A 127,503-nucleotide genomic window follows, 5' to 3' on the forward strand; every position below is an offset into this window, starting at 1 on the left:
GTAGATCAAATCATCTGAATGAGTCTATTTAGGTGAAGCTGAGGACAATCAGGATGGCGTCACCAATCAGGAAAGTTTTTCCACAGATCCAATTTACCATAATCCTCAAATTGTGAAGAATAAGAACACTAGAGGCTTTTTATTTCTAGCTATATGCCTCTGAGATCATTACTTAAAAATGTCTGTAGTTATACAGTACAAGAGTAAATGTCAATTCTAGTAATACAGTAAACTTTGATAGGCCTGTTGTCCTGATGTGAACCAACCACTTGATTTACGTTTGCAAGGTTTTACATTCAAATCATGTAACTCAAGTTCCTTGTAACACACAGGTATTGCTATAAAGGTATTTACTAGTTCTATCAGTACTTGTTTATTATTTCTGTTATGCTTATATTTTGTATTTGCCTATATTATATTTTTTCCTACCCTGCCATGCAAAATGCAAATTCATACTTTTTATTTGTTCTACAGAAGTCAGACATGGGTAAATGTCAAATGATCAAAGAGGACATTTGCACCCTTGTGTTGTCTTAAAGTTGCAGATAAAAACGTCATTGCTCGGACTGCTCTTTTACAGTTTAGGAGACTTGCAGTTCTCAATTCAGTTTCATTTGCATGACTTTGTCTCAGCTCTTTCTACTAAAAATCCTTATCAAAATTAAAATAGAAACTATTGAGAATATTGTTGACATACCATAAAATTATAAAGCTATGAATGTAATGTTGATCTTTCACTAAACAAATACTGAAAAAAAAATGTTGTTTAAAGGAATGGTATTAAGTAAATTAATTTAAGCTTAATTTGCTAAGCATAAAAAATGGTTGAATTAATGCCAAAGTAATTATTTGTGTACTGTTTACAGTTTATGAATAGTATGTTTTTACTTTTAAAAATACTTTGCCATACAAATGAAATTCAAAATGATCTTCCTCTGTGTATTTAAGCCCTCAGTTTCTTCTGTTCCTTTGATGCGTCTGAAATCGTGTACTGAGTAGGTAAAAAAATGTTAAAAATGTATGTTCTATATAGTATGAATGTGGGTAGTAATGAAATTCGAACGTACTACATCCGTCATGTAGTTGCTCTCATGTGACCTACGGCGTCACCTCCATTCATAAATCCTCTCCCGTGGCCTCATGGGATAGTAAAGTGTCCATCGAATGCGCACTTCAGAATCTCGGCAGAAGTAGTAGGCCATCCAGGGACTTTTCATCTACTGTTTTTATTCAGACATACTACTTTGTTGGTGCACTGTTTTTCGCATATAGTAGGGTAGTATTCGATTTTGGACGCAGTAAATTGTCTTGCGTTAAGGGACAGTTTACCCAAAAATCAAAATTCTGTCATCATTTACTCACCCTTAAGTTGTTCCAAACCTGTATAAATGTCATTGTTCTGTTGAACACAAAGGAAGATATTTTAAAGAATGTGGGAAACTTAACAGTTTTGGGCCAAAGTCACGCCCCCCAGTGGTGAACCATTGAAATTTCGAAACACTTATGATGTAACAAAGCCTCGTTTACTGAAATCACGTGACTTCGGCAGTTTGATACGCGCTCCGAACTACTGATTCGAAACAAAAGATTTGTGAAGCTTCGAAGCTTCATGAAGCAGTGTTTTGAAATCGACCATCACTAGATATTGTTGAATAAAGTCATTATTTTGGGTTTTTTTGGCGCACAAAAAATATTCTCTTCGCTTCATAACATTAACGTTGAACCACTGTAGTCACATGAACTGTTTTAAATATGTCTTTAGTAGCTTTCTGGGCATCTGGAAGTGTTAATTATCTTGCTGTTAATGGAGGCCTCACTGAGCCATCGGATTTCATCAAAAATATCTTAATTTGTGTTCCGAATATGAACGGAGGTCTTACAGGTGTGGAACAACATGAGGGTGAGTAATTAATGACAGAATTTTCATTTTTGGGTGAACTAACCCTTTCAATAGTGTTTCTGTAATTAACTGTATCCTGAAAATGGATGCAAATAAATATGATACATCTCATTTTAACATATTATCTGTCATGCATATATATGTAAATAAAGAGTAGCACAAAAGGTAAAGCACAGCAACTATAAGGTCATGGGTTCAATTCCCATGTAGCACTGTATAAGGTCTTGTGAAAGTCATAAATGGCACAACAAACACAGTTTGCATGTAATAGTTTTATTATAGATAAAGAGTGAAAGAAATGACAGATAAGCAAACTCTTAAGGTAATAAATTCTTCCTCACTCTACACTATTTAGAAATAAATATTGCATGCAGAAAGAATAAAGAGTTTTGGTCTGATAAGTCCCTAAAAGCAATAACAGGAGCACTTGTTTCTTCTTCTTCAGTTTCAGCTCTATTTCTGATGGCTTTCCTAGTAATTTCAGCTCTTTTGTTGCTTGAGAAAGGAAAGGCAATCTCTTTGAAAGACTGGGAATGAAACAAAACACAGGGGCCCTGTGGGGCCCAAAGGTAATGTGGCTTCTAAATGGACAATAGAGGCTTTTATACGGCGAATCACACAGACAGTCTTGTTCTTGTTTTACTTCTTTGTCTCTTCAATCTGTTCAACTTCACTGGATTCGTCCACCACTTTACCATTGATCATGGTTTGCGTTACCACCTTCACTATCTTACGGGTACGAACGTCAGGCTCCTCTGTGGATAGAAAGACAGAGATGTTAGCGATATGTCAGATTCCTTTCAAACAAACAGACACCGGCCTGTACGCTCAGTGTTTCTGTGGATGGCTCTGTTATGAGAGGCTGCTCTGTTTGGCAGTGTTTAATGTGTCATTAGTTTTCAGTCACAGCCAGTGTGGAGCCCAGGTGAGAGGACAAACGTACTCCCAGAACATTCCAGAGCCACGGTCTGATATCTGATGAATGTTTACCCAACAGTTCAAGCCAGCTTAAAATATACTTAAGCATCAGACTCGCTATCACACTGCTGCTGAATATCAGTCTTTCTACTGAAAGGGGGCCATTTGTGTCTCTCATAACAAATAAATAAATAAATAAAACAGCTTTTTGATTTCTTTTATAGCGAATTGATTTCTTTTTCAAATAAATGCTATTCTTTTGAACTTTTTATTCATCAAAGAATCCATATCACAGTTTCCACAAAAATGTTAGGCAGCTGTTTTCAACATAAAAATAATGTTGTTGTTTTTTTTGTTTTGTTTTTTGCCATAATGTACTATTAAAAAGATTTGAGGTTGTGTGCCCAGGTTATGAGTCAATCCTATTATCATCATTTTTTCCCTTTCAAAGCAAATTTTCCCATAAATCAAAAAAGCTTCATAATAATGACATCTTCCTTTCAAAAAGTGAAGGACATGCAAAGGTCTCCCATTTTTATCAGTTATATTATGTTTTGTGATGTTTGTCAGTAGAGAACAATCTTAAAATATCACTGTGTTACCATGATGTTCTATAGTAAACAACACTTTATAATTTCATGATGACTTGAGGAAAAGCATCCACTTCTGTGTGTTATCTGTAGGCATGAGTCTGCAGGTATATTGCGAGTATGATATTGCTTATAACAATTTTACACACAAGATGTGCTATTGTCATGTAATTATGGTAATTTGAGATGATAACTCTAAGAGATTATATCCTCTGTTATTATGGCACAGGTAACATTCTTAGATTCAGTTATGCAATATTTGTAAGAGCTATGCAAATTTTCTCAAATGTTTGTTGAATGCAAGACTAGTTTGTGCATATTTGTTGTAGTGTTTGCTGAATGTAGCGTGTGACAGTGCAGCAGTATGTTCTTTATGGGTGAGTACTCACTCTTGGGTGGTGGTGGAGGAATCTCTTTAACCCTGTGAAATAAAACATGAAACATGAAACACGAATTAAGCATCAAAACAATCATTAAGCTGCAAAAATACCAGCATATGGCTGACATTACGTTGAGTAAATAATGACAATTTTCTAAGGCTAATTTTCTAAAATTATTTTTTAACGCGTTAAGAATGTTTCATGCAGCATCCTTTTTTTCTGGCATCATTTGGTTGCGTTACATTAAATGATCACGCAATCATTCATTCAAGTGCTTTTAAACCATTCAAGCACAATAAGTCGCGAAAGAGAACTTGAATCTGTACTGGCGCGCTGTCTGTGAAGCGGCTCTCTGTGTTCACTCACCTGAAACCAGCGCACAAAAAGCCGCTTCTGAGAACGCGCCAGCGCCGCATTGAGTTCTCTTTCACGCTTGAACGGACAAAAACAATTATGTCCGTTTTTGGCAAGTATCCTCATCCTCATCCTTTGGAGAGTACAGCCCTAAATTAGTCTAATTTAAAAGTCTTAAATGAACGTAAAGAGTTTTGAGAAAATCGAATGCGTGTCAGATCTGCGTCATGTGCGTCAGGTTTTAAAGTGACAGCAGCCTAATAAACTGCTGCTGTCTGTCAATGATGTTAATCAAAGAACAAAAGACAAAGAGAAAATCACCTGCTGCTCTTGACTTGGCTCTTGCATAACTTTTGTGGCTTTAATAAGGATTAAAGGTGCAATGTGTAAATTTTAGGAGGATCTATTGACAGAAATGCAATATAATATACATAACTATGTTTTCAGTGGCATAAAAAGACCTTACATAATGAACCGTTATGTTTTTATTACCTTAGAATGAGCAGGTCCCCGTACATGTTAAGTCGCCATTTTGTGCTGGCATGTTTCTACAGCAGCCCTAAACAGACAAACTGCTCTATAGAGCGCGTTTTCTTGACTGGCTACTCTCTTCTGTCTCAGACGATGACATCTTTGACCTGTGTTGGCCACCGTAGCTTCTCTATATTGCAATTTGCAACCTCACCGCTAGGTGCCTGCTAAAATTTACACACTGCACCTTTAATCTACAGTATATTCAATTTATAGTTATGCATATACAATCTATAGTTTATCTAAAGATTGTTTTACGTTCTCTCAAACTAAAAGTTGCTATATTTTTTAAAGCCTATTAAAAATGATGGCTTTCAGCTATACTGTAATGTTGAATTGCTATAATTAATGGCTAAAATTAAGAGAAAAAAAATCAATTTAATAGAGACATCAGTATCAGTATTGGTATCAGTGATACTGGCCTTCATTCATAGTACTTCAAAATAAATATTTATACCGTCTTTATGTTGTTTATACATAATTTTGGAGATTTAATGTGAAATTATTACAATATAAAAATATTATATTAATATGCGATTAATAATGATTATTTAGAGAAAAAATAATTATAATAAATAAAAAATTTGATTAATAAAAAAAAATGTAATCGATTGACAGCACTACAATTTTCATCAAGTTAACTGTTCCGTTAAGCTAAAAGAATCCCTTGCACTCACGTTTCCTCGCCCTCCAGCAGCCTCCTGTAGGTTGCAATCTCCATCTCCAGGTTCTGCTTGATGCGCAGGAGCTGCTCATAGTCCGTCTTGGTGCGTTGCATGTCCAGGCGCAGATGCGACAGGTTTTCCTCCAGCTGGGCCAGGGTAGCCTGCAGTCGCTCCATCTCCATGGTGTACTTCTGCCCCGTCTCACCCAGGTTACCCTCCAGAGCCGACACCTGTCAGGGAGGTTAAACGGGAATTTGATAGTTGAAGCCTTACAAGACTTGGTTAGCACAAACATAAACACATGGAGCAGAGGTTTTCAAGTGGGAGATGCGAGTTTGAATTGGAATACATTTCTGGTCCTGTTTCCATCTCTTTTCCCAAACATTGTCTATCCTCCCTCTACATATAATGTTGCATGATGTAAAAGTGTTACATCGCAAAATACATGTAAATGTAGGTATGTGGATATGTGTTTGGTGAATAATTAATTAACATGGAAATGAAGCTATTCTATCAGTAAATACGTCGATACTATTTATTTTACATGTAATCATATTTAAACTGCCAACCACCGGTTAGTGATAAGGTGAACCGTCCAGACAATGGGGCTTCTTTGGCTACTGCTCACATGCTGATGAGGAGGAAACCATTTATACAAACCCTTACAGGCCACTATTCCTGAAAAACTTTAATACACTCTATGCTTTTATTGTCCTCTGTTCCACAGAGGAAAGAAAGTCATACAGACTTGGACAGAATTGAGGGCAGATGACAGAATTTGTACCATTAGGTACAATGGCTTTATGCACCTACTTTCACCCTCAAAATATAACAGTACCAGCAGAGAAACTACCAAACGACCTCTATGTGAACTCACATCTTAGCTTATTTACACAAGCATGACCTGTTGACAGTTATACATCTGAGATGCTGGGAGTGATCTTGGACTGGCATGAGGCTCAAAGGTCATGAAAACAAGAAAACCTGTTTCTGATTGAACGTTCTGATAGAAGAGTGGCTCTTTGGAGATCTAAGAGTGTACTACTCTTAGTAGGGTTTCGACATAATCCAACAACAAACTGTGTCTGTGTTTCTTGCAGCGCACATTTGACTTGTGAAAGTAAGTAATGGCATATGATGGAGCATTTATGGCCTGGGTCATTCAAATAGCCTCGACATAAAGGGCAAGGTTTTACTTTCCAGTGGTAAGCTGTAACTGTATCCGCGTTGGCCGCGGCTCTAGAAGTTCACTCAGAGAACAGAAATGGTCCTTAAAAGGTTCCTCCTGCCTGGTTCTGACCTGTTTGTGAAGGCTCTCCAGTTCCACTTCCAGTGTCTGCAGAAAGCGTTGCCTCTCGGTTAGTTCACTCTGAGACCCTCTCAGAGCTTCATTACTCTCGCGCACCTGCATCTGCACCGTCTCCAGCTATACACACACATATACAGTGAAAGGGTTACAAAAGTATACAAGACCACCATGCAACAGTAGAAAGTAATACATCCTGCTAAAGGTTTGTTGCACTGCAGCACCAATTCTTACATAATGATGGTTTCAGCTATAAAAACATGAAACCATTTACCATAAAGATGATTACCATATTCATGTTAAAATTGATATACTTTCAAATAACACCATGGTATTACCATGGCTCCATGTCCAAAAGTATTTTTTGAAGTGCTCTGTAGTACCATGTAAATATCTTGGTTACACATACCAAAAATGCCATGGTACCATGTCTTAAAAACAGTAATACCACAGTATTTTTGAAGTACTTTGAAATAACTTGTAAATATTATTTTGGTATTTCCATATTAAAAAACATGGTAATTACAGTTTTTTTAAGCACTATATGTAAATATTATGGTAACACGTACCAAAAATACCATGTTTTAGCTTACAAAAATGCCATGGTATAAATATGTTAACAAACCATAATAGTAAAGTGGCTCCATATTAAAAAAAAAACATGGTAATACCACAGTATTTTTGAAGTACTACCATCGACACGGATGACGACGTAAATTCAAAAATGTTTTGTTTGCATTTGGCCTCTAAATAAAGTATTTATTTGTAAGAAATCTTCTACTATTATGTGTTTGAGCTCCTCTCTTTGCTGACCTTTAAAGTACCTTATGTAAATTACATGGTTTCACTTTCCAAAAATACCATATTACTGGGGTATCATATCCAAAGAACATGGTAAAGTCATAGTATTTTGAAATACTTCGGAGTAACATGTAAATACCATGCTTTAATGCACAAAAATACCATATACCATTTTACATGTACAAAAGCACATGGTTGTACCAAGGTGTTTTTGTAAGTGAAATGTTATCTGGGTCTAGGAAACTAATGAGAGATGGCAGCCAAAGTACTAGTTCTGACCCTGTTCCCCTGGGAGAACCAACCTTTTTACGGTACCAGTTCTCAGCTTCCTCCTTGTTCTTCTGGACAATGCCTTCATACTGAAACCTGAGGTCGGAGAGAACCGTCCCCAGCTCTGGCCCACGGGCTGCATCCACCTCCACACTGACTTCCTCTTGAGCAACCCGGGCCCTCAGGCTGTCCAATTCCTGCAGAGACAGTGGGAAAACTAATGAGAGAATGGTTGAGAGAAGGATGTTGTACAACTAAACAAACTATGTAATATATTCTGTGGAGCTAATAAAAACTGTTAGTCTTTGACTAATGAGACATTTAACAAGTTTGTGTATGTTAAATGTGCGTGTGTTTTGTGTTTGAACACTGGGGTGTGGTTTGTGTGGTGATTTGAGACTGCAGAGTGAATTTTGGGAATGTGATACCACGTGGTGGCACACGGTAGGTGGAAGTTACTTCATTATTAAGTTCTTCTCAATGAATATTTAATAGTGTTGATCTCGTGTTACTCACAAAGGGAGCATGCAATGTGCCTCTCACAAACACAGACAAACACTTTAGATATATTTTGAATATTCCACAACCATGACACCACACCCTTCTGTCCAAATATACCCAGAGTGTATGCGTGAGAAAGTATGAGAATGGCACTGTACTTCCTGGATATTATGTCTTTTTTCTTATATGTTGTGGTTCGTCAATGTGCCAGTGACAGTTAAGGCGTAAAATGTATTATGTACTATGCAAGTACAACAAACACATATTATTTCCAAATGCAATTCACAACATTATCAATTATCACAGACTGTCTTTTAGTACTTTTCTTTTTCATGTCAACTATTGTCATTTCAGAGCTACAGTTTGAAGAGAATCTTGCTGAGCAAGATAGATCAAGTTAGTTAAACTAGACATGTTTATAGCTACTTGAACCTTAATCTGGTTTAATGACACAGACATTAATGGTAACTCTATTGCCCTCTTAAGTGCTGGGACTTGTTACTTTCAAAGAAACACAAGAATTTAAGTATTAGTATTTGTACTGCTTCTTTGCACTTGGAATTTGTTGGCCAAGCATTTGCATATCTGTGTACTTGTGTAAAGCAAGTTTCTGGCCTAAAAACGACAATCACCATTTGACTTCATGCCAGGAGGTTAGTTGCGAGGCACATCTTAGATTTCACTTGACAAAGGAACCACATGGATTGGGTTACAAGTGATTCCAAGCATGGTCCTTGTCTATCAAAGACAATAGAGGTCACGGCTTGACACTCTTCAAGGGTTTGACAACCCTGTCACAGAGGTACCATCCATTCCTCCACGAATGTATGCAGAAAAATGGAATTACATTAACAGGAGGTTGGAAGGAATGGAAAACCACTGCACTTTGGACTGGCTCACCTCCTACTCTTAATGTTCACTTCTACAGTTTGTAGACTGAGGGAATGTGGAGCAACAGTTGCTTTTCTATAACGTGCAGCATTCGTCCACTTCCTTACCTCCTCATGATTCTTCTTCAGGAAATAGAGTTCCTCTTTCAGGCTGTCCAGGTCACCACGGAGCGAGGCAATGATCTGGTCATGGTCTGACTTGGCTTTCTTCAGGGCCACACAGTCCCGCTCCACCGACTGACACATCGCACTCTCCGTCTCCCATCTGCAAGCGCACATCCATTAAATGCCTCCTAAAGTTCCTCAACATATGTTTCAAAGATGTTTTGAGAGGTGCGGGCACTCACTTGATTCTGAAATCATCTGCAGCCAGCTTGGCATTATCGATCTCAAGCATGATCCGAGCGTTCTCCAGGGTTTTCTTCCTTAACTGTAAGGTACAGCATGTGAAAATGAAGGTGCACATAATGCCTTAATCTCAAACACACTGAAACCACAAATCAAGTTATTATATTGAGAGTGTAATTAATTATTGAAGACATCATTATGCATAGCACAATTACAACCAATGCTGCTCCTGGAAAGTCACCTTCATGCAGAGTTTGGGTGCTTCTCAATATTCAAATGGATGCTTCCTCATTTCCTCAGTCCAGCCTGTGACCAGGAAACTGATCAAACTTATCTCAGGATATCTCAATTCTCTAACTGCACGTGAGGAGGAACGAGGAGTGAGGAAGCTTCCAGAGCAGCTATGAGCGGGGCACAGGTGTATCTTATGCGGAAGTCTTTCTTGTCGAGGCACTATGAATTTTCCTCCCCCTTCACATCTGTCACAGTAATTTTAATTTATGTTTTACCTTTGCAGTTTAAATAAACCAACATCTCGCATATTTCAACGGGGAATCTTGCTTTATTATTATTTATAATGAATTTAGTTTTGAGTTATTTCTTCTATAATGAGTTTTGGTTATTTCTTAACCAAACTCCAATATATTCCAATATACAAATAAGCTTTCCTTCAATTAATCCATCCTCATTTTCCTTCCTTGCATCCCAAGGAGAGTGGAGTTTGGAAGTATGGCAAGCAGGGTAGGGCCAAGAGACATGGGAACGGGAAACAAACTTTGAGGCTGGTGGCACGAGTGCTAATAAGAGTCACTTTGCGTGCCATACCAGTCTTGAGTCTCATGGAGGAGCTACGGAAGGATAATGATGTCTTTAGTACCTTTCTAGACCTGGAAAGTGTTGGTTGAATTGCTGTCTATATGGACGAGTCATATACCTCTCGGATTTCATCAAAAATATCTTAATTTGTGTTCCTAAGATGAACAAAGGTCTTATGGGTGTCGAACGACATGATGGTGAGTAATTAATGACAGAATTTTCTTTTTTGGCTGAACTAAACCTTTAACTTCATTATAGGATGTGAGGATAAGAAATGAGAAGCACCTCTCGTCTCCACCCCTAATTAAACAGAGATGAACAGGCTAATCAAGGTCTTTAGGATCACTCGAATCCTTTGGGCATGTGTGTTGGAGCAGGTAGAAACAAAACTCTGGGGGAAGGTGCCCCTCTAAGGAGCAGGATTGGACAAACCTGTCATAGATGCCACCCATGGAGGAACTCGAGATTATGCTGCTTTCCTGGTGAGGGGAACTTAACTCACCAGTTCACCCTTGAACCATTGGATACCCGTCCGAGAGTTTCGACCATTAGACAACCCCTTTTCAGAGCTATTTATTCAGATTTAAGTATTACTTTCCTTCTTTGTTAAAAGGTAACTGTTTAGTCTGATGGTAGCTAATCATTTAACTAGTGTGTTTGTTATGGCTAATGATCAGAAACATAGCTGAGCAGACTTTCAGGGCATGTATATACCTACACACTATGAGCCACACTAACAAACTTTGTTTTCATGGAGTTCAAAAGGCCTTAAGGGCATTGTCCACATACTTCCTGTTCTAGGGCATGGGCTTGGGCCATCATGGAATCAATATCGTGCCCTTTCGGCACACGGTCCAGCATCAGTTGTTTGATCTTCAGCTCCAAGTCAGCGTTGGACTTCTCCAGAGAGCGGACCTTGTCTAGGTAGCTGGCCAGTCGGTTGTTGAGGCTTTGCATGGCCTCTTTCTCATTGGCGCTGTTGCCATGAAGGCCGTTGAGGGACAGGTTGCTCAGGCCATTTAGATCTGACATGCTCAATGAGGAAGAGCGAGACAGGGGCTTGGAGGAAGCGAACGAGACAGCGGCTTTGGACCGGGCGCGTCCGCTGTCCCTCAGAGACATGCTGGAGAAAGAGGGCTGCCGGCCCAGAGAGAAACTCCGTACTGAGAGACTAGACGTCATGACCTCTGTGGACGGGAATGAAAGGAGATGTATTTCAGTATGTCAGACCGGTATGCTCAGTACTTTTGATGAATGTCTATCACCAAAAGTTAAATAATATCCTTGTACAATAAGGTTATACCCTACATTTAAAGGATTAGTCCACTTTCAAATAAAAATTTCCTTATAATTTACTCACCCCATGTCATCCAAGATGTCCATGTCCTTCTTTCTTCAGTCGAAAAAAAATTAAGGTTTTTGATGAAAACATTCCAGGATTTTTCTCCTTATAGTGGACTTCAATGGTCTCCAAACGGTTGAAGGTCAAAATTACAGTTTCAGTGAAGCTTCAAAGGGCTTTAAACGATACCAGACGAGGAATAAGGGTCTTATCTAGCGAAACGATCAGTCATTTTCTAAAAAAAATCAAAATGTATATGCTTCATAGGCACCAATGATCGCATCACAAGTGCTTCCACCAGAACGCGATTCCGTATTCTTCAAAAAGCTTACGCTGAATGTCCTACGCCTTCCTTATTCAACTTTACGTAACGAACGCGGCGCCAGTTCCGCTTTTTCCATAAATTGAATAGGGAAGGCATAGGACATTTAGCGTAAGCTTTTTGAAGAATACGGAATCGTGTTCTGGTGGAAGCACTTGTGATGCAATCATTTGTGCCAAAATGGCCGATCGTTTCGCTAGATAAGACACTTATTCCTCGTCTGGTATCGTTTAAAGCCCTTTGAAGCTGCACTGAAACTGAAATTTTGACCTTCAACCGTTTGGAGGCCATTGAAGTCCACTATAAGGAGAATAATCCTGGAATGTTTTCATCAAAAACCTTAATTTCTTTTCGACTGAAGAAAGAAGGACATGGACATCTTGGATGACATGGGGATGAGTAAATTATCAGGAAATTTCTATTTGAAAGTGAACTATTCCTTTAAGAAATGGATTGCACAGCATTGTTAAATTTAAAGATACTTCTACTACATGCAAATGTACACTATAGTATATAAAAGTAAAGGTAATGTGTGCTTTAAGAATAAAAATAAGCTTAAAACTTCCATCACAGCCACATTTTCAGAAACATTTTGCAGAAAAATACTAGTAACAACCATATGCAAAGAAAATCATATTTGTTGTAGAACATCACACATCTCCACCTAACTTCAAGACTTCCAGCTTAAAATGCTCTTCATACAAATGGACTTTTCAAAAGAAGCTTTTCAAACAAAGAATTTTCCATTGCTCCCCCATGCTGGATTTTACATCTAGAAGTAAATGTCCAAACTCAGTAAAAAATGACTTCTCAACTCTGGGCTGCTTGGTTGGTTCACACCTTCCTAATCCATTTATCTCCTGCCATAAAGTGATAACCGTCTGGCAGCCTGTTAGACAGTTACTGTTAAAGAGCTCTAGCCTGAAGGAGTTTTTTATGCTGGGATCACAATCCCAACTCTGACAGTAATGTCAGGGCTAAGGTTCAAATGTTCCTTATATTATTTCACAAAAAAAATTGTCATGGCCCTAAAAACAGGTATTATTTTCTTTGAACAAATCATACATTTTTTCTTTTGATTTTGGGGTGAAATAGATCTCAGATGAGTTGCAGAAACTGAACCAATGCTGAGGAAACAAGTCTTACCTCGTCCAACTAAAGCAACAGACATCAGTTGTTTTAAAATACTTCTGTTGAAATGCTTGTACAAATATTTAACTGTTCATGTTTTCTACTAAGTGAAATATTAAGAGGATCAAGCAATGCACAAAACTTCACTGAATGATAAAGATCACTTGATATGTAAATTGACACTGTATTGTTGTTTTATGTTGGCACATCAAACAATGAACATTCTTCTAACGTGAGGTCTGTTGTCTTGGATACTACGCTTCTTGACTACGATCTGGGTTACTCCAAAAAAGACAATATGATTATTTTGTGGAGGTGCAACAACTTTTAAATCAGTTATTGGTCATGACAAAACACCTAAATATAAATTAAAAAGGAAACTTTTTCTCAAACCACCCAAGAATTTGGAATTACATAGTTCCTTTCTTATGATTCCTGCAATTGAATTCTATATAAGTGAATATAAATCAAATTTAAAGTGAATCACAACATATATAATTCCCAAGACATTTGATATTAAAAGTTGATTTATATGTGGTTATTATATAAGAGAATAACAAGATTCATACCTGTTGTCTTTGTAATGAAGGATGGCTTCTGTGGTGAGGGATGTGTAGAGTGTTAAGCTGTGGTCAGTTCCTAACGGTGCCCTCATATAGAGCTCAGGACAGGGGGGCAGGGCTTACAGTACCTGAACACCTGTGGGAGGAGTCCACCTGACTCTCTCTTAAACTGGGGTTTTCACATCGCTGTAACTCAAGACACCAGAGATCATGGCATGAAATATTCAACAGGTTTCTACTGTAACGTGAACAAAGAGAATGAAAAAAACAAAGCCTGCTCTATGTGCCTGCAAAACAAGATCTATGAGCCAGAACAGTGTTTACTATACTATACTATATACTTATTCTCTCTGAAGTAGATCTGAAGGATAGCTTATCTTTTCAGTAGTTAAGTTATCACACTGTGCCCTACTGAACAAAAATGATGGTGACCTGGCCTAATTTGTAGAGGCTACGTTCACACAGAAACAGAATACGGTTGTTCTGTATTTGTGTACTTAAAGGGATAGTTCCCCCCAAAATTAAAAATCTGTCATCATTTATTCAACCTCTTGATGTTTTAAACCTGTACGACTTTATACAGTACCTTCTGCTGAAACATAGGAGATATTTTCAATAATGTTGGTAATCCAACCATTTTGGTTACCACTGACTTCTAGTTTATGGAAGAAAAAAAAAACGAAAAAAAAAAAAAAAAAAACGCTGAGACTCAAAATATCTTTGGTTTGTACATTATTATACATTTGGTATTGTACAAACCTGCCAGTTTTGAACAGGAATCGTGGTTAAAAATCAAGCTTTGACCAGCTGTCACATTCCAAACAAAGCTACCAGTTTATTGGATTTTCCAGCAGGGAAGCACCACTCACCTTTTCTTAAAGTTTGCAATAAATATTTTGCAAAAAGCAATAGGCTACGTTATATGATACGCACAGTCCGATTAAGTCAAGCTGCTCTGGTTAACACCTTTTAAATGTTCACAACTCCAGTGTAATCTTTCACTCAAACTGTGTCATGGGAACAGGAGTTGAGTAGCAAACAGAGATCTTTTGTGTCCGCTCTATAAACACAATGAAGTATCCAGATCTCACAAGGCTGGACTCTCAGAGCTGTTAGGCTGATGCCAAAACTAGATGGCACCACTGCGATTGATTCGATTCACACATCCATGTGTGTTTCAGGTTACATGTTGCCTTGTCTATTTCCTACGTGCCTGTAAACACACATTCTGACATTGCAGCTCACCGCAATGACATTCCTAAACCACTGCTCACTTTTGCTCACACTGAGGTTCAGTGTTTCTGTATAGTTAAGTATGAGCAATGGTGAAGGAGTATGTAAAGAAGAGGTTTGGTTCTGTACAGTATAGATTTTTACAAATGCTTGCCAGTGCAAAACTCGCCAAAACCCTATAAAAAGGTTGTAATTTAATTATAATAATTTAATTAATGATAATATTTTATCATAATTATATTATGTTTATTATTTATTTATTCATATTAAAATTTACTTCATGAAGTCCATGAAAAACACAAAAACAAAAACTTTCACAAAATTTTTAAGTGACTAAAACTGATCCAATTTTAATACCGTAATTTCATTTTATATAACATAATATTCACTAGCTATTTGATCATCTCTCGCTCTTTTATGGCACCATGGGTGGGCAAATAGATCATGGAGACACTGCAAGGAATGTAAAAGAAAGACAAATTAGCAGCAATTCATATAGTATATGAGCTTTTTAAAGCAGCTCTGGTAGATCACAGGTCCTTTCTGTCTGAGTAATTACTCAACATATGTTTGGCTCACATTCATCCCAGTGTCTTTGTTCTGTAATGCCAGGAGCTTGAGTTATTTGTTGTATTGAAGCCCTTTCTACAACTTTTACTGTGTGGAGAAAAAAAATTCAGTACTACAATGAAAAGAGTTTTGACAGTAATTAAAGAAACAGCTCACACAAAAATAAAGATATGTGCATTTCTGAATAACTTTTTTTCTGTATAATGAAAGTAAATGAGGACTGGGTCTGTCAGGCTCCAAAATAATAATAATAATAAAAAACAGCATAAGTACCATAAAATTGCTCCATACATATTTTGCTCTATATTTCAAGTCTTCTGAAAGTTTTGTGTAAGGAAAATTTAAGTTGTGATACACTGAACATTTTGATATCCATGTTATTCAGTTTTTATTGTATATAATAATATAATATAGTATTTATTATTATTTTAAATGATCTTTTGGTAACACTTTGTCACAAAGGTCCACTTTAGACATTGTACTACGTAACTTTGCAACTACATACTTATTCTACTAACCCGAACAGTCCACTACAGTCTACTAATACTCTAATGAGAGTTAACTGGCATGTTGCAAAGTTAATTATTGTAAATAAACTGTCTAAAGTGGACCATCGAAATAAAGTGTAACCAGTCTTTTATTTTCATATTTTCAGTTTTCATTATAATTTAAGTTTTAGAAGTATTGTTGGTTTCACTTGTATTATTATTTTTATTCTATTTATCTTTAAATTATTTTTATTTAGCAATTTAGTACTTCAGATTTGACAAATGCAAAGGTTAAGTTTTTCATGTAATACTTATTTTATTATTATACTTTATTTTATTTCATCTATATTTTAATTAGGGAAAAAAAGATATTTAATAGTTTTATTTTCAGTTAACAATAACAAAAATGTAACTCAAGGGTGGTTTACACAACACCATTTTCAACTAAAAATGGAAAACTCTTTATGCGTTTTGGTCATTCATTTACACGACAATGGCGTTTTGGGGGCCTGAAAACACAAACTTTTCAAAACAGGTTTCAAAGTGCAAATTTTTGAAAACAATGCTATTATCGTCTCCATGTAAACTACAAAAACATGAATTTGTGAAAACGGTGACGTCATGCGCATGTGTATTACGTGTTGAGTCTATAGGCGTGTAGTGTTTCCTTACAAAGTGACAACGCCATCTACTGACCTGGCATAGCTACAGCATTTTTAGTCGTTTTCGCGGGTTCAGTGTGAAAGGGGATCGTTTTGACAACTCTGTCATCTGCATGCAATGCAAAGGAAAAACTTTTCTGCTTTTAGTACATTGTTGTCGTGTAAACGTACCCTCAATTTTCAATTCATGAGGGAATCAAATCTTTTTAATGAATCAAAACTGGTCTGAATAATTTGTTCTTGAATTGAATTGATGCAGTTCTCGAGTTCAACTCACTGACGCAGTGATCCGGTTGCAACCATTAACAGCTCCCTGGAGCGGAAGATTATGAGTAAAAAGCGACTTAAAAGGAACACTCCACTTTTTTGAAAATAGGCTCATTTTCCAACTCCCCTAGCGTTAAACAGTTGAGTTTTACCGTTTTCGAATCCATTCAGCCGATCTCCGGGTCTGGCGGTACCACTTTTAGCATAGCTTAGCATAGTTCATTGAATCTGATTAGACCGTTAGCATCTCGTTAAAAAATGACCAAAGAGTTTCAATATTTTTCCGATTTAAAACTTGACTCTTCTGTAGTTACATCGTGTACTAAGACCGACGGAAAATGAAAAGTTGTGATTTTCTAGGCTGATATGGCTAGGAACTATACTCTCATTCCAGCGTAATGATCAAGGAACTTTGCTGCCGTACCATGGGTGCAGCAGGCGCAATGAAATTACGCAGCGTTTCTCACAAATGTCTCCATGGTTGCAAGGCGCTCTGTAATATCATTGCGCCTGTTGCACCCATGGTACGGCAGCAAAGTTCTTTGATTATTACGCCGGAATGAGAGTATAGTTCCTAGCCATATCGGCCTAGAAAATTGCAACTTTTCATTTTCTGTCGGTCTTAGTACACGATGTAACTACAGAAGAGTCAAGTTTTAAATCGGAAAAATATTGAAACTCTTTGGTCATTTTTTAACGAGATGCTAACGGTCTAATCAGATTCAATGAACTATGCTAAGCTATGCTAAAAGTGGTACCGCCAGACCCGGAGATCGGCTGAATGGATTCGAAAACGGTAAAACTCAACTGTTTAACTCTAGGGGAGTTGGAAAATGAGCCTATTTTCAAAAAAAGTGGAGTGTTCCTCCAAACCTGTACGACTGAGTGTCTGTTCCTCAGACATAGCTATTGAATAACTTCAGGACATAGAGTAAAAGTCCTTTGAACTAATTTCTTGGTATGTTTATGGTTTTCTGTCTTTGTGAAGATTGAAAGCTCCAGTTTCCATTCACTTCTATTATATAGAAAAGAATGCTCAAGAATTTCTTCAAAAATTCACATTTTGTGTTCCACAGAAAAAAGAATACAGGTATGGAATGATAGTAAATAGCTACAGAGTTGTCATTTTCAGGGGAGCAGGTCTTTTAACACATAATTCACTCAAAATATCTCAACAAGAGATGAGACACAGCTTATGATGACAGGTTAAAGACAAACATGTGAGAGACAAGATAAAACAAATGTACCATAAAGAGTCGCTACAGGAGATAGCCTGAACACACACATGCAAACAAAACCGCTCTGAATATCTTCTTTTTAGGCATGTGCCTGTTATATTTGCCTCACATTTTGGGCACACATTTCGCATTTCTCTGAAAAAGGACATGTGTTATCCTGATGGATTGCCGGCTCAGTGTTGAATTATGAACTGTCCAAACCTCACATTTACATGTTTATCAGTGAAGTATAAGAAAAAACGTAAATGATGTGGTTGGGTTGAGGAGTGGCGAACTGTTGAAGCAAATGCTTTATGTTTTTAGTCTCAACTGAAGGCAAACAGGGTGAGTTTACCATATAGGGGGTGTACAGACACTGGTCAGGTGTGGAGAAGTCTGCGTTTATACAATGGGTGGGAGAAGATCACCTTGCTTTGCTAATGTGCCTGTATCCAGTGTTAAATATCTGGCAAGAAGTCATACTACACTAGTCTCTTTGCATGTCGCAGGCATCAGGTTATTGTATAAAAGGAAACAGGATACTGTGGTTTTGGCAGCCAACAAATTTATTTTTAAGATATTATTTTAAGATATTATAAAGTTTATGAGGATAATGAGGTTTTGTGAAGTATTCCCTAGAAGATATACTGACTCACCATATATATAAACAGTATATAAATAATAAGAACGAAAAAAACTCCACAATATTATTTGTAAAAACAATTGTTTTACTTTTTGTCTGTATGTGTGCAGAAATAATATAATATAATATAATATAATATAATATAATATAATATAATAGAACTGAGAAGAAATGCTCAGGACAACATCTCCTCCGTGTGGATGAAAGAAATAGTGCATTTCTATTTAGTGCCTGAAATACGAACAATAGTCTAATTTGGTGGGCACGTTTTTAAAAAGTGTATTAATTTAATTTAATATTATTTAATTTAATTTACTAATTAATTTTAGATCATTTAATTTTGGTTATTTTAGTAAAACTACAACTGTTTGATACCGGTTTGTCATCTTTTTTGAGTAATATTATGGTAACATTTCTTTAATCTTTACTAATAAATTATGATATCTTTAAATATTGTTTTTCGCTACAATCCCCTTCATGTACAGAAAGCAGATATGTTTTGTTTCTTTTAAGGGACTTATGGTATTGCAATTATAGTGCACTTTTTTTACAGAGACAATCAGTTTGAAGCAATCTGAAGTGTTTTACTTAGAGACATGACTGGTAATGGCTCACGCCTGAATTTGCATAAGATCAAGACTCAAGCTCAAACTTTTTAAGAATTAGGCTGTCTTCAAAGCATGTAAGCATACATTTTAACTGTAGGATTTGTTCATCAGTTAAAAGAGTATTGTTAGTATTTATTAACTATTTTTAAAAATAAAATGATTGTCAGTTATTCATATTAATTAAATGCTTTTGGGTTTGCAAGAGAAATGCAATTTGAGACAATTGTGTTTTGATTTTCAAGACTTTGTGTGTAGGTTTCAGGAAATTGATTAGTCGTAATTACGATACATTGTGATTGATGTTGTTTTAAAAATCTACATCTTGACCAGTATATCAGGTATGTATTGTGCTATATATATATATATATATATATATATATATATATATACACACACACACACATAATAAAACTGTTTTGTCTAAAATTAAAAAAAAAAAAAAATCAATACCCAATCAGAGCCAGCAGGGGTCACTAACAAACTTCAGTCCTGAAACTAAAGACACTCACAGTGTTCATGTATCTGTCCTTTGTGCTGATCCAGCATCACTTCATTCTCTATCCTGGACTGTTCAACAGTCATATAGTTTATATATTTGCCTGATCAAATATCTGTTTTTTTCCCCGACAAATGATAAAATAATAAAAAAAAACAGTTCAAAATGCAAAATCAAAATGTTTTCAGACATTTGTGGATCATGTTCATAGTTAATGTGGTAAACTATGAACTATAACATGAACTTGAGGAGAACTGACTTCATACATCCACTAAAAATAACCATGACAACAGCTGATTAAAGTCATTGCAAAACAAGTCAGAAAAGGTAGTTTTAGAAAAAGCTCTAGTAGCATTTGTTTGCACTTTGTTATTTATAATGCAATGGCATATAGATATGCTGAGTGTGACTTAAAGGGATAGTTCACCAAAAAATGAAAACTCTGTCATCATTTACTCACCCTTAAGTTATTCTAAACCTGTATGAGTTTCTTTCTTCTGCTGAACACAAATAAAGAATATGGATAACCAAACGGTTTCTGGTCCCCAATGGGGAACAGAAACCATTGGGTTACCAATGTTCTTGAAAATATTTCCTTTTGAAAAAAGAAACCCATACAGGTTTAAAACAACATGAGAGTGAGTAAATGATGACAGAATTTATATTTTTTGGGTGAACTATCCTGTTAAGTGTCCAAACACTTTTTGGTATTGGTATGTCCACTATGAGAAATTTTAACCCGATCTCAAGGGAAAATCCTACTTTATTTAGTATAAACTCATACTAAGTAAATCGTACAAAAACTAATGATTTTTAGGAAAAAGTAATCATGAAGGACCACCCCTAACCCCACCTCTAAACATACGCATCACCGGGGTGTCAAAAGATCATACGAAGATCATATCTTAAAAATGAGATTGTACAAATTCAAACAAATTAGGTTTAAAAACCTCGGGACATTAAAAACCAAAGCAGAAGCATTATTCCCGGTAGGTCGTGTCAAATAATGCCAACTAAAAAAGTGGAAACTTCAAATATATAAAAGCGCATCAATGTGGGGTCAGTTAAATCAGCTAAATCAATAATACACTGATCAGTGAGTGCAAAGTCAGGATGCAACCTTTGACCCCACTTGACCTCTGCTGACCTCTGTCACACTTGATTAGCCTGGACAGACCCCTGTAGCTTCCCTCTCACTTTCCAACACCAGGCCGCTCCCCTTTGACCAATAACAGTGGCGTGTTTACTTCAAATCAAGAGACTGGCCACGAATAGTGATGAAACCTGAATGATGATTCCCATTTACATGATTCACAAAATGCCCTTGAAAACATTTCACATACAGTTTGGTGCAAAAGTCTGAGGCCACATTGAAAATCTAGGGCTTTCTTTTTCATTTAAAGATGAAATCTTTAGGGTTTTGAACATATCAAAATATGAAACGTTATGATGAAATATGAATAATAAATATTTATGATTCTACATTATCTCTAGGTCTTTAAACCTAATTCTATAAATTCATACAATCTCATCCGTACATTTTCATATGATCTGCTTACTCTCCTTTGACAGTTAGGTTTAGGGGTGGTCCTTCATGCTAACTTTTTTCTAATAATTGTACGTTTTTGTGCAATTCACATTGTACGAATTCATACGAAATCGCAACCTCGTAACATAGTGAAAGCAGATTGGAAATCTCATAAAAAAGTTACACCAACTTGCAAAACAGATCATGAGATTGGATTGGATAGATTGTATGAATTTATGAATTTACCACCAATTTGCTAAAATGCAAAATACTTACGATCAGTGTTGGGGAAAGTTACTTTTAAAAGTAATGCAGAGAAAACAGAGAAAAATGACAACTCCCAAGCACAAGGGGAGAAATGCAGAAGAATATTTAAAAGGGCTAATAATATTTTCATTACGTTTATGAGCACAGCAGTCTCATGATATACATGCAACACGTAATTTAACACAGAAAGAATAAAGACATAGTTACTTTTTTGTCCATTCTTCTTTGAATGTTCAGCCTAAATCATTGTCTTTTGTGTATCAGAACAATCCATCATGCCATTGTGTTCAGATTCACCAGTGTATCAGTGTCCAGAAGAAAAAAAAAAACAGTTAAAGAAAATGCAAATTCATGCCTGTACAGAGGGCACAGCTCAAACAAACCTTTCAGCTCTGCTGCCATTCTGTACTGCAGAAGAATAAGACACCGGAGAAGAAAGTCCTATCACACTATCACACCATCATGTCTACATCAGAAGCGAGCGACAAAAACAAATCCATTATAATCAGCGATGCTGTCTACATGACAAATTCCTGACAGTAAACCGATGCCCCGTTCTATTACTGATGTATTTCAAGCGCTCGCGCTACTTCTGACATCGCTTTGTTGTATCCTGTGGTGACAGCCTCATGGAGAAGACACTTTTCATTCCATTGACTTCCATTCATACGCATGCAAATGCGTCAGGACCGGAAACGCAAACTAAAGAAGCTAAACCTACCAATCACTGGCGTTTAGACAAAACGTATGAATTCGTACGAGCGAGGTCGTACGAATTCATACGAATTAGCCACTTCATAAAATACGTACGAATTGATCGTGAGATAGCGTTGATATTTTTACATTTTCAATGTATTACTATTTGTTATATGTTGAATTCACATGACGTCATTTCACGGTCGTTGCAGCGTCCGTGAAAATTTTGTGTGCTCAAAGTCTAGTGTGACTGCAGCTTCAAGCTGACAACTGTCACAACCGGTGCAGACATGATGTTACTTCAGCAATAATAATAAAAAAAAATTAAACAAATGTGATGCTTATCTAAATTATTTTTGCTTACTAGTAAGACAATGGTAAATAAAGATTAAATACATAAAGAAGTATATATATAATAACATAAAGTATATATATAATTATTGCAGGTTTGCGTAATATTCTGCGTTTGCGTTTCACTTTTTTAATTTATTTTAAGTAATATTGAACTGTGAGATGTGTAAATGCATTACACAGCGCACACAACACCTCTGCATTTACTCCCGATTTCTTACAACATGGGAACAGGAGAGTCAGTCAATTAATGGAAAAACAAAGTAACTTGCACTACTTATTTGCAAAAGTAACTCTGATATTTTGTTGTAAATTTAATAGTAATGCGTTACTTTACTAGGTACTTGACAAAAGTAATCTGATTACGTTACCCCCAACACTGATTATGAATTGACATAAAACTGTTTGCACTAAAATACAGTTTGTAATAATAATAATAAAAAAAAACTGTGTATTCAATTAGAAGGCAAAATAGAGGCACTTTCACTATAGCGGTCTCGGGTTTTTGGACCCTATACATGGAAAGCATTATCAGCCTCTCTTCCACTCTCAATTTCGTGGCCAAACTGTTGTAGTTAGTGCGTTTTTCTTATCTTTCCCCTCATTTTATCTTAAGTCATTCTTTCCTGTTTGACCGGCTGCAGCGTCCCTGTGTTTTTACGCGCACAGATGCTGCCAGGGTGTTTACTGTTTGTCTTCCAAACTGCACACAGTGACCACTTAGCAGAATTAGTCTGCTGATATCCAGAGCCCATCTAGGGGGAAGTGGAAACGTTTTCACAGGCTCAGAACACAGTTCAGGTCCTTTGAATAGCTGCCAGTGCGTTTGGCCAGGAAGGCCCGAGCCAGGGACTGCAGTTCATAGCTCAATTGAATCAATGATAAAGATCACTAGTGGTGAAATTGCAAACAGATACGAACAGATGTGTATTACACTGGGGGTCAGCACCTGCATTTGCCTTTTGCTCATTACTTTTTTTCTTCTTTTCGTGCAGTTTGTGTTTCCTCTCCCAAAGCACAGGTTGCTTTTGTGCTTCAAAAGGCCCAACAGAGGCAGTCAAAATGTGAATGGACATGTCTGAGGGAGAGATCACTATCTAGAGAGGGCCCGTGTGTGAACACTTTAACCGCTGGCCAGCTTACAGCGGCTTTTAAAACCACTGCTTTTAATATAATTTTCCATCCTTTGAGCGATGAGAACCCTGGGTATAAAAAAACACACAGGCGATGGTGAAAAACTTAAAGGGAAATTGTTAAAAGACTGAGAGAGATAATCAAGGAGAAGTATGCCTTCAGAAAATGGCCTTAAGTAAAAAGGAGAGAATTTGAGTTGCATAAAATATGAGGCTATGGTTAATTGTTGGATTTTTTACTGTGATACGGTGTGGCCAAGTTATTCTTATTAGGGGCTTTCGCACCGGAGGAACCTTTTCATAGTTCCTAGAACTATTGGCTGAAGTACCCGGATTTTGCCATTTTTGCATCGTAGGAAATAGGAACGGTTTTATAGGAACTCCTTTTGGGGGAACTAAATTAGCTCATACTTCAGAGTAGGGTCTAAACCAGCACTATATTTAATTGGTCAAACGTATGTCAAACACCGACACCCGGCATTCTTAAAAAGCTGTGTAAATATATTTACTTCACGAACATGGAAAACAGCAATAACGGCATTTACCTGTTGTCTGCAGGGTTGCGTTCTTTTCTCCGCCTCCATGATAATACTGAAAATTGTCATAGGAGATTTTGTCTCTTAGCCCCACCTTTTGCTCTGTCACGTAAATTATGCATTTACATTCCATCTCCATTATCACGAAACCCACGTACATACACAGTTCCGATCACGGCATCTTCCATCCACAGGTTTTTAATTTTTGTAAATGTCGCACTTAAAGACACTGCTTTCGGCTTTCGGCAAACAGGAATATGGCCTGGGGGGAGAAATTAGTTCTCAGCAAACTATCCTAGTGGCTAGGTCCTATAACTGAGTTCCTAGACCAGTGGCTTTTTTACGCCAAGGCACGGCCCACCTCCCCATCCCCCCCATTCACAAAAACATTTGTATTGTTGTCTGATATACTTTTCAACCCCATGTTACTATTTCTTTAAAGAAGAAACTCAAGATAGATTTAAACCTTCAGAGTTCTTTTTTGCAGACATTCTTTACAACTTAAAAGTACTTACTCTGCTCAGTAATACAGTAACTTAAACAAATAAGCACAAGTCAACCTGCCATACCAAATAAGACCACAGAATTTAGATACTATGCGGATCCATTCAAAATTATACACATATAATATAACACCACTGATCCTCTCAAACTTCTTCAAAAACGAACGCTTGTTCGGCGAGCATCCGTTATAAAACACTCACAGTAGCCTACATTAATTTTGACAACTACGCAAATATATTGAACTGTGTTCATGCAGATATGATACGATGTTATAGCAATCAGTGAGTCGAGAGCGCAAATGTGCGGTTTGTTTGCGCATAATAACGGACTTGCGCATGCCTTATGTACGACTCCTGTATGTCACTGTAATCGTCTTACCGAATAAGTTTGTGCGAGAGAATGTAATCTTTTAGTTTTAAGTCGGTTTGAACAATCCAGATAAGTAAGTACCATTTTGATTAGCCGTCATACCTACAATGTTTGTGCAGTGTGTATACAATGAGTGACGTATGCTACTGACGCATGAAAGATCACTTCCGGCACTTGCGTAAACTATGCCAGAGCGCGTACACACCTCACGCACCGGATGCCTTGTGCGCGCTCAAGGCAGTTGGACATAGTGGTGTTTTAGAGGTAAAAAATTATATAAATACTGTTCGGCTTCTCACACAAACCAATCGTCTTAGGACATCAATGTGTCGTCACGAGACGCAGGGTTTAATTTGGATTTGCCTGGTCATGTTTTTTTACTCTCATACATTTTATCACCATTGATATGCATTATAGGACTGACACAGACTGCAATGGTTGGAGTTAGAAATCATCATTTGTGTTCTACTGAAGAAACAAAGTCACCTACATCTTGGATGCCCTGGGGGATAAACATCAAATTTTCATTTTTGGGTGAACTATCCCTTTAAGTTATCTCGCGGCCCCCTGGAGGATCACTGAGGACCCCCTCGTGGGCCGCGGCCCACAGGTTGAAAACCACTGTCCTAGACTATTTGGTGCAAAAGCCCCTATAGGCTTCCAAAGGTTCATATGCTCAGTTTTGCAGCTGGTATGTTTGTTGTTTCAGATAAGAATTTAATGAGCAAATGACAATAGCATTATCTTTAGAACTGATCATTTCTATAAATTCCTATTAAATTAATATTTGTGAAAGAGACACTATCTATTGATGCTACCTTTAGAAAGCAAATTGACAATATAACATTCAAAATCACTCTTTAATATGACATATGGAGTAAATGGATTTAGTCAGTTAGACTGTAATGTGCATGTTTTGTTTTTTTAATATCATTTTTACAAGAAAATGGGTATCTTTAAATGTAGACGTTGCCAAATGAACAACCAGTCAGCAATTACACTCATTTAGGTTTCACCGTAAACACCATGGACAGTAATGATAAGTCTGACACAGTTTGTACGTGTTGTTTCAGGAAACGCTATCAATGATTCAGTGAGTTCATTCAGTGAAGGATTTGTCAGACTGATTCAACTTGACACGTAACTCGCGAGTACGCGATTCTTTTTAAACGATTCGTAATATATATTCGTAAAAGAAACGGAATTAATATTTCTTGTCATTTTTTGCGGTTCACGGTCTTTTTTAAGGCTATATCACATTCGGCGCTGCTGACAGGCTCACAACTCGGGTAAAATTGGATTTATTTTGCTGTGTGCGCAGGAGATTCATGGATGGAGGAAACACTTGGTGTGATGATGAATGTAAGAGAGTAAAAAAATCTCATTATGATATAACTGTAATTATAACCAACCACATTGTTTTAAAGCCTGCTCCCAACCTACAGAAGGCACTTATTCTGACTCGTCTTGATTGCACAATGCGGCTCTTGGCAGCATTTGTACTTTCCCACTGTTACTAAATGTTTCCTCGATCTATTCTTTCAAATTTTTATATTGAATGTAGGCTGTAAATCAAATTCAGTACAGAAAGCGACTTTGTGGTGTGGATAACACAATCACCAGTGTATAGAGACTCACCATTTTTTCGTGGTTTGATCCATTTTTCCAGGGAAAATTAATATAGTTTAAATGTAATGTAATGGTAATATAAAATGCCGAAATATAATTCGAATTCGAATTCTAAGTGACAATCGTGAAGAATGTTTGAATTTCCTGCAAATTGGCCTAATCCAAATGATTTCTTTTTGTGAGCAATTTATGAAACGCACGAATTGGAAGATACAGTTCTGAAGATAAATGGTGCACCCATCTAACTGCTTTTTAATTGTAGTATCAGCTAAGCCACATTTGCTTTTGTTAACTTATTTTATAAATAAAATAATTAACTGCTGTCAAAATTATGTACCCGTAGGCTAACTGAATGCAGCCTAATTGTGTCAGGAGCATCAGTTGGGTCATAAATGTTTTATATTTAAACTCGTATTGTAATACAATACCAGGAGAATAGCTGATATTGTGTCGTGCAGATTTGTACTGAAATAATATCCGGTTCGCTTCCGAAATAGGTTCACAGTGACCTGCAATGTGCTCATTAGAAGCGTGTGGAAAAGAGCTGGAACTTAAATGTTGCATGAAACAGGCTTTGTGGGATGCAAAAGTCTTGTTACCGCCAATTATGAACCCCAGGAGAAATACCTTCGACTTCCGACCAAAGAATTTTTCAAGTCCTTTCTAGCTGTTGGTGGGAGAGCTGAAGTTGTTGATCAATATGCAAAACAGCTTGATGAATATGCATGAAGGGGGGCCGGTAATTGCACGTCAGCGTGGCGGCACTGCTAATTTACGGCTCGGGATCCTGCAATCAGCGCGCTATTCATTAACACTGCAGCCGTTTCATCCGCGCGCACTCGAGTCTGCCAATCACCGCCGCAGACACAAAAGCCGAATAAAAAAAGTTTCAATTACCAGCCAACAACACTAAACACTATATTTACGACGCTTTATGCACTGAATGGCTGTTAACGCATTGTGAAAGAGAAGGGAGACGAACTTAATGAAACAACATAATCTTATGCATTTATATCACCTTTTTCCCTCGGCGGGCGCGTGCTCGTTAGAAGCCGCTTGTCTCGCGTGGAGAACAACAATTACCTCTCCGTCATAATGGGAATATGAAAAATGTCAGATAGAAAGCTATAGTAGGCTACAGAATATTTGTCTATGGTAATCCCTGCAGTTTGTGTGATGGATGGACTTGAGTGTTTATGACTTTATGCTTCTTGCCCTAGGGGACCCCCTCACCTTCAAAAACATGTCTACACATCTTACTATCATATCCTTAATGTATAAAATTCTATAGAAATAGGCTAAAATTAGGAAGAACTTTTAGACAATTTTAGCACTGACATTTTTTAAAAGAAATTTTCTGAATTAAATGTTACATTTTCTGAATTGTCGCAAAGGGAGGGTTGCTAGGGTGTTGCTAAGAATTTTTAGCGGATTGCTATGCGGTTACTAGGGAGTTCTGGGTGGTTTCTGCATGCAGGTGCATGTAAAGTTACATGCTTGAGTAAGCAATAGCTACTAATACTAGTGCGCATCTTTCTACATTAATGGAATAAACCTAAGGGTAACACATTACAATATGGTCCCATTGGTGAACGATAGCTAATGCATTAACTAAAATTAACAACGAGCAATACATTTGCTATTGCTACAGTATTATTAATCTTTGTTGACATTATTAAAATAGCTGTTCACTGTTAGTACATATCAGCTCGGGTCCATGAAATAGGCCTAATGTTAACAGATACAACTTTTGATTTTAATAATGTATTAATGTTGAAATTAACATTAGCTAAGATTAATAAATGTTTTAGAATTATTTTTCATTGTTAGTTCATGTTAACTAATGTAGTTAACTATAATGTTAACAAATGGAACCTGTATTGTAAGTTTTAAATGCACTGAAATTAAAAGCAGAACTACATAATTTGTACATTTAAATAACACTTTAACCCCTGGCTTCACAGACAAGGTTTAAAGGGTTAGTTCACCCAAAAATGAAAATAAGGTCATTTATTACTCACCCTCTTTTCATTCCACACCCGTAAGGCCTTCGTTCATCTTCGGAACACAAATTAAGATATTCTGATTAAATCCGATGGCTCAGTGAGGCCTGCATTCACAGCAATGGTACTTCCTCTTCAAGACCCATAAAGGTACTAAAAACATATTTAAAACAGTTCATGTGATTTCAGTAGTTCTACCTTAATATTATAAAGCAACGAGAATACTTTTTGTGCGCCAAAAAACCAAAATAACGACTTTTCAACAATATTGTGATGGGCCGATTTCAAAACACTGCTTCGGAGCTTTAAGAATCAAATCAGTTATTCGGAGCACCAAAGTCACGTGATTTCAGCAGTTTAGCCATTTGATAGGAGATCCGAATCATTCGATTCGTAAAGCTCCGAAGCAGTGTTTTGAAATCAGCCCATCACTATACTGTTGAAAAGTCATTCAAGATGCACACCTGTAAAGTTTTTCTAAGTAATGTTTATAAAAAACGACTTAAATGTCCTAATTGAACTACGGCATAATCCTGGCTTAATCTAAGCCCTGTCTGTGAAACCAGGCCTAAATGTATTACTATCATAGTAAACTATCAAACCAAGTGCTATCTACAAACAAATGATGCTAGAGCTTCACTTTTTGATGTTACTTTTAACCAGTGTTGCAGTGAGTTTTAGTGGACGTCAGTTCAGGTGTCCTATCAAGAGTAACCACACTGCATGAGCTAATAACATATTCTGCCAACCTTTGAAAAAAAGTCCACACACTTTTTGTCTTCATTTTGTTGTTTTATCATTTAAAACTCTTTTTTTTTTTTTTTGTGAAATGTTTTACTTGAAAAGTGTATTTAGACTATCCAAAAATAAAACCTACCTGGTTTGATATTTCATTATCTAATGCAGTGACGAAATACATTTTTGAGAATTGCTTACTTTTTTGGGGACATGTAGTCTTTGTGTGTGCCAGTCAGTTCTGACATCTGACAGCAGGGGCGCTCTTGAGATTGCAGTGCCTGAGATGGGCGGTGCATCTCAATATCAAGAAATAGGCAGCAGGCCAGTATAGACAGGAACTCCACTGTCTCCACGTGGGGGCTGGTGAACCCATATATCAGTATGTGATGACCTACAGGCGTGTGCTGTCAGGTCTGCGGCAGACCCCCTGTCAGATGTTGATCTCTCTTTTCTCTGGGTCCCTCCTGCTCTCTCTGAATGGGGAAGCTCGCTTTTCTAGCCACTCTGTAGGAAGGGAGTTCCTGGCTGAGGGGAAAGAGTCCTGGTTAAAAGTAAGCGTCTGTCCTAGGGACAACACTGCTGTGTGAATCCCCTATTGTTCTCTCTGACACCCGTTTCTGTTTCCTTTGCAATAAATCTGCCCCCTCAGCCCTGGAACGTCCCTACGCTGCCCCCCTATTGTCTCTCAAAGGAAACCTGCACACAAATGAGGCCTGGCTACGTCTTCACTCCATCCAGGGGCCACAGGGGCAGCAGAAGAAAGCGGACAGGAGGGAAGATCTGCAGATGTTTGCAAGAGCAACAGCAAATATGATAACAAAAAGAGTAGCATTTAATCACCCTCATGTCATTCCAAACCTGTTTGACTTTCTTAATTCGTTGTAAAACTAAAGGAAAAAGTTTCATGCAAAGAACATAATGACCAAATGTCAAACTCCAAAAATAGGTAAAATGATTTGCTGCTTCAAGTCATATAGCCTAAACTTGTCAATGATCATTTAAAACACTAATCAACACAAGCATACACACACTACATAAAGTATGGCAACACAAACCTCAAATGTCACAATGTGTGAGAACCATTAATTGGCATTGAATGTTTGTAGTCATATTTTATGTAGGCTTTGTGTACATTGTTTTGTTGCATGTTTTGATATGATTTGAGAGTGAATAAAGGCTTACATTTTGGGCTATTTTTATTCAAAATTATTCTATCACTTCAGATGATTGACAATATACAGTTGAGCTATATGGATTATTTCCATACTATTTTTATATCCTTGGAGCTTTGGGTCCCACTGACTTTCATAATATGAACAAAACAGCTGAAACATTCTTAAAAATTTTCTTTTGCATTTGGAACAACGTAACGGTGAGTAAAAGATGACAGAGTTCTCACTTTTAGGTGAAGAATCCCTTTAACACCTGACTAAACTCTTGATCCAATCACAGCTCTACTCTGGAAGCCATCAGCAGGGGCCATTCATCATGCTTTGTTCAATGTCACTCTGTTGTATTAGGGTCACCATGAAGAATAAGCAAACATACTGGATATCAACCATCAACCAGTAATGTCTGCAGTAGCTATGCTGAAAATAATTAGCTCCAATGTCCACTCATCTGCGACGTCTTCCAACTGTACGTTCATGTAATCTGCAACAGATTAAAAAAAGAGAAGCTGGTCAACAGAAACATCATTAAACTCAGTATTTCATTGATTAAAGCTCCAATATTTGTGCACGTGTTTATTTTAGTTTGAAAATGTGGTAAATGTGCATACTGTTTGCAGTTTTGCACATGTGAAACAGACATCATGTTTAATGAAAACTATTACTTTGCCATCAAGCTGCTGGTTGTAATGTAATGATCTCACTTTGGTAATAGCAAAAAATAAATTATGTTAAAGTTGTTTAATTACATCATTAAACATTGTTTAATTTTTTATTTTAAAATACCTTTTTCCTATCCCAAAGATAACTATAGTAAGACATTTGTAGGTTGAGCCCCACCCAAAAGTGTATCCATGTCCCAATTCAGAGGCTGCATCCTTCAAAGTCCGCGAAGGTCAAACTGATCCTTGTTAAATGGGACGGTCTAGCCTACAGAGGATTGCTCTTGTCGCCTATAACTGTGATAGCTGCCGTTGATGAGTGACAGTAATGCTTGTACTGGATTTTTTTGAAAGTTATATTCAACTCTCTGAAAATAAAGAATATAAACTATCAAATTATATAAACTATCTTAGTAAGATGTGTCAACATTTGAAAAGCTTTTTTTTGTACATTTGTGTCATTTGATATTTGAGTAAAGCCGTGTTTCCACCAAAATTACCTGGAACAATTTGTCCCAGGAAATTTTTTCCCCCAGACCTATTGCTAGCTGCATTTCCATAGCAGTCTAAAGTACCGTGAAGATAGTCCGGTGATGTAGGGCTACACGCGACTTTCCAGTTCCCGCTTGATTTCGTCCTCTGCATATAAGCTTAATAAAGCCTGAATCTCATCTTCAGTCCATTGGCCATATTTTTTAAACTCCATTGTTGATTCTAATAGCAAACAACTCTTACTGCACGCACCGCAACATTTAAAAAAAAACGATGGTTGAAATAAAATGCTGCGTGGAGTCAAAGTTCCAAAAGTTGAAAAAGTACTACCTAGCACTGTTGCCAAGTCCGCGGGAAAACCGCAGACTTGGGCTACTTTTACACTGTTGCCGCAGGTTGTTTTTCATGTCCGCGGGTTGAATCAACCCAAAATAATGTGATATTTAGCCCCTGGAATGCGAATTTTACCAGGGGAGCCTCGCCAAAAACTGGAATTTTACCCCCCGGAAGGCATTTTTTACTATGGAACCCCCCTGAAATGCGATTGAGCTAGTTTTCAGAAGCAATTGGGCAGGTTTTGTCAGGGACTTTCAGAGGGGGAATTTTTTACCTGGAACTTCATTTAGACCCTGGTTCCTGCAGTCAAAACACACAGAGTAGCTACCGCCTTTAAGTTCCTAGTTCCTGGGGAAAGTTCCTGCAGTGGAAACACGGCTTAAGTTGAAACCCAATACTAACTTTTAAAATTTTAAAAATTTCTGCATTTTCTTTCAAAAAATTATTGAATCTTTGGATAGACTAAGCTGCGAAGGATCCACTTGTTTTATCCTTCACAGCCCAGGAAACGAAGGACACAATTTGTAGGCTGCGTTTAAAGGAGCCTTTGAATTGGGACAGCCCTCATTGCGCCAGCCTTCGGAGGATGCAGCCTCTGAATTGGGATGCAGCTCATGACTCACTTTCAAAACATTGCTTGGTTTGGTTGAACATCAGCATAGCAACAGTGGTTCAACCAATGGCGTCAGTCTGGGGTGAGGCCAGCAGTTTTTCTGGCCAATGGAAGATGGAGGGAGTATTAAGGAAACCTGTTTGGTATTATGTGCCCTTCATGTGGTGTTGGAAAAATATAATTTACGAATGGCTCAACGAAGACATATTTACAAGTAGGAAACTTGGAATTCTAAATGATACAGAAGTTGCGAGTGATGTTGGAAAAATGGTGGAAAGACTGGTCTATATTTTAAATTCAGTCATTTGGGTTTACTGTTCACAAGTTTCTGTGTTTTGTTTCTGATCTGAATTCATGAATTGTCGTAATAACGAATTCCTATGGGATTTGAAGGCAGCAGAAGAAATTTTTGCTATTACACATATAACATATTAATAACATTAGTGGCACAGAATTCTTACTAACTTTATCTTGAAATGGACATTAATTCCTTGTTTTTGCCCCAATATCTTGAATGCTTTTTGGGAAAAAAAAAAAAACATTGCTATGAATATCACAATTGTAGACTTGTACGTCAATGACAAAAGAACTAAAGCTGTCGAAACTCAGTTGTTATCCTCAGTCTCTCTGTACAGGACAGGAAAACAAAGCGTGTGCACAGAGGTACAAGAGGTGAGGAAGAAAGCACAGAATTTATGACATTCCTCACAGTGTGTAACAAACCACAGGAAGGTGTGAACAGCACGCCAGCTTCGATCCGCTACCTGGCAATGAATAGGACACTGTCATCCACGGTCACTGCAGGAACCCTTGACGTGTCTTGACATTTGCCTGTCAATTCCAGTGGCTTAGTGGGTGGCGCTGGAGAAAGATTGTCCTATTTGACAGCAGCTATTTCGCTAATCCAAAACAACAGCTGTAAGGTAAAAATGAGCGAGATGGGGGCTTAGAAGGGAAGGGTAAATTAAATCCTCATGTTGTCGAACAGAGATGGAAAATAGCACTCCAGATTAAAAAAACTGATTTTGGGGGAGAGTCAGAAAAAAGAATCTGATGTAGGCACTTGGCAGGACTGAGCTCACAATGGTGACAGATTTTTCTCAGCTTGTCTACAAAAGAGGTGTACCTCTGGGCCAATGACCACACGGAAATGAGGGCGAAGTTTGCGAGGTTCGTGAGGTCTCTGAGGAGCAAAAGAGGGCCGCGGTGGGGCTGCACATATTAGCATCTACACGGGAGACATTATAGGACAGGTGAAAATAATTACTACTACTAGCACAGCGAAGCTCATTACACATCTGGTTGAGTTTTGGGGGAAACTAGTATAGGGGTGGTCCTCTCACAACAAGGAGAATGCCCTGTTAGCACAACACATTGCTAAATGTCCGCCCCTAGTATGCAAACCTAATGTTAGCATCTTCCTGAATGTGGGTTCTCCTTCCAGAGAAGAACCCAGATCAGATTTTGTGGGTTGATCCAAAAGCATCTTTCAATTGAGCTGTACTAATCAATGGAATGCCTGTAAAATTGATTCATTAGTTCATTGGCCTTCATCAGGATACAGAAGGGACTGTGCCAGTAGGAAACCACAGATGTACATCCTTGAGACAAACCTAGCTGCCAAAACTGATAAATTGGTTTTGGAGATGTTCCCTTGGTGACAGTATTGGCAAAGCCCAGAAGGGTTTCCTGTGTGGAAGTGCATACATTTCAGTTCAAGAGTGGAAAGACGAAAGCACAGCTTGTGGATCCTGCCAAAAAGTAAATTAATAAGCTAAGTGAGGCATCAGCTGAGTGAGCCAGTGTTGTCAAGCACAGATCTCGAATTCATTAGCCTGTCGATAGAGCCATTTGACAAAATGATCCTCTATAAAAAATGGTTAATACAACCAGGACATGTGAATACTTAGGGTCTCTACTTCAGTATAAGTGGGATTGGATATATATGTATATATACAAGCAAAAAAGCAATGCTTACCTTAACATCAAATTTTTAAAAAAAAATCATGTATTTATTTCTCACAGGGGTTTCTCACAAGAAAACATGTTTAAATGTTTGTCTAGAGCCTGAAAAATTTTTTTGACATTTTGAAGTAGTACAGATCATCCACAGGCACTTTTTTTAATGTCTGTCATCTTGGAATTCCTATTTCATAATTTTATGACATGTTTTCTTTTTTCATTCATGATGTGTTTTTACCCATTTTTGGGAAAACAAGATTTCTAAGGAAGGGACATTTTACCATAAAATGAAAATTCAATCACCATTTATTCAGCCTCACGTTGTTCCAAACAACGACTTTCCTTCATCCGTGGAGCACAAAAAGAGATACTTTGAAGAATGCTTGAGTGTCTCTTTTACATACAATGAAAATCAGTGGGGTCCAAAACAACACTCATTCCAAACTTTTTCTTTTGAGTTCTGCAATAGAAAATAATACACACAGGTTTTGAATTAATTTTTTCCCTTTATTAGTAAATATGCAAACTGGACAGTTACATTAACATACCCTTAGTATTGCAGTTTGGTCAGAATCATCCGGCTTGACAGTCTCATGGGGTCTTTGAAGATGTGACCATTCAGAGATGATTGTGCAGACATGGTTTCCCTGGCAACCAACACAAAGCAACGCATGCATCTTGGACATAAGTAGCAACAGATGCTGCGCTGACCTCAGCCACTTCCTGGAAACACAAATTTGTCAAAATACGAAAAATAAAGCAGTTAGATTAATGCAGAAGGTCCTTCACTCAGTGTTGGAGAGGAGTCAAAATTGTGTTGTAGTACTCCGTGGTTTTACTAGATGTATACAAAACATTCCCTGCAAGATGAACAAATGAAGATGGACGAAAAAATTGGATTCAAATAACTGTTTGGACAGAGTACTGAGTGAATATAGTGGGACAGCATAAGAGCCAGAAACTTGACTTGCCGGTTCGACCAAAGAAGTTATTCCTTCTGAAGCAAACCCTTTGAAGTCCTCATAGGTATTTATCAAATTATGATTTCTTTGGCTTGGAGGAAAGTTTACTTGTATAAAGCAACACTGTGTTCATTTGAAAGAGCCAACACGTGCACAAGAGCAACAGCTGGACGTCCCTTGCAAAACCTAGTCGAAATTTCCCCCTTGATTTTTGTCTTGAAAACATCTTGCAGGCCTTCAAGCATAATTGTAGTCAAATTTCCTTGCCACGTAATGTTGATGGCAGACAGTGCATACTTGCTGAGTCCATGTGGCCACAGTCCAGGGCAGTTTGAGATAGTGATAACGGCACACTTTGATAAGAGCACTCCAGTGCAGTGGCGTAATGCCTCCATCTCGCTGCCCTGGCCACGGCGAAGGGAAGCAATCACAGTATCACAGGAAAACTCTGACCGCATGATATCACCTTCAAAATGGAGGAAACACGCACCGGCACACTCACATGTGATCAATTATTTCACAAAAACTTATGCAGGGAATTTCAGCCATTAGCTCTGAAGTGGGATCGTGGCCAGGGTAATGGCAGCTCCTAGAATAAACACATTTGGGTAATAGGTCACAAGGAACAGACTTGCTGTGAAGGTCGTTGTCGTTTTAGAACGGCTACATGTCTGAGCGTGTGGCAGAGTTCGAATTTAAGCAGTCGTAATTGCCATATAGGCCAGAGGGGCTTCCAATATCCTGATTGCCGTTGACCTTTATGGCTTGGATAATTGAAACCAAGATATCACCACAAACACAGTGCCATCCCCATCCACCAATCCGGTACGTAGTACCCAAAATGATGGATGATGAAACTACTCAACAGCTGTGTGACGTGTTCCAACTCTTGAAAGTCCTCGGCAGGCTGTGGTTTCATCCTGTTGTTGTGTTTATTCTTGCAGTGCAGCCAGGCCTTAGAGCCCAGAAGGTCTCGTTTCTCAGGCGCAAGTCAACTCTCCACAGAGCTGATATCAAAATAGTTTAAAAAGAAATCGTCTGATAGCTCCCAGCGAGCTAACCCACCAAATGCTTCCAGATTCCTCGGCTCTGACAGTATAAACAACAGCATACTGGGAACGACTTTGCACTCTGTGTCAGACCATAGTCAGACTACAAGTTAGTAGAACAATGAGGGTGCAAATTTGCCGAATCCATATTCCTAACCAATGCTTGCCTGTTTTGAAGGAGAAACTAAGTTGATTCAACGATTTTCCAATAGCATGTTGCATGGTGGGTGGCTTCACTCCAAAGGATACATTTCAAGGTCTTTTGTGGGTGGATCAGAGCTTAAAGAAAGCATGTAGTCCACTTTGTAATTATGCAAAAACAATTACTAATTACAAAAGAGCTTAATTTTAGAGCACTGAAGAGCTCATGATGAAGTAATATGGGCCTACTGGTTATGGACAGGGGTGACTTATGCAATGAACATCACCACTTAAGATTATCACCTGGTGGATGATAAAACAGGGAAAAGAATCCCATAGACCTACATTAAGGGGGCCCACTTCAAGACAATTAAAGTCTGTGGTATAATTTTATAGTAAGCCTGGCTTGCATCAGAGTGGTCCACTGAGGTTTATCAGGTCATGGTGAACGTGATTTCACTAAGTACAACATTTTTCTGGATCAACATCTTAGTTGATCCTGGAACCACATTCCAATTAACCAATCAGATTTGAGGGACAAGTTTACAGTTGATGTCAAGTTTAGGCCTACAACCAGGGTTAGGTGCTTCTACATCATTTCCCTCTTTCCCTCTGTACTGCCTTTTTTTTTTTTGAGTAAACCATCAAAAGTTTGGGGTAAGTAAGGTTTATTATTTGATTCAGGAAGGATGCATTAAATTATTAAACTATGACAGTAAAGACAATATGATGTTACAAAAGATTTTTACAATTAAAAAGCATTTTTAATAATCGAGCACCAATAATGACTCAATAACTGACAATAATTGAGCATCAAATCAGCATATTAGAATGACTTCTGAAGGATCATGTGACACTGAAGACTGGAGTAATGATGCTAAAAATTCAGCTTTGATCACAGAAATAAATTACAATTAAAATATATTTAAATAGAAAAAATAATTTTATACTATAATAATAGGTCACTATAGGTCAAATATTGCTGTTTTTACAGTATTTTTGTTCAAATAAATACAACCTTGCTAAGCAAAAAAAAAAAAAAATTATTATTCCAAACTTTTGAACGGTAATTATTAATTTACAATTTTAATTCACAATCTGTACTCCTGTCCTGGTCTAAGGTTGTCTTTTCGTCTACTTCTTGTCTCAGGCCTAGATGGACAATGCAGAACAGGGGTCTCAGAGGTGAAGGCCAAGGATAAGCATATAGGAACTTTCCAACATTTTCTCTCCCCTTATTTATTTTTGTCTGTGTTGTTTTCTCAGTATTGCAATGCATCACTTGACATTACCCAAGCAAGTTTGAGCTGCAGAGTATCAGCTGAAAGCAATTTAGTACTGAGCGCAGCTGCCAGGCGGATAAGACTCTCCCTCTTTCGTTTACTTTGAAATGCTGCTTTTTTTTAACATCCAAAATACACAAGGCAGCCAAATTGCTGACATGTGTGCGAGGAGCAGTGAAATCCTGCATTCTTTCATGCCCCTCTATGCAAAACTCCCCATTGTTTATTTAAAGAACACAGAACACTTTAGCACTATTAAGAAACATGTCATATAGTAAACTAAAGGTTTCCTCCCAGGAAAAATCCCCCGTCGTTTATTTTTCTTTGCAAAAAGTTATTTTACTTACTATTCGCAAACTCACCGCATACACAATTAAAGCCATAGTGGTTGTAATTGGGTTGTGTACTGCTGGACACTAACAGGCAAGGCAAACGTGGAAGTGAGGTGCTTATTTGTGTTCAGGAAGTTGGACGGGTGGACTGGACTTCATCTCTCATTCACATCACATCACATCAATGTTCACACAAAACACCCGAACCACGCAGTTGCCTGGCATGAACCAGGGACTCGCTTTCAAGGTGCGGTTCTGCTTCAAACCTCAGCTACTGTCTGTGCCGCTCATGTCCACAAATTGGTTAACTAATCTCACCTCAGAAGTGTCTGACAGCAGATTATTTAGTCATTGATTGAATTGGCTAATTAATAGAAGTCACACGGACACCTCATAGTGATGCACCAAATTGAAAATGCCAAACTAAACCCACTAGACAAAACTAGGACAATTAGCATTTGTTAGAAACTACAACTATAAAATATTAAATATAATTAAAAATATTATTTTTTTAAAGGGGCTATAAGTAAGAATCTTAATGTATTAACCGCTTAAACAGCTTGTAATGAAACTTAAAAAACAAGACCTTCCCTGACTTCCTAGGTTGTCTATGAAAGCATGTAGACTGATTTTTATGTGAATCACTTGGGCCTTTTTTTTTGCCGGGAAATCACACGCTCCCAAGAGTCTCTCTTCCGTTCAATGACACATGAAACGAATGCTGATGTTCAAGATAATGCCATAAGAGCCATTCTGTACTGTAATGTCAAGGTGCCATGCAAAGAAAATGGATTAATTCAAACTATAGTCTGACATAGCTCTAAATAGTCTATAGTCTCAGATATACTTTATAATCAAACTATCATAACAGTGTAATTTTAATTATGTCATCTGTCGACATGATGCCGGTGACTTGCAGAGCTTGTGCAAACATATCCACATCGCTATGATCAGATGCTTTCTTAACTGCTGCTTTCTCACCACTGTCATTTTTGTTGTGTGTTTATTTTGTAATTGAGAGGAAAGTGCACAGCACATATTTACATATTCATCTAAACGTAGCTCTCAGCAGCATGGACGGCATTAGGATGTTTGTTAAAAGTATATCGCTGCAAAGGATTTCCAATTTTTTTACTTCTAAGTGAAGAAGAACGAAAAACAACTTTGCCGTGATTATATCAGATCATTTAATTACGTTCAATCTCTTGTATGTTATGTGTGCACGAGTGCAAGCACAAGCAATAAGTTGGCTGCAGTTCACTTAACGGTGTCACCGATAACACAGGTTCTACATATAGGCACTTTATTAATACACGTGTTCTTTCTTCATTACTATAGCTTTACTACAATAATAACTAGACTCTAATGACTTATTGTAAAATAAGTGTGTCACAAGTTCACACTTACATATAATTAAATAGAGTAAAGGTTATGCGAATTTGGCGTGCTGTCCAAGGTGAGGGCTCGGAGTTCGGAATTTGACACGAACCCAGAGTACTCCCCCATCCCAGGTTGGGATAGGAATAGTTAGAAGATGGGGTGGTGGAGGGATGCTGGAAAACTGTCATAGAACAGAGGTAAGTCTGTTGTATATACAGTATACATCTTATCTCGATAATTGAGTTGATTGACTGAATGTGCCCCTCCCATGTTAATTAGGTTAATTATCTGAACGTGCTCCTCCTGAACTTTGTTAATAAAACATCATATAGACCAAGGCTGACAATTTAACATGTTAATTTAAGACATTTAATCATTTTAAATGAGCATGTTTAATCATGCACCATGAACCATCAAACTACACTTACCAGGGCTGTAAACCATTCAGAATCATATAGAAGTAGCAAACAGGAAGCAGAATTGCCATTTGAATTCAAGGTCTAGCTGGGAATTTATTTTGCTATCGGGCCCCTTATTCTCCATTAGACTGGGTGTTTGGGGTGAGAGGAGGGGGCGCGTTCGTCCCCAAGAAGTAGTCCCACCATTCGTTAGTGACGATCCTGTAAGAAAACAGAATTAAAATGAAATGAAAGTCATTCATATGAGTGTAATTTTGAACTAGAAAAGTTTTTCAAGACAAAGAAGAAATAGGTAAATTCACGTTGTCAAATTCCTGGCCAATTCAAATTCATACTCGTGAATTAAAAGGGAGCCAACTGATAATTTCTGAACATCCCTACCCCTAATGGTAGCTGGTGAGGTTTGTTTTTAATTTATGATGAATATATGAATTTAGAAGTCTGACGATTTTTTTTCTTGAATGAATTTGTGTCAAACAAGTCTTCATTTAGTTTCAGCAATTATGTCTATGAAAAGCCCATGTGGGTCGACCACCATTTGCAAGTCAAGTTCTGTTAGTTGTTACGGCAAAGATCGCTATAAGATCTGTTGTCATTCGGCGTTAATCTAAATAGCTGGTGGAAGTGGAAAGGGCAGGAAGGTCATGGTAAACAAGAATGATGTCATGATGAATATGGTTGTAATCATGTCAAAAGCACTGACCTTTGCATTGAGTGACAAAACTGAATTGGATTCAGGATCCTTCTACCAGCTAAACACTTCCAGCCTTCCTGTCACTGAATGAGGTCTGCAGTGTAAATATAATCTGAACCTTTAACACACCGACACTCAGCGCGAGCATGAACTGATCCTCATATCCTTCTTTTGATTTCCAGGATGGCTGAGTGAATCCATCATAAACAGAGGAATTCATACTTCATTACAGTGTGCAGAGGTCTCTCCAGACAATGCGCTGGAGAATCAAGATCCTTTCGCATTCTTATGTCAAGCGCCAAGACTATTGTGTCGTCCAACCAGTGAGTAAGCGCTTCCCTGGATTTGCCACTTGTTCCCAGTGAGCAGCTGCAGCAGTGCGGCTTTCAGCAGTAAACAGGATTCTTCCGACCCACACTATCCTGTGGTTACCTGGAACAAACACACCTCTTTTGACTCGTGGCTTTACTTGGACGTCCAGGCAGCACACGGAAACACGGGGGTTCTGCTGAATGAAAGAACCACTAAATAATGTCGCAGAGCCAATACAGCTGGAAAACTCCACAGAAGCCCTGAGTGACGTGGTGGTCAAGACCGTATGATTCAGTAAAACCTGGAAGTTATTGGAAAGTACAAAAAAGAAAAGGAGAAAAGGTTAAAAATAAAGGTTCTTCATGGGTTTTGGAGCATCTTAAGTTTATTAAAGAATTCAAGACCTGTAGCAGTGGGGAAGAATTTCAGTGAAGAACTTTATTACGGTCTGGTTTGGTTCTGGTCTATTTGGTGGACCAATCTGGTGAAACATTAACCAAGGAACTTTGGATGGGTAGGATGCAGCCCACCAACTATGCTTGTTTCTTTCAATAAGTGTGGTTTATTAATTAATTTATTATTTTGCTGTTTTCATCAAGGTGAAACTTTTTATATATTTGTTTGTTTATTTTAAATCATTTTAACTTATTTCTTTAGAAATAAATGGTATGCTTGTTAAGGTTCTAACTATTCAGAAACATTTGTTTAAAGTAATTTATAAATACGAACATTTAAAATTAATTAAACAATGTAATTTTTATTTAAATTTTATTTATTTATTTAACAGGACAGTAAAGAAATGACAGGAAAGTATCCCCAAGTCCCCAATCCCCATGAGCGCAACATGGAATCCTGTATTTTTAAGAGTGTAATTGCAAGAAAGCTAAAACCATGTCCATATATCTTACATGAATCAGTTTGACACATACATATTTGTAGGTGGAGAGATGGATTGGAACCATGGTCAGCTATTGAAACATTACATAAAGAGAGTCATGAAAATGGACAATAGAAGGTGAAAGGTTTGGGACTCCCAGAGCTCAGCAGCGTGTGGATCAGATCCAGGGTTGGAGTGGGAGGTGGTCCACAGTGACTGATGGCCCACCACGACCCAAGAAACTCGAGTTGCAGGGAAAGCTTAACACACCTTGACATCCATAGGAAACTCAAGCCCAGCTCCGAGCAGAGTCAGATACGTACCACCAAAGGAGCTCGGCCGCGCCGCTCAGCACAGCTTTTAACTCAATCTGTTTAGATGAGCGCACAGAAGAAGAATGTCTCCATCCTGCACCTCCTCCCCTTCACCGCTCTCTCCAAAAGCCCTGAAACCACATACACAAATGCATTAAAATGACATGTAGGCAGATACGTATGGGAAATGAGCAACTGCTTTCAGGGAGCATTCAGTGCAGTGCCAACCAGTGAGCTGACATGAGATCTTGCTGTATATGTTTGCTTGGGAGCAACAAATATATATAAGATGGTGCCAAGATGTTTGGAGAAATCAACTAAATAACCCTACAGGAATGTGTCGGCATGGAAAAAAAAGACAGTGAATAGTTTAAATAAAAAAACTGATGAGGTTTGTTTGATGATTGCATGCATTGGCTATAGAGCCTGCATGTGTCTATGATGTAACTCCATCTCTAAAAGAAAAAGAAAAGCAAAGGAGTTGATGGAAAGACAGTCCACAGGACACTCTTGAGAGTATGGCAAGGTTAACGCATCTAAAAATAAAAATTATGTCATTATTTACCCACCATCATGTCTTTCCATATACCTAAAAAGAAAAGTTTTGAAAAATATTCTATTTCAAACAAACACAAATGGAGAAAAATACCTTTAAAGCACCATAAAAGTATAACAACAGCATTGCAGCCGAACTTGACACCTACTGATCAGTAAGCATTTCTGTTGTATGGAAAAGAAGCTGCTTTGACATATTAATAATTTCTTTTATGTTTCAGGTACATCATTTTGAAAATCCCAAATGGAGATTAAGATTTAAGAGCTGCGGATGGGAAGATTTTCATTAAATATCTACTTCAGTGTGGTCAATTTCTCACATAATGATGTATGACTTCAGAAGACTTGGAATATAGTGCACAAGTAACATGAACAACTTTCTTCTTAGCTTTTTTTCTTTTTGAAGCTGACAGACGTGACTACGTCACTACGAACTGTCGTTATGTGAAAAAATTAACTGGAAAAGAAATATCAGAAATATATTTCTTTTTTGAAGTACCTAGAAAAAACAGCAATGACATGAGGGTGCATAAATGATGACAAGAAGTTTAATTTCTGGATGACCTATCCCCTGAACATCTCAGTTCACCATCAGCCAAGTCGTGCCTGAGGATACCGTGATTATTCTCCCTTCATTGAGCAAAACCAATGAATCGAGGTTGAAGTTTCAACAAACAATGCCATATATAACACTGCCCCTCTGACAAGAAATGAGGGTAAAGGAGTGAGAGAGAGAAAAAAGAGAAAGGATTTGGTGCTTGCACGAACCAGGGCTGTAAATAGTCCTGAAAGCTGTATCTCAGAAGGAGAAATGGGAGGCTGGTCACGAGCCAACACAAACACACAGGGCTGGCCTAAGAGGATCTGCACCGCTGGGCCCGTTTTCCTCCTTTTCAAATCCTGAGCCCCATGCCCTCATCTGCTGCCCTCCTCCACATCCCCTCGCAGCTGTCAACAGCTGGGCCTGTCATTCACTGGAACCTCTTTTAATGAGCAATCAATCACTCCGCTATTTGTTTATCTATCTATATACAATATGAAGTCAAGTATGGAGCCTCCAGCCAGTCTTGTTGCATTCAAAGCATGCGTACACTCCAGAGGACGCAGCGCAGTTGCCATGTAAAAACGGTTATGTTGCCACAGGCATACGGTGGATTGAGCTCTGCAATTAATTTTTGGAAAAGTGTGGCGACACCTGCAGGAAGGCTGGGATGCGTTTAGACGTCGCGTGTCATCACATACTTCAGTATCGGTTTGCAAAAGAGTTGTGACTCACTGACACTTTTCAAAAACGTTAACAGCCCAGCGCAATATCGCATTATTCAGAAAATAAACAAGCGTTCATGCGCTGACACCTTTCAATTTCAACACGCGCTTGTTCGCGCCAACAACTTTAACTGCGAGAGCTCGCTACTGATAAACACGCAAAAACATATGACCGTTTTCTGCCGTTGCTTAGGTGTGGTCAGGATGGTACGCACTTGTGCTGTCTTGTCCAGGTTGTAGCACCACGTTTTGGATGTTAAAAAAAAAAAAAAAGTCGCTAAATGGATAGCTCAATCGAAGCTGTCACGAGCCTTTACAAAACAGAAAAGAAAAGCCTTCACATGCCGTTTGGAATGCAAAGAGCTAAGTGGCCATCAGTTATATTAGATATCTGAAAGTGTCTTTTTAACAACGATAGCCTACTAAATCACCACGGGAGGTCCAAGGATGGTGCGCGAACACAAATGTGTCAACTGAGGTAAAAGCTGGGCAGGGTTGACTTGTTTTCACAACAAAACCGCCCAATTGCTACACAAATGCCCAAAACTAGCCCAATCGCGTTTCTCCCTCGGTCAAAATCGCGTTCCAGGGGTAAAATCCGCGTTTTGGCGGGGTTCCCCTTGTAAAATTCGCATTCCAGAGGCTAAATATCATGTTATTTGGGTCACTTCAACCCGCGGACATGAAAATCAACCCGCGGCAACAGTGTAAAAGCAGCCCAACACTGAAGCTGAGTAGAACTGACTTGTTTAACATGAACTACACTCACTTATTTTACATTAATTAATCAGTCTATTTAATATCTTAATCATTCTAACCACAATAAAGTTCTACAATGTAAATATCTATCCATTAAAAGATTGGCATCTTAAAGGGACAGTACAGCTAAAAATAAAAATTCTGTCATTATTTACTCAGCTTTCTTTTTTCTTCTGTAAAACACGAAAGGAGAATTTTGAAGAATGTACTGCTCACTCTTTTCCATTCAATCTGCAATGTAAAATCTGTGCTCTGAAGAAAAAACAGTTTAGAAACAGACTACATATAATGAGCAATTTCTTAGATATAAGGAGCCCCATGACATGTGGGGGGAAAGTAGATGTAGCCACAAATTAAGAATTAATTCCCATGACTTATCAATTTAATGCCCTTGTTTTAGATAAATCATGGCCCACACACAAACACTTGTTTTTGCACACTATCCTTACAAAAATAATATTCCTTCACAAAAATTACCCTGGCTGTATGATGGTACAGTAATGGTATCAGATGCAGGGTTGCCAGGTTTCCACAACAAAACCCACCCAATTGCTCCTCAAAACTAGCCCACAACTAGCCCAATCGCATTTCAGGGGGGGTCCCACGGTAAAAATAACGTTCCGGGGGTAAAATTCGTGTTTTTGGTGGGGCTCGCCTGGTAAAATTCGCATTCCAGGGGCTAAATATCATCTAAATATTATTTGGGGTTGATTCAACCCACGGACATGAAAAACAACCCGTGGCAACAGTGTGAAAGTAGCCCAATTCTGTGGGAAAACTGCGGACTTGGCAACACTGATCAGATGGTACTTTGATGCATATACCACTGCACTGAATTTACATGGTACTTCAAGGTACTTCCAAGAATACCATGGTATATGTCTAAATAGTGCCATGCAGTGATAAATACCACGGTACTGAATGATTACCATATTCATGTATATGATATTTCAAAACAATGTTTTGTTAATTTCTGTTAATATTGAAGATGTTAAAGAAAATCTATGGTACATTTTTTGTTCAGTGTAAAATTATGGAAAAACTTATTTTTTGAAGTACCATGTAAATAGCATGCCAATTCTACATGAATTTGGTAATCATATGGTACCATGGTATGAGCATCTTACTGTTGTAGTACCTTATTACAGTCACAGTCCTTTTTTGTTGGAGACTGTCAAGGTGTTCAGTGTGTTTCTTGTATTCTGCCAACTGCCATTTGAGTTTGCATGTTTTCATGAGTAAAATCAGTCTGTCCTGTCAAACACATGACATTAATCCCATTAAAAAGCAGGGCCCATTATACTTATGGTATGGATCAAGTGGTGCGTTATCCTGCAATATGCATGTATTGTTACACACAGTGACATCTGGAGCGCTAGTCTACAGACTGTGGCAGCCTGTGTATTTTACTTAGACCTGCATGTGAGTTCAAAGCCAATCGAGTGAGAGGCCATTTTAAGTGGAAACATGAAAGCGCCTCTCAACACGCCAAAGCAGAGACAAGGAGAAAGCCTCACGTAAACATATAACATGCGATCTTGCTGTAAACAGACGCAACAAGGAGTTAAAACTACAGTTAGCCACATACACCAAGACAAAACCACAATCGATAGGTTGTTTCAACATATCACACGGGCGGCAGGTCCTGGTTCTGGGGGGCCTCCGAACAGGTCATACCTCACGCTTCATAACATCGTGTCCCCTGGCTTGCATACATGTGGCCCGATGACTGAATGATAAGGTTACGCCAGGCAACAAGCAGTTTGTGCACATCGCTACCCCAAATATTTATTTGATCCTGTCAAAGTCTGTGGCGAACAATAGGAATATTGACAGTATAGGGACGAGAATGAGCTAGTTTGTTTGAGTGTTTTAGCACCGTGGACTCCCGTGCGGGCTGTTGCTTTGTGAAAGTCCAGTATTGTATTTCTTTCCGCTGCCAAAGCGTGCTTCCTGCGCCGGGGCAGAGTCGACCAACACTGACCTCCATTTCCTTTGTTGAGGTCTGAACTAGCGCTGCCACGAGCCCCCGGGCCCTGCCTCCAGACTCCGGCCTCCCTGCGCGGACCTGCGAAGCCGCCCGGGTCACCGTCACCGCTGTCGACGTTTCCTGCGGGAGTCTGTGGATCGGACCGCACCTTTGGATATCTAGAGGGAATTTTGCAGTTAAGACACTTTTGGCTCAATGACAACAATGGTGCTTGACTCGCTAGTCCTTAAAGGGATAGTTCAGCAAAAAAAATAGTTCCAAAAACTTGTATGACTTCTGTAGAACACAAAAGTATGTGAACCACTTCCAGAATCTGTGAAAATGTGCAAAATTTTAACAAATAAAACTTTTGAACAGGATGAAGAGGTCCAAATTTTTCTTATTTCGCTTGAATATCATTTTTTTTTTTTTCATTTAGTACTGCCCTTCGGAAGCAACAGAAGATACTTGCATGTTTCCCGGAATACAATTTAAATACAATTTACCTTGATCTTCAAATTCCAAATGTTTTCACCCCCCGGCTCTTAATGCATCGTGTTTCCTTCTGAAGCATCAGTGAATGTTTGAACCTTTTTTAAAAGTTGTGTTTGAGTCCCTCAGTTGTCCTCCATGTGAAAAGATGGATCTCAAAATCGTTCAGTCACTGCTGTAAAGGGTTCAAATATGCAAAAAATGCTGGAAAACTGAAGAATCTGCAGGACCTGGAGGATTTTTCTGAAGAACAGAGCTCAGTTTAACTGCTCAGGACAAACAAGGGACTCATGAACAACCATCACAAAACAAAAAAACAGTCGTGGATCATCCAGGTAATGACACACAGTATTAAGAATCAATGGTTTACAAACTTATGAATGGGGTTATTTTAATAAATTCAGCTATTTTTTTTGTCTTGTGGATTATGTAAAATATCTTACTCAGGACAGTACTAAATAAAAAATAACATGCATTTTGTATTATCTCCCTTATTTTGTTAAAATTATTAACATTTTCACATATTCTGCAAGTGGTTCACATACTTTTTCTTGCAACTGTATTATGATATAAATGTCTTGGTCTTTTTTTGACCATACATTGAAAGTCAATGGTGAATAATAATTCTGCAACACAATGTTCTTCAAAATATCTTCTTTTGGTTTGGACATGAGGGTGAGTAAATGATGGCAGAATTTTCATTTTTGGGTGAACTATCCCTTTAAGTAAAGTAAACAGTGTTACAAATATATGTTCAGAGGAAAATATGGATTTTGACAAAATACCAAGCCAAAAAAAACATCACAGACTGGCCAAGCTAGACTGTTCTCGAGTGGTTTTTACACTAAAAGTGTACATTTGAATTTGAAACTCTACTTAAGTTGTATGATTTGTAATGATCAAATCACTAACCCTTAGTTTGAGTAACAATTTAGTGACGCTTGCATTAGCAAACTAAAGTAATGATTGACATGCATTTTGACCTAATTGTGAGGCCAAGAAGAAATATTTTGGCCTTCGCTGGCTAAGCATAAAAACTGTCTGCCAGGATGAATATTTTGTTTTTTTGCTTTTGCAGCTCTGGTTATAAGGGTGGAGTTTTAAATAATTGTATGATGAGTTCTTACATCTATCACTGTGTTATTGGGTGAACACATATAAATGCTTATGGCATGGAAACAAGACCATCTGTGGAACGATGTGGCCATGAGCAACAGCAGTCCAGTTAAATGTCAAATATTTTCCACTAAGTGAATCAATGTCACATATTTAAAAAAAAAAAGACTAAAGAAATAGCATCTATCTTCTGTTTCAATCTACATTTACCAAAGAGAAGACTTTTATTTATAAAAGTGACAGTTCCAACTCTCTATTCTGATTGGATTATCTGTCACTGAAGCCGTAAATAGCTGATATACACAGATGAGATACTTGTCATCGAACATCAGTAGAATTCTGTATTAATGCACCAAGTTAATATATGTTTCGTGGCAACCATGAATTCTCTATCTCATACCACAAGAAAACAACAAATGGTGCTAATATACACACACGATGTGGTGTAATACTTCAAAAGAATTATAATCATAACCTTTATCTCCATACCAAAATCCCAGACAGTGATTCATTTTTTATAAATTGTTAAAATATTAATGTCTGTGATGCTGTGAACACGGAGACTGTTGTGTAGACTGTATTTTAAATGTTTAACTTTAAAATGTTAAATGTTTAATACGAATAAATAGTGCTCATAAACGGCCGTGGAGATGCCATTCTCAAGTGAAACGAGTCGAGGCTTGGACCCAGAAACGGCGTTCCTTACGTCACAACTTAACAAGTGGATAGAGTTATTTTAATAATTATTAATACTTATATATATAATAATATACAATAATATTTATTGGACCTGTGTATTTTGTCATATTTCTGTCACCGCTGTCACACTTTCCATGTACAGTAAAATTACTGTATTGGATGACCTCTCTTGACTTATAGACCTTATTAAGAGCAGTGCCATGACAGTATGAAAGTGAAGCTGTGAGGGTTAAAGGTCAATTCACACTGCACAGACAAACGGCAACAAACAAGTTGGCAGTTGGATTTAGAATTTTATGAAAAATAACTGTCATGTTCACACTGCCCCAACAGACACCAACAAACGCTGACTGAACATGGTCAGTCAGGTGAAAACAAACTCCGACCAACTTCAAAAGACGCCAACAAGGGTAACACATTGATCAGACAAAACCCTACAAACGTGTTAGTTGGTGTTTGTCTGTGCGGTGTGAATTGGCGTAGACTTACCGTGTCAATAGCATCTGCTGTAAAAAGCTGCATTAAAGTTCCTAGATCACGTATAATTTTCCACAGCTCATATTGCTGGGAGTTTTTTGTCTACTGAAATTTCTTGGAAAGATATTTTTGCAGTGTTACGTGTTAACAGTGTTAGCAGAACAATCCAAAAACACATTAAATAACAGTACAACCCACTGAAGAGATGTATGTCTATCCCTGTCTACAGCCTCGCTTTCATTCCCGTTAAAAATCAAAGATGGCGCTGCTGAAAATAAGGTCTATTGCTTTATTCTATCTCAAATCAAAGCTTACTGTAAAGCGGTGTCATCACTGATGAGCATTAACCAGGAAGACTCCATAAAAATTGGTCCCAGGACCTGGTAATTTTAGCGACGACCCTGCTGTAATTTAATAATTTTCAAGGTGACATTGTTTTATAGCTTACAAATCTTGTTATTATCAGTATAGTTATTGTTTTGCCCCACTGGTAATCTCAGTATGTGTCATATATCCCTTGATCTGATACCCGTAGGGCTCCTATCCTATAATTCCTCTGTTACTGGTACAAAACTGGACCTGCTCTATTCTGACTTCCTAGCCAAGAAAATGTCAGAGCAAATTCAGCGTTGCCTCTCAGGCTGCAATCTGACATCAGTTTACTTTTGTTCTTCAAAGAGTACGAGTTTCATCCAGAATGACGTTTGACTTGTATGGGGCAAGAGCAACTCTTGAGATAAATTTGCACATATGAGGGAAAAAATAACAAATTTAGTTCTACAGTTTGATTAAATTTCACATGTGGGACCTCCCAGAAAACGCTCCACATTAGTCTATAGAAAATGAGCATCATTTTACCGGGACAGTAAGAGCCTTTTACCTGCATGTCATAAAGGTTAACATTTGAAAACTTGTTATAAAAATATGGTGCAAAATGGAGCTTTACACACAGGTTTATTTACTTAAGGCAGCAGTGCTGTTGCCTGTAGGGCCAATTAACCTGTGCTGCTCTGTGGCAGTGCACTACTGACTCTTTGAACTTGTAGTGTTGTTCAGATAGTCCTGCGCAGGGGCTGGTAAGGAAGTGAGGAGGGAGCTCTGGGGGAAATTGGCCTTTACCCAAGGGGACCCAGTCTCCAGCTCCTGAGGTCCATGACACTACACAGCCACAATCTGGTTTTAAAACACACACCATACTGCTGGATTAAGACAGGAGGTGGTGTCTGGCCAGAACAGCAGACCAGGTGAATGAAAGAAAGCACCTTTATAACAAGCTTTAAGGGTGAATACGTGACCAAACACAGAGCAAAAACACACATACTGTGGAATGTAGAGGTAAATTCAAAATTGTATTTAATCTCCAGATTTAACAAAAGTTTACGCTATTTGTGGCATGCTGTCGATTAGGCCAGAATCATCTGTCAGTTTATAAACCGACGGATTTTTGAGAGTAATGGACCTAATGGAAGTATGGGTCCAGGTGTCACACTAGAATAAACATTAAAATACACTGTATTGCCATTTTAAGCTTTTGTATGTTCAGATTGTCTAAAGATTACATTTAACAGTGTTAATACATTATTAAGTTTCTAAAGATTAACTCTAAGTGATGGTTAGATGGCAGTAATGGAAATATAAATGTAAAAAAGGAGCAAAAAAGCATGCAGTTTCCCAATATCTGTTGATATACAGTACCTGTATTTTTGAGTCTCTTCTGCTCACCAAGGCTGCATTTATTTAATAAAAAAGAATACAGTAAAAATATTACAATTTAAAATAATTTAATAAACTTTAAATACATTTTAATAAATTGAAAAATGTAATTTACTCCTGTCACGTGAGAAATAATTCTAATATGATGATTTGCTGCTCAAGAAAAAGTTCTGATTATTATTATCACTGTTGAAAAGTTTTGGCTGCTTAACATTTTTGTTTAAAAATGTGTTTTTTAACACCATGCCAACTTCTGTGGCTATTTTCAAAATTTATGGTAAACTATATCAGGTTTTTAAAATGTATTTTTGCTAAAAACTCTAACTGTATTCAATATATAAAAAAAGATATATTAAAAATCTTTAATAATAGTGGAAACTTAATAGCAGTCATAACATGGCAATTAATTTAGTACGATCACTTTATATGATGAACAGATTTAATTTACTTTTATTCACATATAAACATTGATCTGCAAACATAAACAGAAGCTCAACTGTTGTCGCCTGCTTGACACATGAGAACAAACCTCATTGGTTCTTGCAGAAGCTCAAACGTGCTGCGCAACACATGAGAATGAACCTCATTGGTTCTTGTGGGGTCTCAGACGTGCTGCGTAACACATGAGAATGAACCTCATTGGTTTTCACACGTCAAGCAAGCACGCTCGACCTTCCTTTTACTATATCTGATGTGTGTGTAGATGAATGTTTATATGTGGACTATATAGATAGAGGGACAGAAATCTCAGATTTCAATAAAATATCTTCATTTGTGTTCTGAAGATGAACAAAGGTTTTACGGGTTTGGAACGACATGAGGGTGAGTAAATAAAGACAGAATTTTCATTTTTGGGTGAACTAACCCAAGTTGTACTGAACCCAGAACATTCTTAACAGTCAAAACTATATGAAGTACACAAAAAGCAACCTGAAGCCAAGTTTAAATTAAATCTTTTTTAATTCGATAACATGTTTTGAGTGAACAAAATTTATTAACATTTCTACACAATACGTTAGGATAACAGCGCAACCACTGGCACACTGTCTCTGGTCAGGAGCATGGAGAAGGAGAACATGATATTTATAGGACAGCGATTGGCCCTTTTTTTACCAGTTCCAGAAGAACAAGCGGCTGCCATGCTTGGATGGCTGTAGTTCAGCCTCAATTGGAGGGTTAGGCTCAGGTCTTGGTCTTGAATGGTAGGGGTTTTCAGGCACAGGTCGAGAGGTTGCCACCTTTGTCACCTGTGGGAGAGGTCAAAAATATGAAGTACAGGATATGGAGGAAGACCAAAACGACATGGAATATCGGTTTAAAATAAAGTAATGGATATTTTGACCCACTTTGGACAGATCTCCTAGATCAGGCCTCTCCCAGCCCAGCTTCTCCAACACACAGCTATCAAACTCCTTCTGCTGCTTCCGGCAGTGGCGCAGCTCAGCCAGGTTAGAGTAATCCAAACAGGTCCAGTACTCTGTGAAGGACTCGGCACAGTTTCCCTTTATCTGCCTGTAGGCCAAACAATATGTGATTTTAAAAACTAATTACATGCAAATAGTGGGGTTTACAACATGTCATAACCAGCCACAACACAACGACTCATTTTCTGTCCATGCTAAAAGCATGTGTGAAGCAAACGACAGCCAATCAGAACAGTGAAGGCGAGTCCTCTCTATTTGTGTGCTCTGTTGCACAAGTTATACATGGAAAAGCATAAACGCATACCTTTTATTTTCATGACATTCACAGAGCTTCTCCAGACAGCATCCTTTTTATGGTTGCCCTTTGTTGTAAAATATCCAATGACTCCTGAATAACCTTTTTTTGTAAATGTTTCAAGTTTGAGAAAAATGAAGTGCAAGACTTTGGTTCAATGACTTTTCAGGAATGAACAATGCTAGTTTACTAAATGTAGCATTGCTCATCGTTTCTTGTGTCGCACCTTGTAATTTGGCAGGTCAATATATTATTTGCTATACTGCAAAGACAGATATCCTTCGTTTACATTGATTTTGATTCTATAACCTTGCATATGTTGATATTGTAGGAATACATCTCATCCCCATGGTCATATTTTGGAATTTATAGAAGCTTATCCATTAATACACTTGCTCATTTATGACAGATAATGTCACTGTGCAGTTGCATAACAATATGAAAATACAAGACTACCCTTTGCCAGGAGTTTGACTGACAGGTGATCTGACCAATCATAACACAGACTCTGCCATTTTGTCTGGACAAGCAAACCAGACAAGCAAACCAGAGTTAGTAAATTAACATCAGTGGACTTAAACTTGAAAAATGGTGTGTACTGACGTCTTTCCGCGGTTGAAACAACATATCTTCTGATGTTCATTCATGTTTATTTTGTGCTGATGATCGTCTGATGTACCGCTTGAGCTGAGGTACTAGAGCGATCTGTCATGGCACATTAAAGAGCCACAAAAGAGTATTTATTGCTTGAATTAGGGCTGGGCGGTATGACAATATATATCATTACCGAGGTATAAAATGTATATTGTTGTAGATTTTGCTATATCATGTATATCGCGGTATATAAATATATAGCACTATTTATTTACACTTCAGAGTAGGGCTGTCACGATTCCTCGATTAAATTCGAGTACTTGATTTTTAAAAAATCCTCGATTGCAGTTTACAAAATACCAGAAGTGGTGCTTTTTATGGATGAGAATCCATGAACCGCATTATTAGACCATTTCCTAAAGCGCGATGTATTAAAACCATTTAAAAATCACGACATGGCATAGTGCTGTTGTGAATTCACAAAGGCTGCGATTAAATTAAACAAATACATGCGCTGCGGGTTTAATTAATTATATGCGTGTAGGTGAAGTGCATATCAGACAGTAAATGCTGCTCCACACAAACTCAGTATCTAGTATTGGGTTTGTTTGGGTTTTCAATAACGTGCATTTGGTAAAGCATATAAAGTCTGACATGCTTTGCGTCAGAGCAGGATGTGCTTTATGTTTAAAAAGAGTTATAAGTGCAATTTATCCTGAAGAGGAACTCAGTGCGGTGCCCGTGCTCACTGGCATACTGCCAAAGTGTGCGCACAGAAAGCTGCCTCTCTCAGAAGGCAATCGTAAATTTGGGACAGGCTCGATGTTGAAAAATTTTATTAAAGCACATTAAGCAGTGAAAAAGAACTCAATGTGGTACACACGCTGACTGACACACAGCGTAAGTGTGTCCACAGAAAGCTGCGTCTCTCGGTGTGCGACTGCGAATTCAGTTCTCTTTCACATCTTATTGTGCTTGAATGGTCGAATACACACGCAATTATGTCAAAATGCCCATCGTGTGGAGTATTCACATAAACACAGACGGTTATGTCTCAAGTGAAAGTAAACAGTTGGGTCTAATCCAGATGTGTATCAGTATAATGGATATAAAGTGACAGCAGCCTAATATACCTACCTTCTGCTCTCTGTGTCATTAATGTGAATCAAGCCAAAGAGAAAATAACTTACTGCTCTTTACGTTTGATTACATTTCTGTACTAATTCTAACTACATGTTAAATAAAACCTATTGTACCTGAAAAACTTAATTTGTTTAATTCTTATTTTTGTTATATTGTATTTGTCCTATTGTTCGTAATTTGCTTCTTTTTTCTTATTTTTAATAACAGAAATGAGATAAAATAACACAAAATAACTATATCATGATATATATCGTTATCATGAAATAAAATTTCTCATATCATGAAATAAGAATTTGGTCATATCGCCCACCCCTACTAATGACAAAATTTGAAAGATGACACTTGTTCCATACCAAAAGTAACCTGATCAGTCTCGTTGTCAGTGTACACTTTGCTCCGCGATGCATTTTTCATTGCATGAGAACATGAGAGCGCCATGGCTTGTCAGACATAGAAACAGTATTTAAAGGGGCCGGGTCTTTGTGGAGGGCCAATTCACCTGTTTGTTTATCTAGCAGTGAGCTCTACTTCTCAAAGAACAATTACCTGACAAAAAAAAAAAAAAAAAACTCATTTGACTCATTTGAATGTTAGCACTGATTTCTTTTTATAATACCTCATTTCATTTATGCAAATAATACAATTCAAATCACAAATTTACTGTATATTATTAGAATCACACACATTTATACTCCTCTGTATTCTTCTATTTAACATCTCTGAATGGGTTACACCAATAAATCAGAATGATAAATACTGAGAAATAAAATCTGAAGGAATTGCTCATTTGTTTTTGTTTTTTTAAACATTATCTATCTGAACAATTCTGAAGCCAAATCAGGACAAAGAAGTGAAAGTGTTGAGTACCTGAAGAAGTTGACTGCACACTCATTGACTTTTGTCCCTTCTTTCATACATTTTCTGGGGTCCTTCTCCTCCCAGCGGCACAGCATGAACTCTTTGTTGGGCTTGTCACATTGAGAGCCATAGTGATGAGCAGCCGCCTTTAGTACAGCTGATGATACATTGACCTGCACAGAAAACAGCAAAGTCCTGAGAATACACATATTGTAGACAATTATTTGACTTTAAGTGAATGCATTGTTTTCCCCAGCAAAAAGAAAATACATGTATGACATTAAAGAAATCCTGTATAGTTGTGCAAAATGTCAGGATTCTTTCCAGTCCTGTTGTATTGAATTTGATATAATAAGATTACTGAGCATGTCATTTCACCCAATAACCAAAGTGCTAAGTCCTGCTAAGAAAAATGTTTTTACCCATTATGTTGTTACCCTTAAGAACACACAGATACAGTGCCACAAAATATGAAACCACTCACGCTTAGCAAACTGCTAAAAACAAAAAGACCAATGTAGTCAACAAATCAGTTATCCAATTCTTTCAAAATCCTGCTTTCTTTCTGATCTTCACTAACCAGCATACACTTTAATAGTAGTGGAACACATTTAAATGAAATTTACATGTTAACTTTAGCAGTGCGACTGCTGCAGCTTTAGGTTAACAACTGGTTGCGTTTTTCATTCTTTCAGACATACCTCTTCGACGTTCAGTTCCTGCAACGTCGGAATCTCAACCACACCGGGCATGGTGCGAATTTTACTGCACCAAAACTAACCAAAATGAATTTGACAGTTCACACTACAACGCAGCCCAATGTCCTCGTCGGCAGCAGGACGAGGCCCCAAGTAGAAGGTCAGTTGACTGCGCATGCGCGAAAAATTACAGGCGCCTTTAGACAACGTCATGCTCGTGGAAACTGAGACGCAGTAACGCCATCTTGGCTCCAAACACAACGCAAAGTTACTTTTCTGCTGATTTCAAAACCTTTTCCTAGTTCAGAGATGATTAAATATCGTTTATTCTATAACTTTATTTATGCATGACAGCTACATCTCTCCCAGAGGAGCGTTTTTAACATTACAAATAGAGTCGCGGTTGTGTTTCCATGGAAACAGTATCAACATGGAGTTCATGGGTAGCAGTTATGATGGAGATTACAAAAATGGCAGGTAAAACAACTTAATTTGATATGATTTATATGAACTACCAAACTGAATCTAATTTTAGGCTATGTGAATGCCATATACTTGTATTATGTAATATTTTATACGTATGATGTGTTTAAGATGCTGCCAGTTCCTGATTATGTGGTTCACGAGCAAAGCTGCTCACATAAAGGTCATCACAAAGGCATTATATCACATTCATAAAACAGTCATTAATAAATAAATAACTGTAAATATCATAAATGATATACCAGATTAAGATTTTTCAGGTACCTGGTACATTAAAATATTTGAAATGTACAAAACAATATAAACTGAAACTATTTCATATGATTTAATAAAATGTAAGGCATGGGAATTATGAAGTTTATATGGGACTTCCTGAATATTTTAAATATTTTTCATGACAAGGGACATTTGTAACCATATTTTAAAAATGACTTTCCTAGTAACAAAAACAATAACGTAATACATTTTCCTTGATGCAATAAGCTAATACTCTTGCAATATAAACAATACAATAATTTTGATAAGTAATAAGTGAGGCACGCAATCTCACTTCCTCTCATGATGTTGTCTTTAAAAGGATGGAGGGGATGGGTGACTACACAATTCCCACTCGCACTAGATATGTCGGAGAGATGAAAGACGGCATGTTCCATGGAAAAGGAGTGCTGCATTTCCCCAATGGATGCAAATATGAGGGAACTTGGGAGAAAGGAATATCCAAACAGGTCTTTTTCTCCTCCTAATGTTAATAATGTACAAGTATGTCAACAGCAACATATTTGATATTTAACAAAATATCAGACATATACATACATATATGCAAAATATTTTAAAGAAAGATAGCATAAGCACACTTTACAATGTTAAAATAATAGCTATACTGATCAGAATGAAGACAAAGAGAATTGTGACATATTCTGGTTGTTAAGCACACTTTACAATGATAAAATAATAGGGGCAGTTGTGACCTAATGGTTAGAGAGTCAGACTTGTAACCCAAAGGTTGTGGGTGTGAGTCTCAGTACCGGCAGGAAAAGGTAGATGGAGGGAGAGAATGAACAGTGTCACGTCACTCACTTATGAACTACATCTTTGGTTATTTTGCTAGGACACCTGTGTGATCTAATGATTGCATTTGAACACAGATGACGTTTGCTTTGATATTTTGTATTTAATGCAATGACATTTTGAGTGTCCAAATACTTTATGTGGATTAAATGTTTTTGTTACGCATATAGGGAAAGTACACATTTTCTGATGGCCTGGAGTATAAAGAGACTGACTGGGATTACTGTGATGGCAAAGACAGGCAGTTCTACTCTGAGAGGTGTAATGGCCTCAAACCAGCAGGTATGGTCTGAAATTACTGGAATTATTGTGTCGGGTCATTTATAGCCAAGCAGCACGATTCTTTAAAAATATAAGAAAAAAATCAACTCTCGCCCTGTCTTTGAATAGGAGAATCCCAGTTAACTGATCGAGACCCCCCGCGGCTCATCCCTGATGGTTGCTATGACAGTGGCGATGGCTTTTATGATCCCAACACCAGAGTCATCAAAGACTATGATGGCAATTTTCTCAGGAACGCAGGTAAGAGAAAGCGTCATGCAGTCCCAGAGCAAGTTTTAGTCTCTCTCTCTCTCTCTCTCTCTCTCTCTCTCTCTCTGTGTGTGTGTGTGTCCATGTGTGCTACCAAGTCATTCACAATTTCCTACACTATGTTCCATGAAATCCAAAAAATCTCAATATATTTCTTAGTCCAATCCTTTTCTCAGTCCATGATCTGAAGTACCTTTTAGTAAACATTTGCGTTTGGTCTTTCCACCTGGAACACATAAGGCCACAAGCATTCGAGTGGCGTAAATGGATTAGCTAAATGCATGTAGATAGTGTAGGGCTGAAGATTGAGCAGTGAGATTATAAGATAACTCATCTGTAGGTCTTTTCTCTTAGCCAGACATGCCTCAGTTCTGTAGTCATTTGAATTGTTTTCAAGGAAAATGTAAAACACATTTTCCAGTGCCCGACGTGGGATCTCTGATTTGAGGTGAATTCATTATGTCAGCCTTTTAGATAGGAGGCCAGAATCCCCCAAGCTACGTCACTGATTAGACAAGGTTGTGGAATTAATAATCCCTATGTTACCCTAATTATTTTCTTGAATGTGTGCATATGTTTGTATGTGTTAGGTAAGCTACAAGCTACTTATAATTCAGTCAGTCAGTCAGTCAGTCAATCAATCAATCAACCAAAATCATCAGCTTTGACATAACAGGAATAAATTACATTTTAAAATATATATTAAAATAGAGGACAGTTATTTTAAATTGTAATAATATCTTTTATCAAATATAATAACATAAAAATAATTTTTATCAAATAAATGCAGTGTTGGTGAGCAGAAGAGACTTCTTTCAAAAACATTAAACTATCTTACCGACCCCAAACTTTTGAACAGTATATATTAGTATCATTTATTTTTGCAGGTGCATGATACATTATTCTTTGTTTATTGTGAAAATATGATTATTTCCATCAGTACCAAATGGTGGAATTATATTTGATAAATGTTACCTATAATGGAATACTGTGTTAGCTTGTGCAATTGCATAAAACCTAACCAGTCATATGTGTTAATGTGCATTAACATAACCCAGAAGGATAGTTTTTAGCCAAATTAGCATGTCATGTTGCTCTTTGAAGGACAATTTAAGAGCAATGGATAGTTACATTAGCTAGTTTTACTTGGGTTCATCTGCAGTAAGTATCAATATTCCATTTTCCATATTCAGTTTATTTTCATTGAAGAAATAAGTAAAAGAAAGTGACATTGAAAACTATATCAGTTTGCAGGGGATGTGTTCTTGTATTCCATCTGCACGGTTTTTTAATTACTGGTCTACACATGTGTCAGACTTGCATCTTTGGCTGTTACACAATTTTTTTCCTAGTCCAGGTATCTGTATTTAGAACATTGCATGGGAATTATTTGGCAGTTTGCTGTATTTTCCAGTATTGTGAGATGTATAATTTGGTAAACACTGTCTAGAGCAAACACATGCAACACGATCTGCAGCCCCACCTTTCGTCACAGTCTGATTGTGAGCTTGCATGTCTATTTCATACATCTACAGCTACTATAACATAGGAAGACAGACACATCCTGAACAGATGTCAGAAGAGTTACTTATGGAGAAAAACTCATAGATTTTCTTCTACGAAGCAGAGTACATAACGTAAATTGGAAGCTGTTTATTGATATTGTTAGGAAACAGAATCTGTGTGTGCTAAAGGAATAGTAGCAAACATGGTGACGCAAATTAAAGTTGTCTTTGAGCAGTTTTTTCTGTCTTCCTTGTGTGTCGCCATCAGGCCCACACAGATTTTTCAGCAAAAAGCACTGCAGATTTTCATAAAATTGGAACAACCACCATTCATCATTCGATAACTATAAAGATAACTATAATGATAACTTTATTAGCGTTCACACCAGCGGATTATAACATTTTGCTTATTGTAAGCACACTGCATTTTTGTCATCTGCTGCTTTAAATCCTCAAGTTCTTTAAAGCAGGATGGATTCTGATAGGCCAACTACATTGTTAAGAATATTGATATTGTAAAAAAAATATCTGAGCTTAGCGCATTCTCAGTGCTGTGATATTTGACTTCCAAGTTATGAACTTAAGAACACTGATACGTGTATTTATGTGTTCATATTGGACAGTTATTTGTGTAACTACATATTCATACACATTTCCATGTGTCAGTCACTCCATGCCTCTATTCAGGGTTTGCAAACACACTGTCACTTCTGCGTCTGAGTGTGGTGTGTTCAGTCTTCAGATCAGATCATTTCCAGGCCTCTGGGATTACATCCTTACCACATGCGGCTGGAAAGTGAGAGCAAACATCAGAGACCAAGACTTACACAAGAGCGCAGACCTGTCACATTAAACCACATCCTGGTTATGACTCCCAGAGCCAAAGCCCACCCGCTTCTACAAGAGTCCACATCACAGACTTCATTTGCATTTACATTCATGTTCTAAGTAGAAGCTTTCTAACCAAAGCCACTTACAATAAAGTGGATATATCACGTAAGTCGTAGTTACCAGTTGTGACTGATCAACCTAGCAACATTGGCTCAGCCTGCATAGGGATAGTTTCCATAAAAATAAAGATTCTATCTATAGGCGGAGAGTGAACCAACTCCAGAGTAAGGCTAGATATGCTTCCTCTTTAAAAACACATTTACATAGAATGTCATGAAAATAGTTTGAAGTTACATGTAGCCTAGCAACAACCTACATATCCCAGTATAAATGCTCCAGATACATTATTTGTTATTAAAGCGGCTACGTTCGCAAACCACTATAATTTGAACAGAAAAACAAGCATACTGTATACCATGCGTGATTTGGCATAGCAGCAAATTTGAATAATAAATAACTATTGCCTTACAAAACAAAAGTTTTATTCAAATTCTGAATGGATTATATATCGAGCGCCCCCTTTATTATCACTAAAAAGTTGTTGCTCATCTCAATTCATTGCAATCTCACAAAATAATCAATGAAGCTGATTGCACATTGAATCTTTTATTTAGCCTACATAGGCCCGGTTTCACAGACAGGGCTTAGCCTAAGCCAGGATTAGGCCTTATTTCAATTAGGATATTTAAGTAACTTTTATAAACGTAGACTTGAAAAAAACATTACTGGTGTGCATCTTGAGACAAAACAATGGCACTGACATATTTTAAGATATGTCAGTACAAGTTGCCTTCAGCTCAACCATACATTTTAGTCTAGGACTAGTTTAAGCCTTGTCTGTGAAACCGGGGGATAATGTCTATACTTTGTTTGTTGTAAATTAACTTTCTAGGATTTGCAAGAGTGCACAACTCAGCACTAGACAAAAACGTTTTGAGCGGTGAGTGGATTCTAATTTAAAGAAATCAACAGATATGTTTGTGATTGGCTACATTGCTCAACGCTGCAAAACATGTTGTAGATAGAAACCTTTGATGCTCCTAAGAGGGCAAACACCAAATCTGTTTCGCCAATATGCTATTATTACGGAGAAAATGGATCCTAGACCAGCAGTTATGGGCAGTTCTTCCAGTCAGAGGTTTGAGTGAGAAAATTCCATGCTAATCTAAGGTCCGTGGCCAGGGGAAGGCTTGCCCAGCCTTACACACGCTCTGCCTATGATTCTATCTTTATTTCCTCAACCTCATGTCTTTCCAAACCTGTATGACATTCATTGTTGTTGTTTGTCCAACCAGTGGCAATTAAGCATGACGTCTAAGTCTCATGGAGTAGGGATGGAGAGATTAACATAGACTTCATAGCGGAATTCCCACTCAAATGTACATCTGGCCTTTAAATCAATGACAACTCTTACGTTGGAATGTCTTATAATATGGAATATTGTACATCCTATAGATTTATTTTTATCACCTGGAGGTGACGGTACATTTGTCAAAATGGGTGTGAAGACAGAATTTATTGCCAGTAGCTTCCCTCCAGGATGGAGGATCACAGAGGGCGCAGACACTGAAGAGGCAAACGAAGAGGAACCACATTCCCTGCGGGAGGATGTTTTTGGGAGGAGAGGAAAGAGGGACAAGTCCCGCTACAGCTGTGGGGCAGAGTAACAGTAGGATCCTGGAGGCAGGCGTGATGGGGGGTGGCAATCCCAGGCAGCAGCAGCCCAAGCTGGACAGGAAGGCCTGCGGAAATGCCCAGGCTGCAGGCCAACTCTGAAGCTGGTTGGACAGCACGAGAAAAGCAGATGGGAGGAAGCCCTGAAGAATCCCAACACATTGGTCATTTGAAGTCAGGGAGAGTAGGTTATTACAAGCAGCGGTTGCTGGCATTTCATGTAGGACTGCCCCTTGAGATGGGCACAAGGCAGACTGAGTCTCCTCCATATGTCCTGCTCTGCCCCAGTTGACCAGCTTCTCCTCCTCTTTGTCTTCAATCCAAGCACACAAAAGCACAGTAACTGTATACTCCAAGCAAAGTTTAAGCCATATGTTTGTCTTTTCAAAAAAGGGAAAATTATATGACCAAAAAACAAAAAAAACAAAAACAAAAAAACATTTAAATGACCAAAATAACAAGTAAATACATAGTTAGTGGTATTTGCTGTTTTAATATTGTCTGTTTTAAACCTCTAACCCCAAGTATTCAACATTGGCTTGTAACCGCTTCTGTTGCGGAGATGAATTATACCTCAAATCTTGCAGCTTGTTGAGGGGAAGTATGCTGTTTCTTTTCTAAGGCTGGAATATACTTCTTGACTTTTGTCCATATTTTTGCCCCGATTTTCAGTCTGGACGAGTCAATGCTAGTTGCCAAATGTCAGAGCCAGTCTGAAGATTTTAGGCTGCCGGAGTTATTATAGAAAACTGCGTACTGTATGATGGGAACACACTCTAAATTTTTTTGCTTCAGACTATGATTCCATTAAGTCTGTGGATATCAAACATATTTGATATTTTAAGCCAAATTTCACAACATATATTGTAGTGCATGACACACCTTTTACACTGACTTCCAACTCCCTCATCTCATGCTGCAAATCTGTACAGACCCTACTTACCATGTCTACCAACCCAAGGCTGCATCCAAATGCGCTTGGCTAGTTTTTTTTTTTTTCTTTTTTCTTTTTTTTTCATAACTCAGTACACAGAGTCACTACTACAGACAGTTCCTGTAAATCCATGTATGTTTTTATTGTCATGCATCTCCTGTCAGTGTGGCACATGTTTCTGCATTAGTTTGTTGTGTTAGGGAATGACTTGAAAGTCCGGTATGTGTGATCCTCAATCGTTTAGTGTATGATACCCAGTTTTTTAAAGTTGTGTATCTGACTTAGAGTTTTCATCTGAATTAAAAGAGGGGACCTGAACCATAGGGATCAGGACAGCACAGAGACTTAGGAGGTGGGCACTTTTGACTTGGACCAAAAAAGTAACCAACTAGCAACCACCCAGAACACCCTTGAATCATGGTGGCATCTTTTGCACAGGCAAGCAAAACTCATGTTTGCTTCGGAAAATGTAAAAATAGTTTTAATTACAATACTCAAATAATTCCAAAATGAAACACCTACTTGTCTCCATTATAAGATTCTTGGAGAGGAGGGTAGGACAAGGTTTGCCTGAAAGACTGCTGTAAGAACATGGGAGGATTCCTCTGTTTCCTTCCTGGCTGGAAAGGCTTTGAAACATGAGTGGGGGCGTCACTAAAGCCCCTGTCATTACACAAAAAACGTTTGTAATAAGCCTTGCCTAGCAGAGCAGGATTAGAAGCTTTAGGGACTACATAGGGTTTCCAGGTTGCAGTAAACCTGAAGCCAAGCAGGCAGTAGGAGGCAGGCATTTGGTTTAGGATGGGACTGGAAATCCTGTTTACAACCAGCTTTAATAACACTGTGTGTAAATGAGCAAGGGGGTTGATACACTCCATTTACAGTAATTAAATTTGATTTACCTGTCAAGACATACTAATATATAGACCATATTTCACCATATATCACCACTCAGAAAACTACAAGTCACTTTTAGTTCTATGAAAATAAACTTTGCATAGTATTAAAAGTGACTTGTAGGTTTCTGAGTGGTGATTGCCCATGCAGGGGGTTGCTGTAAGGTTGATATTTTGGGTGTTTTTTAGTGCATTGCTATGTGGTTAATAGGTGGTTACTTATTATTCCAAGTAAAATGATTCCATCCCCAAATTTCATTGTTGTCTCTAGAAATGACTCAGATCCCTTGTTCAGCGCAAGTCTTTGGGAGTTTTTAGCTGTCTATTGTCTGCCAGGCAAATCATTCATGTCTGGCGCAGGACAAGTTAAGTTCTGAATAGTTAATTTAGAACAAACAATAGTAACAGAGAAACAGTAATTCTTGGCTTAGCAAATATGTTGCTTTATCCTGTTAAATATTTGGGGATTTGAGTGTGATAATGCTTTTTAAACAATACTACTATTGACTTTTTTCTTACTTTAGCGTCTGTTCCTTGGTAAGACATAACTTTACTTGAGCCAGAAGCTTTACTGCCATTCGGTTTGCAATGGTCTCCTGCTTCTGTGATAATTGCTTAAAGGGTTAGTTCACCCAAAAATTAAAATTATCTCATAATTTACTCACCCTCAAGCCATCCTAGGTGTATATGACTTTCTTCTTTCAGACAAACACAATCAGAGTTAAATTAAAATATACTCTGGCTCTTCCAAGTTTTATAATGGGAGTGAATAGTAACCGATATTATTAAGCCCAAAAAAGCACATCCATCCATCATAAAAGTAATCCATACGGCTCCAGGGAGTTAATAAAGGCCTTCTGAATCGAAGCGATGCATTTTTGTAAGAAAAACATCCATATTTATAACTTTATAGACTATAATCACTAGCTTCCGGTAACTTCGTTCGCCAGTTTACAAGAGAGTCGAGTTCCGGTGTATGACGTAGGATGTAGGAATAGCGTAAGCTAGGTGAGAGTAGATGCCTCTCATGGTTAAAACAAATAGGGCTGGTCAACAAACTTAAAGTAAATCAAAATTGACCTTGTTTATTTTGTTAGCTCAAATTGCTAGTTCTGTGGTGAACAATTCATCTGTGCAAGTCAATCCACACAAAAAAATTGTTTTGTTTCGTAATGTTTTATCAAAATCTGAAAATGCTCCTCCCCTCTGCAACGGTGCCCCTTCTCTAATGACATCAGTTTGACGATTTGGGTTGAAAACACTTAAACCACTCCCCTCCGACCGTTAGTCTGCTATGAGCAAGAGATGGAGAGGAGGAGCGCTAAAATAAAACCCTGCCCTCTGTTCAATATTCCATTTCACTTGGAAATACGTCACAACACTGGAGAAAAGTCGTTTGCAACTTCCAGTTCACGGGGACTTTAAGCTCCTCCGACATTTCTCCTTAAAAATTCTAGTTTTAGACTTATATTTCGTAACTGGTGTTATGTTATGTTTAGCTCTATCCTCTGTGCTTCTGAGTTCGTCAATAACTAACCCTTTAAGCAAAGTTCACTCTTCCGCCGGAATCGACTCGCATATGGAAGCCAGTGATTCTAGTTTATAAAGTAACAAATATGGATATTTTTCTTACAAAAATGCAACCCTTCACTTCAGAAGGCCTTTATTAACCCCCTGACGCCGTATGGATTACTTTTATGATGGATAGATGTGCTTTTTGGGCTTCAAAATATCAGTTATTCACTCCCATTATAAAGCTTGGAAGAGCCAGAATATTTTTTAATAACTCAGATTGTGTTTGACTGAAAGAAGAATGTCATACCTAGGATGGCTTGAGGGTGATAATTTAATTTTATGGGATCATTTTCATTTTTGGGTGAACTAACCCATTAAGGTTCACGTATAAAAATCCCACCGCCAATGAAAACAGCCAAGGCCTGAGCCCCTCTTTTTTTAAGGTAACATCAAACCTTGTCAGGAGAGGATCATCCACCTGGTGGGAATACACACACATAGCTCTTTGAGCCTTGGAATAATCTCAGACAATAAACAGAGATCCTAAATCCATTAATAAAGTGCGGCTCTGTTTGGAAGGAAACACTTTTCCTTTTGATTATATTTTAGGGATTAAGATAAACACCTCATAACAAGGTACCATTACTGCTTCCCTTCTGACTCCTGGGCTTTGATCGTGGACTGTGTATCATATTTAATAGGCCACCTGAATGACGGCTCAACGCGAACATGTGGAAAGGAGGCTCAAATAAAGTGAGAAGGAAAAATTAAGAAAAAATGGCATTTTGTATTTTGCACAAAATACAGGCATATAGCTAAAATAAGTTTAAGAAAGAAAAAAAAAGCAAATGTTGGGAAGTTAAAAAAAAAGCCCAAAAAAGTGACTGTACTTTCTCATTAATAAAAAAAAAAAAATTATACTAGCACATAAAAAAATAAAATAAAAAAAAAGATTCAGAGAAAAGACAAGGGCAAAAAAGGAATAAATTGATTAAGGGGAAAATCTGAATAAAAAGCCAAGAAAAAGAAACTAAACATTAGTAATGAAAACAAATAGATTGTTATATGGGTTACGGAAATTCAAGGAGATGAATTTCAGCAAAAGTTTTAGGAAGTATGAGGGCTAAGACAGTTCTTTAAACAGCGTTCCCACAATGAATGTGCAATTGTGAATGACCTATGAATGAATGACTATTCCAGTCATTTGTGGTTACTGGACACAGATTTTTTAAAATAATTTTATAGAGATTGCACTCAAAGAGATTTACTTAAAAATATTTTATAAAACAAAAGCTTACATTAATTTTTTTTAATTCCCTGGTATTCTTCCATGACCGTGAGAACCCCATCTAAACAAATGGACAATAAGGACTTATATTTGTGAATTGGCCCACAAGACAATTTTTTTATGCAAGAGAGTGACTTGTGGTTTGTTGAAAGATAACTAATTTTCCAGGAACAATATTTAGGCCCAAATGCATTTCATTGTTGTGCGTTTTCCAAGTATTCACACTGATGTAATGTATGGTGAATTATAAGCACTTTGCTTTTCTAAGCTTGACGTCTATGGACTTACCTGTTATGCAGTTCAATTTGAAGCACTATTGTCATGTAAATCGCATGTCAAAAGTAACTGTTTGCAAGCCCTTTAAGCCCTCGACAACTGATACGGAGGAGAATTTATTTGCACTAGATTTGATGTGAGTGACACGTCTGCTCTGAAATAGGATTGTATTAGCCTATGAATTTAGCACGTGTATGAATGCCAGGCAAACAATAAGTACTGAGGTGCTAATTTCGTGCAAATATAACCGTGCGAACTCGGACCATTTACCGAAATGTAATTGTAGACCGACCCTGTCCATCAGCCATTGGTTGTAGCTTCCGCGGAGGTATTAATTGGTTTAAAATAGTGATGAAATGTTCCTCTCGAGTGTGACCTCCATGTGGAGAGCGTGAGGTGGGAGCGACTGAATAAAGTGAGATGTTAGCATGCAGCTGTCGCAGAATGGACCGGTCGCGTGCTGGAAAAGTCTCAATTGCAGCGCGCGGGAACCAGGTAGAAGTGGCGGGAGGCGCGTGGAGAGGCCGTTTAGGGCCATCGCGTGCAATTATCGACAATCAGAGGAGAGCTTAAGACCTGTTCTCAACAATGGGCCCAGTTCGCCACGTTCATGGGGGTGAGCGCTCAAGTGCGTGCAGCTGCGCGCTCACATTCAGCACCAGCAGCAGAACTACCTCGCGCTCCGCAATTAGCAACTCCTTTCAGTTTTAACCATTTAAAAAAGCAGTATATTATCCACTGTTTTTGGTTGCGGAATCATCTCTGGGAAGGGAAAGAAAAAAGGGAGTGATTGATTGTCGCGTGAAGTAGGCTGCTGAGAGCGAATTTTCATAATTGTTGTCTTAATCCTGCACGTAAAAAATGTAAATTGCCTGTAACCGCATATGAATGAGTTTGACACATGCCTTTTGGAGCTCGATTTTTGACCAAACAATCAGAAAGAAAAAAACACCACGTTTCTCATTCAGCCTACAAGTGTGCTATATGCATGCAGACTTCATAATTTTATTATAAATCTAGAAAACATTTTTTCCTTATCAGAATGAGTGAAATATGTATTTTCTGCCCTTATAGACGACGAAGAACACGAGTGGATTGTGCGGACATGCAGGAAGAGCTGGGATGAGTTCATTGGCCGCTATCCAAGAAGAAGCACACTAGAGAAGTGAGAATACTCACACACAGCTCATTGTATATGGATGTCATCTGAACATTAATGCAGCTTTGTGACATAAATTCGTTTTGGGGGGTTTTCAATCCTGTTATCCTTTCCAAAAATAATAGCCAATTTAATTTTTAAACTGAGTTAATATATATATATATATATATATATATATATATATATATATATATTCCATTTAAAATATAGCCTATTAAAAATAGTGACTATCACTACACTAACAACTGTTAAATTGTAACCCACATAAATCAGACTTGTATGTATTATGGATTAATGAATGCTTAATGAAAAACTACAAATAAAACATAAGTGTGGATTAAGTGATATAAGCATATCTACTGTATATTATCAAATCAACTATTTCTATATTGAGCAACTTTATAAAAAAAAAAAAAAAAAAAAAAGATTTACATTTTTTACACAATTAGCATTATTGTTCAAAGTGTTCTGTACTTCATTTTGTTGTTGTTGTTGTTATTATTATTATTATCAGCATAGGAAGTAAAAGTGTCCAACCAGAAAAATATATCTGAACAGCTACATAACAAACCACAAAAGAATCAAATCAGAAGAATATCGTTAAATTAGTTTAGGTTTAGGTTTTAAGGTCATTGCATACAGTTTATTTTAAAGACAAAATCATGTTTTCCAAGATAATAGTGGGGAAAACATGAAACTCAAGTAAGAAATGTTACATCATTGCTGTATTCTGCCCAAGTAAATGATCGGTACTATACACTAACATTCAACAGCTGAATACAGCTCAGTCTTCTGTTGACGTAAATGAGTCAGATTCTTGATCAGCTTGAAAGAAATGAGATGCAAAGTTTTCTGCACTTAAAAAAGTGTGTGCTTGTGTGCAGAGAGGATAGGTTAGTCAAAGATTACGTCTCAGTGTGTCTTTTGAAAGAACACGGGATACGAGATCAATCCTGTGATGTGGCCTGACAGGGAATTCCTGTATGTGATGCTGATGGAATCAGTGATGGAGTCATTACTGCACACACTGACCCGTGAAGGGTCTGCCAGCTCCTCCATCAGCCTGTGATTGCTTCCTGCTACACTCCTGCACACAGGCCCATGCATTTATACCACAGTCAGAAATTAACCAGGGCTCAGGGCAAAAAAAAAACACTAAAAGTGACCAAAACCATCCAGATATATTCCAGATATATATATTTTTTAAATCATCTGTTATCTGTCATTTTCATACATGTCATAATATCAGTAGCAGTCAGATGTAAAAAAAATAGTGTTCCCGCTCTTTTATGACAAAATACTGTGCTGGTATCAGATGGTAATACCATGGTACGAATGATTGTTGTCCTGAACTATATACTTCAAGAAATACCAAAGCTAGCACAAGTAAAAAACAAAGTTTTTATCAATCAAGAAAATGTGGTATTGTATTTTAATATAACAGATGTTCTGACTGAAAATGTAAATTAATTCGTTAAATTAAAGTATTTGCCATAAATGGTTGACACACTGTCTGATGTTTGTCCTTATCTCTTAAATTTAAAAATGCCTAAAATTTCATAACACACACATATATATATTATATATATACATATATATAATATATATATATATAATGTTATGAAATTTTAGCCATTTATATATATATATATATATATATATATATATATATACATACATATATACATATATACATATATATATACATATATATATATATATATATTATATATAGAAAGAGAGAGACAGACAATAAATAAATAGAAAGATAGATTTCAATATAGAATAGATAAGTTCTGGGAAAAAATCTATTAATCTAATTTACAGGAGCAAATGATGCTATTTTTAAGCTTTTAAATTCATTTATTTAAAAAACACATTTATGATGCACAGCCATAGAAATAGTTAATTATTTTATTTTTTTTATTTTTTACAAAACAGACATGTGGAAGTGGGGAAAAGTGCTTACAGGCTACCTGTCATAATAAATACAAGAATGTAGAGGCCTTGTCCCCCATTCAGAACACAAGAATGTATTTCTCAAATTTAAGTTACAATTTCAGACTTTTCCCCCGGTTTCAGACCTGTACACAGCTCCTAACTCCTAACACTCCCGCTCTCTGGTCACAGCTGAGGCATATACGGCACACATGTATGAAGAAAACAATGAAACACAGACACATTCGTCTCAGGACACTGCTTAAATAAAAATACATTACATGTACATTTTCTTTACATGTAGCTATCTTTACATTTTTAGTCTCAGTCTTCCCCTTCCTTTCTATCTTTTGCACAAAATATTGTTGTTTGTCATTGAAAATCCCTTCTTGATCCTCATGTTTGATATTTTCTTTCTCTCTTTTTAGTAAAAATGTTGAGAGCACTGTTTTCAATTTGAAATAATCTCACATTAAGATAAACGTTATTTGAAGTTTATGATTGCAGATAAACTGGTATGACAACAGTTACTGCAATGCAGTTTTGAAAATAATAAAATTAGGGAAGGTTTAGTCATCCTTAGGACCTAAAAATTAAACAGACTATAGAAGTTATTATTTAACGTGCCACTTGGATCTAAAATGAAACAATCTTTAACAAACTATCCGCTTTCAAAACAATTAGATGTCGGCAATTATAATTAGCAGTTATTTATACAATTAAATTATGGACTTAAAATTTAAGATCAATATTATTATATAAAATGAACAACCCTGCTGGCTTTTTAGGTCCCAGAAAACATCGATGCTTTGCATATGGGTGTAAGAACAAGACAGCAAGCAAAATTGAAGTGAACTTAAGTTCTTTTAAGTAGCAGAAATTCATTTCACTGGCTTAGTATAACTTCCATGTTCAATCGTGGCGTGTTTCTGTGAGGAAAAAGAGATAAAATATGTCTTACCACCTGGTCCTATGCCACTTATTTTCCATCCACATCTCTTGTGCTTTTCCCTTTTTCAACCTAAATGTTTAACACTGATGCTGGTAACTTTACATTCCTTTTGTTTGCATTCAGAGTCTCCAAACGCTGAACAAGAGTCAGACGAGACTTATCAGGAGAAGGGCCGAACCAAAACCGCTAGTCTGTTACAGTGTGTGCTCGAGTCTCTTTTTTTTTTTATGTCCAGAAGCCTAGATCCTGGTCTTGGTGACGCAAGTCCTAAATTCACAGGTCACATATGCGGTTTCCCTTAACCGTGTGTGACTAGATGCAGGTGAGTAAAATCCTGTCCAGCGAAACCAGAGAGGAAACAGTCTCTCTCCTTGTGAGTTCAGAGGTCAAGAGCAAGTGGGACCGTGACCTTCTCCTTCAGCCAGATCCGACCTGTGGGGTCGGGGCAGGAGTGATTGGAAGTTTGGAGCAGGAGGTCAGGGTGAAGGGGTCAGGGGTCAGTGCGAGGTGGGGGCGTTAGCGGCTGAGAGGGAGCTGCGGCAACGCCATGGCCTGATGAGGGAGGCTCTGTGTAGTGAGCACCGAGAACGGATGACCTGCCAAACCAAAACAAAATAAACAGATACTAATATTAATCTCTATCTATAGTGATCTCTAAATATCTTCAGGTCAGAGAACACACTAGTTTAAAAAGTTTTAATACCAGTCAAAAGTTTGGAATAAGATTTTTTAATGCTTTTTAAAGAAGACTATGCTCACCTAGATTGCATTTATTTGATACAGTAAAACAGTTATATTTTGAAATATTATTACAATTTAAAATAACTGTTTTCTATTGTAATATATTTTAAAATGTAATTTATTCCTCTGATGTAAAGCTAAATTTTCAGCATCATTATCATTCTAATATGATGATTTGCTGCTCAAGAAACATTTATTATTATTACTATCAATGTTGAAAACAGTTGTGCTGCATATTTTTATTGAAACTGTGATACATTACCATTCAAATGTTTGAGTTAAGATTCTTAAAAACAATACTTTTTAGCAAAGGCACATTAAATTGATCAAAAGCAACAGTAAATACATTTATGATGTTACAACATAATTCTATGTCAAATAAATGCTGATCTTTTGAACTTTTTATTCATCAAAGAATCATGAAAACATCATACATTCCACAATATTAAGCAGCAAAAACTGTCAACATTGATAATAATAGGAAGCATTATTAATAATTGAGCACTATATGAATTGACAATAAGTGAGCAGCAAATCATCATATTAGAATGATTTCTGAAGGATCATGTGACACTGAAGACTGGAGTAATGATGCTGAAAATTCAGCTTTGATCACAGGAATAAATTATATTTTAAAATGTTTAAATAGAAAACAGTTATTTTAAAGTGTAATAATATTTCACAATATTACAGTTTTTACTGTATTATTGATCGAATGAATGCACCTTTGGTGATATATATATATATATATATATATATATAAGAGAGAGAGAGAGAGAGTACATTTTTTCTCTCCCTTATGCTTTAATGACAGCAGTACTCAAGGAAACACTTACTTTCGATGTACCCATGTAGGGCCACCATGCGTGCTCTCTCAGGACTGCCGAAAGGGGAGTAATGCAGCTCGTCGGGCAGCGAGGGGGGCATGCGGGCCTGCGGGTGAGCTTGAGGTGGGCCGCTGTGCTGTGGAGTGTGCTTTTTATGTCTCGCTCTGCAGTTTTGAAACCAAACCTATGAAAATACAACCAATTGTTAAGACAAGCTATCTCTGTTTACTGAATTTAAATGGAATAAGCATTAAATGGGACAATTAGAGAGTTTCATCACCTGTATGACTCGTCTACTCAATCCTGTCATGTCTGCCAACTTCTGCAGGGTCTGAGCGTCAGGGTTGTTGTCCTGTGCAAACTGCGCCTGCATTACCTGTGCATGAAACAAGTGTCATATTAACATTACGTCATTTACTAGGGGGAAAACGACTATTTAAAATAATAATTAAAAATTATAAAAATAAAAATCATCAGTATAATATATATATATATATATATATATATATATATATATATATATATATATATACACACACATACATACATACATACATACATACATACACATAAACTGTAATATTGTGAATTTTCAGCATCATTACTCCAGTCTTCAGTGTCACATGATCCTTCAGAAATCATCTGCTGATTATCAATAATGATGCTGAAAATGTAGCTTTGATCACAGGAATAAATTACATTTTAAAATATACTACAATAGAAAACGTCATTTAAAATGCAATATTTCCAAAATATTACTGTTTTTTTTTTTTTTTTTTTTTTTACTGTAGTCTTGATCAAATGAATGCAGCCTTGGTGAGAATAAGAGACTTCTTTCAGAAATATTTTAAAAATCATAATTTTTCTATTTCAAACTTTTTGTTTGTATATTTACATTAATATCATAGTATTGGTTGATTGCTGATAGTGCCACATGAAAGGTTAAATGCTATTCCATATGCGTTTAACCTGGAAGCATCAAATGGAACTGAAAAATGAATTCATATTGGACAAAAGCAAAACCAAAAAGGGCACTTTGCTTTTTCATTCCAGACATCCACATGCCATTGTGTGTTTGATAATCTTACCTGCAGTTGTTCCGCAGTGAAGGACGTTCGTGCCCTTTTGGCCGGTTTTGGTTGACTGTCCTGTTCCGACGGCACCGCCCCCTCCAGAGTGAGTCCGCTTCCTGCGTGAAAACCCGGTAAAAAGTAGTTAGGAAATCTTTTCAGATCAATGAGACTTAAAGTGAAATGCCTCCAAAACACACGCACCACTCTCAGCGGCCCGTTTCAGGTTATCCACCATTGTGTCGTAATGAATCCGACAAAGTACTTTCTCCTCCACCAGCCCAAACTCCTCGCCTGTGGACAGCTGACGTTTGCAGGAGAAGCAGGCGAAGCAGGCCAGATGGTAGGCATTGCCCCTGGCTCGCCGTACCCAGTCGCTGGCGTAGATCTGCCGGCCACAGCGGGCACACTTTGTACCAAACCTACTGTGAGACAGAGAAGGGCTTGGGCATCAACACTCATTCCATAAACAACAAAACATCTTATACATGTGCTTATTATTAAAAACCTAGCATAATAGAAGCATTTTCTGTCTAAATTATGCTGCTTGTTTTGAATTCATAGTGTAATGGTATAACATGTACTTCAGTTTAACAGTTAAGCAGGTATTTTTTTCTCTCCACAGAAAGATCTCGCCAGCAGAAGACAGAATACAGATAGGCTGAACCGTGTCCAAAAGATAACCACTAAACGTGTCAGACACGGCTGTAAAACTCTCAGCACAAACAAACCACTAGTAATACTCTGAGCTGCAGGTCGACAGGAAATGTCTGCTGATAAACTGTGCTGATAGGATCCATAAACTCTTGATTTTATCCAACAAAGTGTGTAATGCATGTAAGACATCTATTTTTAAACCACCTCCACTTTTTCTTTTCTGTGAAAGACTTCAAATATGATGTATTCACATATCAAAACATTACATTGTTTAAAATAGGTTATATGATATACTATAAAATATTAAACAATATATATTATGAATACTTATTTCAATCATTTAAAAAATATAATTAGTGTATAATATAAATATTATATAATAATAATGATATATTAATACATAATATAATGTGTTTTTATATTAAACAATGTAATGTTTTGATATGTGAATACATCATAGTTGAAGTCTTTAACAGAAAAGAAAAAAAAAGTGGAGGTGGTTTAAAAATAGATGTCTTACATGCAATACACACTTTGTTGGATAAAATCAAGAGTGGGTGCAGGACACTATAGTTCATTAATGTAAGTGAGGATAGCAAAATAAAGTAAACTGTGACATATTATACCCAAAAATTCTTCATACTACCAGTAAAATTGATAAAAATTTGAAACCAAAAATTATTCACACACCATGTTTTGCTTAAGTGTTATCTGGCATAATTAAGATTCATTTTTTTCTGACACAGTTTAACTCTGAGATCTTGTCATATTTTATTTCCATTTTTTTTTTTAAACTTGAATAAACTATATTAATGAATGAAATGTTCAAGGTGTCTGGATAAATTCTGGTTTGACTGTATATATATATATATATATATATATATATATATATATATATATGTCTTCAGTTTATTTTATAGGTTAGTGATTATCAAACTATTTCTGCAATATATTAATGTCAAACTGCTTAAATGTACACATAATGAAACTTTTTTTAGATCATCTTGGGTGTTTTTTGTTTTTATAAACTAGACTTTTTAATTAATGTAAGATTATTTATTTATTTATTTATTCGTTCATTCATTCTTCCATTGACTGGCATTGCCAGAATAACTGCCATTCTCCCTCAAACCGACATGTCATTGAAATTTGGTTTCGATTGGTCCTTTTTTTGCATTTATTTGCATACCACATAGTAATTAGTCTTTTCTTTCTTGCATCTGTATAATTATTTCTAATTATATAATACACTGCAAAGTTATGTGTTGATTTTCTTGTGCAGAAATGGAGTTAAGATGTTATTGATGTTACTGCTGACGTTACATGTTAATCATCACATTCTCAGCCAACTGTGATTTGTAAATGTCCACACATTCCATATTTAATTTAACACTGCATTTTCAGCAGCCATATGGCTGTGTAGTTGCTTATAGCACCTCTTCTGTTATTCTGTGATCAACAGGACTTGATAAACAACCCTGCGGCGATACAAACCAACAGCAAGTACACAGAGCCTGCTATATAATGAAGTGTTATTTTGACTGGACAGGGCTGACCATGCTGTGTATTTTTGACCCAGACATCACATTCGGGTGACCAAAGAGAGGGTTCCAGTGTTGAGAGGACTAGGAGAGACTAATGCTCTGCAGATGGCCAGTCACGGCCCTTTTTTGGCCTGAATTTGAGCCCCCCTCCACCACCACACCTCTGTCATTGGGAGCTCTTGTGTAAACAAAGTGTCATACACAACCTCCTCCGACTGCAAAGAAACACGGGATATCAAGATAGCCATGTTTCCCTCGTATACGCTACTGAAGAATGATGACACCGGCCCCGAAGCCCTGCAGTGAGGCCCTCGGGGGGTTCATCCACTGGAAATGACATCATAGCCCACCAGGGAGCCCCACGAGGCTCAACAAACCAGGAAACTTGTGTGCATGTATAATAATTTGTCTCTGCCAATCAGCACTTGAGCAGGATGAGCCAAGAAGCAAAAACAAACCCGAATCAAAAAATATTTACAGTCCACTTATGTGCAAAGTATCAATACATAAAACGCCTCACGTATTAATGCCTGCAAAAAGCATGCAAAAGGCTTTCTGTGTACACTGCACACCATATTCTGACAGCATCATTCCAGACAAAGAATACAACGTTTGAGTAATGATGCATTTCAGACGTGTGTTTAGAGGAGAAACATTGTGGAACGGAGCCGTAATCTGTCATGGCAGTTCATTTACCGCAAAGCCTTTCAGAAAAGCCATAAAGATCTTAAGGGGGTTTTGTTTTTGTTCAGATCTGCCGCACGTCTGATTGTGCGTTGTTGTGCTTATACTGGATTTATTTCTGTCCTGCATATCATAACTCGCCAGGGAAAATTCCTGCAGCCGCAAAGCGTTTCCCTCAGTTCTGAAGAAATTCACCTTTGGCTGGAAAAGAGAAGCTTGTGGAAGTACAAATTCAGTTGATTAAATTTGATATAGTCTTGGAGTATTATAATCTGGGGCTAAATCTTCCTCTCAGAGACTGCTGAGACTTATTAGTGATGTTTGCTACGGCAAGCATCGCTATTACTATTGCTCATGGTGGGGTTTTTTTAAACCCTAAACCATGAGTATTAAATTTGGTGTAGCTCATCCCACCCCACTGTTTGTGCTACGGCCATAAATGATACCGCAAATCTTGAGACTTGTTGAGGTGTGCTCCATTCCTTAATGATCGGATTGGTGATTAATTGTATGAGAAAAAAATAGTAGTCATATGTCAAAGGAGGGACTCAACCATATCTAGAGACCAGAATATAGACTTGCACTGCATCTGAATATGCCTACTTCCATAGTATATATTAAGACAATAAGACAAAAGAGTAGTATTTCCAAATTCATAGTATTCAAAAAAACAGTAGGTGAAATGCAGCCGGATCAACTACTACTTCCAGCGAGATTCTGAAGTGCGCATGATAGACACTTTACTATCCCATTAGGCCACAGGTGAGAATTTGTGAATGTCAGTGAAGCAACGCAACTGACGTCGTAAGTCACATGACGATGACAACATGGTAGATGTATATGTGCAAACTTCATTCATACTACACACATAGAACAAACTTTTCACACAGCTTTTCACAGCATTGGACTTTGGTTGCTAACTCTAACAACCTAGCAACACCTTAGCACTCATTCACAGCAAATAATTCTGGCCAGAAAATATTTTTCTCTTGATTTTTTTTTTTTTATCCTCAAATATGTGGGAGCCTTTATTTTGATATATTGTCTCTCTTAACAGGAAAAAAAATCATTTTGTCATTGTAATTTCAGTCACTCATATAATTTCCCGCATTCTCCACCAAGTTACACAAACTCTGTTTACTTCTGCTTGCATTTAAACACAAGGAGTCTTGCACGCGCATATGGCCATTACAGTACGTCATCTCCTCCAAATCTACCGATCTCCGCTCCGCACAAACCCACTCGGGTTACCGCCTTACTCCATCACCCTGTCCTTATCCCTTGGTTCCTCTGATTAACAGCCTCCTCTGACTTCCTGTGTGGCCTGATGCTCGTGCCTTTGTGGCTGTTTCTCTTTAGTGTAGGTACAGTCTCCGCTCTGACCCTTACCGCCAAATATACCCCCACCCCACGGCACACAGAGCAAACCCACTTTGATTTCCTGTAATTACACTCTATTAGAGCAGCTGTCAATCTGGCCCAGATGAGAGACTAACACAAATGAAACATATCTCCTTGTGTTTTGTTTTCCTGTCTTGCAAGAAATCAATGGAGATCCTTTTCCCTTCAAGCATATGATGGCTGTCCTCTAATGGTGTTGTGCAGCACCAGCGAAACAATCCAGCTGCCAAAGAACAAACATGGCATTGCATTCGTGAGCCTGTGCTACAGGTACACAAACGATTCATATTATTGATTCATTCAATAATGTGACTGTGCATGACATAAACTTAAAAAACATACTGCAGGATGAGACCCTTTACAGATAAATTTATTTCCAGATATGGAGCTAAATGCACAGTTTCAAGCAATTACGTCAAGCGGTTATGATCTCGACTTCTTTATATGAAAGATATAATTGGGTACAAACGCTCAAACAGACTAAAAAAAAAAAAAGGTGAAAACGGCTCATATAGGCATACCAAAAACACTTCTGTTTGCAGAGGACTTGATAAGAGGGATGTTTCAGTGCCAAAGGAGAAAAACACACATTCAGTCTACTTCAGATCACTGAACTCGACTCCACAAGCTTGGAGCTATTACTGTCTCTTTTACAAGGCAAACGTGAATACATTACAGAGTCAGTCACTATTCTGTTGCCGGGTTCCTGCAGTGGGATTCCATGTCAGAAAAAACGTATACACCATCCTGATTAACTTGCATAATTTGGGAAAAAAAGCTGAGGCTCTATTTTGTTATGCAGGGACCATAAACCGCTATGGTTGCTGTTTTGACATAAAAAAAAAAAAATGTAGAGGAACAATATGAAATTTAAACAAAATACTGTTTTAGGGCAATGTACATAGCTATTATACTGGATACTAAAAATGTGAATTTATGTATTTATTTTATTCATCTGAATTATTTATCTTTTTCTATTATATATTAATTCTATCTAAATATTACAAGCTACAAATCACATGAAAATCACACTTCAAGTTTCAAGGTCAGAAGAAATGTGAATATCGCTGGCATATTTATTAAATTGAATGCTAAAATAAATAATACACATTTAAATCACTTGGAAGACTTTGCAGAACCCTTGTCTATTTCATTTAACAGTCGTCAGTGAGTTTTTCTCAAAGCATTCCTCTCATTTCAGATTTCTATTGTACTAAACCACAGCTCGCCATCTTCAGAATATGGTTTCATCCTGAATACGATCTACAACATACAATAATCCACTAAAAATCCATTTTGTGGCAGGCTTTCTTGCATTCGTACATCCTCTGTGGCAAAGTTTCCTCTTGAAATCTCTCATGTATAAACAGCTCCACCAACCACTGAGAGATCCTGACGCCCGAGATTCAACTGAACCGCTGTTGCTCAGTGAAGATCAAGACATTGATACACCATCTTGTGGAGCATCTCTTCAGATTATTGGCCTTAACGTAGAAAACAAACCCTCTCCTGCAGCATTGACTTTAAAGGGGCCAGTCATTCACATTGACGGGCAATAAGCAGGGAAGGCTGGCCAATATCATACTGCATTCACAGGCCTTGCTGAGTGCTCTGCAATCATACCATATCGCAGCCCTTGTACCCTCAATGCAATTTCACAGCTTCCCTGTCGGATCTCCCTCACTCCATGCCTTCCCATGAGCATATTACTGGATCTCAACCAGAGCTTGATACTTTTGAGATCTTGAATTCTTTAACTTGTGTTTGATTTCTAACACTATTCAATCGCATTCAAGGGAATAGTGGCAAATTTAACTCAACTAATAATCAAGTAATCAAGTACTATTTAGACCTCTCATTATATTACTATTGGCATCATCTCCTTTTGTGGCATCTTCTCCTTTTTTTTCATAATTGCACAAAATGTGCTTCATGTGATAACATCTAAATTAACTGGTCAAAAATATTATTTTATATTGAATCAGAAACATCAATTGAATTATTTTCAGCTGTAAAATATTTACTTCCAATAAGCCACAACGTTATTTTGACCACAGATGAAATTAAACAGGAGACAAGTAGCCTGTATGGAATCTCTCACTGGTGAATAAATTAGCTACAAAGACGAAATACTTCTAATAAGTCGATTGTCTTGAATAATTACGATGTTAACAATAGGCTATTTTAAATTGTTAACCTAGCCTATATGAAGTCTTTTTCACTGACTTCATCACTAGACAATTCAGCTCAATTATAAACAGCGTCTTGTATATATGCAGCGTATTTGTTGTGGTAAGAATTAGATCGATAATTTTTTTATTAGCCTAAAGAAATCTTATTTTTAGCATTAAACCATAAGACGCTACACTCACGCAACACATTTTCAACAATAAATATATAGTTTCGCAGTATTTCGTTTATGCGCACACCTGATATTTTTGAGGACAGAAAGTGAAAAACTTACCCTACCTGAAATAATCCATTTTACAGAAGATTTCCTTATTTTTAATGTAGCAGCTGCTGTGTTGACGTAGGGAAGTCCTGCAAACGGAACATTCCAGACACCTCACGTGCCAGATCAGATTATTAACCTGTAACAAACAGAAAGGCGAAAATTAAAATACAACAACAATAATTTAAAATTAATAAAAATATGATATTTCTTTAAAAAAAAAAAAAGCTTCATTTATGCACAGTGGTCTACTTATTTTGTTTGTATGTTTTTGCATTTCGTAAAAATCGTAGTATTTTAAAATAAAATGTCAACGTGCATCAAAATTATTGGTGTCTTATTTGAACAATCCCAAAATCAAATAAAATGTTCAATAAAATGTTTTGTTTATAAGGCTAAAGTTGTGATTTAAAATGAGATTATGTTTTTTTTTTTTTTTTGTAATAATCTCCTTAGAATTGCGTTGTATGCAAAAGTGTTTAATATAAATACATATGCACGCATGTTGTTGAATTGCAGGAGTAAATGTATAATAATTTAATAATGTTAATGAAATCATATTCCGTCCAGAAATGTATGATTATTAATACTTTAAACCTGATTATTGATATTTGAAACTAAAATGTATGATTTTAAATGTTGTCTTTGGAACATTTAGGACACAGGTGAGGTGCATCTTAGATGGAAATGTTTATTTAAATATTCTGACGGGGAAAAAAATGGAAGTGTAAGGCTGGCGTTTGAAGGTTTTACATTTTTAACTTGTGATACATTTTCAGACTCTCAAACCTCAAGAGCTGAGAAAAGGGAAATCTTACAAAAGAAGAGGTCTAAGATCGTTCATCCTGACTAAAAGTGTAATAAACTCACACGCACTGTTTTATTAGTTTCCGCAAAAAAGCAAAACACACACAGAGAGATCGCGCTCCTAAGATCCTCGCGCGCAACACACGCACTTCCTGAAAAACAAGCAGCCCGGGAGCACATGCACGCGAGCAGGGAGGACATCGATACTGTCAACATCTTCACTTAAAAAACGGCTATAGGCCTAAATGTTTGCAGCCAACTATTATTCGTTAAAAAAACGGCAAACAGCAGAAAAATCCAACTCTTTATCTATGCCTGTGGATTAAAAATATTCGCAATATTTTTAACCATAACGTTCTGCTGAGACTGACTTTAGTCTATCTACTAGCCTATTTATACAGGCTATGATGTATGTGTAATAATAATAATAATAATAATAATAATTTAAATTAACCTCTTTTCCCCTTCACATTATTTTAACATGCTCCTCTGACCTAACCAAAACACTGGCAGATATTACAGAAACTATAACCAATCTGTTATATCAAAGTAGACGTGCATTGTTGAGAAACATATAGCCTAGTTTAGTAACGTTTCTGCTTGTGATAAATTTGATCCCAGCAAAAAAACACATTGTCACAAGTAGGCCTACATTTAAAATAAATAAATTACGAGTCTCTTTGTAGCATATTTATATACCCAAACACAAGTCTCCTCATATGTAGCCTAACATTTTTTTATTAAAGCGTTTGATCAAAATTCTGTTTAGAATCAGTTTTCATAAGATTACGAAAAATCACACATTTTAAAGTGTTTAGACAATCACTGTTAATAGCTTATAAGCTATATTCTATCTATTCAATTGGCAGCGATGTATCAGTTCCCAAACATGAGGGTTAAAACTACAGACAAACATCTAAAAAATAATAATGAAGGCAACACTTCTTTAGCCTACTAAATCATTCCAACCTGCATAATGTTGTTTGCAAAAGTTTTACAAAAGTCTGTAAGAGGCCCAAATCAAAACATAATATTATATCACAGTCAGTTCACTCGTCACATGAGACACGACACACACAAACGCACACTCACGCCCTCGTACCTTGAGCAGATATCTGTCCAGGATCTCGAGACCGCAGCTCGCGCACACGTTCTTCCCGGTGGACGGCACGGAGGAGGCGGTGGACGTGGGCGAGCAGATGGACGGAGTTGAAGGCGGACTGGGCGAAGAGCGCGTGTCGTCTTTCTCCATATTAGATCTGTGAGATTCTCCGTCAGACTGTGACTGCAAGTGCGGCATTGAAAATAACGCAATAAATATGATGCATAATGTTTAGAAGGTTATTTTGTTGACAGGAATATTCTGTGAAAAATAATTCAACCCACTAAAACTGAAAAGGTAAAAAATTAAGTCACAGCCTGCAGTGATTTGCTGGCCTTTTTTCAACATTTCGAATTTAAAGAAACTCTTCAAACTAATTGAGTGAAGTCTGAAATGGTCGTGTAAACTTAAATGGATAGAAATAATAATTATGAACATTTGCAGTCCACGAGGGAATTTATCGACATTTAAAAAAGCTTTTCTAAGCGCAAAAGTTGTTTACCAAACTAAAATAATACAAGAGCATAAAAAATGCATTATATCAGTACAGAGTTTTGTATTGCAGGCCTTTCCTGCGAAAGCAGGAGACGCATAGCAGAGACGCAATAAAGAAGCATTATCGCTCCGCGCGCTCACCATCGCGTGTCCGTGTTGTCCGTCCACGCAGCGCGATGCTCCCGGTGTGCTGTGCGAGTCTGGAGAGATCACCTACAACACAGTCAAGCCACAGTGCTCCATATCAGGCATGTTCCCTGCACTATATATGCGTCCAAAACAATAAAAACGCTTTTAACTGTGCATTGAGAGCCTCGCGACAAAAGCCCCTGTTTTAATGAAGCGATTTCAATTTGGATTGATTTTTTTCCCCCACACTTAACCCGTGCCTCTTCCCATAATCGTATTTCCACGCAATCCAGGGAGCTGAAAAAAATAAACTACCTGCAATTACAAATAGCTTGAAATGCTCGCGATAAGAGGACCCCAGAGTGTCAATTTCAACTGCCAATCAGCGAAAGCAACGGGCCACCCAAAGAATTGCAAATTTGATTTTTAATGGCAGTAATTAAAATCTAATTTTTCCTCTGCAGACTTGGCATGTGAAGAGGATGGACCGCAAATCACACTATTCAGAATAGATCCTGATTCTCATGACATCACTTTAAGGTGAAGATGTTGCAGGCTGCAGGAGATGATACACAGGACTTTCACAGCAGCTACTTCTCCAGTGAAACCATCATTTTCTTTCCATGCAGTTAGATGGATAACAACATACATAACTGCATTATCGTGAATGATATACAATAAATGTCTTACCTGTTTCGAGGGAATTCCTTCGGATAGAAACTGATTTCCCTCTGATAGAGGGGCCAAAACCTCATTTTTCCAATACATTTGACGGCTTAACCTTCTCTTTAGATATAAATTGCTTCAAGCGTTTTTTGTTAAATATTCCTTATCCCATGCGCCCTATCCGGTAAAATTCGGTCTAATATGAACCCTAATCGCCGTTTCCTCTTGTATAGTCAATCAATAACGACAATAACGATCAATAATCTCTAAAAAAAAACCGTGTAAAAGAAGTCTCCACACTCGTGATAGGTCTGTAAACGGGTAGCAGACGCGCCGAGCGCGAGCGGTTCGTCGGGACGCCTTATTTAGAACCGTTTGCAGGATATTTCCTACTTTTTCCCTCTTTTGGGATGCAGTTGCTTGAGTACAGGAAGTGGAGAAAATTGAGGGGCTGGCAGGTTTTGCTCCTGCTCTCCTCATAGGCAGTCAGAGCACAGCCTACCTTCTGAAAGTTTACAGATCAGAGGGGAGGGAAGAGATGTGGCCTGAGTATGTATCGACATTTTGTGATGCTGAAACCTTGCATGATGTTTGGGCTTTAATTGTCTGACAAATTAGCGATTAAAAAAAGAAAAAAAGAAGAAAAAAAAAAAAAAGTCTAATATACCGGGATGCTAAGTCGATATTTAATTGGGCTGTTATTTGTATCGAGCGCATTATGATTTAATTACAAAAATACACATGTTTATACTATTAAATTTCAAATAATTTTTAAGAATATTTCATGTTACATTTGATTCATAAATTGACCTATAACATACAGAATAAGCATGATCTTTCAGTTTATAGAACATAAAATATACAAACCAAAAAATAATAATTATTAATTTTAAAAAAGTAGCCTGATTAAAAAGCATTATTTGAACAATTTTCTCTTTTAAACACCAGGCTGCTGCAAATTAATATTTTGATTGTATTTGTTAATTGTAGCCTAGCTATAGTTAGATTGGTAATAATGTATTGCAAGATTTTATGACAATAAAAGACATTTTTTACTGATGCCGTTCATCTATTCTCGTACTGTCCAAACGTATCATTTTGATTATTTATATTATTGATTTTTATTTGCAAAGAAGTCCACTCAATAATGTCGTAATCTGTCTTCTATTCAAGCAAAATTTGTTAATCGTTAAGCATATTTAAAAACCAAACTTTAGGCTGCATATTTAATCTAATCAGCATATTTTGATGCAGTTGACTCTATCGCAAACTTTGCATTCGCAATCTGCCATTGAATTGGTTTAAAATGGGCATGTGAGATAAAAATACCTTTACCAAGCCTGAAACAGTCATGCTGTTATTATGTGGGGAAGAGGAAAATACATATCCATCAGATATTCAGGTACAGCGGCTTAGACCTTTTCTCTTTTGCAACAGTTGCATTACGAGAAAAAGACTGGTAAAATGAAGGGTTGCATGTAGAGATTATAAAGGAAAGCGTTCGGGTTCAATGAGGACAGCAGTTACAGAACTCACATATTAGTCTCTTTTATTTGAATTTGAACTTATTGTTCTTCGAGGTTTGCAAATGAATTCGAATAAAAGAGGAATAATAGTGTCGTGACCTTACGCACTTTAGTAATCACCATATCGACAGATTACACAGCGGAAACTTGCCTCGTTAGTCGATGTGACCGGTTTATTTTTATACCACACACACACAAAACAAAAATGGTGTCGAAAATTAAATGAACCCAATAAATTAAGAATAAATAAATAATAGGCTATAATAAACTAATAAAACAAAATAGAGCAGAATAAAATTAAACGGACAGAGGCCAAATTCGCGAAGTACGCTAATGACGCGTGTTAATTCGAATTTAAAAACGGTTTAGTTCATTTAGAAAAATGATTTTAGGGTTAAATTGATAATGAAATAATTTATTTCTGCGTATGGCAAGAGATTAACTACCGTAGCCTGTACTCACTAGGCCTGTTCGTAATTGAAAACGGTCGCAGTCTAATAAACGTATTAAAAATTGTCACTATGTATAGGTTCTATTATCGATCATTACAGACAGTTCAAATCAACGCAAAAACAACACAGCAGACCTTACTGTGATTTAAATACACACACATGTCCACTTTAAGTGAAAGCACAAGGATCCAGTTTGGACTCATAGAAGGACCATTTCATTTATTTTTGGACACGACAGAAGCAAAATCTATCAAAATACCTGGATATTTACACTTGAGAGGACATCCACTGTTGTGATGACCCTCTCCAGATCATGTGATAAAAGCCCTTTTCGCTTTAGACTTAAAAAGGCAAGATATTAATAGTTAAATAATGCAGAATATTGTGCTTCCTTCACACATAGGACTCCAACAGTGTAACAATGAATGGAAAAGTCTGAGTAGTATGTAGATTTTGGATGATAAGATTCATAAGACTCACAACACACAACAATACTTTCGCAAGCAGCATGGGGCAGTTTACAAGTGGATAAAAAAAAACACACTATATTCTGGAAGGATATCAAGGAAAGGGTGTAAATTGAGATGTTTGAAAAGGTGCAAAACTCTTAAAGGGGTAGTTCAGCCAAAAATGATGTTCCAAACCTGTACAACAAAACAATGTTGGGGTTCAAACAACATTGGACTCCATTGACTTTCATTGTATGGACATTAAAAAAACAAAATATCTTCTTACAGGTTTGGAACCACATGGGGATGAGTAAATGATGACAGAATTTTGATCTTTTGGCTGAACTATCCCTTTAAACCCTGCAGAACTGAAATTACTTGGGCAACATCAATATCCAAAAAACTAAATTCACTAGAATTTTGTGGTTAGGTTCTGCTTACATCAGCGGTCTTTCACAGTAAAAAGACTCCTTCCGCTGGCCGAGAAACAGAACAGCACTACAAATCAAAGGTGTTGGACTCCCTCTTCTCATGACATACTACAGTCTCACACTGGCCAAGAGACATGAACAGCTTATCTCCGCACATCTCACAGTCTGTTCGGTTCAGCGACACTTGGCCAGTTTTTGGAGAGGTCATCTCCTGAATCTGCGGAACTGCTTGTGGTAGGGCTGGGACCTCTTGTCTCTCTTATCAGGGGGCTTGTTGTAGATGTAAGCAGAGGGTCCGGAATAGTCATCTGGGTTTTCTTCCATCATCTGCAACTTGGCTTCAATGGCACGAATCTTCGCATTAACACTTTAAACAGCAGAGGAAAGAGAAAAGGAAACCTTCTTATCCAGTTCAAATGAGTCACTTTAGTCACAAGGCCATTTGGAAAGGGAGTAGATGAGAACAAAAACAAAAACAGGAGGAAAAAATGAAGGACAAATTCGAAACAAGGAAAAAGAGAAATAGGGAAAATGAAAGGAAGCTGAGAGGTTTTGAGCGGTAATGTCCCAAACCTCAATGTGGTTGGCATCTCCTCTGCTTCACTGGACGAAGGCTCTAAACTGGCTGGCAGATTTTTGTCTCCTCTGAAGGGTTCAAATTTCTGAAAGACAACAAACACACACCAGGATGGATACAAGACAGTTTGTGAGACACTGAGACAACATGCACTGACGGGTTGGTTAAACTTGCCGGGCCTTTAGTAACTTAATCACATTTGGTTGCATTAGAGACCAGAAAAACAAGAGTTGGCTGCTTATTAGTCATATGCTCCCTTGGAATAGTGTGGGAAAAGTTGGGCTATGCAACGTCATAAACATTCATTCCACTCAAAAATGTCCCTCCAACCACCCTTGCGACCATGAGGATGATAGCAGCTCATGGGAATCTGTGGGGAATAAAAACAAATAGTGTTTAGAAAATGCTTTATAATTGGTGAGGTTTAGCAGTTATGAAAAAGAAAAACTGACAGAATGACACGCTCAAACAACTTGACATGACAAGAAAATATTTGTATTATTAACTAAAAAATCTTTGGATTCCACATATTATATATAAAATACAATAAAAGACATTGATATTGCTTTTGCAAAGCATTTAACTTCCAAAACGTGACGCATTTATCAAGTTAACCTGAATATCAGCTTGCAAATGGTGTGGGCTGGGAATTATTTCTTTCTTTTTAGAATGGGAATTTTATCTGTTGGGATCAATTTGTTTAGATCATGAAGAGTTAGCCAATGTTCATACTATTATAAGTGTGTGCTGTTTCAAAAGTAAATTTTGGCATGTAACTACTGAACAACACACACGAATAATACTTCAAACATTCATTTTGAACAGTGCTATTACTTTTCAAAGCAATTAGACCTGGTAGACAATAAAACAGGTGGAAAAAACATAGACTTTTATTGAATGACCACATCTAGGGACCAAAATATCAAATATATCAAAAATTAAATAATAATTAAAAAAACACTTTTCATAATTTATTAATTTATCTTTAATTCATTTTTTAATGGAAAAACTGTCGTGAATAAACAATTTCCTGTACTTTATTTCAGCTTAATTTTCCTCGGATAAACATTTTTAAAAAAAATAAAACATTTTTATTGACAACAAAACAATGAAAACTGCATATGTTGTTTCAGTTTTAACTTTTTGTTAAAAAAAAATGAACTTGCATGAACTTTGTTAGAAGGGCAAAAATACATAATTTTTTATAATTATTTTTTTAAATGACAAAATCTAAAAATGAATGAATAAAGTCTTTTGTGTGTAAAAAAATATCCAACATTTAAGTTGTTATTCACTGAAAATTTGTCCTCCTCCCATTTGAGACTGGCATGTATACAACATGTTTTATATATAAGTTTTTTTTTGTTTTTTTTGGACAGCAGCGCAGTTGCATCATGACAATGTACTTTGCATGGGTAAGCATAGTTTCCTCTAGAAAATGTAAAAAAATTTTTTTTTTTTTTTTCATTGCCTGCGTAGCCTTGGTTGCTTAAGCACAAAAATCTTGTGTAAAATAACGTAATAAAATAATGCACACTAAGACCAGGAATATGTATCAAAGTAATCTCTGATTTCTTGTTTATTTTTCCTTTTCAAATTCAGAAAACCATAAAGCAAAGTTTTTACAGTCTGTTTCTGATCCTATACATTACATTACGTTACAGTTAATCATTTTCCTTTTGTTTATTTTCCTTTAGATCGCTACACTCCACCCAAACAATTGTGCTCACGTATAAAGGGCAGACCATTTTTTATATACACCACATTTATCAGACAGTGAACCCGGGGGCTTCAAAGGGCACGGCTAATATAAACAGCGCTGAAGAATACATTAATACCCACACAGGTCCTGTTGTCAGTGAGACGGCAGAATGGATCCACACAAACACTTTCACCAGCCTCACAATAAGCACAATGTTGGGTGGAGGTGGTCAAGAGGACCTGGAACCAGACTTGTCTGCTGCTGCTTGTTGTCAACAACTCTGCACTGTTGACCTTGACCCCAGCCTGGTGTCCCTTTCCCCTCAGATGGGGAGGGGCAAAGGGGCGTGATTCTCAACCATACAGGATTTCCTCACTCCCAGCAGCAGCTGCCTATTGTTAAGGAGCATGGAAGCCTGAGGAGCCCCTCTCTATAGCTTAACTATAGGTGTAATGATCCATGATCCTTATGGTCTGTTTTGTTGTAGCAGCATCCAGATATTCCATGGAACAACTATAGAACTAGAAGCATAAATGTATGTCCAGGATCGACTGAAGTTACAGTACAGACTAGAAATGTACATTTTCTAATGAAAAAATGTGAGTGGTGCACATGAAAAGTTGGCTGCCATGATGAGTAGTTGTTGTGGTTGCTAAGGTGCTGTGAGAGTTTTTAGCACGCTGCTAGGATGTTTTGAGTGGTTACTGGGTGGCCGTACTGGCCCAAGTCAAAACAGCCCACCCCCATGTCTACGTGGCATTGTTCACACTCTTCTAGACTTCACTCTTCTAAATCTTCAAGTTATATGCTAACCTGTTTAGGTTCACCATGCGTGAGACTTTAGCAATGGATGATGTTTCCATTGATTATGCTTTTCATGAGTGCAGTATTTAAAGGGATAGTTCACCCAAAAATTAAAATGTGATGTTTATCTGCTTACTCCCAGGACATCCAAGATGTAGGTGACTTTGTTTCTTCAGTAGAACACAAATGATGATTTTTAACTCCAACCGTTGCGGTCTGTCAGTTGTATAATGTGGTAACACCATCTATGAGAATAAAAAAAACATGCACAAACAAATCCAAATTAAACCCTGTGGCTCGTGACGACACACTGATGTCCTAAGACACGAAAGGATCGGTTTGTGCGAGAAACCGAACAGTATTTATATCATTTTTTACCTCTAATACACCACTATGTCCAACTGCCTTGCGCATCCGGTTGGTGAGGTCTGAACGCGCTCTGACAACGGAAGTGATGTCTCGCACTCATTGAAGTATAGGCGCGAGATAAATACTGTTCGGTTTCTCGCAAAAAACGATCATTTCGTGTCTTAGGACATCAATGTGTCATCACGAGCCGCAGGGTTTAATTTGGATTTGTTTGTGCATGTTTTTTTTATTCTCATAGATGGTGTTACCACATTATACAACTGACAGACCGCAACGGTTGGAGTTAAAAATCATCATTTGTGTTCTACTGAAGAAACAAAGTCACCTACATCTTGGATGCCCTGGGGGTAAGCAGATAAACATCAAATTTTCATTTTTGGGTGAACTATCCCTTTAAACTTATACACAAAAAACTGGGAAACGCTGACCTATAGTTAAGTAAGGAATACGGACCCATGAAAAGAGAGAAGAATGGTGGGAAGGTAATTAGAATTGCCTGTTTTTTTTTATTAGCATTGCCAGGTGTTTATTTTAAAAAATGTGATTCCACCACAGTTGTATTATCTTTTTTATTCATACACTACAGTTCAAAAGTTTGGGGTCGGTAAGATTTTTAGTCAGTAAGTAATTAACACTTTTATTCAGCAAGGCCACGTTAATTGATCAAAAGTGACTGTAGAGAGAATTTTAGGCCATTTCAAGTCCAATACTCAAGAACACAAGTATGAGAACGCATGAAAGTACTAGGATGTGTTCTTGATATCGAGGATGCATCGAGTGCAGACTTGAGAGAATTAAACCGTTTGAACAAAGCCACTTGAAGGCAAGCCTGCAACCTTAGCTGAAAAATGTGTAACACCTACTAACGCTGCAGGGAAGAAGACCAGAGGCCGTTTTTTTAATGGATGTCAATGGAGGAGAGGCTTCACTACGCTCAATGAACTGCTTTTGAGAGGAAATAGCTTATTTAATGAATCAACCTCCCATTGGCTGATCTTCAACATGTTTGCTCTTTGGATTTATCTATATGTTTAGAGTTTACAACAAAAAAATGTTGTCATGGACAATTGCGCGACAGGTGTGATTCAGTTTACGGCACTTCTCATTCATTTCTACGGTATCCCTAACAGTGTATGACTGTTGCACAATAAAATTCAGTGACGTCAAGGCCGTAATGTGATTGGTTATCAAGGCACATGTGATCCAAGTTAGCCGCTATGCTTTCTCCAATGGTAGAGCCTCGGATCCTCGTATCTCCCAATAATAAGACCATCTCTTGTTAGAAATTCCAGAAGTCACTGCAGGCGGATGGCGTACGGAAGCCTGTAAGCTTTTTCTCACTTAAGAGATTCCCGCTGCAAGTTCGCAAATACGTGACGGCTTGTGAAAGTAAAAATTTTTAGCTTTGTTTTGCTTTGCTTAATTTTAAAAAGTGATAAAGACCTGGAGAAAGCCTGGAGTATTTTACATTGACAAAGCATAAATAAAATGATATAAAATATGCAAATAATGTCTATAATAATATGAAAGAAATGCTTTAATAGGTTGTGACATTTGTTTGTAATGTTATGTTGTATTTATTGTGCATTAGCCGCTACTTATAATATGCTGGGACGGTCAGTTGAGCAACAAGATCGAAGCACATCTCAGTTCTCACAAAGATGCGTTCTGTGTCCTCGCATCCTTCTGAATTCGTTCTTTTAAGATAGGCTGGCAAGACCGGTCACCAGGAGAACTAGGGCTGCACGATATTGGAAAAAACTGACATTGCGATATTTTGTTTTCCTGCAATATATATTGCGATATGGAAGAAAAAAATAATAATAAAAAAATAATAATAATAATATTCACCAGATGACTTGAAAAGCTCTATTTGGAAAGAATTAATCATTCTAGGATGATTGGGGTAATTTTGTAGGTGACTGAATATGCATAGAAAATAATGAACCAATTATAAGCATCGATAAATATAATAGAACAAAGATACAAATTAAATACATGGTGCTTTTATATTATATATATATATATATATATTATTTAGGTAAGTCTAACAGTATTCAGATACAGAAATTGAATAATCAAATGTAAAATAACACTGCATAGTCTTCACTGTATAAATTAAATATAATTAATCCGTGTTAAAACTACAAAAGTGATTTCTCTCTTTGACTTTTGTTGTTTGATTAACATTCATGACACAGAAAGCAGCAGGGGCTGCTGTCATTTTAAGACCGAATGCGCGGATCCAAAATACTGTTACACATCCGGTTTTCTTTCTCAGTTGTTTCATTCATCTCTAAGCCATAATCAACCATGTTTACGAGGATAGTCGATCTTTTGCATGCATTTTGACAATTTCTTTTGTATGTATGTGTCTGTTCAGGCACAAATAGACACGGAAGAGAACGGCATACGGTGTTCACGTGCATCTGGCTCTGTGTGTGTGCGCGGCTGCGTGCACTTTAAACAGCCGCACGTTCAGAAATGAGTTCTCTTTCGCATCTTCGTGCACTCAAATGGTTTATAATCTCTTGAATGTTTAAACTGACAGGACCTAAACACATTCAAATGATAAACTTTCTTTGTCTGATAGTCAAACTTTGCAATTAATCAGAGAATCAACGTGCATTTTGAACTGTGGTGTCTGGTCCGTACAGATTAACGATCCCTACTAGACATCGCACATCCGGCGAGATGACTATCGCGGATGCGCACATCGCGATTTCGATGCTAAAACGATACATCATGCAGCCCTAACGAGAACGCAAGTCCGCTCTTTGAGTTCTTGGAATTGAGAAACAGCCATAGTGTTACAAAAGATTTCTGTATCAAGTAAAAGCTGTTCTTTCGAACTTTCTATTCATCACAAAATCCTGAAAAAAAGTATCATAGTTTCGACAAAAATATTAAGCAGCAACTGTTTCGACATTGATAATAATGAGAAATGTTTCTTGAGTATCAAATCAGCATATTAGAATGATGTCTGAGGGATCATGTGACACTGAAGACTGGAGTAATGATGCTGAAAGTTCAGCTTTGACATCAGAGGAACAAACCACATTTTAAAATATATTCAAACATTAACAGTTTAAATTGTAATAACGTTCCACAATATTACTATTTTTACTGTATTTTTGATCAAATAAAAGCAGCCTTGGTGAGTCTAAGAGACTTAAGATTTTAGATAAAGATTTCAGATTTTAATAAAATCTTACCGACCCTAAACTTTTAAATGGAAGTGTACATTTTTAACAATTTCTTTATTTGTGAAAAAACAGATAATAAAGTAGGATTACAAAATAGAATCAAGAAGTTACCTAAAGATATCAAAAAAAAAAAAAAAAAAAAAAAAAAAATTTTCATCATGCTCAAATAATTAAACAAGTTAAGCAAACATTATATAAAATAAATATTAATTTTATTTCAGCAATGTTATGTGTTATTTTACTATATTTAAATTAAATTTTGTGATATATTTACAAGCTTTATATCATCCGCCCTGTTGTCAAAGACATCAGCATCAGCCATTAAAACCTCAAACAACAAAAGATGAAAAATCCAATCTGAACAATCTGTATTCTGAACATGGCCTATGATATTCTGGCTTCTAGATATGGCCCTTCCTTCAATATAAGTCTATTAGATTTTGTCCTGTTTTATCATCTGTCAGACAAAAATAGAAAGTCTTATTGCTTAGAAAATAAAATTCTTCACGTCAACCATTATGCAAAAACAGTGTACAATGAGTTACTAAGGGTTAGAGATTTTAACTAACCACTAAGCTCTAGTATGAGCAATAGTAATTGCGATTTGTGACACTTGACTTGTGATACTCACCTTTACCTGAGCATGAGCCCAACGCACCACTAACTTCTTAGAAAGTGCCAATTTTCCATTCAGACACTGAATAGCCCGTTCAGCCTCCTGTGATGGACAGAATAAAAATTATGCTTTTATGATGATCACCATCATGCATGCATCTATAAACATGTCACTATACTTTGTCTGACACTATCAGAATTACAAGAGTGAATTATTTCACTCCTGATCATCCATCTACATTTGAAATCCCCTATCTGCTCAAAGTTCGTCTCTGAAGAGTCTCTTCAGAAGTCTCTGGATTCCAAACCTTCCTGTGTGTTTGTTTGCTACTTTCGGCTTTGCTGGAAGCATGGTGTAATGATAGGGAACAATAATGGCTGATGATGGATCACTAGTTTTCCAGGCTCTCATGAAGGGTGTGAATGAGATCTGTAAACACACATTTCCCCTTCAACAACACCCTTGGGACTGCCTCATATTACACTCCAGAGAGCGAATGGTTCCTTATCTCAAAAGCTGTCTGGGTGCCTCTTAAGAACTTGCATATCATTACTGGATCAAAACTGACACTTCCTTTGGTATTTTGGGTTTTTAATTCACATGAGTTGTAAAGAAGAATGAACAGAACCTCTTTGGTGTGGAAGTTGACAAAGCAGTATCCTCTTGGCTGGCCCTCCAGAGGACCTGACTTATGGAACAGGAAGTCAAACTGCTTCACTTTGCCAAACTTCTCCAGAAGTTTCACTAGGTGGTACCTGCAGGAACACAGAGTGAGGTATTTTTACTTTGAATTCTATTTACCTTTTTGCAAAATACCTCCAAAAAATAGGGGTTTGGCACTCATGATGAGATTATCAAAGACACCGGATTCATAAGCAACTGTATTCATTATGCTTCCTTTAGCAAATGGCATAAATAAATGTACTGACCAAGAATAAAAAATGAGTGATAACCATTATTAAGGCCACAAGGGAAAAATGCATGTCATGGAATCATAATTCTTTGTAAGTATAGCTTGATCAGAATGACAGGTCTCTTTACACCTTTTTAGCTGCTGTAAATCTTTTATTCACACAATACAAAAGGATACAGCAGGGGGACAATGAGAATATAAAAAAGCGGAAGACTAAATTCCCTCGAGAGTTTAATTTAAGACAAACAATTACGACGAGTGCGGCTTCTATAACCTGCTGTCCGGTAATAGCCAATAGAAGACATGGGAAATGACTATGGTTCGCCTTAAGCACCTTATTATTGCCAAAAAACAGTTACTAATTATTTTGTTACTTAAGGAAAAAAATTTCAAATGTTGTTTTGGACCCCATTGACCTTCACTAGACAAACATATACAACATTCTTCAAAATATCTTCTTTTGTGTTCCACAGAAGAAAGCAAGCGATTGGGACAACAGGGATGTAATTTTGAAATGTTGCAAGCCAGATTTAAATTCACAATGCCCACATGATCGCCATAGTTCAATGTGTCAGAACACGTCAACATGAAATGGAATTCGCAACTCATTCTACTTCTGAAATATGCCATTTTTCCAAGGGAAAGTGGGAAGTGCATCCATTGGGGATTGATTTAATCGTGAAAAGTGGGTGTTGCATACCAGAATGGGCCAGCCGACTAGACGTGGTCTATCTGAATAAAATAAATTTTTTTTTTTTTAAATAGATGGTTTGGTAAGGTCTACTAAAAATTAATGTCTATTTTTGATGCAGCTATGAGTACAAGTAGAAACTGAAAGTGCTTGTAAAAGAAAAATAATTAATTTCTTTCCAAGAGAACTTTACGCTGAACCGGTGCTATTCAAACAAAGAGAGAGTACAAATAGGCTTCTTCAAACAACCATGTCCACAGCATTCAAGAGCAGTCTAGCATGCAGTCCATACATAAGAGAGAACATTTGCAAGCACCCTTGCTTCTGCATGTTCACCTGTACGTCATCCAAACCGTTAACATTTAATGTGACTTGACGCTGCACGAGCACAACTCTATTTGCACCCAAAGTTTTTTCAGTATGTTGGCAAAACCACATTTAAAGAACACAATATCAACAGTTAATGACATGATGCTCAATTTTTTGTCTATTAATTTATTCAAAATCACATTTAAAAAATGCAATATTTTCACACAATGTTTTAATTTTTTTTTTTTACTTTATGCCCTAAAAAAAGTATCTGGGTCAAGAAAAAAAGCCTCATTAAAAGGATCAAATTCTTGAAAAGAAAACATTAAGTAGTTCTGCATCTTTTGTTATTACTTACAAAAACAAAATAAGCTGTGAAGCAGCTTTGTTGAAATTATAAACTTTTAAAAACCTTCATGTGTCATGTGGTGCAACTCGTGCAGAAACATGAAGGGGGGAAAAAAACAGGAAGGGGGGAAAAAAAAAAACAGGAAATGAAATCACCCTCATGACATTGTCTCAAGGTCAGTAAGTCTTTAACTTAGCTACTCTTTCTTGTCATTTACCCTCAAGTAAATATGAATTATCTTGTCACTAGTGTCGACATTTATCTTGATGTAGGGTGATGATGTGGCATAACATGGGCATCCCCCAGACCAAATTCTAAAGATTCAGTAATACAGCTCAGGAAGGCATCCAAGCATTTCCTTCAGCTGAGAAAATGCTGGGAAAGCTACCGAACTGTGTGTCAGGAATGTGCAAAAGACGCGCAAAGGATAAACAACAATACATTTGTGGAACTGCTAGCTATTTTGTTGTTGTTCTAGCATGACAGCCAGAGTGGTCTGGGAGTAGCCTCTTATTCCGAGATGAGGAGATGCCAGGGATTTCTTTATTGTTTCGGGTGGTTGAGGTTATTTTTAATCCTGGAAAGGTAGGAACACAGATAGAACTGGGGGTCCTGGCTTCAGTATTAATGTTTTCCCCTCCTCTCCCAGGAGCTTTTCTCCAAGTAGTATTTCGCACTTTCCCAGCCACCACCCTCTCAGGCTTGGGCCACGGGATCTTCCTGACTTGCCGCAGATTGAAGATTCGATAGTGGCCCAACTGAAAGGGACAACCTGCAGAATTTTTTCAGACCACAATGCACATCCCTAGAGGGCCATAAAATGTACTGTTGGGAGGAAGAAGGGGTCTGTCCAAGGAGCTTGGAGTATTATAGAGTAAGTGTTGACATGAGCCAAGCATGTCATCTGTTTGGGCCAAAATCATCGAAGCGCTGCCCGCCCACCTGCAACGTCTCCCGTTTCAGTATCGCAGTGTGCAGTTGCAGACCTTGAGAAACATAGCAGCACAGAATTAAGAAATCAGCACGGATATCAAGGTCAAGGAGTGTTTCCAACAGACACGTGTCTATTTCAGATGACTGGAGGGTGTGGTCTAAGGCCAGTGCCGTTTTCCTCCTCGGCCGTCCCATCGGATAGGGCCTCCTGTTCCTTGCTGCCCGCGTAACAGACAATGCAAAGCAGAGCTCCAAAAGCACAAACAACCTGCGGCACATGGTAGATCCATCACCGGCCCTAAATGGGCCCCAGCGGAACATGGACAGGTCAATATGTCAACCTGTTATTACGACAGCAGCCCCTGCTTTGTGTGAACGGGCTGTGTCCACCACAGGCCTTAACTGTGGGAAACGAACCCTGAAAGAAAGAGTTTGTACGTTTGTGTCAGAGAGGCTGTGCATACGTGATGGGGTGGAGCTCTGTAAATGTTGATGGATGTTTTCAGTAGACGGAAATGCAAAGAAATGTTGTAATCACCATCCTCATAATGGGTTGGTCAATCTTCAGCACCTGCCGTCAGAATGTCACTCAAACTGCAGGATTAAGGCCCTGACATACTTCAAGCGAAACTGAAGAACAAACTGTTGTGATGTCAGGCCAACACAAATGAATTTGTTTCAGGAGTTCGAAACAGCTCGCCAAAATGAACTTTTTAGAAAAGTTTGTTCTGGCTGGTAAACACCTTTGAGCTACCATTGGTCCAGGGCAATTACGTAATAGGTGTGGCACTGTGGCTCCACCTTCATTGACATCTTCTTTGGTTCACTTCTGTTCAGTCCATTGAAGTCAGACGCAAGTAAAAACATGAACACACTGGAGAGCTGCTTTATATTAGAAAATGAAGTTTTGATTCTAATTAAAAGCACTTGACACTGACACTGTATTTTCATGTTTAATATTGTAAAGCTGCTTGCTTTAAAGCAGTCTATTGTATAAAGTGCTATATAAATAAACATGATGTGACTGAAGTGGTGAATTGTAGAGCTCATGCAATTTTGAACTTCTTTTTACCCTTAATTGAAGAACGAAAAAGAACCATGAGTATATTGGCACCTTTAGTAGGGGCTTTTGCACCGGGTAGTTCTAGGAACTAGCCACCAGGGTGGTTCCCCGAGAACTAATAGTTCCCCTAGGGCCATTTTCCTGGTTGCATTCGCACCACCAGGAACTCCGAAGTGATGTAAGCTCTGCTTGTTGTTGTGGCTTTATTTTGACGGTGTGGCGGACTTTTATTTTCATGGCGCTGAGAACGCCAGAGTCTGAGCACACAGTACTCCTATTATCCATTTGTTTATGATCTGTTTAACAGTCCTGTATAATATATGTTATTAGATAGAACTGTTATACAAAGAAAGTACACAGTATATGAAAAAGTATTTGCGTTTGCCGTGTGGTTGATGCCTAATGTCACTAGCTGAGCAGAAGTACATAATCATGTTTTGCTTGGTCCAAAGTTGCAGTGGATTTTCTCCTTAGCGTAAAGATTGAGTGGTCCATCTATCACTGTTTTCCATGTTCATAGAGTTAGTTTGTGGAGTAAATATATAGGCTATAATCTGTGTATACACAGCTTTTATAAAAATGGCGGGTGCTCATGTTTCGCGTGTGTTCGGCCAATCAGCGCACACTTAAGTCACTGGTAGTTCCTATTGTGCTGGGTTAGACCCTACTCTGAAGTAGGAGCTAATTTAGTTGCCCCAAAAGGAGTTCCTATAACTAAAATCATTCCTAGTTCCTGCGGTGCGAACATGCCAAAAAGCAGGTACTTCCGCAAATAGTTCTAGGAACTATGAGCTACCCATTTAAATGGGCTTCACGTGTAATTTCACAAACTTCCATTTAAAGCCAAGCCCACTTCTGGATTTATCCGAATATAGATACAAATAATTTTGAGATTGTTACAGATACAGATGCAGGCACTGCTGCACACCCATTGTCTCATTACACTTTCTAGTTCTCCATGATGTAAATCTGTATATCGGGATTTCTTGATATCGGGACAATAATGACGTTTCCAGTTTTAGAATGATTATGACAATGAGACAGCTCTAGAAAAGGCTGATTCCTCTGGAAGTGTACTTAGCTGACTAGCAGATTAAGACACACCCTAGAAAGAGAGTTGAGTGGAAAGTATGAGACTTGTGCAATTTCAGCAATGTGACTTGTCATGGTGCCCAAGCACTGACTATCAGCATCATACATTTATAACACGTTTTAGTGGAAAAGAAACGAGAAGAATTGAGCAACTGCTCGAATGTGTCCAGAAACTGTAATTTTCCATCTAGCTACAGCTTGTGATTAATGTAATGATGATGGTGAAACTTACAGTCAGTAAGGTAGATGGATTAGCACTCAGAAGAGACTGTTTACACTGAAAGAACAGAATGATTTTCTTTTTGTCTGACTGAAATTTGTTGGTGACTATTTGCAGAACTGTAAATGTGAAGTTCACAGGCTTTTCCTAAATGGTGATGTATTGAGATTGATCATATTAAATAAATAAGGCTGTTTGTAAAGTGACATGATGAAATGACTGAAAAAATGTTTTTTAAATGAATTACTGTTACATCAGAATCTAAGCATGAAGGCTCACAGCTGATTTTTCCTATATTTTAATTTCCAAAATGTTACTTTCGTTTGCTAAATTTATAGCAAACTGACAGATGATAATTGCTTGTTATGTATAACATAAGAGAGACGAATGGAGTGTTCATATTGTGTTTTTGTGTTCAATCCCAAAAACTACTGGGTAAATCTCACAAAAACTGTCAAGAAATGTCATATTTCACACAAATATTTTGCACTAAGAAATTAAGCTTGTATTTTAGGCCACTAAATTATTTTTTGTATTGTGTCTTTTATTATAATTAAGCACCCACTTCTGCACAGTTATAGATTATTATAAAGTTTTTCTTTTGATTTTTGGGTGAAATTTAACCTAGACATAATTGAGATTCGGCCTATGAGATCTGACATATTGAGCTGTGGTGCTCATGCCAGCAACATGAGTTTGATCCCCTTCTGCTGCTTTCTGCCTTCTTGTCCTGTCGTCTCACTACTATCTACTATACAAAAACAAACACTGCATGTGAATGGGGTTGGCAAAGGTCCTGCTTACACCTGGATAAAAACACCTGCCAAATGTATAAATATAAACAACATCTGTCTCAGGTGAACCAATCACAAGCGGACAGCTTAGGCACATTACTGTTTACACTCTGTATTAACAATGCATCTAAAATGTATCTCTGTAACAACTTGCGACCAGACTTAATTACAAAATATGGGTCTGGTTTCACAGACAGGACTTAGATTAAGCCAGGATTAGGGCTTAGTTGAATTTAAGTACCTTTTATAAACATGCCCTAGAAAAAAAACATTACTGATGTACACCTTGAGACAAAACAGTGGCACTGACATATTTTAAGATATGTCAGTGCAAGTTGCTTTCTGTTAAAAAAGCTCAAACATGCATTTTAGTCTGAGACTAGGCTTAAGCCTTGTCTGTGAAACCGGGGGAAGGTTTCATAACTTACTACTCGACTAGCTGGTGAAACCCCTATTGGACATGGCATAATGAAGAAGTCTGTATGAGTTTGGGATATTCCAAATGTTTTGATCAAACTGGTATTTTCTTTTTAAAACTTTTAAAACTCTTATTTTAGAACAACGGTTGACTGACAGGTGACTAGGCATTCCCTCATTGTCTGAGATTAGAGTGCACACTACAAAAGCAATGTGGTTACAAGCTTTTCTGGCTGCTTTATTTACAACTGTAGATCTGAAAACTAGTGGTTGACCGATAACTAACATTTTTAAATCATCGGCAATGGTTAATAAGTTTTTCTGTTTGGCCTATAATTGTCTGAAGCCGCTTTTATTTTGACAAGCTTATTTTGACAGGGAGAGGCAGAGCCTAAGCGCAGATGCAAGTGTAATCTTTAAATTCTTAATTTCAAACTATGATGTGCTATATCCAGTTGGCCACTATGTCAGATTCATTTTTTTTTTTTTGGAGAAAATATGATTCCAGTAATTCACAAATTTACCAAATTACTGACTGTTGTTACTGAAGTTACTATAGCATAAATCTGTTTATTTTTTTAATCAAATTCAACTTTTTATATTGATTCATTTAACAATTACTTATTTCTAATTTAGTAAATATGTAAAATAAATCTAAATTTCATTGCAGCAAATGTTATGCATGTTATTTAAATTAAATATTGAAATATCATAGTATCGGCCACCCTTCTCTCTAAGAATTTGGTATCGGCCATCAAAAAATGTGTTGGATCACCAAACAAAGTTTTTAACAGGTGTAAACAAGTCCAAAATGCCAAACTGTTGCAAAAGGTTATTGTGCTGTAACCAGTTGTTCCATCACCACCAATAACTCAAAGCTTTTACCTCATCTTGGTTTCTTCATAAATGATCCATCCACAGCTGCTACAGTGCAATACCTAAAGTACCTTTTTACCTCCCAACTCAATTACTGCTCTCAATTATCCACTTACTTGGAAACCCCAGAAAAAAATTGCCTTTGGGTGAACGCTGACCTCACATAGCAGGACTGTGTCTGTGTGTGTGTGCGCAAGATCTGCAGGACCCTGAAGTGGAACTCGCTACTACAAACACTCCCAGCATGTGAACTAATTAATCTTCCCAATCACCAGCCTGTGGGCATCACGGCTGTTTTCATTTAAGCAGGTTATTTAAAGAAAAACAGAGGAGCGAGAGGGAAGGAAACGCCTGTCTAGACGCCAGCCCGGGCAAGCCGTACATTTTCCAGGGGCACTCTCGCAACGTGTGCTATTTCTCTCGCGCTTCCCTTCCGTGTCACCCAGCCACCCCCTCTCCACCTTGAGCAGCCGCTACAGGTTCACAAAGTAAACACGCCAGGTGAATGAGAAATGATGGCAGCCCCTCAGCAAAACAGGTCTCCACGGCCGAGCGGCTCTCTTTAACACGCCTTGTCGTCATCTGCTCATTCTCCAGCACAAAGACACACTTGGCTAATCAATCACCCAGGCAGGGCCGCAGGTCTGCCTCAGAGGCAGTGCAGCACTGGTTTTCATGTGCAGGCAAACACTCACTCTGTGATTTTGGGGTCAATGTTGCCGATCCAAAGCCGATGACCGTCCTGTGCCGAGCCACCTGACAGGATGGAGGCATTCTCCACAGTCTCTGATGCAGACTGCATTAGGGGCCTGAGAAAAGTCAGATAACTATTTCAGTCACATTCAGGTAAGTATGTATCACTGGAATATATATATATATATATATATTGGAAAACACGAGTCTATCTCTCTGACTGTGTGTATGTCTATCTGACTATGTATATGTGTTATATGTGTTATGTGTGTGTGTATATATATATATATATATATATATATATATCACTTAACAGAATATTTACATAACTGAGCTGAATGAAACGCTTACATAAAACTCTAATTTCTTGTCAAACGTATTATAAGGTATTCTGTCAAACGTATTATAAGGTACCCTGTCTTGAGATTGAGATGCAGCCTTAACAGTTAGTTTAGGTTTCTTGGTGTCAAATTATTACAGTATAAACACGATGATACAAATCATTTGTCGTTTAGAAACAAGCACAAACACTGCTATAGAAAAAATTATATTAATAAACAATATAACCCAAACCGAAAACAATGAATTATACACATAAATGGCTGTTGGGCTAACAACTAGCAAGCAATGTTAACAGATTACATACGTTAGCAAAACACTCACCCTCCTCTCGTATTCCTCTCCTCTGCTCTCTAAACCTAAACTAAAGATGCTATGTAGAAAATTTGGTGGCACTGCCTCAAAATCTAAAATTCATCTCGTATATCTGCCACACGAACGAGTCAGACAAAACATTGAGTGCAGCCAGTTAGCTTAGCATCCCTAACATCAACAACGGCGCCGTAGAGTGACGTTAACAGCATGTTCTGATGACGCAAAACACAAAAATGCGATGCCATGTGCCCTTGAGCTGCTCATGTTGTCAAAAAGTGACTGTACTGCAAGCCATGCCTGCTAGGACACATTTTTCTACGTGAGGGCAAGTAAGTATGTGTGAATTAGACTTGTATTGTTTATTACATTAGATGGCTTAATGTATTTGTACTCGCTGTTTGTTTGTGTTTGCAGCGAATAGCGATGTGTGTGTTTGATTTCTGTACTGCTCATAATGTAGCCCAGTAGTAGCATCATGGCACTGCTGTGTTTCACTTCAGTCTCCGTTAGCTGACAGATGCTTGGAGTACATTTGTCATGTACTACAGTGTGTGGTAATGCACACTTGTGTTAAAATCAACAGTTTGACTCTGCTGAAAAAAATCATGGAAAATTCGTATTCCTTGTAAATTATTCCTTGGGTAAAGCTTGGAAACATTGTTATTAATGACACAGGGCATAAATAAATGGAAGGCAAAGTAAAGCATGTTTTGTCGTTTTTTAGTTTCAGAATATGATATTCATATATTATTGGCAAAAGTGTTGTTTTAGGTTGCCTTACCATATGAAGAATTATTTCACGTTTACTAACACAGTCTTCTGTTCTTTAAATGTTCCCTTTTAGGCACTTTCCTCTTATATATGATGGATCATAAACTTAAAGCGCCTAATTTCTCATCACTGTATGTGAAATAGAATCATATTTAATTAGCTATAGATTTTATATAGAAAAATAAACTGATTGCACTGAGTATACATTAGAAATTTTTTAAATTTTAAAATCATATAACATTTGTTAAATTAACACTCTTCACCCAGTTTTATAGAGTATGGATCTATAATAATTAAAGGCATATATCATGTCATTTTTATTCATCCTCATTTATTATATTATATTATAAATATATTTAAAATATTTTTTAAAAAACAAAAATGTATTTATTTAAAAAAAAAAAGAGAATGTTTAATAACAATTAATTTATTCAAATATACATTAAGAATACAGTACATAAATTCAATGACTTGAATAAACCTTTTAAATGATAAATTTGTTTTTAATTTCTGAATTAAAATTCATAGTGATATTTTTGGAACATAAATATATCATGCTATATATCATAATTAAAAAAAAAGTTTTGACATTTTTGCAGCACCTGTATTTCAAGGCTTTTTAATTAAAGCTCACACAAAAGGAATATCACGTCATTTTTATTAACCCTCAATTATTCATGTTTCATTTAGTTAAACACACAAGAAGATGTTTAGCAGAATGTTCATGCTGCTCTTCTCCATACAATTAAAGTAAATGGTGACCTAAGGTTGTTAAAGGGGTACTTCGCTCAAAAATAAAATTCTGTCGTCAACCTCATGGCTTTCAAACCTTTATGACTTTCGTTCGTCTGTGGAACATAAAAGTTTTTTGTTTTGTTTTGAAAATTGTGTTTTGGAAGTCAATAGGCCCAACATTCTTCAAAATATCTTTGTTTGTTTTTTATAAATAATGACAGAATGAACATTTTTAGGTGAATTATCCCTTTAAAGGGGGACCTATTATGCCTTTTTCAAAGTCTTGATTTTCTTTTTGGGATCTTCATGCTTGAATGTTCAACAAACATCATATTTTTCACATTTTTGACATTGTTGCAGCAGCACCTCTCTTCCCATTCTGTCAGTAACGCTCTGTTTAGTTCCTGTCTCTTTGAAGCCCCTCCTTCTGAAAAACTCACTGTGCTCTGATTTTTCGGCTGGACCAGACAACTCAAGACTACACTTGAGGCGTTTCAGGGAGTTCAGAAACAGTGCGCACTGATATAAGAGAATAACTCTCTTTAGAATCACCTTTTTCATGCTTAAACAGCAACATTACACACTAAAGAAAGTTGAACGTGTCAAAAAGTATAATAAGACCCCTTTAACAACCCTTGGTTACCATTCATTTAATTTGTATGGAAAAGAGCATCATGACTTTTCTGCTAAACACCTCTTATGTGTTCAAACGGATAAAATGGGGGGTTAAAAGCTATGCCATTAAATTAAAAAGGCTTGAAATACAGTTGTACAATGTCAGTTATGAGCCACACTCTCTTTTACGCTGATGTAAAAGCAGTGGCCAATACATCATGAAACCCAACCACCGGTTTACATTACCGCAACCAAGCCGATTATGCTACACTGTCTCAGTTTTTACAGTAAGGACTTTAACAGTTCACACTGTAAACATTTCTTTCATGAGGTGAGCTCACGCAATGAGGGTAAGCCAACCGCTCTCATTCCTACCGGTATAAATCAAACGGCAGCGCACTGTAACCCACAGACCACCTGTGCAATAGTTTTTCTGCTTGACGGCCCCTCTAAAACCCGCTCTTCTCCATCCACACCCTGTGGACCAAAACACCCGTGTCGGACAACTCCCATCTCCTAAGGATGACAAGAAGAGTCACGCTTTTAATTTTTTGAGCTGCATCTAACCATAACAGCTGCAACTCCCATTGAACCTGCAACATGCATCATCAAGGGCTGATAAAAATCGCGGCTCGTGCGTGTTTGGGGAAAAGCTGTAGTGGCTGCTATCAGACCCGTGCCATTGAGTTATCTTTATCACAGCAACTGTAAAAACACACAGCCAAACTTTTTTCATTCGCTGTCCTTTGGAGAAGCAGAAGCCAGGCTGTATTTTGACTAGTGGGATACCTCACACTAGCCATAACAAAGAAGCACTGACGGAGGTGCAAGCAACCCGTGAGGTAGCTCTTTCCAGAGCACCTGCGCTGTTGTTACAGTCCACGCTGATAAACAACCACCGTTTGAAGATTTATGCTACTAAACAGTGGGGAAATAAAGCACCGGCAACACACGTTGCAGGACTTGGAGTCTCCACTAATGAGCTGATGAGTTGAATCAGATGTGTTCGATTAAGGAGACAGTGTTGGGGGACCTCCAGGACCAGGATTGAGGACCACTGCCCTAACCCTGAGAATTAAACTCAGCACTGTTTGTGCTACGGACATGAATGATACGTCAAATCGTGTGGCTTGAAGGGAGTTGTGCTATTACTTTTCTAAGCCATCAGACTTACAATTTTCACCTGGCGGACTATAAACAAGTTGGAAAATGTATAAACTTACATTGAAGGAAAGTCCTGAGACATATCAAGGGACTAATATCATAGAAACTTGGGGGTGGATTTTTTTTTTCACATGAGCCAACTAAGAAACCACCCAGAACACCCTCGCAACATGATAAAAACATGCTAAAATGACGTTGTGATGGTGACGTTTGCACATACATTTCTTCTGAAAATGTAAAAAAACGAGTTAATTTTTACATGGATTGTTAATATTTTAAATGTGTATATATATATACTATAGGAACAAAATGCAATCTTTAAAAAAAAAAAAAAAATTCAAAAATACATAAATGCATTGACTTGAATAAACCTTATTTTAATTATACATTTACGTTTTAAAATTCTGGTTTAAAATTCATTTTGATGTTTTTGTGACATAAATATCATACTATATATTATAAAAAACCCTCAAGGTTTTAATTTTTTAAAGGATGAAATTCTTGAGGAAAAAATCTTGTAATTTGGCATCATTTTTTTTATTATTATAATAAGCAGTGAAGTGGTTAAAATAGTATAATCATTGGAAAAACATTTCTCCGCCAAATCATGTGGTTTGACCAACATTCAGAAACTTACAGAAAAAAACATTAAATAGGAAATATCATGTTGACAGCTCCTGCAGACCCTCATAACTGTCTTAAAATATCAGATCATTTGACCTTTTTATGACAATAAAAATACTAAAATTAATAATAAAATTATTTATACATTATAAAAAAATCATTTTTACTTGATAATTACACCACACGAGTGACTTTTTTCAAGTCATTAAATTTACTTTTTTTTTAAAAATGACATGAATGTTTTTTCAACCGTATAAAATCAACATGAATACAATGAGTTCATTTCTGAGATCTTTGCACATGCATTTTAACTTGGAGGTTTAAAAAAAATGTTTCTTTTTTTATTTTAATTTTTTTTTATCTTATTTTTATCTGATTTGTCATTTATCCACTTGCTGTTAGATGTATTTGTACAAAAACAACGACACTATTTTAGAAACTATTGCTATGCTTTTTAGTTCAGTTTTGACTGTTTGATTTAAAAAAAAAAAAAAAAAATTGTGTGCTTCCCTGTCTCTGTCTCTGCTGCTTTATCTCTGCTTTCACAGTTTCTTAATGGTATAGTTCACCTAATAATAAAAATTCTGTCATCATTTACTCGCCCTCAAGTTGTTCCAAACCTGAATTTCATTCATCTGCTAAACACAGAAGAAGATATTTTGAAGAAAATGGGTAACCAAACAGTTGAAAAATACAATGGAACTCAATGGAGCCCATCAACTGATTGGTTACTGACATTCTTCAAAATATCATCTTTTGTGTTCAGTAGAAGAAAGAAATTCAAGTTTGGAACAACTTGAGGGTGAGTAAATGATGACAATTTTCATTTTTGGCTGAACTATCCCTTTAAATCCCTCCCTGTTCTAGCTTGTACTATTCTAGATAATGTTTGAAACTTTGCATTCCTGTTATTGCTTCTTTAAGATGAATCGCTTGTTGTATTCCACTTTTGTAAGTCGTTTTGGATAAAGCCTCTGCTAAATGAATGTTAGTGTAAATGTCTCTACTGGTCTTTTTATATTTAGAGACGCCCCCTGGTGGCAGACAGTGGCCAATGTCCAAAGTTTTTTTGTTTTTTTTAACAGATCTCAAAATCTATATTTGATGTAAATTTGCTCAGAATGTTTAGCATCCTTGCATTAAATCATTTTCTTTCAAATTTTTAGTATAGTTACCACAGACATGGCATTGAGTCATCTGAACCTCCTGCGGCCAGTATTGTGCAGATGTCTGCCGTCTGTTGTGAGGACCCCGCTGGTGACTAGATCAAGAGTCTCCTTTCTGCCTGAAGCGAGCTGTCCCGTGGTTCTGCCGAATTATGCCCGTCATTATGCCACAAAGAAGAGTAAAGGTGAGTGGAGGACTGCGGCTACTTATCCCTCACAGAGCCACAACAAAGAACGTCCAGCATAGGGGTAGGAGTGGATGTTGTATTTGTTTTCTGTAGCAGTGCTTGTTTAGCTTCACTCAAGTGGGCTTTGAGCCCATATGAAGGGAGGAGAAATTCGCTCTTTTCCCTGTCTGACCTCCAAATCCTGCTTTCATTTGTAATTGCTAAAACAATCAGCCAGCATGCTGGTCACAGTCTTTCATTTCTATCTCCTGCTCTTCTTTTGAAGCCATCAGTGATGAAGACATTAATGTTTCTTTCTTCTTTGTTGCTTTTTTAATATGTTAGCAAAGGCAAAAGGGCAGACAGCTAAAGTGAACATCAAGGCAGCATTGGTGGAGGATATTATTAGCCTGGAGGAGGTGAAAGAAGACATGGCTGCTGTTCTGACTACCCTGAAAGACGATTTCAGCCGCAACCTCAGCATTCGCACATCACCAGGTCAGGACCTAGCAAGACATTGACACGCAGGCAACTCTGTCCCTTTAACCCGAAGCTGTGATGCTTGGGTCAAGGTTTGAGTAGTTAGCCCCTGCTGGTGGATGTTATTACTACACCACCTGGCTGCATCTTTGATCACTTTGAAAGCCATTCAAAAATTCTGAAATGTGACTATTCTGACAAATAACATTTGTTTCTAAGCAACATTTAAATTATGCATATTTCATTATATTATAGTAGATTTCTTATAAGTGCTCAGTTATATTTTGGAGAGTGTTGAACTGGAATTGGCAAGATTTCCCAGAATTTGAATTAGAATGACAGGAAGTGGAATTGACTGAATTGCAAGTGATAATTCTACACAGTCACACAACAGAGGAATTACATTATTAATTCTGACTGATCTATTCACTGATATGTATAATACATTTGCTTCTCAACAAATTCAATACTCTAAAAGCATGCATGTCCATCATATTTCATTTCATTTTTATTTCATTATATCTTTTATTTATTATACCGGAAAATGCATTATATATCTAATGTTTGATGATGTATGATAATGTATTTTGATATGTTTATGGGTGGTTTATTCTTAGAGTAGTCAGGAACTCACCGCGCCTTCAAACAAGTCCAAATGAGGTGCGTAGACAAAAAGATCCAAATAATGAATCATTTCAAAAGAGTCCGCACACTCCACCAAAGAAGAAAAAACATCAAATGCGAGACAAAAAACAAAATTTACTAAAAAAAAAAAGAAAAAAAAAGAGCAAATGTTTCGGTCACATGTGCCAAACTTACTGGTTTATTCTTAAAAAATAAATGTATTTTTATAACAGAGTTATACCATATATTTTGGATTTCATTCCACTTTTCAAATTGCAGTTCTGCCCCCACAATTTAAATTCAGTTAAGATAGACAATTAAATGGATGAAAAAGATTTTTAGCCTTTTGATGATATCTACTATACTTTTTATATTTATGTATTTGCTCTGATATAGCTTTTATTTTTAATCAGAATTCAAAATGTTTAATGGAAGAATAAAAAATAAAACTACTTTGAAAGCAGTTTTTCACTAAACAGGAATGATATTTAATTATTATAATTCTTTTTTTTTATTTAAAAGTTTTAATAAATGAAATACCACATTGAGACCTCCATGGACTGTTTTTAAATAAAGCGAACAAACAATTAAATCAGAGTTGTGAATCGTACAGTTTGAACTGATTCACAAAAATAAATTACTTCTGAAGCAATAAGAAGCTTTATTCACTGAAAATCTTCCCCCAGACGATCACATTTTCGTATATACACTAACCTTGTGCATCACATTGAGTTACAAGACACAAGACCCAATGGTGTTTGGTGTCATTGACTTTAACCCTGGTGTGCCACGTCATCTACATCAGGGCTCTTCAACTCCAGCAGACTTTAATGTAATTTAAAGTACCTTTAGTACCTTTTTTAGCTTGTTTGGGTGTGTTTGGTTAGGGTTAGAGCTAAACTCAACAGGACACTGGCCCTCCAGGACTGGAGTTTAAGAACCCTGATCAACATTATCAGTGCCACTGAGGTTACACAAGGCTAAAAGAGTATTGTGTTGCCTTGTCCTCCCATGAGGGATCAATGCACAGCGATCCACCTTTGCACATGTTCTGGCCGTGACCATTGTTCCACAAGGTGGGGTCACCTTGTTTGCAATCCTACTTCCTGAAGTACATCCAGGTCGACCCCGTTCACTCAGCCCAGTCCCTAAAGACCCAGCAGTTGGGCATTTGGGACTTGTGGTTGTGGAGTCTTCACTTTCACCTCCTGACCTTTGCCAGTCCTTCCCTCTCTACTCCTTGATCCAGCATTGACTTGGCTCCATGGAACGCATATGGAAAGTTAGTGAGATGGCATGACGTTCTTTTAAGCAAATGATTGAATCATCTGGATTTAATCAAGCAGCAAGTTGATTATGAAGGACAGGAGAATCACCTTGGCTGAGGGAAGGAGGTTGCGGAGTGCAGGATTAATGTGGTGACCCAGTGTCTGGGCACACTACACGAGGATTACGACCTGTCGGTCTGTCATCTGTAGGATAGACCGCTTGTGCTTGGATCTCCGCAAATGTACATTCTCTTGTTCCAGATAAATCTGCTGTCAGAGGACATTGCTTCACAAAAACTTTTGTATTTTCCAAACACCTCATCTCAAGGACAGGAGTTCGGTGGTTCCAACAGAAGACTCAAACAGCAATCATATGATGGTTCTTCAGCAAGCAAGTAAATCTCAAGCCAGTTTGCTTCTGAATATTAACTAACCTTTAGGTTCTTGAAATGGAAAGGGCAACAATTGGTACCATGACCAGGAAGAGCCCATTTGGCTAATAACTTCCCTGTTAAACTTCAAGGTTTTTTAGTGGAGGAAACAGCAATATGTTCCATGGAAGCGTTAGCAGATGTGAACGCTTCCAGGTAGCACACACATAATCTGAGGTGGGTTCCAGGGCCAGATCTCTCCATACCTTTGCTTATGACAAGATGTTGGTCGAAGTTTGCTCAAAGTCCCTTATGCACTGTTGAACCCATCAGAAATTGGAAAGAAGCTGGTTTTCAAGGTTTGCAAAGTGTGATCTTCTTAGATGTTACTGACAAAATGGTACATATACAGAGAATTTGAAGTTCTTGAGTGTTTTCTTTGGGCAAAAAGGCACATGCAGGTTCTCTCGTGAAAGATCAAAGTACAGTGCAGTGCGTCTCAGCTGTTCTCCAGCCTCTCAGAAGTGTGGGATAAAGTAAGGTAAGACCGGGGACAAAGGGTGGGAGACAGAAACATTGCTGTGTGAGGTAAGGCAGATGAAGGAAGGAGACATGCTGGCGAAATGTTCTGGTTTTCTGTCTGGAGAGAAAGGAGTGGGTGCTTTCATCCCTCAAGGAGAGCGAGACGTGTCGTCACAACAGTCATCCAAAGGTGCCTCTTCTTTTGCAACCTTTCATTTTTTTGAGACAGGTTGGGAAAAGATACAGAATGCAGGCAAATGTCTAGTTCTCAGACAGAGTGAAAGTAGTTATTCCCTTTTTTTTTTTTTTTTTTCTCGAAGAGATAGTTCACCTAAGAATGAAAATTTAACCTCAAACTTGTATGACATTCTTCTGTAGAACATAAAAAGAGGATATTTTGACGAATGTTTCAGCTTTTTTTTATGTACAATGGGATTTGGTGTGACTTTCATTGTATGGACAAAAACAGTTGCAACATTCTTCAGTTCAGAAACATGCATTTCCTGGGAGTCGAACCCACAACCTTGGTGTTGCTAGCACCATGCTTTCATTTCGAGCTGCAGGAATGCCCCTCAAACTAGCTGGAACTGTCAGCAGCATTGAGCAACAAGACATCTTGTTGGTTGCTTGTTTTCCATTTTTGTCATGACTCATTAGATAACTCCACCCACAGTGAAATTTCATTGTTCCAGTATCCCATGGCAAATAACTGTATATCAAACATCACATCTTCTCTAATTGTTTGTGATTTTGTCATTTTCTGATTTGCTTTCATTGAGGACAGAAAAATAACTTTTCCTATCATGTCTTGTAAGAAGTAGGTATTATGATTCTTTATGGTGTTTTATCTGGCATATTGCAAGTTTATTGCTATGCGTTTTTTGAATAACTCTGAATAATTGTGGAGAAAACCACTGGTTAACAAAGGATTGTGTTATGTGTTCAGGTGCGCTGGACCACATTATAGTCACCACAAAGGATGGCAAATTTCCCCTCAACCAGCTGGGCCAGATATCCATGAAGTCTCCTCAGCTACTTGTGGTCAACATGACTGGCTTCCCAGAGGTATGGAACCAAACTACAGATGGCTTCCTAGCAGAACTTCTCAGTTCATACTGCTGCATGCAAAGTCAAGCACACACACCAAAAACACACTCTTTCTCCTTCTGAAACCTGAGTGTGATGGACTCTTTCCAGCCTGGTTTCAGAGAAATTGATTGATTGTTGGGGGAAGCCCTTTGTTCTTGGAGAACGATTGAAACGTAGGCCAAGAGTCTGTGGTTAGCTGTCAGGCCAGGAAATGACCGCAAAGTGCCCTCTGGAACTTAGACCTGAGTTAATGTGTGATATCTCTCTCTCTTTTCTGTGTCTTTTTTGCCTCTCCACACATTATGAGACGCTGTCTTTCTGTTTTTCCTCTCTTCCTTCTCCCGTCACCACACTCTCTGCTGATATATACGAGCTCTTTTTGCGTGATGTTCAGATAACCCTAATGAGATTAATGCTCTCTCCTCTTGGCCTATGTCCACTCAATACCAAAGGCTCTGGTTTCCTGGTGGCTCTAAAACCCACCAATCTACTTTCATCATCCATCCTTAGAGACATCAAGCCAAAGCATGTAAGGGATCATGTACAGTCAGCCAGCCATTATTGCAAAATACACCTTGATAAGATGATCAAAACCAAAGCAGTGGGGTGTTGCACCCTGAAGGTGATAAATGGCTGCTTAATAAATAGATATTAATTTATATATTTAAATTTAAACAAAGTTATGTTTATCTCACTTGTAGCTTTGACTTAAATCTTCTGTTAATAGTCCATTACAACATATTAGTCAATCAATAACACTCCATACATTTTACAATGTTCATTTATTACATTGCATTACATAACATTACATTGCAGGTCATAAACAGAGTGAAATATACAGTTACTGTAAGTAGTCATTACAACTGCTGAATGCTGCAATTGTCCATGTAATAAATGTAATAAATCCAGAAATATGACCAAATTTAACTTTGCTTGTGTTAACAGTGGTTGGGGTGACACATTATGTTATTGATGTAATAATTAACCATTTGCAAATGGATTTGCCTCTATTCATCACCTCTATATTAATATAATACAAAAAAGACCCTGCACAGTATTAAGGGGCCAGTTTTCATGCTCGGATGACCATAATGCCAGATGCAGCCGTTTAGGGTGTCAGGAAAAACTGGCCATTACCTAACAGGCCTGCAAAAAACAACACAGAGGTGACTGGCCTGGCCCGAAAGTAAACAGCTTCATGATTGTTCGAATCCATTACACACTCTTCGAGAAGACGCCGTTGTTTTCCATTCATTCATTAAAGGGCCGGAGAAGGTCCAGTCTTGTTGAGAAACCCCAGTGGCTGTTGTGTGTTGTAGTGCAGACGGCAGTCATTAGCTTTCGATCTCCGTGTGCCTGTGTGGTATCCAGAATCATTAAGAAAGTGGTGTTTTTTTAGTCCACAGTTTCTCAAGCTGACTTTGAACTCTCTTGTTTTTTTTTTAAATCACAAGTACAGAGCGTATCTGGACTTTTTTTTGTTTTGTTTTTTACTTCCTAACCAGAACAATACTGGTTTTACCGTAAAATTCTGAACCACCAGGAAATAATGATGGATGACATTCAGAGAGGAATCACACGCACACAACGGCTGTGAGTCACTGAGTCAGACCTCACAAGAAATGCATTTAACATAAGAGGAATGTGTGTACAGCTTTCTTTAAAAAATGTGTGTGTGTGTGTGTGTGTGTGTGTGTGTGTAAAGGTAAAATGTTATGTTGATTATAGTTCCAATGGGCATTCCAAACAAAGATTCCTTTACAGATGATTCCACTTTACATTTAGATCTCAATTGTTAAACAATAATTAATAATACTCCTGTGAAATATTTCAATGTTTTTAGTATTCCATTATTAATTTATACAACAAAATTCTGTTGTGAATATATATCTTATTTACACACTGTCATGAACAACCAGCCAGTAAATAAATTGCACGAAGCTAAAGGCCAAAAAAATGACACAATTCAGTGAGAGTTTTGTGAATCTTTTTTAATGGCTCATAAAAAAGAATCAGTTCATAAGAATCATTTGTTCGCTAATCAGACATCACTTGCTCGCACTGTTGTGTGCACTCTTAACAAGACGATATCTGATAAAACTACATAAAGATGCACAAAATGCTTTGCAGACTTTGGCCAATTAAGATTGTTTTATATATCAGTTGTATACTGTGCAGTATGCAGTACACTAGTATTCCAAACAGCTTAAATGTATACTCATAATGTATACATACTAGTCTGCCTGCACACAAGTTCAGAGTGTAATCTCAGGCTAACCACAGGAGTTGTAATAGGTTATAAGGTGAACAGGCAGAAACCCCCGACACAGGGTCACGTGGGTCAATGCCCTGCACTGCAACCTCTCAGCTCCATCCCACGGGATCTGGCGCTGACAGTGCCCCGCGGCGCTTCCTACAGCACATACTCCACCCCACTCTGGGGAGCTCCATCATGGGGAGATGCTGCCCAGCTCCTTCTGGATCAAAGGGCCTAGGGTCGGGGTACTCCACTGATCTGGAAGGGGGTGGTCTAGTGAGATATGAGGGCTGGAGAGATGCAAAGGGTGCGTGAAAGTTTGCAGCAGGTACCGCAAGCCCAGCTGGCTGTCATTAGCTCTGATGTGTATGTGTGTGTTTGTGTGATTGTGTCCTCAGGCCACGACAGCCGTCACCCGTGCCTTGCAAGACAGCAGCATGGGACTCAACCCAGAGGTGGAGGGCACCATCATCAGGGTGCCTGTTCCCAAGTGAGTTTATTACTGCCCAGGGCCTGAATCCTCATGACCACTCTCACCTTTCCTTTTAACATCACTTTCTTCAAGCTATGTTTGCTTTCACTTCTGTTCTCACTCTTTTCCTGTTTGTCTGTTCAATGCTGTTTTCCCAATGCTATAATGTCTTTTGTCTGTTTATCTTAAAGGATTAGTTCACTTTAAAATGAAAATTACACCAAGATTTACTCATCCTCAAGCCATCCTAGGTGTATATGACTTTCTTCTTTCTGATGAACACAATCTGAGTTATATATTATACATATCCTGACGCATCAAAGCTTTATAATGGCAGTGAACGGGACCAACGAGTATGAGCTGAAGAAAGTGCATCCATCCATTATAAACGTACTTCACACGGCTCTGGGGGGTTAATAAAGGCCTCCTGAAGCGAAGCGATGCGTTTGTTTAGGAAAAATATCCATATTTAAGTTATAAAGTAAATATCTAGCTTCTGCCATACCGCCTTCAGTATTCAACTTACGAAGAAAGTGTAACACCTCTTGCAGTTCAAAACACTTACGCTATGTCCTACACAATGTCAGTTACACTTTCTTCGTAAGTTGAATATGGAAGGAAGTCTGGCGGAAGCTAGATATTTTACTTTATAACTTGTTAAATATGGATATTTTTCTTACACAAATGCATCGCTTCACTTCAGAAGGCCTTTATTAACCCCCCGGAGCCGTGTGGAATACGTTTATGATGGATGGATGCACTTTCTTGAGCTTCATACTCGTTGGTCCCGTTCACTGCCATTATAAAGCTTTGATGCGTCAGGATATTTAATAATATAACTCCGATTGTGTTCATCAGAAAGAAGAAAGTCATATACACCTAGGATGGCTTGAAGGTGAGTAAATCTTGGGGTAACTTTCATTTTAAAATGTAACTAATCCTTTAAGGCAAGCTTCGCAATTGCTATTGCACATTACAATTTTAGAGGGGTTTTGCACACTTCTCAGTTGACCAGACTGGGAGATCATCTAGACCAGCTGAAAACCTGCTTGACCAGGGTGGGAGACCAGCTTAGGTTTTAGCTTTTTCCCCATCAAGGTGAAGGAGGGCCTCTTTTCACTTGGGGCAGTAAACAATCACTAGCAAAAATCATCTAGCATAGTAACACCCTAACAACCACCCAGAATACCTTTCAACTGCATAGGAACTCCTTACAACCAGCCAGAACACTCTAGCAAGGGTTGCATGCTTTTCTTGAAGTTCATGTTTCTTATTTCATTTCAATCGTATCCTGTTCCTTTAAATCTGAAATATGTATGTATTCAAAATGGATCTGTTGTCTGTTCTGTTAGTGTTTAAGGTAACTTTGTATTGTTATTTTTCATGTTCCACTTCTGTACTTCATACACTCTATTATATTTGATACAAAGAAGAAAACTCAGTGGTCTTCAATCTCTGACCACCGCTCCTTTTCCCTGCCAAGCCAAATAGTCTCGCTGCACGGCCTTCATTCTACAAACCACAAAACTCTTTGATTACGAGGCCGCGCTACAGCTACAGCAGCAGGTGCTTGTCTGGCAGCGTGTATGGAGGGGCCGAACGTCTCGCCCGTAATCAGCACAGCCTCGTCGCATGCATTTGCATTTCTAAAGAGAGCGGGAGGCTTGATTGGCTCGGAATCAGTAATTATGAACATTGTTTGCAGTAAACAGACAGTACTCTTGGACTGTTTGCAAATGGCTGGCAGCAAAATGGCAATTATAAGATGGGGAAACTTCTACACCTACATCAGAATTTGGGCGAGAACAACAGTTTGTTGATTGTCAAAGTTTTTTTGTTTTGTTTTAAAAAAACAGATTGTAGCTGTTTCTGGCTTGAAACCGTATCATAAACATACATTGTCTATCATAAGCATCATAATATCAAAGTGTAAATAACTGTCTGGACAATCAGATTTTCTCTTGCCGTCATTTGGACTAAAAATATAAGTCTGATCTTCAGAAAATTATTATGCTCTAAAATGAGTCATGTACCGAGTTAGTTTAACCGTATATTTGTCTGCCAGGGTGACGCGAGAACACCGGGAGAATCTGGTGAAACTGGCGAAGCAGTTCAGTAACAAGGCCAAGGACTCGCTGAGGAGAGTACGGTCCAATGCCATCAGTCAAGTGAAGAAATCCAAAGAAGGCGTCTCTGATGATACCATTCACTTGATCGAAAAACAGGTCATACAAACGAGGATCAATAGAAAATGTTGTTTGGATTTATCAGTTGGAGTAGTGATGAAGTATTTAGAAAGTGTAGTAGAATAACAACAAAATTACAGAAATTATTATTATTATTATTAATAGTAGTAGAATTAATAATAAATAATACAAATAATATATTTTTTATTATTAATAAATAAATATTAATTTGAAAGTACTGTTGTAGAATAACAACAAAGTGACAGAAATTTAATAAAGACACCAGTGTTTAATAAATAAATATAATAAATTAGTATTATTATTATTAGTAGTAGTAGTAGTAGTAGTAGTATTAATAATAAAATAATACGTTTTATAATAAGTTTTAATAAAATAATAATAGTTTTTATTAATAATAAATAAATATTAATTTGAAAGTACTGTTGTAGAATAACAAAATGACAGAAATTCACCAGTGTTTAATAAATAAAAATTATGAATTAGTAGTAGTAGTAGCAGTAGTGGAAGCAGTATTACTTATTTTAATAATAATAAATAAAAGTAATATAATATTTTTTCATTATTATTATTATTATTATTATTATTATTATTATTAGTTGTATTAGTAGTAGTAGTAGTAGTATTAATAATAAATTACAATATTATTAATAATAGTTTTTATTGATAAATAATAGTGCTGTCAAATCGATTATTTGCATCTAACATAAGTGTTTGTAAATATATAATGTGTGTACACACACACACACACACACACACACATATATATATATATATATATATATATATATATATATGTATATATGTATGTGTATATATATATATATATATATATATATATATATATATATATATATATATATATATATATATATATATATATATATATATAAAAACACAATATGTGTATAAAAACACAAAACTATATATATATATATATATATATATATATATATAAAAACACAAACTTTAAAAACTATTAATAATATTGTAATTTATCAACACTTGAAAGTATTGTCATTAGTAATAGTACTAATAAATAATAAAACATTATTATCAGTAGTAGTAGTATTAATAATAATATTATTATAATATTATTAATAATTATTGTTGTGTATAACAAATAAATAACTATCCACACTGTATTTTTTGCAGTTACGTGAACTTGTAAATGTGTGAATATTGTAAAGTAAATATGTATAACTTATCACAATATATATTTGTTCTGTCCAATATCACCAGGTTCAACAAATGGCAGACGGTTATGTGGCAGACATTGACAAACAGCTGGCCACTAAAACCAAGGAGTTACTCGGATGACAACAAGGCCTTCCGAACTAACGCCCCTGACCCGTTTGTCCCGCAGGTCAAAGGGAGTCAGCTGTTGTTGACTGGAACAAAAATCCCCCAAACAGAAAAACAGTTAATGATGGTGGTGATGGAAGCACTGAAGGTGGTGTTTTGGATGGTGTTTGGGTGTTTTTCTCATGCATAAACAAATGTTGGCGTGGCACGCCAGTGGCTTATGGTGCTTCTTGTGTTCACATCTCCAAACAAACAAACGGAGGACAAATGAAGTTTTAATGTGATTTGGGGTACTCCTCCTAATCAAAGCGATGCCACAAACGGGGTGTTTATGTAAAAAGCACCGCACTGAATGTAAACTCTGTGGTCTTCACAGGACGGTGAAAGTCACACAGGGTGGAGAAAGAGTACACACGGCAACATGCTGCCAACATTTGTTTCGCATTCACTATAGCAGCCACCATGCTAAAAATAGTTATTATTTTCATCTATATAGTCAGATCTAGCAATGTAAACCGAATAAAACGCATTGGTTAGTATTCTGGTGCTGTAGCCCACTCTGTTTCTTTTGTGTGTGTGTGCATTTTGTCTTTTGAATCATATTTCCACATCCGCTGTTTTTGTTTATTCATGTTGAAATGTAATGCCTAAGATTATTCTAGAATGGCTATAAAAATATGCCTTATTTTACCACAACAAGTCTGAGTTTTCAATGCTGAATTAATGATTTGGCTGACGAATGTTACAAAGTGTTTTGGCTGCCCTCAGCTTTTCATTTATCAGTGAACAGTTCATAAGAACCTTTTTTTCTGAGTGTGAAGAACATTTTAATAATCAAAAGGCCCTTTTTTCCACTATAAAGAACCTTTTAGGTGATGAAAGGTTCTATGAATTTGAAAGGTTCTTCATGGAATCAGAGGCGAATAAAGAAACATTATTCTTATTTTAGACTTCGTATAACTTCAGCATGTTCTTTCTGAATTGTTACAGTTTAAAGTCCCCATGAAATCAAAATTGACAATTCTTCTTTTTTTTTTTTTTTTAAGGAATATTGCAGTGTTTATTATAAATGACTTATCTCTGCACATAATTTTTTTTAGAATTCATGTACCCTCAAAATCTTTCATCAAAATAACTTGCTAAATAACCCTCTTGCAGCATCTCTTCTCTGATGACGTTTACTGGCAAGAGGGCGGGGCAACCTGTCACTCACATCACATCCACCAATAGCAAACCACAACCATCCAATCAATTCCCCATGAACAAAATCAAGTCACGCCCTACATTTATTCTTGTTCGAGAAGCCGTTTCACTCAGATATACATCACAAAAGGAAAGAAAAGACTGTCGCAACTTCACTTTCATGCAGAATTTAAAATGAACTTGAACCATAAAAATCTGATAATTTTTTTTCTTTCTATATTACTTCTTTTCCAATTGCAGTAGCTGGTTGAAAGCCAAAAATGGCAATAACGTGACTAGTAAACATATACTTCGGCTGTTTCTAATGTGTAAGAAAATGAACTCACTTATGGTCTAACAGCTTTGTGGTTGCATTATCATCTCCTTGCCGCCATAATTTTTAATAATACAACATTCCGTCATCAGTTATTCCTTACATATCCAACAATATTCCTTGCATGTCATTGCTGGTAACCGAAAAGCATTGTCTCTAATGGATGAAAACATAGGGTCACTAAATAAACAAAAGTTTAGAGGAGCTAGTTCGCAGACAGAGGAAATGGGCAGGTTTCCCCTGGTCCATATGTCAGCAATTTGGGGGCATTGTATACCTTGGCCTGAGAGAGAGGCTCATGATCGATGGAGGGGTGAAAATCCCGAGTCTCTGGCTCTGCGCATTGCCCCGAAAATTGCTTTCAGCTGATAGCTTCATTTCACTTGACATTTATCAAGTGGATTACTGTGTGTTTCTCTGTTTACCACTACCATGATGGAGAGGATTGCGATAGCAGCAGGGAGACCAAATGTTTTTCCTTCTGTGTCACTGGAAATATATACATGTAAATTGGCTCTGTAAACTCTTGAATTGACAGTAAACTCGCATCGCAGAAATATACACTCTACGTTTTGTGGACCGTCACCTCTTGACCTGGGTCAGAAAGGGGTCAGTGTATGCGTAAAATCAAAACAACAATACATTTGATAATAGCCGACTTAAAAGTGTCCAGTGGCCTTTTCTGTTTTGCAATGTGGAAATGTGTGAAAACCTTGCACATTTCCTGCCTAGTTTGCATGCAAATGATTTAGGACTGCACTGCATTATTCATCCTCTCACTCTTGTGACAATGCTAGAACACTGATATGCTGGTTAGGTGGGAATATGAGTACTTTACAGACAACGGGGTCTCCAGGAGCAGAGCAGCGCTATTATACTTTCCCTGTCCGCGTGCGCTGATTACGGTCCACGCACGCATCCGTACACGGAGATAGTTACCGGGGACCTCGAGAGCGCGTTTAATCACTTCAGCGGCACCGAATTGGCTCCCGAGCGCTCGACGCGTCCTCGCCTGAAGTGCGCGAGCCACCCCGACCGCCTCATCAAGAATCCAATCAGTTTAAGCGCGAGATGCACTTCGCTGGAGATGAAAAGAGCTTTTCCGTCGGGATGTCGGTGCCATAAGGGCATGATGACTGCATATGCAAAGTGGAAGGGAAATTAGCGCGGATTCTCTTCCCTCTGATAGTCATGCATATATCAGGGGAGCGTGTAAGGAGTTCAAAACGAAGCCTTTTCTACCGAATGCATTATTCATTCTTGATCTCAGGTCAATCTGAGCGCTTTTTAAAGAATTACACAACTTAATATGTGGCTTGGTTGTGAAACGCATTGAAATGTAGGCATGATGATAGCCTAGCCTGCATGAATGTGCGGTTAGATTTAACCGCTGCAAGCTCATGTCACTTCACACTTGAATTGGACTTCGAGCTTGCTGCTGTTATTCGATATCAGCCTAACAAACTTTTCCTCCGTGATCATTTATTATGCTGCCTGCGATAAAGCACAGTACTCAAATCCCTCGTCTTACTTATTTTTGAGGTTTTCTGCAATTAAACTCCCATCATTTTGTGGATATTTGCAGCCCTATGTGTTTTTGTAAACTGTTTTCATTTTATTTTATTTTTATTATTTTTATTTTTTTTAAGAAATTTGAGAATTCTGTGCTCTCATAATCTTTAATCAAAGTAGCTTCCCCTCCCTCTTGTAGCAACATCTTTTCTCTTCTCTGATGACGTGTTTACTGGCGTGAGGGCAGGACAACCTGTCACTCACTTGCCCGAAATCGCCCCCTATACCCTTAAATAGGATACTAGAGGGGACAGCCATTAATAGTGGTGTCCGAAACCATAGTGGACATTATCAAGTGTGCTTATTCAATCCCACAATGCACCGCAATAATGAGTGTACAACCAATGTAGCCGACTTAAAACTAACCAATCAACGGCTAGAGAATACACTGTGAGAGTCATGTGCCGAAGCCCGAAGCTGAATCATCCATCCATCCATTTTCCAAACCGCTGGTCCAATGTGGGTACAGTGTAATATTATAGATATATATGGGGCGATTTTGAACACAGCCCTTGATTTACTACTTGCTATTGCTAGTCAGCTTCAGATGGTATTAGGGTGAGTGACATGTTCATTTTGTGGGCATCTGATTGGACAAAATGAGTCATCAATATTGAATAAAAAATTAAATATATATTTCTTGTATATGTTTTAAGTGGAAATATGGAATTTTTAAAATGTATTTGAATTTAGCATAGCTAAACTTCAACTTTTTGCTGTCTTGCACTACAAATACAAATCTAGTTTTTAATACAAAATGAAATCTGTTAGTTGAGAAATTATTCTGTGGAAATAGTTTCCTTCCGGTTGCCCTCCATCCAACCTGAACGACCTAAACCTGCTATATATGCAATTACATCCCAGCACAGGGTGCAGTCATTAGATGAATCCTATTGAACAGAAACGTCTTTGAGTTTGAAGTGGTTAAACTGTCATTTCAAATCGTCTGGACCTCGTGATTACCGGCACGGGAGGAATTATATATTTAGCTTTAAGTCCGTAGCGATTTCCTGCCCCTGTCTTGATCCTAAGTGACTGGAGCACTAGATACCCCCATCTCCACAGAGTCGTGATATCCCCCCGGGAGGACTGTAATCAACGGCTCAAAGCACGGAGAGACGCAAGATGAGGCGAGTGCAGGTCATGGCATACATGCGCACAAGCACAAAGCTGTCTGTGCTGAGCGCATATTATTCATAAGTCTTTACTGCACAAACGAGAAGGGAGGCACCTGCCATGCAAGTTAGTTAAAGGGACACGCGACTGGGGTGAGAGGCCTCTCGTTGAGCATGTGATCACAAGTGACAGAAGGGAATGAAAGTGGACTGCAGTTCTGTTTCACAAACAGATCTAAAGATTGGGTAGCAGTGTGACTGCCATCTAATAAGGGGCCATTCACAGAGAACACGTTTTTGCATTCCATTGCGCTGCTTTCCCATTGTTTTACTATGTAAACATGCACTATATAGACGGATGTGTTTGACCGTTGCACTCACGTCTTTTGCATTGTCTCACACATGACCCGGCGTTCTAAAAATGCGGCGCTCAAGTTCGCGTCTCTATAGACTGAGATTTTTTTTCTGTTCCACATTCGTCTTGCATTTGAATGGCCCCTTTAAAGCCACCATTTGAGATTTCTCAGTCAGTAGCATGTAAAAATACACTTTTTACTTCGAGAGTTTATAGAGTGGTTGGTAGAAGTCTCACATATAGACAGACGACATGTGGCATGAAGTCTGATCGACTTTCGCTGCATTTGAAGTCGCGTACTGTTTGAGTATGTACTGCATTTGAATCTGAATTTACTTTGCGACCATTAAAAAAAGTATGCTCTATATAGTATGAATATGGGTAGTATGAATTACCACCATGTTGTTACTGTCATGTGGACTACCAGCGTCAGTTGCGTCGCTTTACCTCCATTCATAGGATTCAGGGGAGGTTCATCTGAAATAAATGACATGAAAATAATTGACCATTGTGGGAAAATTTTAAACAGTTGAAGAAATTGGCACAAATGTATAGATTTCACAAGCAAAATTTTTGTCTGGAAAGGTCTTTTAAAAATCAGGTTTAATACACATGTGCCAAGTGCTTAGTAATGTATACTCTTTGTATTCATGTTCCATTAATGACTAAAAATGTCATGTGGTGTAACCATCAAGTAAAAAATAACATTTTCCTCACACCATAAATACACTGAATTTAATTATTTTAATTGTTTTTCTTCATTATGATATAAAGGATGGTTGTATCAATGATGTTTTTTGATACATACTAATAGAAGAGGTGTATTCAAGTTTTTTAATCTATAAATTGCATTTTTAAATGTATATTTGAATAAATTAATTGATATAACAAAAATGCTATAAGCAATGCTAATGACTTATATGTTCCCCTCAAAGTTCAATGACATCAGAGAGCAGACTCATGATGCGTTACAGAGCCCCTCTTATCAAATGTAAAGTCACAAAAAAGGATTAATGTATCTGAGTCGAATACATGATAAGCTTCATTAAAAAGGATTGTCTTTTCGAGGGTAAATGCATGGAGTGGACAGGAAGTCTACTAATCTGTAACCTGATGCGCAAGGAAGGAAGGACTCAGGAACCAGCCTTCAGAGCTTTCACCAATCATATTCATCACAGAACCCAGTCCAGCCTCATTAGACCACAGCTCTGCACTTAACTAAACATCTTTTCCATAAAATAAATGCTTCCAGGTTACCCTCTGTGCAGGTCGCGCTCGCATCTGATCTCAATTATCGTCGTGCAGCGGTCGAGGATCGAGCCCAGCCAATGGCGGTGATGTTGGACCTCTGAATTCACCGGCTGAAAGCGTCAACTGCAGCGTACATACGTCCTGTATGTCACATTAAACAATGGGGGTTGGGGGTCTTATTGAATAATTGGTTCCTCATGGGTTCTTTCTTGAGGAATATTAATTACGGGATGATTAAAACCTTTTTGGGGTCTCTGGGTGAGCGTTGTGAGGGGAAGTCAGGCCTAGCGCGGGATGGTGTACCGTTTGATGGGTTTAACTGTCATTTTGGGAGGAGATCGGACATTTGGTTTGTAGTTCAAGAGGAGGCATTTCTCGTCTAGAGAATTTCATGTGGACTGAGGTTTTGGCAGTGTTTCCCAAATTAATAGAGTCTTTCAGCATCTAATTTTTCTTACGGTCACTGGAAATGAAGAAAAGAAAAGCACAATGAAGAAAGCTGCGCCACATATGCTTTCACAGAAAAAATGCCTACTTGTTTTTCTCTCAGACAAGATGCCAAAAAAAGAAAAAGAAAAAAAAAAAAAACAGCGGAAAGAGTTTGTTTGTCTATCTCTCCTGTGGTCCTTGGATACTTAAGGACACATATCAATCTTCTATCTTTTTAGTGTAGCTGTGGTTAGTCTTAAAGGCAGCACAGGCTTCAGTTTAATGTGTTTATTAGGACCAAGCATGTATACTAAATTTCAGCCAATTCACTTTCTCCTGATTTAGACAAGACTCCACCATGTGGCAGGATGTAGAACAACAGCCTGATGTGATTCAAAACCTCAGGTAGTAATTAACCTTATGGGATATGAGCAATTCATCATAGCGTAGCCCAGGGGAGTCCAATCCTGCTCCTGGAGGGCCACTGTCCTGCAAAGTTTAGCTCCAACCCCAATTAAACACACCTGAACCAGCTAATCAAGGTCTTACTAAGCATACTAGAAACTTCCAGGCAGGTGTGTTGAGGCAAGTTGGAGCTAAACTCTGCAGGACAGTGGCCCGGACCGAGTTTGGACACCCTTGCCTGACACAGATTTTAATGATGGTGCGTTCAAGTCCTCCTGGGAGGTTTACGAGTTGGGAAGTCGTGTATATGATGTCAGGCAAGCTTATTTTGTTGTAAATAAAATGCCTGACAATGTCAATGCTAAATACCTATTAGGCCTAAGTATTGAGGTATTCTGACATCTTTCTCAATGACACACCGCCAACTCGTAAAGATCGGGGCTTAAAGAAAAGCTTGAGCTTCCCACTTGTATTTACGACTTTGTGGTGGCGTTTATGTGCGTTCAACTCATACAATCTTTTCGATATGACTTGAACGCACCATAAGTCCTGATGTAAAGAGATATCATAATAATAAATAATGTTTTAGGGGGGCTGCATTTGACAGCTTCCTCTTTTTTTCTTTTTAAAATGTATTTATTATCGATTATTTTGGATATATATCAGGTAGCCTACAGTAGGCCTACAAATTTACTCAAGAGAAAAAAAGCTCTCATGCTGTAAACTACGGGAGTCAGTTGGTAAGCTACTACATTACTAGCCTATAAAATATTGAAGGTTAAAATGAACTAATTTTACACTCAAGGAAGTTTTTATAATAATAACTTTACAATCACATAATTATAGCCTATTACTCTAATTCGTTTTTTGAAATATAAACATTTAAGGTGGCTGTCATAACTTGACAGATTTATTCAAACATGCATTAAATATTGAAAAACATAAAAAAATTATAATTATATGTAATATGGTGCATAGATATTTAGCAAAAATGCTCCTCTCTAGAGTTTTTCTAGCTGACTCACTGAATAGGCCATGCTTTTCCTGAGGTAAATGTGGCTTACGTGACGTTGTAAGCTTGACGTCTTTCAGCGGTTGAAACACTGATAGAGCGATTACATGAGACATGATACGGATTTCGGTAAGTTGTACTATATTAACATACCTTCAGATGTTCATTCATATTTATTTCGTGCTGTACTGGTATTAAAGCGGAGGAGATGATCAGTTCATGTACGCTTAGCGCTGCCGCTTCGCTTGAACTCAGCCAGGCACTCTACAGCGATCTGTCACGCCACATTCAACAGCGCCAAATGGGTATTTATTTTTTGAATTCCGTGAAATCTGAGTCTTTGTGTCATATCTAAAGTAACAATGCACAAAGCTTATTGCGATTTATTGGATGGGATGAACAGGATAGACTAATCGATTCTTGAGATTTAAGAATCGATATCGGTTCTTAAAAATGAAAATCAAGAAATTAATATTTTTACCAAGCCCTACTTTGTAGTGCAGTGACAGACACACACCTTAAAGTTTTGCATACAAAGTCGCTAATGAACATTTTCACTGTCATTGCCCAGA

At 37.5% G+C, this 127,503-nt stretch overlaps 6 protein-coding genes and 1 long non-coding RNA gene across 11 annotated transcripts; 2 read left to right on the plus strand and 5 right to left on the minus strand.

Annotated features, from left to right (window-relative positions):
• Positions 1–2,153: 2,153 nt before the first annotated feature.
• On the minus strand, positions 2,154–27,585 carry si:ch211-243g18.2 (uncharacterized protein LOC559906 homolog). Of its 2 annotated transcripts, none has more exons than XM_051911190.1 (10): positions 27,453–27,585; positions 13,635–13,814; positions 11,060–11,457; positions 9,454–9,536; positions 9,215–9,371; positions 7,748–7,912; positions 6,639–6,764; positions 5,351–5,568; positions 3,798–3,829; positions 2,154–2,655 (listed from the first exon to the last, which is right to left on the minus strand). In XM_051911190.1, exons 3-10 carry the CDS (start codon positions 11,450–11,452, stop codon positions 2,540–2,542), a joined length of 1,290 nt encoding a protein of 429 aa, XP_051767150.1. In that variant the 5' UTR covers positions 11,453–11,457; positions 13,635–13,814; positions 27,453–27,585; the 3' UTR covers positions 2,154–2,539. The 2 variants fall into 2 exon arrangements, with proteins under 2 accessions (XP_051767150.1, XP_051767151.1); XM_051911191.1 differs by having other exon boundaries at positions 27,425–27,546.
• Positions 27,586–29,456: 1,871 nt separating this feature from the next.
• On the minus strand, positions 29,457–51,582 carry LOC127521431 (uncharacterized). The gene is made up of 5 exons (XR_007932358.1): positions 47,128–51,582; positions 42,573–42,694; positions 35,349–41,673; positions 35,104–35,260; positions 29,457–31,219 (listed from the first exon to the last, which is right to left on the minus strand). It is a non-coding gene; the product is annotated as an uncharacterized LOC127521431 (long non-coding RNA).
• Positions 51,583–52,550: 968 nt separating this feature from the next.
• On the minus strand, positions 52,551–56,803 carry ndufa8 (NADH:ubiquinone oxidoreductase subunit A8). The gene is made up of 4 exons (XM_051910683.1): positions 56,625–56,803; positions 55,933–56,096; positions 52,956–53,121; positions 52,551–52,856 (listed from the first exon to the last, which is right to left on the minus strand). Exons 1-4 carry the CDS (start codon positions 56,673–56,675, stop codon positions 52,719–52,721), a joined length of 519 nt encoding a protein of 172 aa, XP_051766643.1. The 5' UTR covers positions 56,676–56,803; the 3' UTR covers positions 52,551–52,718.
• A 36-nt stretch (positions 56,804–56,839) lies between these two features.
• Positions 56,840–70,334, plus strand: morn5 (MORN repeat containing 5). The gene is made up of 5 exons (XM_051910682.1): positions 56,840–57,098; positions 57,682–57,829; positions 58,343–58,454; positions 58,563–58,694; positions 68,757–70,334. Exons 1-5 carry the CDS (start codon positions 56,965–56,967, stop codon positions 68,849–68,851), a joined length of 621 nt encoding a protein of 206 aa, XP_051766642.1. The 5' UTR covers positions 56,840–56,964; the 3' UTR covers positions 68,852–70,334.
• Positions 70,335–70,741: 407 nt separating this feature from the next.
• lhx6a (LIM homeobox 6a) lies at positions 70,742–84,973 on the minus strand. Of its 3 annotated transcripts, none has more exons than XM_051908944.1 (9): positions 84,331–84,967; positions 83,653–83,724; positions 83,017–83,199; positions 81,125–81,246; positions 74,574–74,791; positions 74,388–74,488; positions 73,580–73,675; positions 73,309–73,483; positions 70,742–72,327 (listed from the first exon to the last, which is right to left on the minus strand). In XM_051908944.1, the coding sequence occupies exons 1-9, from the start codon at positions 84,406–84,408 to the stop codon at positions 72,248–72,250; spliced, it is 1,125 nt and encodes a 374-aa protein (XP_051764904.1). In that variant the 5' UTR covers positions 84,409–84,967; the 3' UTR covers positions 70,742–72,247. The 3 variants fall into 3 exon arrangements, with proteins under 3 accessions (XP_051764904.1, XP_051764902.1, XP_051764905.1); XM_051908942.1 differs by having other exon boundaries at positions 74,574–74,794; XM_051908945.1 differs by lacking the exon at positions 83,653–83,724 and having other exon boundaries at positions 74,574–74,794; positions 84,331–84,973.
• A 1,503-nt stretch (positions 84,974–86,476) lies between these two features.
• Positions 86,477–103,631, minus strand: rbm18 (RNA binding motif protein 18). Of its 2 annotated transcripts, none has more exons than XM_051908948.1 (6): positions 103,452–103,631; positions 102,791–102,904; positions 95,067–95,193; positions 94,460–94,540; positions 87,738–87,826; positions 86,477–87,531 (listed from the first exon to the last, which is right to left on the minus strand). In XM_051908948.1, the coding sequence occupies exons 2-6, from the start codon at positions 102,895–102,897 to the stop codon at positions 87,369–87,371; spliced, it is 567 nt and encodes a 188-aa protein (XP_051764908.1). In that variant the 5' UTR covers positions 102,898–102,904; positions 103,452–103,631; the 3' UTR covers positions 86,477–87,368. The 2 variants fall into 2 exon arrangements, with proteins under 2 accessions (XP_051764908.1, XP_051764907.1); XM_051908947.1 differs by having other exon boundaries at positions 94,454–94,540.
• An 11-nt stretch (positions 103,632–103,642) lies between these two features.
• mrrf (mitochondrial ribosome recycling factor) lies at positions 103,643–119,833 on the plus strand. The gene is made up of 7 exons (XM_051908946.1): positions 103,643–103,771; positions 108,518–108,702; positions 109,030–109,182; positions 112,896–113,014; positions 115,694–115,785; positions 117,833–117,992; positions 119,214–119,833. Exons 2-7 carry the CDS (start codon positions 108,534–108,536, stop codon positions 119,289–119,291), a joined length of 771 nt encoding a protein of 256 aa, XP_051764906.1. The 5' UTR covers positions 103,643–103,771; positions 108,518–108,533; the 3' UTR covers positions 119,292–119,833.
• The last annotated feature ends 7,670 nt before the right edge of the window (positions 119,834–127,503 follow it).

This window comes from Ctenopharyngodon idella, chromosome 10 (genome assembly GCF_019924925.1).
Source record: "Ctenopharyngodon idella isolate HZGC_01 chromosome 10, HZGC01, whole genome shotgun sequence".
NCBI lineage: Eukaryota > Metazoa > Chordata > Actinopteri > Cypriniformes > Xenocyprididae > Ctenopharyngodon > Ctenopharyngodon idella.

Bases quoted from the DNA above. Each gene is read 5' to 3' on its own strand.
- rbm18 (XM_051908947.1), bottom strand. From the start codon at position 102,897: ATGCAGTCTGCATCAGAGACTGTGGAGAATGCCTCCATCCTGTCAGGT. The intron at 94,541-95,066 runs GTTCTGTTCATT...TGTCCATCACAG, and splicing joins TCAACTTCCACACCAAAGAG to GAGGCTGAACGGGCTATTCA. The intron at 87,827-94,453 runs GTGAGTATCACA...GTTGTCTTTCAG, and splicing joins GGGCTCATGCTCAGGTAAAG to AAATTTGAACCCTTCAGAGG.
- mrrf (XM_051908946.1), top strand. From the start codon at position 108,534: ATGGCATTGAGTCATCTGAACCTCCTGCGGCCAGTATTGTGCAGATGT. The intron at 113,015-115,693 runs GTATGGAACCAA...TTGTGTCCTCAG, and splicing joins ACATGACTGGCTTCCCAGAG to GCCACGACAGCCGTCACCCG. The intron at 117,993-119,213 runs GTCATACAAACG...CAATATCACCAG, and splicing joins TTCACTTGATCGAAAAACAG to GTTCAACAAATGGCAGACGG.
- lhx6a (XM_051908942.1), bottom strand. From the start codon at position 84,408: ATGTATTGGAAAAATGAGGTTTTGGCCCCTCTATCAGAGGGAAATCAG. The intron at 83,725-84,330 runs GTAAGACATTTA...ACTGTGTTGTAG, and splicing joins AAGGAATTCCCTCGAAACAG to GTGATCTCTCCAGACTCGCA. The intron at 81,247-83,016 runs GTACGAGGGCGT...TGTTTGTTACAG, and splicing joins TGGACAGATATCTGCTCAAG to GTTAATAATCTGATCTGGCA.
- ndufa8 (XM_051910683.1), bottom strand. From the start codon at position 56,675: ATGCCCGGTGTGGTTGAGATTCCGACGTTGCAGGAACTGAACGTCGAA. The intron at 56,097-56,624 runs GTATGTCTGAAA...TTTTCTGTGCAG, and splicing joins AGGAACTGAACGTCGAAGAG to GTCAATGTATCATCAGCTGT. The intron at 52,857-52,955 runs GTGGGTCAAAAT...CCTCTCCCACAG, and splicing joins ATCTAGGAGATCTGTCCAAA to GTGACAAAGGTGGCAACCTC.
- si:ch211-243g18.2 (XM_051911190.1), bottom strand. From the start codon at position 11,452: ATGACGTCTAGTCTCTCAGTACGGAGTTTCTCTCTGGGCCGGCAGCCC. The intron at 7,913-9,214 runs GTAAGGAAGTGG...CTGTCTCTGCAG, and splicing joins TGAAGAAGAATCATGAGGAG to GAATTGGACAGCCTGAGGGC. The intron at 6,765-7,747 runs GTTGGTTCTCCC...GTGTGTGTATAG, and splicing joins AGAACTGGTACCGTAAAAAG to CTGGAGACGGTGCAGATGCA.
- morn5 (XM_051910682.1), top strand. From the start codon at position 56,965: ATGCATGACAGCTACATCTCTCCCAGAGGAGCGTTTTTAACATTACAA. The intron at 57,830-58,342 runs GTCTTTTTCTCC...TTACGCATATAG, and splicing joins AGAAAGGAATATCCAAACAG to GGAAAGTACACATTTTCTGA. The intron at 58,455-58,562 runs GTATGGTCTGAA...GTCTTTGAATAG, and splicing joins TAATGGCCTCAAACCAGCAG to GAGAATCCCAGTTAACTGAT.